General features: G+C 40.3%; 7 protein-coding genes across 8 annotated transcripts; 3 read left to right on the top strand and 4 right to left on the bottom strand.

Moving 5' to 3' along the window:
- Positions 1 to 25514: 25514 nt before the first annotated feature.
- On the top strand, positions 25515 to 46116 carry erlin2 (ER lipid raft associated 2). 2 transcript variants are annotated; one of them, XM_074671002.1, is made up of 12 exons: positions 25515 to 25646; positions 27103 to 27210; positions 28533 to 28614; positions 30789 to 30835; positions 31048 to 31109; positions 31263 to 31388; positions 33219 to 33292; positions 36695 to 36753; positions 40624 to 40715; positions 40795 to 40884; positions 43576 to 43655; positions 43746 to 46116. In XM_074671002.1, exons 2-12 carry the CDS (start codon positions 27104 to 27106, stop codon positions 43923 to 43925), a joined length of 999 nt encoding a protein of 332 aa, XP_074527103.1. In that variant the 5' UTR covers positions 25515 to 25646; position 27103; the 3' UTR covers positions 43926 to 46116. The 2 variants fall into 2 exon arrangements, with proteins under 2 accessions (XP_074527103.1, XP_074527104.1); XM_074671003.1 differs by lacking the exon at positions 25515 to 25646 and adding an exon at positions 26867 to 26961.
- Positions 46117 to 50414: 4298 nt separating this feature from the next.
- ch25hl3 (cholesterol 25-hydroxylase like 3) lies at positions 50415 to 58456 on the top strand. Its single transcript, XM_074669480.1, has 2 exons — positions 50415 to 51088; positions 53842 to 58456. Exons 1-2 carry the CDS (start codon positions 50649 to 50651, stop codon positions 54203 to 54205), a joined length of 804 nt encoding a protein of 267 aa, XP_074525581.1. The 5' UTR covers positions 50415 to 50648; the 3' UTR covers positions 54206 to 58456.
- A 4064-nt stretch (positions 58457 to 62520) lies between these two features.
- bmp10 (bone morphogenetic protein 10) lies at positions 62521 to 64376 on the bottom strand. The gene is made up of 2 exons (XM_074670293.1): positions 63968 to 64376; positions 62521 to 63593 (listed from the first exon to the last, which is right to left on the bottom strand). Exons 1-2 carry the CDS (start codon positions 64374 to 64376, stop codon positions 62521 to 62523), a joined length of 1482 nt encoding a protein of 493 aa, XP_074526394.1.
- Positions 64377 to 67614: 3238 nt separating this feature from the next.
- Positions 67615 to 84889, bottom strand: arhgap25 (Rho GTPase activating protein 25). Its single transcript, XM_074670291.1, has 11 exons — positions 84718 to 84889; positions 78142 to 78344; positions 76025 to 76112; positions 75472 to 75585; positions 73771 to 73975; positions 71933 to 72065; positions 71746 to 71819; positions 71511 to 71632; positions 70877 to 71031; positions 68808 to 69361; positions 67615 to 68366 (listed from the first exon to the last, which is right to left on the bottom strand). Exons 1-11 carry the CDS (start codon positions 84779 to 84781, stop codon positions 68165 to 68167), a joined length of 1914 nt encoding a protein of 637 aa, XP_074526392.1. The 5' UTR covers positions 84782 to 84889; the 3' UTR covers positions 67615 to 68164.
- Positions 84890 to 88863: 3974 nt separating this feature from the next.
- cds2 (CDP-diacylglycerol synthase (phosphatidate cytidylyltransferase) 2) lies at positions 88864 to 116278 on the bottom strand. Its single transcript, XM_074670506.1, has 13 exons — positions 116048 to 116278; positions 102811 to 102953; positions 101027 to 101123; positions 99889 to 99986; positions 99257 to 99396; positions 96005 to 96063; positions 95169 to 95251; positions 93858 to 93945; positions 93652 to 93720; positions 91567 to 91719; positions 91349 to 91468; positions 89984 to 90087; positions 88864 to 89274 (listed from the first exon to the last, which is right to left on the bottom strand). The coding sequence occupies exons 1-13, from the start codon at positions 116117 to 116119 to the stop codon at positions 89139 to 89141; spliced, it is 1362 nt and encodes a 453-aa protein (XP_074526607.1). The 5' UTR covers positions 116120 to 116278; the 3' UTR covers positions 88864 to 89138.
- On the top strand, positions 106062 to 109633 carry LOC141790549 (uncharacterized). Its single transcript, XM_074670507.1, has 4 exons — positions 106062 to 106441; positions 106736 to 107163; positions 107700 to 107841; positions 108719 to 109633. The coding sequence occupies exons 1-4, from the start codon at positions 106124 to 106126 to the stop codon at positions 108851 to 108853; spliced, it is 1023 nt and encodes a 340-aa protein (XP_074526608.1). The 5' UTR covers positions 106062 to 106123; the 3' UTR covers positions 108854 to 109633.
- An 8999-nt stretch (positions 116279 to 125277) lies between the features above and the next one.
- Positions 125278 to 131303, bottom strand: neff1 (neuronal intermediate filament family member 1). Its single transcript, XM_074671101.1, has 4 exons — positions 130413 to 131303; positions 128144 to 128461; positions 127869 to 127993; positions 125278 to 127248 (listed from the first exon to the last, which is right to left on the bottom strand). Exons 1-4 carry the CDS (start codon positions 131157 to 131159, stop codon positions 126870 to 126872), a joined length of 1569 nt encoding a protein of 522 aa, XP_074527202.1. The 5' UTR covers positions 131160 to 131303; the 3' UTR covers positions 125278 to 126869.
- Between the last annotated feature and the right edge of the window lie 12876 nt (positions 131304 to 144179).

Genomic DNA, 144179 nt, shown 5'->3' with positions numbered 1-144179 from the left:
GACTACGTATGTAAAAGAAGTCTGGTGTTTGTTTATCAAAGATAATGCTACACCAAATAGCGAGAAGGTTAGCTTAAAATGGAGAAGGAAGTGTAGACAGAAGTATATGTATATTTAAAAAAATTAGAAGAAAAAAAAACAAAAGTATTAAAATGTGCAATTTTGTTGTACTTGTTGCAATGACAAATAAAGTTCTATTCTATTATGTTCTTTAAAAAAAAAAAAAAAAGATACCTGCACATTTTAGCTTCTATAACCTACATATTTTATCTACCTATTGAATCAATACATGTTAGCACATGGAGACACAAGTTAGCCATAACTCACCTAACTTCCTTATTGCACTTTAAGCAAATGTTCCCAACTTTTCTTAAAGCTAAAATCCAATCATAGTTGATGGTTAACATAGACTCTGAATATGGTTAATCATTCTTGCGCCCTATTCTGTGTGTGTGTAAATGTGTCCAGCCTACATGTACCAGGATGCATTGCATTCCTCAAACTGTACACTTTGGGTTTAGAAAATATAAATATGTAAACATCAAAAACACACCTTAATACCCTTCATACTCTTTCTTCTGTGAAAGCATTGGGAGTCTGGACTATCACCAAAGGTCAGGATCTGTGTCAGATGACAGAGCTGGTTTAGCCGTGTCTCAGGAGAAGTAGTAATCAAAGGAGCAGTTGTATATATCTGTGGGATAGTGATGCTGATGGAGGGACTAATATTTTCCCCCGTGTGCGTCAGCGCTGAGACGGTGCAGAGTGTCACTGTGAGGTCCTGAGCAGCCGGCTGACAGGCCCGGTGATTAATGACGACAGGGTGTGGAGCTGCTCTTCAATTAGACGCCAGCTCTACCCCAGCTCGCCATCCCTGCTGACAGCTAGGACACTGGGAGGGAGGGAGGGCGCTCAGGCTCGCGCTCACTCACTCACTCTCTGTGTCTCCTGAACAAAACATTAACCTCAGCTCCATGACTACCACCTCTGTGTTTAACATCAGGACACAATACAGAGCCTTCGGCATCCAACAGTGACCGCAGTGTTAAAGCAACCCAGATGGCGTGAACACATCGCTCATCAGGGCCTGTCACACACTTTCTGCTTTATTTCTCTACATAAACCCTGAGACTGACTACTTTACATGCCTGCTACAGCTCCCCTCTCATTCACATCTGCACTCAGCCATGCTGTAATGCTCACTGTGAAAACTATAACAGCCACATTAAGGACTTCCAGGTTATTAGGCGGATTGTGTGCCTGTTGGAGGGATGTCATGCCACAGCTTTAGTGTGCATGCTAATGCTCTCTCAATCAAACAAATTAAAAGATAATGAGAACTTAACTCCCTTTTCTGTAGTCTGAGAACTTCTTCCATTGCTGTGTTTTTTAATTTGCCCATCCCACCACAAAATGCTGGTCGGTGTTTTCTGCCAGGGATGAAATCAAAGCTGCAGCGTGCAGTTTTCACAGCCTAACCAACTCTCACAACTCATTTTAAGACTCTGCAGGAAAATCAAGCCAGCAGTTAAACATTTAACTGAATCAGCCGAGCACAGCAGCAGATGTTGGACAAATTGAGTTAAGTTTTGGTAAATTCACAGATACTACCATGTTTTACTGTTTACTGTCAGATTCTCTTGAGACTTCGTCTCCCCGTTTTGATCACTCTGCAGAGTTGTCTTTATTCGAAACATAACTTTTCATCAAGGCTTTTAGAAAGATCTTAACAATGGGTCAAAAACTGCAGAGTTGTCTCAATTTGTTTGATGCTCCAAAACAGAAAAGGATTGTAAACGTAACTGTCAAGTCAGACCCGAGCAGCAACCTCTGAAAATATGAGACAATGCTGAAGTGCTAAAATCTGCTGTTTCTCGAGTGTCCACTTGAGGCTGGCTCCAGAGGCACTGGAAACCACATACACACCAAGCCAAAAACTCATTTTCACAGTAAAATTAAATAGTAAAAAAAATGTCTCCCATCTGGATAGCTGATATTTCTAACTGCAGGGGTGTTTTTTTCTAACCCGACAGTTGGATAATGAAAGTCTTTGCACATTGAGTCCATTTTTTTTCCAGATGCGTTATTTGGATCCGTTATCTAAAAAAAGGTCATGCACAGATACCTTGCACACCAAATCCTATGCGTTGATTATGTATTAAATGCAAAACTTTGTAGCACAAGAAAAATAGAATCATCAAGCAATTGATCCTGAGCAGCGGCTGTGCACTCCAACACACCATCACACACATTCACAAGTCTTCATTCATTCAAACTTTGCCCGAACTGTGAAAAATATGTGAAAAAAATATGATCTAGCAAGTAGCCTACAGTGTCTCTAAATAGTCAAACTCCCCAGGAAACAGGCTTCGAAAAGATTCGAAGCAAGTGTGCAAACACGATTGACACAACGGGCTCTAATTTTGTTAAACAGGCGCAAGCGCAGGCGCACCTGCCCTGCGCCGGCCTTCGCCGCGCGGACAGGGCGTGACCGGCACACTTTGCAAGTTTCCTCTAGTGCCAAGAGAGGCGCACTGAAGGCGCAGACAGGCGCAGGGGTGCACGTCCATGCCTCCCTCCACGCAAATGGCAGAGAGGGAGGAGGTTAGCCGTGAGTGGGTTTAACACAGCCGAGCGCTGTCTTCAGCAATCAAATAAGCGCCTCTCCTCGCCTTTAAATGCCCTGCAGCCGAGGCGCAGCATCTGATTGGTCTGAGTGATCCCCAGCACCGCGGAAACAGTGCTGGTAGCAGAGACGGTCTGACCCGCTGTCCCTGCAGCAGGAGAATGGACAGCGGGGCGCATCGGAGGACACGAAGCGCGTCACCTTGTGGGCCAGCTCCCGGGACAGATTCAATCTGTTCCTTTGTGATTAATAGGAGTAAAAAATTAAGAGGCAGTTACACAGCTGGCTTATCCATTCAGAATACTTTTGATCCACCTGCACTCCTGGTTTGTCATCCCCAAATAGCAGAGGTGATATACTGTATAGTCTCCTGGTGTCTCCACCTCATCCTCCTTACAACAATGTAGTCCATCTTTTTAGATCACGTTAAAAATAAAGACTAAAACAGAGAAATATGGGAAATCACGGGTAAATCCTGAGTGACATACATTTATTTTGTCTCTTTTTTCTTTGTCTTTTCTCTCCCTCTTTTCTTTGAATTAAATGAAATGAGAGAACCAGATATATACTCAGTATCAGATGTTAAGGCTGTTTATTGTTTAATCGTAAGATGTGCATCAAACTTCCAGCTGCCGTCAGGTTAACTTTCCATTATGACAAACAGCTTTAATCTGACATCAGATGTGACGGGACAGTTAATATAGATATAAATGTATATGCTGGTTCAGACAGTTACATTAAATAGGGATTACTGTGATTGTTTACTGCACTAAAATGTGCCTGACACTCTGGAAACCTACCTCTGAGGCTTTGTTGACATGTGCGCACATGTGCGCCTGTCACCAAATTACAGCTGCGGAGGGTGCGCTCCGCTTTGCGCCGAGAATAGACCTGGTTGGAGCTGGTGAGCTTTCAACTCACTTTCTACGCTGTTTTTGGCACGAAATTGTCACTGCACCAGCATAATTCTGCTGACACCTCCTCCTAGCGCGCAGTCACACCCATCTCTGCGCAGACGGTCTACCAAATTGTCAAATTGGCAGCGCACGGGGGTGCGCCGCACAAAATTAGCACTGCGCAGGGTGCGCCAGGCATGTGCCCCCGGCGCTGCACCACGAAATTAGAGCCCAACATGTGATCAATTTTGGGTTTTTTTATGTGCATAAGTTTCGGACAAAAAAAACAGACTCTGGCCATGTTTACACAACAACATTTCATCTGAAAATGCTAAAATGCAGTGGAAAAAATCAGAAATGCTTGGGGATGCTGTAGTAAGGGTCAGACCTGTAGTTGGCGCTATAACTGTTTTGTCCAGAAGCCACTTTTGGTAGATCTCCGCCGAAGTAGAGTTGAGCTGATCATCTGGTGTATTGATGAATACTAAGAACAGAAGTGGTGCAACAGATGCACATTTTGTATAAAGTCAGTCAGCAGATTCAGCAGATTGAACAGCACAAGCACAACATGATCGTAACAACTGTACTGTTGTTCTGTTGTATGCACTTGCGCGTAGCGGAGCATGATGTCAGTGCTTCCACTGAAAACACTGGCTTACTGTTTACATGGTAACGTTGTCGGCAGCGTTTCAGAAAAATCCCACTCTGGAGGCCGTTTTCAAAAGTTTTCGTTCTAGGTTGGCTGAAACGCCATTTCGATGTAAACGCAAGGCTGAAACACAACAAAACTTTTGCGTTTCACCCTAAAACCGTTGTCGCGTAAATGGCCCCTCAGGGTGCAAAAGCCTTTAGAATGCAAGTTCACCCAATCAGAGGCACAGCTCAGCTCACATGACTTACTGACACCCTAAAGCTTTTCCAATTTCCAATATGACTCCACAGACAAAACCAGCCACCAACCAATTCACTTTAAAACTTTAGAAACAGACAGGTGACGTCACAGAGACTACATCCATTTATTATACAGTCTATAGTCAGACAAACATGCTTCAGATACTTGTTTTTGCATTATTAACAGGACCATCATGATGCAACAAAGTCCTGATATACAGTTGATTAACTGATTGATAACAAATAGGAGGAGGAGTCAACTCATGTGGGTTTCAAAAAGAGGAATAGTTTTTGATTTAATTTTCATCCAGCCCTGACCTTGGCAAACCTCAGTTTTCCCCGCCGTGGACACATGCCCGGCGCTGCTGTGGCCTTTCCAAAGTTCCAGTGGTGTGAGCGAGCCCCGTTAATAGACATACCTTCCTCAGCCACTGGTGGTGAAATGAACGTTTAAATTACAGTACGGTGCACTGCTAATAGAACTTGGACCACGTCCACAGCTGGATTCCATTCGCCACCGCACTGGGAGCTCGCCGGGGAAGATGTCACGAGTGATGGCCAATGAACGTGCCTTGGCGAAGGACGAGGGGCAGCTGTGATGGTTGTGATTCACGCTCTGACTGACAACTTGGTTTCTTCTTCCACTTTGGGATGACATGTGGTCGTAATGTACACACACGGAGAATCTCTGAACGTATGTCTGTCCAACGTCTCCCCTGGATGGGCATCCAGGCTCAGAGGTTGCAATTATAATGATTACACTCATCTTATCCAGCGCGCTGCTGGCCAGGATACACCGTTAATGCCCACTTAAACATGAGCTGCTTAACTTCTTTGACAGGATTATTGCTGCCTCGTTAAAGCAGATTTTACCTTTCTGACAACAAGAAAGATAGATGGATTGTGAAGCAACAGCTGCTCCATCTTACAAAACAGAGCAAACATCCTGATAAATGGCTCCTGACTGTAAAATTCAGAGTGACTGTGTTTTAATCGATTTTCATTTGTCACATGTAATAACAAAATAAACAGTCACAGAAAAATGAAATGAGGCATGTTTGATAAATGTGGGGTCTTTATTTCCTGCCAGTGATTCAGAGAAATCACAGATGTCACACGATCTCTTTAGTCACCGAACACTCGAGATGTTTTCAAGCTAATTTGCAGGATAGTATGACTACAGCTGCAAGGGCAACATAATGCTGGTGTGTGTCTGAGTGTGTGTGTGTGTGTGTGTCATTCAGACTAAGTTGAGTCACAACTGTTCAAACAGATACATTATTCCATGTGTCAACACGTCGCAGGAGCCCAGCCCAGAGACATACTTGCTGTATAGACAAGGACTCATCTGTACACATTACACATCCAGTAAATAAACACGTGAGCTGTGTTTCCCAGCGTGTCTACCCATGCATTAAAGCTGGGAATAACCGGGTAAACTGGATGTTTACAACAACAACACCAGTTATTCAAACTCTGTCTGAGGGATGACTCAAGCTTTAAATAAACAACTGTTTGCCAGAATGTCAATTTAACTTTGAGTGGATTTAATTTGTTGCTCTTGTTGATTTAAAGATCACCTTCTTTATGTTTTGTGCTCGTCTTAAAAACACACAGACAGTAACAGGGTGTAGAACTTACTGATGTGAACACTGAAAGAAATATAATGTCCGCAGTGATGAAATCTGGGTGAAAGGAGCGTTAACAACAAGACATCTTGAACATACACACCTGGTTAAAGAAAGTTAACAAGTATCAACTCCACTTAAAAAAAACCTGAACTACCCCTTTAAGCGGACAGACTACACAGTGGGGGAACTGACAGGTTAATGATCTGATGAACTTCTTTCAAACATTATCAGAGATGAATAAAGTAAAATAGGAAAAAGTTGGTGGTGAAGATCTATGTGTTTTTAAAAAGTAAGACCCACTGGGTTCATATCAGATCCCCCCTCTCTGAGCATGCTGTAGAAAAACAAAGCCAGTGTTTTCAGTAAAGGCACATGTTGCTGGGCCGTTACTGGTGCCGACTGCAGCCCAATAACCATCAGACAGAATCTCAAAGGATCTCAGGATCTCAAAGGGCTTTGAGATCCAAAAACTCTTTCAATGCCACAAAATTGCCTTTTGGCCTTTCTCAGGGAGCACCAAATATGGGACACAGAAAAGTGAAGAAAGTTTGATTCTCTGAGGAGAAAAAACTGAACCTTGATGATCCTGATGGCTTCAATGTTACTGACATGACCAGGAGATCCCACCGGAGATTGGCACAGTGAAAGTGGCGCCATCATGATCTGGGGCATTTTCTTGCTTCAGGTTGGTCAGGGGCGTCAACCGGCGGCTGGCTCTGTGGAGATGTTGCAGGAGGCCTCCTTCATGACTGAGGGCCCTGGTCTGTGTGGTAATGACTGGGTTTTTTCACAGGGATTTCTTCCAGGTGGATAGCCTCACTCTTTTGGACCATATTCCAAGAACAGTGAAGTTCTTTATCACTGAGTCCCTTCTAAAACTTTTATTTCTATTTTAAGGGGTTTTCATTTTTATTTAATTTTTTAAATGTATTTATTTATTTATTTATTTATTTATTTGAGCTGTGGTCTGAAACTTTTGATGATGACCAGCCTTTTTTTATTTATTTTTTTATTATTATTATTGTTATTATTTATTTTTATTTTTTGTCACTCCCATCTCTTCTTTTTGTATTTTGAAACCTTAGAACATTTTTTAAGAACCAACAGTGCAAAAGGTTGTCTCAGTTTCATGTTAAGTTTACAGTAGAATTTTGTTAGCCATTTCAGCAAGACAGTAGCCACGTACACATGGACCTAAATATTCCGCTTGCATTCGATTTATTTGCTCAAATGGAGCAAATAATTAACTTTCGTATACACTCAAACGGATATGACGATATGACGTAAGACGCAACTAGAGACGTTCCTCAATTTTAAAAATGGCGGTGAGAAGTCAGCACTGGACTACTGGTGATGTTTACGTTTTTCTGCGCATGCCCCATTGACTATTCTGTTTAATCATATTAGTGCATGTAGACCAGAGATTGGAATATTCCTTTCTATGTATACTCTTCTTTACAGCAAAGTCATTCAGAAAGATTCTATTCGGAAAGACAAAAAACTCCTCATGTAACCGTGGCTAGTGTCTACAGTCCAGGACCAGTTCTCCTCAATTGTTTCCATTTTCCTTTATTTCACCAGAACTCTTCCCACAGAGATTCAAAATCTGTGTCTTCGAGTCCTGGCCAAGAAAGCAGCATAAAAAGTTTCACACAGGGCGTGAAAGAGAACAACAGACAAAAACTAATTAGCCTTACGTCAGTCAATAAATTTGCTGTGTTAAGCAGTAAAACATGCACAAGATCATCAGATGATCCTTAATTCGGGTTTTAGAAGAATTCAAACCAACATAATAGTCTTGTTTTAACCAACTTTATAGCTCAGACCAAGATAAGGAAGATACAGAATTTATCCACGTGGGATCAAAGGTTACAGCCACTGACATTTTAAGGAGTTGATCAAGAGCATAGTTAAGGTTTCAAGGAGTCAAGGTTTTTATTTGGCATGTGTACATCGACAAACAGTCTAGACACACAGGAATACTTGTGCAGGGCTCTCAGAGTCCATGGTTTAAAAAATTTAAAATAAAGAATATAGAAAAATTTAAATGAAGACTGTAAAAACTCTAAAACACTCTACAGGGAATGTAATTTGTACACAAGAAGTGTGACGTGTATAAGAGGTGGTGATTTATTAGGATCATTTAGCAAAGCCTTTAAAAGACAGATAAACCAATGCGCCGTTCTTCTGTGATGTAAGGAAGACAAAACTACTTTTTCATGTTAGACATAGTGATGTGTGTGAAAACCTAGAGCAGAAACTAAACGCTGACATTGAGACCAGTATTTCCAGAGGCTGAGGCAGAATGCATAAGAATATCATCATAGTCATATAAAGATAAAACAGTTGAGTGTTAGACTTCAGTAACAAACCTTGAATAGCAACAAAACATTCAAATCAGTTCAAATTACCAATAAGGACCAGTTATAAAAAGGCATCACTGAGCAGAAATGAAGGCCTGCTGTTCTCTCTGTAAACAGTCAGTGGTCACTTTTGTGTCTTATGTTTTGGTTTACTGACCCACACCCTGTTAACCACTCTCACAGCTTTGATTTCCTCACTTCGTGCTGCCTACCCAGCAGCAGCTGGCAGATAAACATATTTTTACAGCAATTAGTTGAGGAAACACAGATCAAATAAGATGTTACACATTGTTTTAGGGTTTGTCAGGCGACTACACACAGCTTCAAATAAAATCATGTGCTCTTCCTTAAGATGCTGGAATAAAAACTGTCATAAGCTTAAAAGATGGAAATATGGTTTGAAATGAAAGTCAAACATGAAGTTATTAGCTAATCTTTTCCATTTTGACGTGACAGAGTGTTAAACTCTGCAGACCTCTTTCTGTTTCATTTATCCTCCCGTGTCACCTTGAGGTGCCAGTCCAGCAGCTTGATCCTGTTACTGTAGACAAAACACGGTGATCTGAGCTTTTCTCCAACATACGAACAAACCAACGGGAAGTTCTTTCGATGGACTTTTATAAGCTTGACCACTTTTTTCTTCTATCTTTTAAAAAACTAAACCACCACGGGCTCCTGATTAAATCAACTATTAGTATTCTCCCAACATTCACACATTCCTGACAACCTTTCCACATTAAGCCATTCATGTTTCATGTCAGTGGCTCTGCACCATCCATGAGCTCTCTGTGTTTCATTTAGCCAGGGCCGTGTCACTGTCAGACTGTGCACTCACATACAAGAGTTTATATTAGCAGAGGCCTTGCGGTTTGTTGAGTGAGGTTGAAAAAAACATTTTTCCACAGGCAGCGCGTGATTATTTTTACTTTTCGGAGAACCCTTTTAGACAGCCAGAGACCCCTCCCTCGCCTCCGCAGTCCCTCCTCCACCTTCTCCTCCTCTAATAGTGAGCTACTCACATGCCTATCATGGTGCTCGGGGCAGAAAAGGAGGAAAAATGGGGAGGGGATATGAGGGAGAGCCAGGAGAGGGCGGGAAGGGAAACAGAGCTGATTATCCAAATACAGTCATTAAAGGGGAAATGTGTTTTTCAAGCTGTCAAGATGATTAATGGGCGAGAGCAAATCCTCACAAATGCTCTTGTTTAGTCTAACTGGCAGACACGATCCTGCCCATTGATTTATGGCAGGCCTGCTGTGTGAGACCATGGTGAGGTTACAGGGTGTGTGTGTGAGTGTGTGCAATCGTGCTTGATTGTATGCATGTGTATGGCACCTGCTTGAGTGCGTGCATGTTTAACTTTGTTTGCACATGCAGGTCTGTGTGTGTGTGCATGTGTGTGTGAAAGGAGCATGTTGGTCTACATGACCAGGGGAGCAGACGAGAGGCAACACAGGAGAGCAGTGAGAAAGTTCACATCAGCTTTCAACCTCTGCTCGGACAAATCGCCTACACAAACCCCAAGAAGGTTAGCCACTGCTGCTGCTGAGCTCTTTTTTTTATTTTACGGCTTCATGATTGAACATCAACAACAGGATCGATGATTCATCCAGAATAAATCAAACAGCTGTCCAGAAGTACTTAGGCTTTCATTCGTCACTCCACAGTATCCCTTCTCGCTGATGAGATTGGAACAGAACGAGCAATATTTCCCTCATTGCTCAACTGTAGCTGATGTTTATCTGGCCTGTGTTGTAGATGAAATAATCTAACAGCACCTTTTCATGGGGCAAGGCCGTCATCAGTCAGAGTTTAATAAAGAGAATGGTGTCATGACATGTTTTTAAATAGACATGATGTCTTGTGAATAGTTTGGCGTTTTAGAAAACACATTTATCTGTTAGGGTTAGGGTTGTTTCCTGTGAGGGAGAAAAGAGCATCATAGCACTCTGTACTGTAACTACTTACATTGATGAAGCTATAATCACTGGGAGCTACTGTTTAGTTTAGCTAACAGTATAGTGAAAAAAAGAAAACAAAGGCTTTGACAAATGAAGGAGCTTGTGTTGGGATAACAAAGGATGTGTTGGATGTTTTCTCAGGAAAGATCTTGGACAAGGTTCACAACTTTTCTTAATCCAAAACAAATGCTTCAGAGGAAGTTCATGAATCTACAGTTTTATAGAACTTTTTCCTGGTACTTCAAAGGTACAGTGTGTAAAAACAGACGTGTAAGAATATATAGGGGGTCAGCATGTGTTTACGTCTAATCTTTCGCATAAAATTGTCTAATTATACTTCATGAGGCTGTGAGGACTAACTGGAAAACCCACTGTTTTTCTAGAATAGAGACTCTGTTTCCCATGAGCACTTGCAACCACTGTCATGAAGACCTGACTCTTTCCAAGGCGTGCGTTTGTTTTGAAGCAAATGAAAGGAGAGCAGATCTTCTGTTTAACACTACTTTTCTTTGTTCAAGACAACTTTTAACTGGGTATAACGCAACAAGGTCATGTGTTTATCAACAGTTACGTAACGTCGTTGTTTGAAACTTAACAGCATTTTTCACATGGTGTACTTCATTTGGAGGTTTGTTTGGGCAGATATTTTTATGATCAGGATGACAGAATGTAAAACTAACTGATAACTCAGACTTGTTTTACTTTATTTGAGTTGTTCTGATTTATTTTCCTGGAATTTATTTATCCCTTTAGCATTGTAATTAATGCTTTTTTTGGTTGTAAATTGTATTTCTGGTTATGTTTTTGTCACATTTACAGTTTCAGCCAGGTAACTTCAGTTTTTTTTTATCCTTTCTGACGTCATGATAAGAGAGTGGCTCCAGGTGTGAGGCCACCACCTCCTTTTTAACGTGTTGTCCTTTGATCAAACTGTGTCTTGATGAAGGTCTGGTACATTGCAATAAATATTTATTCTATTTGCAAGTTGGATGGTGAGTGGGTGTTTCCATAGGAGTTGTTTGTGGGACCCTGACCCTCCAACACACCTGTCCTGAAAAATATGTGTACGGAGAAGCTTTCAAGCAAACTTTGTAAGTTTGTACCATAATTTTCTAGACAGCTACATTTAGAGTTCCTCGCAGCCTGGTGCTCCTTTAGCGTTAGCAAATCTGAAGTATGTCCTCCGTATTGATAGACTCTCAAGTTTGAACAGACCACAGCTAAATAACTGCTGCTACAAATTAGCCCCTGTTTTAGCCTTTAGCTTGTGCTCTGTTCGTGTTTTAGCTTTTAGCTCGTGCTCCATAACTCTTCCATTTAGCTTTCTTCTGTTCTTCTGTCCTTTTTCTGTCTGACAGTTCAGCCCCACTATCCAACGTCGATCATTCCAAGAAACATTTTTGGTAAGAGAAAGACACAGATCTCTCTTCTCCCTGCTAAACTTTGGTGTGGTGTTGTCAGAAAGACTACAACATGCCGTACATCAATCAAATTCTGTCAGACCCAATCAGGAAGCTAAGAAATAGCATTCAGAAATAACCTATACTGACACTGATAATCTCATTTTGAGTCATGGGTTACGTCCGGGCTAGGGCTGCCACTCGGCCCGTAAAATATGGAATTTTGCCATATTTTGCGCTTAAATGCTGCATCCCGTTTTAAATCAAAACGGGATCCAATTTGTCCCATATTTCCAGTTTGCCTTGAACTTAGCACTACTCTGCCTTAATTCAACATATGTTTGCGTCGGCCACTAGAAAAGGCAGTTGGTTGGCTGATTTTAATCGTGGGTTAAGTGCTCATTTTTAATTGGGTGAGAGAAAGAGAAAGTCACGGGAAATCACCACTACCCCCACTCCCCCCAGGCCCCTGCTGCCGAGGGTGTTCCTTATTTTTCTGCCTCAAAAGTGGCAACCCTAGTCTGGGCATATATCTAGAAGTGAGACTTTTTCAAGATTACTCAGAAACTCCTCTCAGCCCATTTAAATTAGAGCTAAGTGAGTGAATATTAAAAGTATAATTCTCTCACTTTGACAAATATGTTCCCTTTATTGCTCAGAGTCACATGACAGTGTTAGTCATCTCATACCGTCATGGTGAGTGTACCAGGAGACTTACGGCTTACAGCCTAGTATGCAAAGCAAACTCAATCAGCTCCTGTTAGGATAAAAGAAGATGATGTTTGACTTCATCTCCCTGAATCTGCAGAACTGTAGGAAGTTACTGCTTCATTAGGTAGAAATTAATGCAAATGAAAACAGCTGATCATTTTGATACTTGTGGTTCTGTGTACATTAAAATCATAGGCCAAGTACAGAAGTGCTTTGAAAAGAAGCCTATGGATTTAAAACACTTTTCGTTTGTGTTTTAAATCTGGCTAAGCTAGCTAGCTACAGGCTAGTTTCATAGTTGACACAGAAAAATACTGTGGTATCATAGCCTGTAGCATGTCAATGCTAACTAGTGTAAGGCTTGATGATTTCCCTCGAGGTGAGGAGGAGGTGAGGACGACGTGCTGGTTTTCGGGTGTGAGCTGAGAGGTGACTACGTGGACCTGTCCTTCCATCCATCGTTGTTGGGAGCGTATGATCTATCTCCGGTGGGATGGACGAGCTAGCCGTGCTAGCCCAGCAGCAGAGGGGCTGCCGGAGAGCAGAGTGGCATCGTGCTGTTCACAGGCGTGGCTGGAGGAGCTGACATCAGACGCCGGCGCCACATTGGAGGAGCTTCGCCTGCTGTGGGCAGACAGGATACAGGAGACAGAGACTGAACAGACTGCTGGGGAGGCTCAGTCCTGGACTCTGTGGAGGTGGAGACTGGCTGGGCTGGAGAGTGGTGGACGGGATGTCGTCGTCTATTTTCTTGTGGACCTTTTTGCACTTTCTATACACTTTCTTACTTTTGTTTTCTTGATTGCTGCTGTGACTCCTGAATTTCCCCTCAGGGATAAATAAAGTAATTTCAATTCAATTCAATTCAATTCAATTCAATCATTTAGTGAGTTGAGGTTTCTTATTCTTTGAAAGGTCATACAATTAAACCCAGAACAATCCTTATGATCACAAAAGATGTTTCCTTATGATAAAACCATCTCTTTTCAAAGGAAACAGGTTGAAGTGATGTGTCAAAGTGTTTCTGTAAACTCAGTTTGCTGTTTGAGGTAGACTGTATTAAATTTCATTCTCTTTAGGTTCAAAGAAAACACTGCTTTTTACATAGTAAGAGAAGCAATATTGCAGCCTGTTGTTATAAACGGAAACATGTTCAGTGTGTGTTATCTGTTTTATCCATTCTCACTGTGGTTATCGGATTGATAGTTACTTTTTCTATGATCTGAGTGGCAAGCAGTGCTCTACTATTTCAGTAGACAGCAAAAATCCTGTGAATCGAGAAACTTACTGCTCACATGTATAGATCATTTGTGGTCTTTTCTTTTGGTCTCCTCGTGCTCTTTTCTGCTGCAACAATCCAGATTCTTCAGACATGTAACTTCAGTTGCTTCTGAACTGAGCCTTCAAGAAACATTTAAACAGAAAACATTCATTTATTCTAGACACTCATGGACCCCGCTGGGCTGAATCATCCAGTGTACTTTTCTTCAGTGGGTGAATACGTCAGCATGGAGCGCTCCTCTTTCCAGGCTGGTCTAGATAGATGGATAACAGCTGTTGGCCCTACAACCTCTTCCCTCAGCACAACCATTAGTCCTATCTGTCTGCAATTTCCTCATTCTTCCTCAGTTTCCTCTGAAGTCCACTGTGATTGCTTTCCCACACCCCCACAGCTCAGCTCAGCTCAGCTCAGCGGCACACTGTACGGACACGACAGCAGCGTTTGGCCTGAGCAGACCCGGGCCTGAACACTGCACCAATTACTCTGTCCATCCTAACATGTATACACACAGGCACACTCACACTCACAGACACACACACACACGTACACTTGTAACTGCAAGCTTGAATACAGTCCATAAACAGTAAGAAATACACTTTCATAGAGCCAGACTTGAAATGAGATATCAGTTTCCATGGCTCGCCATGACCAAAGCAGCCAGTGTTTTCTGATGTCTATGATCTTAAATGACAAGAGCAGAATTGTGCTTTTATGCTCCCCAAAACTGCCCTGATCCACTCACAGGTTGTCAGGTTTGTAGGTATTTAATGTTCACATCATCTCAAAGAAAAACACAGACAGCTGCAGCTTTTGAGTGTCTTCTTGGTTGGTTATGTCCAGCTGCAGGACTTGAGTTTTGTCCGCTTATGATTTATTTCCAAATGCAGGTGTTGACATTGGGATGTCTCGCTTTGCAATTTCATGGTATTAGCTCACATTTCACAGCCATTTTTTGGTATAAGATTAATTCCAGATACAACAATTTTAGACATCCCAGCTGATATTGCAGGGTTATCACAATAACTTTTCATGTAGCAAGTTTGCGGCAGAACTGTAAGACAGTTTAACCATCGTCATACCTTTGTATTTTATTGTTGTTGGTATAGATATTATATTTATTAGATATTAATATTACATGTTAATTACATTCATTAATGATGCCACGAATTAATGGGTTATAAAAATTAACGCAAGATTAACTAATTCGCTGCCAGCCATTTTCAAAGCACCTTGAACAATCTTTTAGAAACCCAAATAATCTTGTTTTCTATGACTATGTAAACACCAAAACTGCCCAAGAGGAGTGGACCCTCTTTCTTTATGTCTCTCTTCCTGTTTTTGATACAAAAAAAAAAATGGACAAAACTTAATTTTGTTTTATCAATTTCATCCTGGGCACTCCATTCTTTGATCCTCTCTGTGATCTCCGTCGTCTTCTCTCACCACTGTGCCGCTCTTCCTCTCTGAACTACCGCGACACATCTTCAGTTGGAGCGTGAGCTGCCTGAACTTTTCTGACTTGCAGCGTCTCGTTATGTCTCTGTCATTTCAAATCTTCTCCTTATATCCACGCTGATCTCTCATCCAAAGAGCACACCACTCTCACCCACTGTAGTTTAGGAGCATGTTTTTGATTGACAATCAATTAATCAATCAATCAAAATGTATTTATAGAGCACTTTACAACACTCCAGGTGACCAAAGTGATTTCCAGATAAGATAAATAGTAAGATAAGACATAAAAGCAGATTAAAAGAAAGCAACAACGGAACACGTTAGTAAAATAAATTCAGATAAAAACAGATAGATCAAGACAAAATAAAATAACAAGTCACCACATTACTGTGTATTAAAAGCCAGTCTGAACAAACATGTTTTAAGCCGGACTTTGAAAGGGCCAAAGTGGTAATGGTGCGTATGTCTGGGGGGGGTTTGTTCCAGAGTCTGGGTCTAGCAACAGAAAAAGCTCGATCGCCCCAGTGCTTATACCTGGTTCTGGGAACTTCTAGGAGCAGCTGATGTGAAGACCTTGACTCCCTGTTGGGGTTTCGAACAGAAAGAAGCACAGTCAAATAAATAGGTGCAAGGCCATTAGGGGCTTTAAAAACAAAAAGTAAAATTTTAAATCTATCCTAGCAGAAACTGGAAGCCAGTGGAGGGAAAAGAGGACTGGGGTGATGTGCTGTCGCCTTGGGGTATTTGTCAGGAAACGGGCTGTTGCGTTTTGCACCAACTGAAGGGGGCTAAGGGGAGACAGGGAAACACCGACATAAAGAGCATTACAGTAATCTACGTGCGAGCTTATAAAAGCATGAATGGTCTTTTCAAGGTCAACTGGATTTGAAAATGTCTTTACTTTGGATAAAAGACAAAGTTGATAAAAACTTGTTCTGATCACAAAGTCTATCTCCGTCAGACCCCATCTCCCCCTACTGAAAACATTTACTTCTATAGACGCAGTGAATGATTGTACTTATACTGGTTAATATTAAAATGCCCATGCTAGCTGCCATTGACTTCTATAGACGTCACACATTTTAATATTAGCCAGTTGAAAAAAATGTGGATCTACAAATCTTCTCTTCTTCGTGAATTAATTTGATTAGTCATGCTCTACAATTATGCAATGACCTAAACTTCAGAGACTTCAGGACTGTGTTTAGGAAGAGAAAATAAATCTTTCTTTTCTTCCATTAATACTTTTCAAATTTGACATTAAAGTTTGTTAACATAGTGTAAACTTCAACAAGGAGTAATACTGTCGCCAAAGAAAAGTGATGGTCACTCAGAAACAAACATTTCCCCAAAATCTGCTCTCTGTAATGATCCATGGAAAGCACATAGAGAACAGAGACCAATCTGAAGGACTCAGTCTTAACAATTAATTTGGGAGGTATTGAAAATAAATGTATTTAACAGGCCCCTTTTTATCTTTCATCTGCTTGTGTTTATGAGGCAGACTCACATTTTACTTGTAAAGTCTGGGATTATTTATAGGAACATTTGAATTGTATGGTCAAGAGTGGTCCAGGCTTGGCTTAGACCAGCTGTTTGGTGCTCTGCAGGCGATGACTTTTGAAAGATTTATCTGAAAAGAGTTTGCATGCAACACTTGAGTTTAAAGATGGGCAATGTGCTTCCCTATATTTTGTCAGAGATATAGAAACACAATGTTGGATGATCTTAAAAAAAAAAAAAAAAAAAAAAACTTTTAACAAATTTTAAAATCTGTCTTATTCATATGTTGTAGAAATCCCTAAACCTAACTATATGTGTGGACTTGTGGGGCAGGGAGTCTTAAAGAGACAGCAGCTAAAACAAAGGCCCAAGTGGGATTTTCTAAAACACCATTGTAAGAAAAATAGTTTTGTTTGTTGTTGTTTTTTTATTAGCTTTATGTAAAGATACCAGGGGGATAGAAAAGGGAAAGTACAAGGTCTAAAAAGCACAGTATCCCCTCTCCTGTTCTGACTACAGAGAAAGAAGTTGGCATTCAGTTTTAAAAAGGTGACAAGAAGCCTGTGCACTGCAAAAAACTTAGAATTCTATCAGGTGTTCTTGTCTTATTTTCAGTAGAAAATGTCTTTTTTGGCTTAATATGAGCCACATTCATCTGACCAGCCCAGAAAAATGTCTCGAAGTCTGAATTGCTTGGAACAAGTAATAAATAAATAAAAATCTACAAATGGAAATAAAGAAAAGTTACCTGTGTTAAGACAATATTCTAGTTTTAAGCAAATTTTCAACATTTTTTTTCTTTTCCTTTGGCATATGTTTTTCACTTGTTACTTGCAATTCAGACCTTTTTTTTTTTTTTACATAACTTGAAACAAGACATATTTTTGGACTGATCTATTGACTTTTGCTGAAATTGAGTATGATAAGACCGTCTTTTACTTAAAATGAGACAAAAACACTTGATCAGATTTCAGTTTTTTGCAGTGTGGCACACTTAGCTTTTACGTCCAGTCATGACTTCCCTTTAGACCCAGACTCAAGAAAGCATTTAGTGAGCTGACATTTTCACTGACGTTAAATTGCTATTGACTGTCACCAAATTCTTCCACCTAAGCCGTGTTCAGGATAGAGCAGTCATGTCGAAAAACCCAGCCTGACTTGACCCCAGCTCTGTCAAATCCAGATGAGTCCTGGTAGATTCTGATACAAATATGCAGCTCCGGAGAGGGAGTCCAACAAAATCTGAGGCATGTAGGCCAGCTGTGAGCTCATTCTCTCTGTGTGTATATGTACACACATACCACACGTTTACACTCACTCAGTGTGTATACATGTTCGGTGGGATTTATTCCAGCTGCAAGCTCAGCAACACGTGTCACAGCTACTTTTGTGTGAGGAGAAAACACGCATGAGTGTGTGTCTGTGTGTTTTCATGTGTCAACAACCAGTGATTAATGACCCACAGCCTGGCTTTCTTCTACTTCCTTCCTCTCTGCTTGTGTCACACACATCATCACACCTCACCATAATGGATGTCGGCAGACGGCCGTAGCAGCTCCAGTCGGGCCCCATGGATACAAACAGACCGTAACATCCTGCACATGCAAATACACTGACACATTTACATTTAGAGCTGCACTGGGATGTTTTTGCATGTCAGTAGCAACACAAAGTGACATCAGTAGAGTTTTCTTCTCTGACCTGAAGCAGAGGTCAGCTTTGTGATGGTCTACTTCTTTTTAAGAGACTTTTCAGCGGATATGTCAGAGATTTCAAGCTGACGTGTTCAGGAAGAATTAACACCATCAAAGAGGGTGAACAGAAAGGTGTTGTCATATTAAGACAGTGAAGATATCTTTACAAATTCATCTTCAGGGGCTAGTTCAACATTTTTAAAACAGAATGTCTCGGGCTTTGTAAAACTACAAGATCTCCTGCTTCATTACCTAAAATAAGGGTGAAACAAAAAACAGGTACACAAAAGATCATGGTCTGGCTCTGTAAGCGAAACAGAATTTGTAGAGCAGCTGAGTTTTCTTTTTCAGAACATTTTAAAGATGTTATGAGGAGGATCTGTTTTAATTGTACTCCCTTTCCACTTTGTGCCCCAGAGTCTCTGCACACTGTCGTTAATTACTTTTAGCGAGGCGTGTGTTTGTTTTGGAATGAAATGGAGATCAGATCTAGACAAATTTTCCTCTACGAGACAACTTTTTACTGGATACAACATGCTGGGGTAAGGTATTTATAAGTTCAGTTACGTAGTGATACAGTTTGAAACGTGATATCAAGCAAATGTAGCAGCCGGCTATATGTTAGCGACATCAGCAGCCTAGTGCGCCGACGTATCTGTAGGCTAACTTAACAACAAGTAAACACTGTCAGTTTGTAGGTAGTTTAGTAGCTGTCTATATTTAGCGCAGCTGGCAGCCTCCAAGACATGTCTGTAATGTGTAACGTAAGTAAATCCTGGTTAGCTATGTCCTACCAGTCATCTACCAAGCAGAGCTAACATAACCTCACTCTTCATTTATTGATAGACTCTCAAGTTTGAACAGACCACTGCAGAATAACTGCTGACTGTGGGTTGGAATCAACATTAGCACAAAAAGCTTAGCTCCTGCGTCATAAAGTGATAGAGCCCAAGCTAAAGGCTAATTAGCTTATTAGCCTTTAGCTCGGGCTGTATCACCCTCCTGTTTATCTTTCCTCTTCTCTTCTTTTCTTTTTCTGTCTGACAGTTTGGCTCCTGTGTCCACCATCAATACAAAATTAGTCACAGAAATCGTTTTTTATCAGAGAAAATCACAGATCCCAGTGTTTTATCTCTTCTCACTACTGAACTTTGTCAGCCAGCGTAGTGTTGTCATTGAAACCTAGATGTGTGTAGATCAATCTGGTCCTGGATGACCCAAACTGAAAGCTAAAAAATAGCAATTTAAAATAACCTGTAACCAGCTATATTGGTGCTGATAATCTGATTTTTAAGTGTGGATTATAATCTGGCATACACCTTGAAGGGAAACTTTTAAAGATCACTTTCAAACTCCTCACAGCCCCTTTAATGAAAGATATCAAATGAATTACAGAAATTAAATCTTCACAGAACTCAACTTTTTCTTTCAAATGGTGAAGGCACTGACACCTTTAGGGTCATAAAGCACATACTTTTTATTGAACACACTGAAAGCACAAAAAAAGCCTAAAAACACATCAAGAGCTTTGGACGTCCATCAGCCATCAGTGCTTCAGCAGATGTCCTAGGGCAGGTCAAGACCAGCAGAAGGTTTCATCTTGTTAATAAAGAGCTGGAATGACTTCATATCTGAAAGTGGCTTAATCACCATGAGCACATGTTCTGATCCTCATTTCTGATAAAACAGTTATGGTCGCAAATTTCATTCCTGTGGTTTAGTATGTCACATAATATGCATTTACACCACAAAAGTCAAAATAAACTAGGTATTTTTTGTCTTATTCCCAATAAAAGTGTCTTTTACAAACCTAATTTAATGCAGTTTCCCCTGAAAAGTCCAGAAAAGTATCTTATTTCAGGTATAGCATTAAACGTTAGAAATAAAGCCTGAATTTATTCTAATGAGAATTAAAAAAAAAAAAAAGAAAAGAAAAAGAAAGGACAAAAATCACTTCTTCAGTTAGAGAAATGCCTCTATGTCAGTAAACTACAGGTTTTTTTGTCTTTAGAAGAAACCTAACTTTTTAATTTTGTCTTTTGTAATTTAAAGATACAATATTAAATGTGTTGGATGAATGTGAAATAAAGCCTGCTAACACTTTTTACTGGAATTCAAACAAAAACACTTGCCTAGATTTTGAAGTGAACCACATACTTCAGTTTTTTATTCAGGTTCCTGTTTGTTTCCAGAAACATTGATGACTAAAACTGAAAACATAATCATTATAATTTTGTCCTATCCACTCATCTTTGTCCATTGTTGTATTTCAATCTGAAGGGTTCCCAAACATCAGCCCTGCAGGATAACAGAGCCATCTTTGAGGGTTTTTTTTGCTCCTCATTTGTTTGCAGCTGCTTTGTCATGCTGAGTATGATATATTAGTGCAGAGAGCTCTCATCTGCCAATCCACGTTGGAACTCGGGTTAAAAGATTTTTTGGTTCTTTTTTCTTAAGTTATTTTTTGAAGCCTTTATAACAGAGGACAGCTGAGGGGAGACAGGAAATGTGGGGAGCAGAGATCGGGAGAAGATATTAAGCAAAGGGTCTTTGCCAAACTGGCGACCACTGCAACAAAGATACAGCCTCTGTACACCAGACGTGTTTTAACCCCGAGACACCTGATTTTCTGTACTTTCATTCTGAATGTACTCAGGTCAGCATTCCTCTATACTATACCATAAGTCCTGTCTGAGAATGATCCTGCATGGACATATATTCATTTACCCACTAACAAATAATAAAACCGAGCTTCAGATCACTGTTTGAACACTACATGAGAAGAAAAGCTTCCTTGGTCCCTGCCGTGGTGCACCTCCAACTCCAGAGCTCCAGATAATGGTCTTACATAATTAGGCCCCATTTACACGACAACGTTTCATCTAAAAACACTAAAACACAGTGAAAAAATCTGCGTTTACACGGAAACGCTGATGGGCTGAAAACGCTGTAGTAAGCATGCCAGGCCTGTAGGTGGTGCTACAACTGCCTTGTCCAGACCTTTGCTCTTGTCTTTATAGCAGCATGAACACATCAGGCAAAATCAGGGTAATGAGGACAAATACAGAAGAATCTAAATAATAATAATAATAATAATAATAATAATAATAATAATAATAATAATTATTATTATTATTATTATTATTATTATTAGTAGTAGTAGTAGTAGTAGTAGTAGTATTATTATTATTATTATTATTATTATTATTATTATTATTATTATTATTATTATTATTATAACAGCTCCCTGCTCCTGCAGGGGGCGAGGGTTTTTTTAAGCAAACTGGGCTGCCACGATAGTGAGCATAAAAAAAAATCTGTAAATCTGTAAAAGTGAGTTTCAGAAGATCTCACTGACTCCTCTGGCCTTCTCGCCTTGGGAAGTTGCTCAAAGGTTGGGGGGCCCTGATGGAAAAGGCACCATCACCCTTTTAACACAGCATCAGCTTTGAAATCACCAGAAGAGCTCCACCTGAGGATCTAAGGAATCACCATAACTCATACAACATTAACATCTTTACAATGTGCCATGGGGCAAGACTTGGAGGTAAGGATGCGCTGATAAGAAAATTTTGGCCGATACCAATACCCAATATTAATATTGTTGTTATGGCCAATAACCAATATTTACTGATATCGATACTGGTAAAAAAAAACAACAAAAAAAAACAATCTGATGTGTCAAGGTAGTTCAGAGTGAAAGAGCGGCGTAATTGTGAGAAAAGACGACCATGAAGAGGATCAAAGGATGGAGCGCTAGAGATTAACGTCATCAAAAAAGTACATTTTGACTGTTTTTTGGATCAAAAACAGGAAGAGAGACATGAAAGAAGAGAGCCCACTCATCTTAGGTAGTTTTGGTGTTTACATATTCAGGGAAAATAATATTATTTGGGTCTTGAAAGATTTTTCAAGATGCTCTGAAAATGCCGACAGCTAATGAGTGATATGATACCAATAACATATCGACCAATACCAATGTGTCAAAAAAAATGGCAAACATCGGCTAATACCGATATTGATACCAATACATTGTGCATCCCTACTTAGAGGCCATTTAAAAATGATCAGTAAGATCTTAAAATCACATTTAAAACGCACGGGGAGCCAGATGAAGGAAGCAATGACAGGAGTTGAAGAATATTGCTCTTCAATACGATGTAGGGGTCAGTTAGTATCTATCAGTGAATTAAGCTGATGATAACTGGTGGTTGAAATATCTACCAGCTTCTACATTTGAAGGATAAGCTTGTGGGTTATGAAGTGTTGTTATTCACTAAAAAGTTACACAAAGTTAATTTGTCTTTAAAAGACACTTCAGTAGATCTCAGACTGTAACAAGGAACTATTAGATAGCAAGAGTCAGACCTATTAGACCAGTACAATGTTGCACTTGTAACGACATACTCCCACCAAGGCCATAGTATGCTTGAGCCAGTAGAGACGGCTCATTCATGAAGGAGACTTCACAGACTTTTCCAAACCTGCCTGTCAGGCACACTTATAGTATCAGACGCCTTAAAAAATAGCGCTAAAAACCGGTGTGTTTTCATCTGAGCACATGTGTCCTGGACTGTCTGCTGACATGCTGCAATGTGCTGCAAGTGTCTGTGACACTGAAAAGAGAGAGGGAGGAAGAAAAGGGAGTGTTGCTGACAAAGAAGGAGACAAATGAGAGTGTGAAGGGGCGATAAAGAAAGAAAAAGAATGAGCAGTGGAAAAAGTGGGAGAGAAAAGAAAGAAAAGGGAACAGCAGAGAGACAGAAAGCAAGCGAGTCGTGCATGTGTGTTGGTTCCCAGCCCTGTCAGGGCCCTGTCAGCCTGTGATTTATGGCACCGAGACTGGGAGCAGTCTTCGCTGCCAGCTCAGTATTGTTACAACTGACAGCTAATGAGGCCGGACGGGCTTTCAAGCACAGCACTTAACAGAGGCCTCCATCTTCACGAGTCACGAGCTCTCCCCTTTCTTTTCTCCCCTGGCTTTCTCTCTCCCATTTATTTCTTCTTCCAGGGTGGCAGCAGTGTGGCGAGCTCGCTCCACATTTCTGGGGGTGAGGAGAGAAAATAAGGCAGGCCGACAGAGATATATGGGCGACACTCTGTTACTGCTGCACTTCCCCTCTCTTCCTCCTGCATGCTATTAAGCCAGAGGCTCAGCTCATATAAATGAGGGGGAGAGGGTGAAGTACACAAAGGGAGAGATCCAGCCTCCTCTGTGCTTTACTTTCCTTCAAACCTAAACACTCCCCTCTCTCTGCAGTTAGCCTGTCGTGTTTTCAAAGCCTGGAGCTGCTCCACACTTCAGTCTCTGTGTGATTATGTGAGTGAGATCTGTGTGAAGGTACCTGAACTTTATAGCCTTGGCTGTGGTGTATTTTACCTTCAACACCCCTGGCCTGGACCGCTTGGACCACATTCTATAATCACTACCAGAGTCTCTGGCAGAGCTGCCCTCCACCTCCTCCCAACCCTCCACCACCTCCTCCCTCGGCCCCTGGTTTCTTGTCAGTCGTGATTAATGGCACTAGGGCCCCGGCGCGGCTTACTCTGCCAGTTCCAGCGATGTTCCCTTGATACTTAATGAACTCTGACAAACTTCTTTTCCCTTGCTCTGTTGTTCCCTTTCTCCCCCACCACCCCGCCCCTCCCTGTTTAAAATGCACGGCACAGAGCTGCCACTGCAGCACCTTGGGGTTAGCTCTAGTCCTTTGTAAATTTCTCGAGAGGCCAACATCTAAAAATAAAAGCACCACAGTCATTTTTGTGTCAAGACCTTTGGCTGTGTGTCACCCTCACTGGCTTGTTGCTGATGGAGGAAAATAAATAGATGGTCAAGTTTTTTTAATGCTCTTTTGACTTTCTTTTTTACTCCACATGTTTTGGATTAATCTCCAGCTTTAGTTTGTTGCTTTTGCTGACAGCTAATCATGATGTCTTTAATAAATGAATCATTCATTTGAATAAACATGCTGCTGGACAGCACTGAAACGCTCTGAATGTTAAATTGTTAAATCATGCAGTCTTCTCTAATGAAAAATGAAGATGTGAATCTGAGCTGGTCTCTGTCGCCCCCTGCTGCTCACCTCAGGATAAAAGATGAAATGTGTATCTAATGCTTGTGCCATGTAAAGGTTGCTGTTTCCATGAAACCAAACTCAAAATTCAAAGGGAATTGACCAAATATAGAGAGTTAAAAGAAAAAAAAGGGATGAAAGAAAAAAATGTCAAAGCTTAAACAAAAACTTTTTAGGCAAGTAGTTAATTATTTTTGATGATAACAGATAGGTGAAAAAAGGATGATTAAAAATGTTGTCAAACATTTTGGTAATTTTAAAGGCTATGCCTTTGATTTTCACATTAGCTCCTTGTATAAACACAAAGTGTGCATCTATATGTGTGTCTAATGTATATGAGTACACCACCACACTAAATGTCAGATTTTCATATTCTTATAAACTGTTTTGTACAAAGTGTTTGAAATATTAACACTACCCCACACATGTGTCAAAGTTTGTGAACTCACTAAAGTTTATTCAAGTTTCAGCAATTACACCTTCAAAATAATTAAAGTTTGGGTCTGCATATATCTTATGAATATGTTAAGATTACTAATACAGTCCTTAAAAAAAGAGATCAGTTTAGTATTTAAAAGTAATTTTGATCAGCCTTGATCTGGTTACTGCTTGCCGTTAAAAAGAGTGGTTTTTTTTTTTGTTTTTTTTTCAATTTGTTGAAGATTGCCAGAGTGGATATTTCACTAAGGATAGGTTTTTTTAATTGAAATTCAATTTAACTTATGCAATGCAGCTGTTCTAAGTTTTTTTTTTTTTTTTTTTTTTAAAGTTCAGTAAAAAAAAAAAAAAAAGCTGAAGAGTGTTCATCCCTGGCTTCTTCCTGCTCTGAGGCATCTTCAGCTGAACTGTGACATTAAAAATGCCCCTCCCTTCTGTAAGCACTGTCGACAGTTTTGTATTGGTTCAGGTTCATTTCAGATTAATAAATTTAACCTGTTTTCTGAGGCAGATCACCAACGTGGAGAGTATGATGGGGCAATTGTACGACAGATAAGGGTTATTAGCTTACCGTCCGCTAGGATGCGCTGACGCCGTTTTCTCAACGCCGAACAACCTCACACCATCCAAGAAGAAGAGGCAGAGAGGCGCTATGGTAGCAGGTGTCTGAAGTGCCTGCTCTTTTTATCTGTTGTTTGTGTCCTGTCGGGCGGAATTACAGGTAAGACCTGCCGAGTTTAGGGCCATATATCTGTAAACAAAGTGTACGGTTTTATTCAGGCCTGTTAGACCTAAAAGCGGCATTCGTGAAGCGGATAGGACGTGCTGAGATTGTTCTGCTAACTTGTATCGTTAGCAGCCGTTAGGTGCATCTGGCCCTGTGTTGTGCTTTGACGCTGTCGTTAAAGTGTGCTAAGATTATAACAGGTTAGTCTAACTGAGGTTTCAATAAACCTGTCTGCTGTTAGTAATGAACAAAATATCATATATTCATCCTGCAGTGCTATCATGCTGCTGGCCATGTAAACTATCGAAACCATAACCTCTCAAGTGTTTATACAATTTGCGCAAACTTCTAAATACTTTACATTTGCCCATTGTTTCGATTACTGTGCATCAGTGTTATAATAATAACAATCACACCCGCTTTTCGGCATATGTATGTTGCCTAACATCGTATTTGTTTTAATAAACTTCAAAGTTTGAGAGACTTTCAGGATAATTTCCATGAACTGTGAAAGCTAATGCCCAGTCAGAAACAGCAGCTGGAATCACCTTAATGCACATGATCTTTATACCTAATAGCACTTTATTCACACCATTGATTCTGTGTTAGCCTTAGACTTCTTAATGTTGTTAGATAACTGTTTGTCTACTGTTTGCTTTATCACTGCGGGATGTCAGTCATCTGTTACAGAGTTCCACGTAACCATTAAGTTACCGTCACATCTTACGGCAACTTTACCTGACCACGTGACATATTCTGTGGTCATATTCTGCTTTCGGTTATTTACATTAAAGTTTAGGGCCACTTCCGGAAACACATGACTAATACCAAATCAAAGATCTGCAGATTAGTGTTTTATTCAGGAATAGGAACAACACGATCAAAACCAGGATTAAATATGAAAAAGGTGTGTCATTGTCAGGTTTAACACACGAGGCTGCTGCACTGCCACCTATCGCGCTCACCCTTGCTGCTAAAGACCCCATTTACCAATTCAGTGGTGACTCTGCCAGAGCCCTACATTTTTAATCCTTACAAACCAGCTGCAGCACCTTGTCCAGCTCTGTCACCTGAAACTTATTTTAACACATCGCACACTTAAGAGAGCACACATTCTGTTGCAGATGTACTCTAAAAAGTTTATTGCATTTGATAAAACGTCAACCGTTTTCTGCTCTAGCCCAAATCCTCTTTAAGTGTGACAAGGTCACTGAGTCTCAGCTGATGCCTGGCTAAGCCTGAGCTGAGAGGAGATAAAGCAGCGAGCAAGAAGCTGCCTTCAACGTGTTACTACAACCTGTAGCTAAGTGTTGGTCATGCTGATTAAATGTACAGGCGGTTAAAATGTTAATGTTAAAATGTTTACACTCTGGAGCTTTAGATTTAAGTTAAATATTAAAAATTAAATCCTCTGATTTATTCATGCTGACATCCCTGTTTCTCTACAAAGGATGGCACAGTGGGGTGCCTTATTCTCAATAATCACCGCTCTCGGAGGAGCAGCGCTCTTAGGATCCGTCCACAAGATTGATGAGGGTCATACTGGAGTCTACTACAGGTGAGACAGCTGCACACATTGTTGCTTTTTATTTTGTTTATGAGACACTGTTGTGTAACTGTCAGAAGCTGTAAAGTAGAGAGCATCTGCTTCCAAGGTGTTTTCCTTAAGCAACTTAACTTTTAAACACTATAAATACCTGGGCAGTAAGATTGCAGAAATAGTTTGTTGTTTCCTCTTGGTACTTTAGGCACTTTAATCACTTGCAGAGACATGCAGTAAATAGCATAGTTTTTATAACAGGAGATCAAAATGTTACTCAACACCTGCGTCAGGCTCAGACTAAGACTGAGGCCTCTCATGGGTCATAGTTAAACATTCGCAAATAAAGGTTAATCCTTTATTTTGTGAAACATTAATGCGGGTGCTTTCATCAGCAACTCTTATCTACAAACCCTTGTAGATTAGGTGACAGGATGTGGGTGTGGGAAACTGGAAGACGGGGAGATCTGTTCATATCATCAGAGATATGAAAAATAGGCGCAACCCCAGTTCCACAAAAGATGGGATAAAGTGTCTATAACTGTATTTGAAAAAATAAATAAATATTTAAAAAAATAATGAGTAAAATTATGGTGGCAAAGTAATTTTTTGCATATAATTTTCAGCAAATATGGGAATGGAAACAAAATAAAATGTGTAATCCAGAACAAAATAGAACAGCAACAACAAAAAAACTATGAGGAAATAAACACATCTGAAAACAGTTGGGACAGGATATGATTGCCATTGTGTTACATCACTTCTTCTTTTAACACCCCAGTGTGAAAAGAAAAAACACAGAGAACGGTTTTCGAAGTTTCAAAGGTAAAATGATGATGTTTGTCTGATGTGGTATTACAGCTCCTCAATGAGGAGTCATAATTGTTTGAGTCAGTCTCTTACTGAGTGATGTGAGTCTTCACACCAGCACTTCTAAGAAACCATCTTTCTCAAAAAGCCGTTTTTAATCTGAGTCATGTGACTTACCTGTTGCAAAATAACCTGGTTAGTTGGGAGATGTTCCTTTTGGGTGTTTTCCAACTTTAGAATCAGCATATACATTTTCTAGCTTAATTGTGCTCTAGTTTGCTTTTATATAGAGTTTAAATAATTTTCAAGCTATCAAAATCTGTTTAATGTCAACATTTCACACTGTGTGCAAACCTTTTTGAGATTTTAGGTTTTGTATATGACGAAAAGATTCCTGAGTTTGAGTCCTGGCAATAAAGACTTCCCCACCTACAAATTAAAATTCCTTTAAAATTATGTTTTTGTTCGCTGAAACCTAGCCCAGGAAATAACCAAACTGTGTTTTTTTTTTTTTTTTTTTTTTTTTACAGGGGAGGGGCTCTCCTGACCACCACCAGCAGCCCTGGTTTCCATCTTATGCTTCCTTTCATCACCACCTACAAGTCTGTTCAGGTGAGTCAAGTGGATTCTTAGTAAATCTCTATTCATGTCAGTAAATAAAATCTCTGCAACAATCCAAACCTGCTGAGGGTGCTCTCTGTGTGTGGAGAAGACAGATACCGTACATTAAAAGTGGTAAAACAATACATATCCTGATACATGGCTGACAGTGTGAGCTATTGTGGACATGCTGTTTTCACAGTGGGTGTAAATGAGGCTTAATGAGGTAAAGTTTCACAACAATCTAAAGTAAGATGGTGCAGAATGACATCATCAGTAACCAACTGCTCACTGCTTGTAGACAACAGTATGAGAAGGTACATGTGTAACATGAGTCATCACTTATTGATCAGTGCATTAACAGTAAGAATGTACTACTCTATGTCTCTTTCTTTCTCATGTGTCTGCAGATGTTAAAACAGAGCACAGAAAAAAACTCATTGATAACAGATGCTTTGTGCTGACAAAAAAATAAAAAAAAGAAGACACATTGAACTTTGCAGCAGTTGTACTCGTATAGTTGAAAATCTAACTAGCTGACCCGCCTGGTGTCATCTGTGTGTGGGAAATCCTGAGTTGGACCTGTGTTTATATTTCACAGCTACTTCTCTACTTAACTCTGGGTCCAACACCCTTTCCTTAACTTCTGTGTACAGCTGGAGGCTAACAGGTTTTTTCGTTTAGGGAGAGAAGTGGAAAGAGGGAGAGAGGCAAAAATGCCTGATGCCAACTCGCAATTTGAGACTTGGAAAGAACACAAATCCTCAATCAGCACGTAAACTATTGATTTCATACTGACGCAACCTTTCAAAGTATACAGTATCACTTAGTGGGATATTGCAATTTTTGTGTAGTATTATTACTAATATTGGCTGTTGAGTGTCTGTTTGAAGCTGTCTCTGGAGGTACCAGAAAACATGTACACATTAAGGGCGTGTTCAGACCTGGACTGTTTGGTCCACTGTAAACGGACCAGGGTTCGTTTCCCACGCTGGTGCGGACTTTTCATGCAGGTGTGAATAGACACAAACGAACCCTGGTGCGGACCAAACAACCAGACCCAGACCTACTTTTTGAGGTGGTCTCGGTCCGCTTTCAAACAAACTCTGGTGCGGTTCGTGGTTCTCCGGTGCAGGTCTGAATACAAACCAAGGTCCATCCGAACTAACTACAGGATACATGCGCCTTTTGGGCCTATAAAGCCACAATAACCTAACCGTCTCTGGTTCATACATGATCCTACGTCTTCTTTTTAGCCATGCTGTTCCTAGCATGTTGTGGGTCAGGACATGCAGAGCATAGTCTCCTTGCTGCATGCATTCGTCTTTGCTGTTCCAAAATTTTAAACGGTGTTGTCAAGCCTGCTTTGAAGGAGCTGCTCTTGGAACTAAAAATGATTTTGCAGCTCTAATAAGAGCACAAACACACGTTTATCTTCATTTCCGGGTCTGTATTCTGTGTCCTTTGTCAGTGCTGTCTAATAAGAGCACTGATCACCACACACGTGGATGTGTTTACAGAATATAGTCCACTTGCAAAAAGTACAATCTGGATACGAACCGCACCAAGCGGAAAAAATAAAGTCCGCTTTTGGTCCGGACCAAACAAGTGGACCAGAGGACTTTTCTGGTCTGAATACAGCCTAATTCTAATAAAGTGGAGTTTTTAAAGCTAAATAAAGATGTTCACAGCCTGGGACAAAAATGACCTCAGTCTGAATTGCTGGATTCTGTAAAAGCACACAATGAACAGGGGTTGAACTTTTTTTCAATAGCTCAAGAGCTCAGATTTCAAACTCCTTAATAAGATTATGGAAATTTATGTAATCTTGCAATTTATTTGAGATCATCAAAAATGTTTCCTAGGTTTCCCAAAGTTTTCCTAAGTCATGCAAATTCAAAGCTCAGTATCAGAAAACAGATCAGTGACATCACAGTTACTACAGTCTTTGCAGGTCATATGTTGATTCAGCTTTAAGTGATGTTGATTTACATTTGGTGACGATAACCAGCACTCCTTCTACCTGCACAAACAACTGCAATCAGGGTTAGGTTCCTCAGCTCTAAAATATCCTGCAATCCGGTTTGTGAGCCTGGTATTTTTTTTAAATGGTGATATAATGTCAGAGGGATGCTCTTTGTGCTCATTCAGAAAAAGTATCAAGCATGAGTGTTTTTGTCTTGCAGACCACGCTGCAGACAGATGAGGTGAAGAATGTACCGTGTGGAACAAGGTAGGTGAGCTTTAAGGATCGACTTAAGTAGTTTCAGATGTGCTCTCCAGATCTCTTACACAATGTATTCCACGCACATTCCCAAAAACAACACACTCACACAGCACTACTGAACCACTGGCACCACCAAGACCAAGAAGTCTGGAAGTTTATACTCTTTGTGATTAAAAAAACAGTCAGATGTTTGATGTTTGTGTGGTTTTCTCTTTCAGCGGAGGAGTGATGATCTACTTTGACCGTATCGAAGTGGTGAACTACCTCGTTCCATCAGCAGGTAAATCACCACTGTTCATCAGGCCAAAAACACCAAACAGTGTTTGTTCAAACTCTCCTCTGCATTCTCCATCACATCTGAAGATAAAGCTGCACCAGCTGGCACACAGGACAGGATTCTGTTGCCTCATGTGTTTTTCTGTTCTCTCCGCAGTGTATGACATAGTGAGGAACTTCACAGCAGACTATGACAAAGCTTTGATATTTAACAAGGTTCACCATGAGCTCAACCAGTTCTGCAGCGTTCACTCGCTGCAGGAGGTCTACATCGGCTTGTTTGGTGAGTCTGTAGACAGGATGTAAACTTAATGCATATCTTAAACACTTTCTTTCAGATTCTTTATGAGGACATCTGCACGAACAGCACAGTCAGTCGTTTATAGCTTGTTTCATTGGGTGCCAGGACCTTTTTATCGTACAACTGCTACACATGTGGACAGAGCGCTAGCTGTCTTTTTGTTCACTTTTCCAGAGTGAGCTTTCTTTGTTGAAACCCTGCTAAAAAACACAGACAGCCTGACATAAACAGCTATGGCATGATGTGCATAGAAACATGAATTATCCTTAGAAGAGTAGTTTTTGTAACAGTTTGTGAATCCCTCCATATGATACTAAACAAGCAAGTGTCAGAATGTGCTTATTTTTTACTTCTATGATTGAATCAAATCAAATCAACCCATTTAGAAATGACATGTATATCCATGTTACTGTTTAAATATCCTGGATTCCTGCAATTTTAGCTCCCCTGTGGTCAAAATAGCAAATCATATCACTGCTGTCACTGTCCTACTTAACAGTGTAGTGTTTTCTCATGAAAAACTTAACTTCTGTTGTCTTGTTTTAACTCAGATGTATCAGTGACTGTCACTGCAAAAATCTGCTCTAAAAAAAAGCACAAAAAGCCTTTTTATTTATGCTGCCATGATGACCAGCGAGCACAGGTGTTAAAAATGATTCAGAAAGATTCCCTCTTGTCAACAAAGGATCCAATAGCAGCATCAGCATTGATTTCAATCTGTTTATGTATCACCAGAAAACTACTCACAGTAGCTTTGAAGTAAATGATTGTTTCCAGTTAATTGGATTAGACACTGGTGTTAACTTTGCCTGAAGTTCCACATAAAGCATGTCCACGCTATGCATCGCTAAAAATCTCAATTACCAGATAACAAGAGAGAGAAAAATTATCATAATTTCTAGGGCTGGGCTTTACTTTACTTTAACTTTTGATTGTAATTAATCGCATGGTTTCCCTGATTAATCATAATTAATTGCATTGTAAATTCAAAATCTAATAATGAATTCAAAAGCAGTGTATAGTGCACTTTTATTGGAATGTTCTGCCATATGAACGAAAGTGCCATAACATCTATCATGCAAACACTAAATCAGTTCTTGGTATACAGTTATAGTTAAATCACATATTTAGTGCAAATCAAATTCACAAAATTAAAGCTTATTGCCACTGTCATGGCCTTAAAGTGATACTCCAGGATAAAACAAGTTGGATCCTATCACAAGGTTTAGGGCAGAAATTACCCCTACAGCAGTGTTTTTGTGCAGCAGAAGCCCAGGGCGCTCGCACCAAACACCCCCTCCCTGCTCGTCTGCCGGTTTTCTCTGCACTCAGATGGGGCCATATTTTACTTGACCAAAAACACAAATAAACAGACTCCCACCGAAAAAATCTGATATCAGTCTGCATTCACGCTTTATTTAGAGAATTTTCAGCGCATTACTTTCACACAAAAACGCCTCTAAATAAGGCTCTAGTTCTCATCGTGTCTCTTCGTCCTGGCAGACTACCTGCGTTTGTTTATATCTGGCACGCCGGGCGCGGACTGATACACTAAGCGGCGAGCGCCTTTAAGTTCTGTGGCGTTGCCCCTCTTCTCGATGCTTGTTTTGGTTACTCATCGTGTTTTTCCGCCAATTTCACTTCCGGTTCCGCCGCAGTCGGCAACAAACATTTACAAAATAAAAGCATGTGAGCAACATGCACTAATGTGCGATAAAATATTCAAAGGTGTTAATAGATTGATGGGTTAGCGCGAAAATAACACGTTAACTTGCCCAGCACTAATAATTTCCTGCGCTCTTTCCTCAACAGATCAAATTGATGAAAACCTGAAGTTGACTCTTCAAGAAGATCTGACGGCCATGGCTCCTGGACTCATCATTCAGGTACAGAGAGAGGACCTGTTGAATGGCTGCAAAGTCAGTAAAGATCAAGCTGCTGAGTGTCTGTCCTTGTCGGTGAAGACTAAAGGTGGAAGCTCTGTGCTGTTACTGCTGGAGTTTAAGAGTAATTACACTAAAAAGTAACAGATTTATCTCATGGGCCAGCAATGAAGCGAGCTCAACATTCCCTGTTGTCTTTACTAACCCTAACAAAGGACTTCACTCTAACTGTCTCATGATTATTAACCTGAGGGTGAGGCAGAGTTAGCAACTTATAATCATCTGCAAACATGAACAAATCTGCACTCAGCTCTTCAAATAACAAAGCTCAGACTAAAGTCAACACAGGCTTTGAAAAAATACAGGAAGAACTGTCGGAGAAAGAAAACAAAAGCAGAGAAACAAGTTTATTATCCCCTACTTATCATTGGTGCACAACAGTTCTTACTGTGATTTGTTCACCGTTTATTTTCTCTAAATCAACTGTGAGATGTGATCGATGATCTTACATATAATACTTCAGCTTCAGCCCTGGCTGTGTCAAACAGAGGGTCATGTGGGTTATTAAAATGAAGATGAAAGCATGATTCAAAGCAACAGATGTGTTATTGTTTAAAATGGGGCTCATTTGAAGCCCTGTTTCCACCGAGCCGTGCAGTTTGATTCGTGTCGGCACGGCTTGCATTTTATGGCGTTTTCACTGACTAATCCTGGGACAGACCCTGAAATAACGGAGACGAGCCGTCACACTTTTTGGAGCCCCTCCGTAGGGTTGCCAAACTAAACCAAGCCGATCTCATAAGGTGGAGCTACAACTCTGCAGACCGTTGATTGGTCGAAAGAATCATCAATTACTATGCGATGGTGGCTGCTGTATTCTATTCTATTCTATCTCCTGGCGGCACACAGACTTCTCTGAAACAAAACTTGATTGCACTTTTTATCAAAGAGCCAAATGCCAATCACAACACTTCAAATTGCTGGATGTCTTCCATTGGATTGCACCGATTCGATTTTCTGGCTTATCACCGATCACTGATCTTTAAAAAGCCTGACTTGCCGATACTGATTTGAGCCGATACCGATTTTTACTTTTTATTTTTGGAACTGACAGCATATTCTATTGAAAATCATTGAACAATCCCTTTAAAACAATAAAATCTTTATGTTTTAAGTAGGGCTGTGACGTTAATGCGTTAATTAGATTAATTAATTACACCGCACATTAACGCGTTATAAAAATCAACGCAAGATTAACTCATCAGCTACTGTCCATTTTCAGAGCATCTTGAATGATCTTTTAAGACCCAAATAATCTTGTTTTCTATGACTTTGTAAACACCAAAGTTACCTAAGAAGAGTGGACTCTCTTCTTTTATGTCTCTCTTCCTGTTTTTGGTCCAAAAAACAGACAGATCAAACTTTTTTGATCGTGTTCAACTCGGGCGCTCCATCCTTTGCTCCTCTCCATGATCTCCGTCGTCTTTTCTCACGATGGCGCCGCTCTTTCTCTCTGAACTACTGCGACACATCCTCAGTTGGAGCGTGAGCTGCCTGAACTTTTCTGACTTGCAGCGTCTCTCTGTGTCTCTGTCATCTCACATTTCTCCTCCATGCTGAGCTCTGGTCTAAAGAGCGCACCGCTGTCACCCACAGTAGTTTACGAGCAGGATTTTGGATGGTAATGGACTTGAGCTTATATAGCGCTTTTCTAGTCATGGACTACTCAAAGCTGCTGTACACCACAGGTCACACTTACCCATCCACACCCATTCGCTCTCATCTATAATTTACTTCTATAGAAGCAGTAAACAGTAATTGAATGTCAATGGCAGGAAACACAGACATTTTAATTAATATTGACCAGTTGAAAAAAAAGGATTTACAAATCGTCTCTTTTTCGTGTATTCATTCAAATACATTCATTCACTCATTAGTCATGCACTATGATTTTGCTGGTTGTCAGACCTTTCTGGAGGTATGATCAGTATGATCAGGTAGATCAGTTTTAGTTTAAAAAAATAAAAAGTAGATCAGTTTCATATTTAAGGATGGGCCAATCACAGATCCCTGATCACTGATCACCGATCCCGCAAAATTAAGCAATCGCTACCAATCCATCGGCCAGCCGATTGATTGGTGCATGTCTAGTCTTCCATTGTTGCTCTTTGTTTACTGTGTTGCGTTTTCTTGTTCGTTGGATTTATTAGCGGGGTACACTGTGTCACACTGCTATGGCTTTTGCTATTATGTTATGGAATCAGCTGTCAGCTGTCATCTGGCTTACATGCCACCTACCATGAGGAGGCACGGTTTGCTGTGGAAACACAAACAGGACCAAAGCTTAACCGAGCCAACCCGTACCAAACCGTGCTGATCTAAACCAAACTGCATGGCGGGACAGCACTACCAATCATTTTCATCCATTTTTGTAAATTCCCTTGTGTCAACAAATTGTCCTGTTGGTCTCTGACAAGTTAAAAAAGAAGGTGTTTTTCATTGGATGATCTGATATCTTGAACATAACCTGCTCAGAGTTTGTTTACCTCAATAACTGCACTCCTTGCTTCGCTGCACAGACCCCAGCTCTGTTAACATAACTTTTAATTATGTTGATGGTGTGTAGTTTAACTCTGTTTTTACTTCAGGAAGTATTTCTGTGGAAGTTCTGGGAAATCATAATAAAACCTGAGGGTAAACAGTTAGGAGATCATTAGAGAGCTATAAAATCACCCCTTGAGAGTGTTGAGCAAGAAGTAGAAGTTATTATTGAACTAGAGTATTATTATCTTTTTCTTGTCTGAACCCAAGACTGTGATGTTAAATACCGTTGTCTCTGTGTTGTCTCTCTTTGCACTGCAGGACAGAACCACAGGGTTGCAGCTCTAAACAGTAAAATCAGCATAATGAAATGCTGGACTCAGACTCCATGATCATTAACGGCTCTCTTTACACTCCTGCTCTGACTTTAACATCCTCTAAAAACTGCTCTACTGGAGCCTTCGTCATTAGCACACAGGACACAGTTTTCAGGGGTTTGGCCATCTTTAAAAGGAGAAGAAGTGCCTCTTCCCCCTTTTGGACCTCCAGCAGCCTGCCCCACCACACACACCCACACACACATACAGAGACACACTCCTCATTCCTGATTGTTAAGTGCTCCGCTGAGCTTTAGTACTCTGGCCTTGTGTTTCCTGTAAATCTCCAGAGATGACTGAAATAACAATATTGCTTCTTCTTGGGAAACAAAAACTTCTTACTTGGCCTCAGCAGGCCTCTCTTTGTTTGTCTCCAGCCTTACTCCTTCTCTTTTGAGATCTCTCTCCTGATGCTGTAAACATTGATCTGCTCATTTCACAGAGCTGACTCTTTCTCTGTCTCTGTTTCTGTCTCCTTGACCTGCAGGCAGTCCGTGTCACAAAACCAAACATCCCCGAGAGTATTCGCAGAAACTACGAGCTCATGTGAGTTTTCTTCTTTTCTTGTGCCCGACAAAGAATGTTCCCTGACCCTTTGGCCTGTGTTGTGTCTTTTTTTTTCTTTTGCTCCCAAAAGGAAAGATTTGATATTCTTCCAGCTCCCCCCTGCCAAGCCCTGTAAGGAATGAGAGACTCTGCTGTTTCATGTCAGTCTGTGTATCAACACAATGTGGTTAGTCACAGAGCCCACAAGAGGACAGCAAGGACAGGAAATTTAGAGCTCAAAGTTAAGACCATCAGGAACAAATGCTCAGATGGACTCCAGCTGTAGAGAAATGTAGTTTTTATTCTACTTTAAATATTAGTCATGTTTGTGGTCCCTGTTCTACATCCTTTCTCTGTGAATCTCCTTTTAGAGCAGATTCACACTCTGTGTATTAGAGGGAAATGTTTTTGACTCAGTTGCAGTGGATGTTGATCAGTGCTCTCTTTCAATTCTTATTTTCTTTCTTAATGCCATAATTCCAGTGGTTTAGAATAATAGTTACTCACCAAACTACACGGCTGTGGTAAGGAGGCAGTTATGTCACTTACAGTAAACGGAGAGCAGCAGACAGTTACGTAGCAGACTGGAAATCCCTGAAGTTTCAACCCAAATGTAACTCCTGTCAAACAATCAAAGATACTTTAAAGCCGGATTTGTCTCAGTGCAGTGGGTTTAGCTGTTCAAAGCACAGTTCTAATTAGTGAGGGTATTTCCACTTTGCTTCAGCCTACTTATCCTCTTTTAACTAAGTGGTCAGTGTTTCAAGTTTTTTTTTTTTTTTCTACAGCCTGTGCAGTGACCCAAACTTTGATTCTACAATACTTCAACACACTCCTGTAGTATAAACAGGATTCATCTGTTAAATGTGATCTCTGGAAGATCATTCATAGCACGATGATGAGTCGAGGATTTACAAAAGAAACTTCTTTCAAGTGAAAAAATGTAAACTGATTGTCCAACATGAACAACATTTGCACTTTGGTTGATCTGCTTCTTTCATAGAAAAGGACTTCCTTTAAGCAAGCTTGCATGAAATTGCAAATCCAAAATTAAGTGCACATGCAGGGCACTTCAGTCCATGATTGCACTGGGATCAAAGGCTCAATTTGGATTTTGCATCAGAAGGTTTGAATACTTTATATTCAAGCAAAGAAATGCACAGACTCAGGAGTAACCTGCAACAAGAAGTTCAACCTCATGACTTAAACGCAGCTGCACTGCAAAAGCTTAAATCCAAGCAATGAAAATATTCTTATATCAAGATATCAAGGACAGAAAGGTGTAAAGATTAAGAAAACTGCCAAATAGCCAAAAAGCTGTACTTTTTGACTGCCTTGTTGTAAGGCATTATCTCATTTCAAGAAAATGAACAAGCATCTCTTTCTAGCCATATTGGCAGGTGTTTTACTCTCTACAAGCAGTTCATGTGTCTTTTTGTCTTCTAATATCTTGAAATAGGACTTTTTGGACATGTCAGGTGAATGTGGCTCATATTAAATGTAATAAGACAATTTTACTAAAAATAAAACAAACCCCATACTTAAATCTCAGTTTTTGCAGTGCAGCTCCATCACGGCTGTGAGTTCCTTCAGTGTCCCTTATTAAGCCCAAAGAATGCCATAGACCGGTGTTTCTCAAACTGTGGTCTGCCGACCACTAGTAGACTAGCAGTGTTTGTTAGTGGTCCAGCATGACTGTGAGTGAATTCTTTATTTAATGGAAAAAAGGGTTGTATCATGTATGATGCAGGTTTATAAGACATCAGTTTTCCATCTGGGCTGTTGTTCCAGGACCATTTAGCTTGATGGTCTGTGATGTTTTTTTCTTTAATCTCTGTTTTCTTTTAAAATTTAAACCCTTAATTTCAATCTTTGTTTATAAGACGAAAAGGAAAAAAGTTACCACTTTTCTCAAGCAGAGGGCGAAATGTTATACTCTGACTCAAGTGACGTGAATTTTTGGGAAAATGTGGCTCCTGATAGTGTTGTGTCAGCTTACACAAAAAGTGAGCTAGCTCGAAGTTCAGCTCACACCACTTTAAGTGAACTAGTTCACGTTTATGGTTCTTTTTTTTCACTTAGTTCATGGTCCAAAAAGTGAACCACTTCACATTTGTTTTTTCGCTACAAGTTCTTTTTTTCAGTCGAGCCATCCATGCTTTAATCCATATCCCTCAGGCTAATTCCCCAAATAAATTAATCCCTGTATGCTGTTATAGCATCACAAACAGAACAACCGTTACCGTATTGTTAGGGACGTGTACCGAATCAGGTACTTTTATAGTAATTCTGTCAAAAGTACCGGGTACCGACTGATTTAAAACCAAAAGTACTATGTCTAGGTACCCAAATGCATCCTTGTGACTGTGAGGTAGTGGAAGAGTAGGTGATTTTCCATGCTGGACATTGACACAGCATTGCATGGTTATATACTAAAGAATGAATATGCTAAGTTGAAATTTTTTTATATTTAATCATTTAAAAAGAAATTAGTTTTACCAGATAAACACAAAAAAGTACCAAAAATCGGTACCAATTGCCAGGTACCGGGCATTAGTATCGTATCGTTTCAAATATGAAAGGTACCTATCCCTACGTATTGTGTGAACTGTTTGTAGGATGAGCCACGCTGAATGTACAGAGAGTGCTGTTGTAGATCTGACTTCTGTTGCCATAAACCACAGTGCTCGGTATCTCTTGGCACCTCACTTTAACTCTCGGCAACTTTTGGTGTTTCTTGGATTGTGAGCAGCCGCTCACTGCCTCAGGAGTGAGTTTCACTCATGTTCCTGTTCATGAGTTGTAAACTGAGTGATTCAGTTCACCATTCATGAAAAAATGAGCACATTCAATGAACGTGCTCATTTTTACTTGTTCACACACAACACTGGCACCTGATGTAGTCCGTAGACATAATCATCATGATTCAACTTTTTCTCATGGTCTGATGTAAAGAAGCAAACTAAAATTTGCAAAACTTGGAAGCATTGCAGAATCCCAATTCTAATAGAATTGGTCCCTCAAAAAAAAAAAAAAAAAAAAAAAATTGAATCATGAGAAAAGTTGTTAACTCAGCATGATGCAGTGGTACATAGAGCTTCGGCTCAGGAATATTTTGTTGACAAGCACCCAAAGACAGTTCTCTATTTGAGAGTTGAGACCTTTTTTTCTGATTCTGTGTTTTCACCTTTTTTCACCGGCTGCTGCTAAGTCTAACCAGCTGCTGGCTGCCTCAGTGTAAGATCAGGCTGTGTGTGAGGGCTGTCTCCTGAGCTTTTTGAGCCCTCCCCGCACGTTTTGGCCTGTTTTCAGCCCCAAGGATTTTTTTTTTTTATTCAGGAAATTGATTGAGTTTGATTTCCTTTTCATCGTTGAAAAAATATTTGAAGGAAAGCCAAAGCCTTCAGAAAAGTCCGAAAGCAGAAGTGCTTCCAGTGACAGATTTACATGCTCACGAAAGTTAACACCGTAGCTGTTAGACAAGGGCATAAAGTCCTGAGCACCACCCGTGAAGAGTCAATAAGCCTGACATGCTGAGCAGGTCAGTGAGCATTTGCAGACAGTGAGTCTCTGCTCACATGAACCAGGGCAGTTCATCTTATATGTCATTAAACTCATTCAGGTTTTCTGGTAAACTCCACTGCATCAAATCATGTGTTCAGTATTTCAACGAGCCTGACAGGGCACTCAGTTTTATTTTCATGATCATTTAACCCAAATTTAATTACTTTAGATCAACCAATCAGATCACAGTAATCTAATCGAATGTTACAAACTCTTCCCTTGTACATCTCCTGAGTTTGTTTGTGTCATGCTCACACTTGATGGGGATGGAGATCTTCAGGGTTATGTGTGTTTTTCTGTCTGCAGGGAGAGTGAGAAGACAAAGCTGCTCATCTCTCAGCAGACACAGAAGGTCGTGGAGAAGGAGGCTGAGACTGAGAGGATCAAAGCAGTGATAGGTGAGACATAAACCAGCAGTCAGGATTACTGTGATGTTTGAAGAGAAGTGAAAATTTATCTGCTGCTTTTGTTCCACAGAGGCGGAGAAAGTGGCACAAGTGGCGGAAATTAAGTTTGGACAGAAAGTGATGGAGAAGGAAACGGAAAAAAAGATCTCTGAAATCGAAGGTTTGTGTCTGATATTAACATTTATTTAGTTATTTAGTTACAGAGGATCATGGCATTATTTGCAGACTGGCTGCTTGGTGTAAACATAAATCATCCTCTCTGGAGCTAATCTATGTGCTGTCCTCTCATGGGCTAACAACGACCTCTTGACCAACTTCACAAGGAGGACGAGAAAAACTCCAGATGAAGTCAGAGTGTAAAGGGGTGCTGGTCAGAGGAATTTCTGGCATGTCAGAAATTTGGGGTGACGGACTGCATCCTCTCACACAGTCAGAGCAGTGCAATGAGCCGATTCCCAATAATTTAAAGTGCCTGTGTCAAATGGCGGGCAGCGCTCTAGGAGCGTGCCGTGTGGGACTAAAATACACATGTAAGGGGTCGCGTCCTCTTGTCTCACCCTGTCTGGATTCTGTTTCTCATTACTGACCACAAACCATACATCATCCTGCTCATTACTCAGTCCTAAACCTAAAATACAATCACAGTGGTGAAAAAATACTAATTTTGAATTTTTATGAAAACAGCTTTTTCAAAATTAGTTCCACTGATTCGACAGTTGTCAGAGTTATGCGATGATGGATTCTCTGCCTATCGAGGTGGATTTAACGTTAAACTGTCCTCATCCAGTTCTCCTTCTTCTACATCTTTATAATCAGGTGAAATTCCACAACTTGGAACACTGCCACTATCATCACCACCACTCAAGGTTTAGTTGCGACCAGCAACCCGAAGTTTCTCTCACCTGCTTCTCTCCTGTTGTTTCGATTGCTGGTCAGGATCTAGTATGAAAATATCCATAGTTTAGTCTGTTGGATTGGCATGCTAACCAAAGCTAACACTTTAGCAACATTGATTCTATCTACAAAGCTAACGGAAACTAACTGTTAGACCTTGCCTGCGGTCTGTGGTGTCAACAAGAAGAAGCTAAACTCTGAACTCTTTTCCACAGACTTATTTGACGTGACGTGTGATGCCTAGTGTTGCTAATGTTCATAAAAGTTAAAAGCCATTATTAAGTGGGTTGACTAGGGGTATTGACCAATCAGAATCAAGCATGAAGTTTACTACAAAAGCTGTAAAATGAGTAAGATTTGGTATTTGCTATTCTCACAATTCGATTCTATTATGATTTTTGGGGTGACAATTCAATTTCAATTGGGATTCTTCGATATGTGCAATTTCTGCAATTTTTAGTTTCCTTCTTTAACACCAGACCAAGTGAAAAAGTTAAATGATGATAATAATGTCTACAGACTATATCATGAGTCATACTTTACCATAAAATGCACATCACGTGAGTCAGAGAGAAACATTTCACCCTCTGCTTGAGAAAAGCAGAGGGTGAAATCCAGTTTATAAACAGAGACTCAAATGAAGAATTTGAACGGAAAAAAAAAATTGACAAAGAATCCTGATTTTGATATTGTCTAACAAAAACACCTGATATATCAATTTTTGATTTTTTCTCCCACCCCTAATAATAAGCATTTATAAGCACTGTGACGCGTACATCAGAGACTGAGCAGCTGATCGTGCTGCAGGTGTAGAAAAACTTGTAGCAGAGAATAGTGCAAAAACAAATGAGCTTTCTGATGGCAAAATAGGTCGTATGCCTACACCAAGATTAACGCTGGGGTCAGTGTCAATTTAGATTAATTACACAGCAGAAAACTGAGGGCAGGCCTCTGTGCTGTTTCTCCCTGCAGTTACTCAGTGAAGAAGCCGAGCTGACTGGCCTAATGTTATTGGCAGCACAATTCCCAGTGACATGACACTTGTATAGCCCCACTTCATAAATACTAAAATATGACTTTATAACAAGTAGTTTGCTCTTTTCGCTGTTGATTGAATCATAGATAACGTTGGGGCTTCAAGTATCAGCTCCTCTCAGCTTCATTTACAAAAAGTAAATGAAGCTGAGAGGACTTTTTCTGCTCATTTTTGGGGTTTAAAATAGTCATATCGTTCACTCGGTGAGGTGTATATTTTCCTCCAACTCTCCGGCTATATAATGAAACACAAACACATTTGCGTAGTCAGTTCAGTAAACATGCAGATCACATGCACACCAGTGGTTGTACCAGGCAGGTAGATGGGAGGTTGAGACCGACTCTGAATTTTCAGAGAAGCTTATCTGATAGTCCAAAACTGTGTCAAGATAATTAGTTTCCCCTGTCTCAACAAGTTGGTCATAAAGTGAAACTGGCTCTGTTTTTTTGCCATTAACAACCAATATGTGTGTTGACTTCATAGCCCTTCCTTTGTAAGCTGACTCACTGACAAGGACACACGCTTCATTAACTTTCATCAGTGTTTTCAGATGAACTTTTAATGTTTCAGCTGTAAAAAAAAATGTGTTTTCTTTGTGTGACTAACAGACCTGCACCTTCAGGAGCAAATTGTAACAATGAGTCAAGAACTTAAAGAGAATTGATCGTGGTTACAAAGAAACCTGGTGCTGTGACTCTGTAAATCGCTGAGTGATTCGTAGCAGCCGTGCTGTGTCCAACCACACATGCTCATTTTCAAACATCTGAGCCCTGTTTGGCGCTTTGTGTCTGGGAACCAGCTTTGGTTTAGACCCATGTTTGTTTATTTAGCTCACTGCTTTCCCAGCAGTGAAGTCAGTCCACTTTAGGTTTTTTTAACTGACCCTCTTCTGTTCATTCTGAAACTGTCTTTAACTCTCAGACAAAGCTTTTCTGGCGCGGCAGAAAGCTAAGGCAGACGCAGAGTTTTACACATCGCAGAGAGCAGCTGAGGCCAACAAGGTAAAGAGCACATCTCACCTTCACCTGCACAGAGACAGAGACGAAACTCAGGCTCCTCTTTCTGATTTAATCCTGTTTCATCCTTTGCAGCTAAAGTTGACACCGGAGTACCTGCAGCTGATGAAGTACAAGGCCATCGCAACAAACAGTAAAATATACTTTGGGAACGACATACCCCACATGTTTGTGGACTCTGGCTCTGCAGGGAGCTCCATCAAGGCCTCCGCAACCATGGACGTTATTGGTGAGCAGATGTTGGACCTTGATTAGCCAAGAAAGTAGCAGACTCTTGAAACCACCCAGGAGTGGAGGACTTTCTGTTAGAGGGGGAGACCAGGGGCCCACGGGATGGATGGATGGATGGATGGATGGATGGATGGATGGACTGTTCTCCCTCTGCTGCTCTGGGCACAGATTTCTAAAAGTCTCTGACTGAAACTGAAACTCATCTGATTGAAAAGCAAAGGACTTGAAATGGTTTAGGCGTCCTGTGCTTCTGCTCTGTACTGTTCTTAGATAATTAGATGGAGGAACCAAACATAACACACCTTAATTATCATCATCATCATCTCTTTTTAAACTGGTTATCAACCAAAACAAAAATTTAAGGGACCTGCTGCTGAGCTTGTGAGGTTTGTCACTCACTCAGAATATTAAGCCCCATAACAACTGATGTTTTATTGTTTCATACACGTCTGCCCGTGCTGTCAGAGAAATCCATAGTATGCTCTCATGATGTTAGGTGGCAGAAATGACTGATTATCAACCTGAACAAAGCTGCATTTCACTTTTTTAGATGCTTTTTTTCTTTAAATCACACCACGCTGATGTCGCTTTGGCTAACATGCAGTGACTCTTCGCCTTCATCCCTCAGAGTCACTGTTGCTCAACCTCTAAGTTTTTATTCTTGCACAACTCAGACGTGGTTAAAAAAAAACAAAAGACAGATAAATCATCCATTTGGCTCATAAATTCTCTGAACTGATTTCAGAGGTACGCCAAAGCAGGGTTCTCATTACTACCAACCCACTGTGGAAATGACAGTCCGTGGCTCATAAACTGATGGAAATCACTTTGTAATGTTTTAACTCGGATTGAAAATAGTACTTTAATGGATTCATTAACAATTTATACACTAAAAATGTGGGGAAAATGATAAAGGGTCATGTTATGAGCCAGAAAGATGAGAAATTAAATGTAAATGGTGGGGGGACATGAGTTCAGGTGAAAGGATTTACTTCTTTGTTTCTCGAGCAGTATGTTTTTATGTTTGTGGTATATTTTACATTCCAGTCCAGGGCAGCTCTTTAAATCTGAAAACAACTTGACGAATCCAGGAGAGTTAGTAAGATGCTGTTATTCTGCTGTAAAGAAGGACCAAATAGACGTCACTCTCAGGCTGTGATCTCTTACTCTGAACTGCTTGAAAACCTGAACCCTGACAGGACACGTCAGTGCTGACTAAACAGAAGGTGGTGAATGTACTGAGTGGTAGCTGCTGGCTGCCAGATGAAATATCATCACTCCATTTGTTAATTTATGTTGTCTTTTTTCCAGCATGGACCTGTTTGGTATAAATTGAAATCTTTGTTAAAGATTTATCAGATATAGCTGTATATGTGTGTAGCACTTTGTGTCTTAATATGTACATTTAGATTAGAGACTACAGTATATTGTTATGGGGGTCTGAGTTGTATCTGCAGTTTGTTCAGAATAACCCATTAAACAGATCATATTATTATGACGAGAAAAAACACTCTGAACTCAGCCAAACAAAAGACAAGTCACATCTGGGTTTTACTAAAGAGCATTTCCTGCCATGTTTAATAATTCGCTATAACTGTCCTGTACTTCCTGTAAGAATCATTACAGGGTAAAACTGCCTTAGAGCTCTTGATAACATGTTTAATTTTCTGCAGGGGGTGATTGTTTGTTCTGTTTGTTCAACCCTGTAGGGGACCAAAAACCAAACCTCATCTAATGTGTGACCACCTGTTCCATTATTGTCTGAAGACTGATGACTGAAGCATTCAAACCAGGATTTAGTTTCGACATGACGCTGAATAGAGAAGTGGCGTTGAACTGCATTGAATGGCTGACTTGTTTTTCCCAAAGAATTAATTCCTTTTCTCTTTGATTTTAAAGACATGCAGGCATGTTCATACATGGATGCTTCACCGTGGGTTTGCCTTGGTTTGAGCAAACGCGGTGCCTCAGTGAGAACATATTGGTACAGTCTGAAGTCAGATCCCCTATCATATAGTGGAACCTTTGTTGGTCACGTCGAGCACAAACAGTGATGTAATGCTGCTTTATTGGCATTAATCACTGATTTGTGCTAAGGTTGGAACTTATTCCTCAGATTGACCTCCAGCTTGCAGATTTTAACTGAATGATTTAAACTTGAATTTGAAAGTCAAATGTTTTTGCACTGATTTTAATTGTGAATGTGCAATCAAGATGTTGTTATTTGACAATAAAGTTCTGATGATTATTCTTTGAGAAATGAGACGTTCTTTCTGACACCATAATATGCAGCAGTATTTAAAGGTAGGCTCTGCAGGAATGTGTTTCTAAGACTCGAGAGCCGTGCACCTGATATGGCATGTTAGCACAAGCTAATCACCAGTATTTGACGCATACCTGCTCATTAGAAAGCCAACTTACATCGCTCTTATCCCATGCAGCTCTCCAACTGCCCGAAAGTGAATGAAAGTTGAGCAAAGGTTCACCATCGCTTGTGTTTTACTTTCTCCTTGCTGTGTCCACTATCCTAGCTGCTCAGGATAGCTTCTTCCACTCGCTAATCAACATGCAAAGTCACTTGTGCACTCTTTAATTGGCTGATGTAACCACACTTACTCTCCACCTAGAAACATCCTGATACAACAAAAACATCCTGATACAGGCAGAAGAGAGGGTTTGAGGCAGACACTGACATTGACAAATGTATAGAGGCCTGTAGGAGATGATTGAGTAGGATTATTCTTGTAAAAAGTGAAATTTCATTTTTTTTAAGATGATCCTGCAGACTCTACCTTTAAGAAGATTGTTACAAATACAACTTTATGATGTACTTTAAATAAGTTGCAAGAGAATAATTCGGCATTTACATTCACACAGACTAGGTATTTTTCCTCATTGTTTAGCCTGCATATTGTCCCTCTTAAAGCGCCCTCTTCCATAGTTTGATTCTAAAGAAATTGAGTTTCTTTTTATATAGTCACAAATTTGCCTTTTTGGAGATTTAGCAACTTCCGATGTCACAACTTGAGCAAATGGCGAAAATTCTCGACTGATTTCTTGAACAAGCCTTTCATCAGGGCAGCCTGCAGTATCTTCTCGGATCACACATGTACCTTACAACTGGAAACTTTGCCCATGTTAAGAACTGATATACAGCATTTTAACTGCAGAGGCACATCATCCTTAAATGTTGAGACTTTTCCTCTCTCCTCATCTGTCCGAAAGCATCTGGATCAAATTCTTCCAGTACAGATCGATGTGGCTTCTTTGAAAAGCAAGACTATAACTACATCATGCTCCCCTAGTTCTTTGTCACTTTTCAGCTGCTATACAGTAGTGATGTGTCCGTTGTGACTGAAGCGGCTTTTAGAGTTGGCTCTTTGATTTTTTTTCTTTGTTTGTTTGCATGTTTGTTTGCATGTTTTCTTGGTATGTGATTGGTCAATATGTGTGGTGTCGTATCTTTGTCTACGCTGTGCCGACAAAAAACTGACAACTGGACATCTCAACCCACCACATCCTTCTTGTCAGTTAAGAGTCACTTTATTGAAAGCTGCAAATGGCATCCTGTCTTCTAGATTATCCTGCGTTTAGTGGCAGACACACTTCTGACAACTTAGGAGAGGAGCTGCTCAAAGTGGCAAGTGAACAAAGTCATATTTAGATAATTAACACAAATATAACAAAACCTTTTTTTAAATTTTATGTTTATTTTATTTATTTATTTATTATTATTATTATTATTATTATTATTATTATTATTATTATTTTATTATTTATTTTTTTAGCTTTATTTTTTTTATTTTATTTTTTTTGGGGGGGGGGGATACATCAATCATTCATTTTGTGCATATTTTTTATTTATTTAGCCTCTATGTGACCTTTATTTTACCAGGTAAAAATGTTTTGAGAACCAGTTGTCATTTACAAACAGGACCTGGCCAAGAGGAGCCAACAAGAACACATACGTATGTTAAGTACAGAAACAAATAGACATACAAACATATTGTTACCACAACAAAATAGAACAAAAAACTAACAAGTAAAAAGCAGCATAAAAAACTAATAAAGCAACCTGGCAAACTACATTTGGCTGATCTGTGGAAAATAAGACTATTTCTGTGCACATATTGCTGTTTCCTTATTTAACCTGCTGTTACTGATACCAACAATGTCCTAGCTAAGTCACCTCGAGGGTCTTATTGCAAGGAAGAGATGTGAAAAACAGATGAAACGTTTTCTGTTTGGATGCTTTCATATAAAATTCAAACCTTAATTTTGTTTTTGTTTGTGCAATAATGATTAAAATATTTAACTGCAATTAGTTTTTGTTTTTATAAGGAAATTATCAGCCTTGCTATGAGAATTCTGGCAAGCTTCACAAGCTAACATTCCCTAAAAATCAAATCTACTGGAGGAACTAGAGCAGGGGTAGCCGACCTGTGGCTCGCGAGCTGCACGTGGCTCTTTGCCTTACGATGTGCGGCTCTTCAATCCATTCATAAAAAAATATAGATATTTATGAGTAGTGGTGTGCTGATCAATCTTAAATATTGATATATTGATGCCTACGTTGGGATCAGTATTGATCAATACTGGGGTGATGAGATTGATACTTAAGTTTCGGTTTCTCTTCTCTACATACTATCAATCGCTCATGTGCTCATAGCTATCTAGATAGAAAGATGGAAATGTATTACTTTTCGTTTTATGTGATTTAGTTTATGTGTGAGAAGAAGTGTGTAAGACCACTTGTGTGATGTGGCTCTTGGTCTCTGACTGGTTGGCCACCCCTGAACTAGAGTGTGTACACCTTCCTTTAAAACTGTTCAACAACAACAAAGCGCTCATACACATGAAATATGAGATTTTCCAAAGGCTTCCTTGGCACAAGTGACAATAAGAAAAAAATTAGACCAAGTGAAAAATGATATGACACAGAAACACACCCAGTGTCATGCTGCTGCTCTGTGTTACAGCAAGGATTGACTTTGATTTGTTGATATTCAGTTCATCAGAGAAACACTGAACGCAACACTTTATTTATACAACAGTGATAAAAAAATGGTGAAGGAAGCAGCAAACTTCACCAACATTTTCTTCTACCTGACATGAACTGTGACACTACAGTTCCCTTTCACTTTGACACTTTCTCATTTGTGTCTTTAATCCTGATAAAGAAAGTATTCACACAGCAGCTTGGTGTCATGTTTTAATGTGGCTGCAGTGCCATTAGAGGCCTGACAGGTCTCTGCTCTCTGTTTCAGCACTAATGGACTTCCTCTTCTAAAATCAAATTACTTTGTTGCATCATATGTTGCTTCACCCTTTTGGCCAAAGCTCAGGTTGCTCATTTAGACTCTGTGAGAACCAGCAATTAGATGCAGATGTTCATTTTGTAAAACAAGATTTTTAGGAACAGCATTTTAACATGATTGTTATCGTTCTTGAAATTAGTATTTCACCAGTAGTTGGTACAATGAAACACACAGTCTTAACATGATGAGATGAATACATCAGAAATCAGTATTTCTAATATGAAGGAGCAGATACATCTGTGCAGCTAGGTTACTAACAGGAAATGCTGCTGGATTCCTGAAACAAACAAGAAGATGCAACATAATGAATCACTGTGTAATTATATGATCATAGATATTTGGGGATTTAAATTCTGACCACTTGTCTGATATGTGTGTCAGGACTGAGCTATGGTGCAACGTTGTTTTTGTTTGCGTAAAACCTCAGCGGTGGAGAAATATTTTAAGGTCATTTCTTCGTGTTAAAGCTGCAGACCACAGAGCTGAACAATGCACTAAAACTGTTATAAAGCTGCCCTGGCACACTTCATAATCCTGTAATTTGATCGCAGATTAAGTGTTTAATAACTTAAACCTCTCCAAGCTGGAAGGGGGTTATGATGAAGCTGGATCCTCCCTCCGTGGAATTGCATAAACTCCAGCCCACACGTGGGCAGTTCATCAAAATCTGTGAAGCCAATGAACTCAGAGTCTGAGGCCTGGTGGTGCTCACTTTGCCTGTTTCTGTTCCAGCTGCTTTAAGATAATACCCTTAAATCTGTACCTGTTGATCAAGTTATTTGGTGACTGCTCTACAATGCCTCATTGTCTGATAAAGGAAAGAAATACACAAGCATTTTGAAGGAGTCAGGTATTTTTCCTGTAAATGAATCACCTTCCCTCTGTGTCTCTCTTTGAAGCAAATCAGCACTGAGAGAAACATGATATTAATATGTGTGAGCATCTGCACTGAGCTGTGTAATCTAATCAGTGAGGACAAATTCAGCTGAAAAAGCCTCCTGACGTTGACAGCCCTCTCCAGGAATCCCCTTCATTCCCAGCAGCCAACTGTTGTAGCTGTATTAGATAACCTTTAAGAGAGAGACTGCTTCACAGAGCTCTTCAGCATTAAAGAAACATGAGAGTGAAAGAAGTAACTTTTGTTTGACGGCCCCTCCTCCTCCAGAGAGCGAAAAAATCCTCAGCAGTCAGTCCACTCCTGGAAGAAGAGGGAGAGCAGCCGAAGAAAAACACCTTAACAGCACTTATCCTTTGATTTATGGAAGATTTCATTCACAATAGATCTTCTTGAAGTCGGATTGGAGTGGAGACAGTGTATTTTTATCAGACAAGAAGCTATAAAGGGAACAAATTTCCACATCTGCCAAACGTTATTTCCTTGGAGGAGCTGGTGATGGAAGGGCGCTGCTGAGAAGAAGACCAAGCGGTGATGAATGAACCCTGCACGGCGTATGGAGAGGCACACCAGCCTGTCCTGCAGGGAACCTGGGAGTACGTGAGAGCAGGTCAGGAGGAGATCCTGCGCTCCCCTTACCTGCCCGCGTCCTGCGCCTTCTTGCTCCACGTGCTCCTCAGCTCACCTTTCTTCCTGCTGGACGCGCTGGCCAGCGTCAGTCAGCGGGTCCGCTCCTGGAGGATCGCTGCGGGCTCGGGTCCGCCGCCGTCCGCGCGGCAGTGGGTGGATTGTTTCTGGAGGGTGCTGTACAGGTACCTGACAGTTGTCCTACCGACCACCGCCGTGTTTCAGACCCTGAGGAGCCCGGCTGTCCCGGAGCTGGCTCCGTCCTGCTGGCAGCTCTTTGTGGAGGTCTTTGGATGCTTTCTGCTGTTTGACACACTCTTCTTCATATGGCACCTCTCCATGCACAGGTGAGTAGCACACACCTATGACCAGGGGCGTATTTAGTCGTTTGGGGGCCCAAGGCAAACCCAGTCAATGGGGCCCTCCATGTCCTTGTAACTCATCTTCCTCAGAGCTAGACTGGCCTTCCCTGGGTCCACTGTCTCTTTCCCAGAATCAAGGCATGTGACAGTGCTAATCTTGTACATGGTAGCTTAACGCAACTAAATGCATTTCCTCAAGTTCTGTACTTTAGTTTGACTTTGAAAAAAGTAAATACATAATTTAGTCCACTTTGTCCTGGATTTGAAATCTTTTATAGTCAATTGACAGCTCATTATACTGAGCTTATTTGTCCCACAGTGGGGAATTTACAGAGCAACAGTAACAAACAAGAAATTGTGAAGTGAAAAACATAACTAAAGGTAAATATTGAAAAATATAATTTAGTAAAGAAAAAAATATGTAAATATTAAGCACAACATAAAATGGGGAAAAAATCTACTGAAAGAGGTGATATTTACAGTTTCCATACTTTTTGTACTATTATTTTAAAGTTAATGTATTTTTATTTGACCCCCTGTCCAGTGAGTTATGTATCCAAAAAGGACATTTTGTTTAATAATGTTTATCACCAACTCAAAAAGTTTGATTTTTAGGAAATTATCTTATTTCCTGGGCTAGATAAAGTCCTTAAATTCATAAAAGTCCTATGTGTTTATCTCAGATCACAGAGCAACATTGTTTTTATTTCCCACTTGGTTGAAAATAAGAAAAAATTGGAAAAAAGTGTTTTTTACCACTTTCTTCCTGAATCAAATTTTCAGATGTGTTGTAACATGGAATAGCCCATTGAATAAGAAGGGAGGGGGAGTACCCAAAACCATCATTAAAGATTAAGCCTTTTGATGTATTTTGAAGCATGTGAAGTAAGATTTAGAAAAAAGAAATGCTTTAAATTAAAGAGAACTTCATAAGTCAGTTTATAAGAGATGCTTTGGGGGCCCCTGGGAATCTTGGGGCCCCAGGCAACTGCCTGTGTTTGCCTAATTGTAGCTCCGCCCCTGCCTATGACATGCTTTACGTTGCTGGGCTTCACTTTTGTTAACCTGTGGTGCTGCCTGGAGCTCTTTTTCATTATTCATCTTTACTTTTTGGTGATCTTTGTTTAGGTTTCCAGTGAAATTAAAGAGGCTTTCTCATTCTGCCAAGTATAGAAACACCTCAGAGACAGCTTCAGGCAGCTTCAGGCAAAATATTTTCACTGTCCTTATCAGTCCATGTCATAAGAAGTGTGATACATTAGTTCTCTGCCAGTATACTTGAGACTATCACAGCTGGAATTACTAACAAAGGCATCCGGACACTGTGCATTAGATCCATTTGTTGGACTGAAAAAAATAATGAAAAGTTTAACTCTTTACTCAGCTCATTCTGCGTGCAAAGTGTGTAAAATATAGGTCACAGAATCACTGGATAAACAATGCAACATGTCCTTCACCCGTGTGCTGCAACACATCATTATACCAGAGGGATTTGCTGAAGACGATAAACACGTGCCGCTCATGCAGAACAGACGAGTCCGGGCTGTGAGGTCTGATGTGTCCCATCTGGATCTGCCGAGTGTTGATTAAATGCATTTAATGTCGTTTGATTGGCCAAAAAGTTATACAAGTTTCCATTTATGGTCCTTTTATGTGAAAAAACAAATCCTTTGATCACTTTGGAGGGCACACAGGTGGGTACAAACTTGGGGTGGGAGGGGAAAAAATGGAAAAATCAATGCATTGGGATTTTTTGTTTGAATATCAAAATCGAGATTCTTTGTAAAAAAAAACCCACAAAAAAATGATATTTTTAAATGTATATTCTTCATTTCAGTCTTTGCTTATAAACTGGATTGGAAAAAAGTTACCACTTTTCGCCAGCAGAGGGTGAAATGTTTCTCTCTGACTCGCATGATGTCAATTTTACGGGAAAATATGGCTCCTGATATAGTCTGTGGACATTATCATCATCATTTAACTTTTTCATATGGTCTGGAGTTAAAAGGCAAACTAAAAATTGCAAAAATCGCAACTATCGAAAAATTGCAATTGAACTCAAATCAGCACCTCAAAAATTGTGATAGAATCGAATCATGAGAATAGGATATTGTCCCAGCCCTAGTACATACTGAATGTTTTACTTGGATGCATAGGTTAGGGTTAGAGATATAAAAGAAATGAACGTTTTTGACATTTTTCATTAGAATTCTCCTAAAAAAAATGCTGAGCCCTTCAGCCTCGTCACTCAGAAAGAAGTGATGAGTTGCTGTCGAAACCCTCCAGTTTCAGTATTTTTACAGTAAGAAAGAAAGAAAGAAAGAAAGAAAGAAAGAAAGAAAGAAAGAAAGAAAGAAAGAAAGAAAGACAAAAAATAAGAAAGGCAAAAAATAAGAAAGGCAGGAAGGAAAAGACAAGAAAAGAAATAAATCAGAAATTAAAAAAATAAGATGAAAGTAAGATGATGAAGTGCACTTCTTGACTTGTAGTCTCTGGTGATTCTTCCTACAAAAGCAGTAAACTCCACTCATTTCATATTGTAGCTAACATCCAGTTTGCAGGTTCGATGTTAAACCTGATGAATCATCATCAAGTGACATATGTTCCCTGTCTGCAGCTCTTTATCAGTAGAATAAACTCTGTGGACTCCACACTGATGTCATTTCGGGGAAAGTATAGTGATTTTCCATGGCAGTCAAAGTGTAAACAGAGTCAGCTTGTTGTCTATTTCTCATCAGGGTCCCCTGGCTCTACCGAAACGTCCACCAGCTGCACCACCAGCACCACATCCCTTTCGCCCTGGCAGCTCAGGACAGCAGTTCAGCCGAGCTGCTGTCTCTGCTGCTGTTCGCCCTGAGCAGCGCCTGGGTGCTGGGCTGCCACCCCCTGAGCGAAGCCTTCTTCCACCTCATCAACAGCTGGCTGGCCGTGGAGGACCACTGTGGCTACGACCTGCCGTGGTCCCTGCACAGACTGCTGCCCTGTCTGGGAGGAGCCCCCTTCCACCAGGCCCACCATAGTTTCCACAGTGGCAACTACGCACCCTACTTCACCCACTGGGACCACCTCTTTGGTACTTACCGCTCATCAGGGCTGACTTAGTATCCAGACTGATGGAAGTATTTGGCAGCTTTTAAAGGGGTTAAGCAGAGTCATTAAGATGCAAAAACAGGTGTATAATATGAGGTTTGTTGATTCACTATAATTCTGTAATCATGACTATAAACTATCTTTTTTCAGTTTCAAAGATTTACTGGGCAGGGTTAAAATGTATCTCTAGATGATAACATTATCAAATTGTAAACCCAAGTCTTTAAATGTATTCACTTTCCCGAATGCAACAAGATCTGGTAAAAGTTGGAGGCTGGTACTTCAAAGCCAACATGGCAGAACGCAGAATGCTCCAGTGAAGGCACAGATAAACTTTAAAGACAGGAAAGAGATGGATGGATACAAAGCCAGGATTTGCAACCTGGAGGACAAACATCATTCAACAAGACATCACATAGATACAATCCCCCAAAACACATTTAAACATGTTTAAATTAGCATCCAGCTTCAGAGTGCCCAGAAAAAAAGAAAGGTAACTTTAACATGCTAAGTGAACAGTATGTTGGTAGTGTTAGCTTCATGAGCGAAAGTGTTTTAGATGAAAACATCACACCCAGTGCAAAGCAGCTTGATTGGATAAGTCTTCTCATTGTTATGCAGTGCTGACAGAGAAACTATTGTAGTCAAACTCACAGCTGTTCTTCAGCTGTAGTGATGAGATGCTAACAAACAACAGAACAATTAAAACCTCCTGACATCTGGGTGTCTCCAGTTTGCTTTGTTTGATGCTGTGAAGTCTTTAAGATACTTTTATCAAAAGATGCATGAAATGTTCAGAGAAAGGTGAAGTTACATAACCTGTACCTTCGTGTTTCTATCTAATTCAACATTTAAGAAGTGTCTTTTTTTGTTCTTGCTGAGTGCTATAATGAAAAATTAATGCACCTCTTTAGCTCGATCCAACAACGGTCCATCCACTGAGCACTTTGCATAAAAAGTGGCACTGGTGCAGCCACAACTACATTAGCTTAGTCATTGGACACAGAGATGAGGTTACACCCTCATCAGCACAGGAGCATTCTGGGAGAAAGAATATAGCATGCAGTTAACACAGAATACCTGATAGTCATTCAGGTGCGAGCTTTCTGTCTCAACATGAAAACAAAAACAGTTTAGTGGAGTGTTAACCTGTGTGCAGGAAGGAAGACTGTCCACTGCCAAGACTAATAATTCTCTTATGAAGCAACAAAAATAAATTCAATGCCAGAGAGCCTGGTGCTGTAAACACAGGTGGTGACCTATGTGCAGACCAAAGAGGAGCCACTCCATCCAGGATTGATATGAAATCACCTGCAGCTCTAAAATCCCTAAGCCAGGGGGAAATCAAAGTACTGATTTTAAGGTTTGTTGTTTAAAACATGTTTCCGCTTACAGGTGACTTATCAGTAAATAGTATACATTCAAACATTTTTTTGTTTTTAGAGAAAAGCATTATTTGTACCTTGTTTACAATTAGATAGTGTTATATCCTGAAGCTCATACTCTAATAAGATTTCATTCTTAATTTTTCCTTAAGTAAATAGTTTAATGTAGCCTACCTCAGTCAAGTCATCGAATACTACAATTCTGCTAAATAACTAACATTTAAATAAAACCAAACACTTCTTATAGTTAGAAACTAATACAAATGACCAATCAGGCACTTTATTATATTTTACTCGACAGAAAGGCGTCTTTAAGGGCACACTGTTCCACTGAAGGGCATCCAGAGGGCACTTTATCATGTTTGAGCCACTTAAAGGACTATTTCCACATATTTTTCTCTGAGAAAAACACGTTAGAGTCTGATATGTCACAAGGTAACAATTGTTTAATAATGCAACAAGATGCTAGGCCTGTTTATCCAAAATGTAATGCATTTAAGTTCTGCTGCTATGTGCATTATTTTCATTAGAGGTAGACTGGTATGGATTTTTCGGGGCCAATACCAATTATTTGTATTCAAGGAAGTCGATATTAATTTGCAGTCAAAGTGCAAATATTGGTGTCAAAATATTGAACAAACTCCAACACTTAACTTCATTCAAATACCTTTAAGCCTGAGTTTATTAAACAGCTCCCAGGCTTAGCAGCATGTTTTATAAAGTTAAATTAGAAATAAATAAATAAATAAAGTTTTCTACAGTAAATAAAGTTTTCCAAAACTTCAATGTAACTGCAAAAACTGTAATAACTGCACTGCTGAGTGGCTGTTTCTCAAGCCATGGCTCTACTTATAATCAATCAGATGATGAGGGTGGGACAGTGCTGGGGGCTGAGTAGTGACTGCAGACAGCAGAATGGCTGCATCAGAGCCCCAACAACGCAGTTTTAAATTTGTTTCTTATCAGCCGTCTGATTAAAAAAAAGGCTGATGCCGATTTGCCTCAAAATGCCAAATATCGGTCCGATAATCAGCCTATCCCTAAATAGAGAACAGAAAACTATAAATTGCTTGGGCAACAGCAATCATATATTAATACCATAGACTGTGTATTGATTTGTAAACTCATGGTCCACCGTGTCAGAACAGCACCATTCTTTCAGTGGTAATGGAACTGGAGCAGTCTAAATACAGTGAATCCAGATGGGAAATGGGGCATTTGTGTATAATACTACACTCAACATTAAATCAATAAGCCCTTTAATCCATAAATGATTGACTTGCCATGTGATTCAATGAAATTTTTGCACTATTAGGAGAAAAATATTTGCCAACCCCATAATGTAATTGACCAAAAATGTAACAAGTTCTTATATTTTGGACAAAAAGTTATGTTTTGGGCATATAACTTTTAGAGTTTTATTCTTATTGCACTTTTTTCTCATTATATTTTGGGTCATTGTTGCATATTGGGCTCTAACGAGGCATTTTTCCGAGATGGGTTTCCAGGAATGCACTTCAGTGTCTTTTCCAATTCTACATTTTGGCAAACTGTTGAAAGTGAGTTTATTAACAAATTTTGGACTGATGTTCCTGAAAACAAACACTGTTTCATTCTGGGATTGGATCCAACTTCTGAACCGAGGTACAGCTTCATTCTGAGAATCGCTCTTTATGCTGCACAGCTCACTATTCATCACAAACTGGGCGAGGAGGAGTCTCTGGACATTTGAACCTTTGGAGGAATTATCACACATCCTGAGAGGCACATTAGAGACTTTAGCTGGACTGGTCTCCAGTGGCAGTTTGTGTGAAAGAAGAGTGGTCCAGACTTTTTAGTATGAAGATTTCAAATATATCACATTAAAATGCTGCTTGTATAATGCTTTCTGGTTGTGATTGTACCAATAACCTCAGAGAAGTTTGTTTTTTGATAAACTAGTGGGTTAATTTTGTGTCTGTTTTATGTGACATATATTGTGGTCTTTGACTATGTTTTCTGTCGGGGCATTATGTTTTTCCTTTACTGTGGGATCTTTGTGTTGTATAACTTTTACTGAAGAATAAAAATACTTAAACTGAAAAAGAAAAAACTTTTTCCCAAAATGACAAACCATTTATTTTATATGACAAAATATTGTGATAATACTGGTTTGTGCGTTATTACATTGTAAAGTAAGTCGCTGTAAAATGTAAACATTTCAATGGACCTGTCTAAAACATAATAACAATGAAAATGTGAAGTGAGCGCTCCGCTTTGGGCCAAAGCTGTTGTGTAACTAGAAACATACCCACTCAGACTGTTATATGCAGCGCCGTATCTAGACACTTAAACTCAAAGTTTATTTATGAATCACAGTCTTCACAAGAGGTCTGACACATCCTCTGTTGTGCTGCTGAGGGTAGTGATCTGTTTGCCCCCGGGCGTCTCACCGCCACGGTTTTCCACACACAGGGTCCTCTGGGATCTGACCCAACAATCAGAACCACATGTTTTTAGAGGAGAGGGTTTCAGTCAGGATTTTAGCTCTTTCACATCAATATGTTTCACCCCTTTCTAAAGGAGTCATACTCTTCATACTTGGTTGTATTGCTAAGAGCTTAAGATTGCTCAAGCTTCCTATACTTCATCACAAAGATAAGTTGCCAACACCTAATGACTCACTGTGGGAAGCCAAACACAGTTCTTCACAGATAACAGGTTTATACAGCTCAACATGACTGAAGCAGTGATTGTTTGAGCGCTTGTGACAGAGAAATGTGTATAGATGTCTTAATTTGATGAATAAAGGTTTAGCAGCTCTTTTGTCTGGACTTTCACTGAGCTAATTCTGCTGAGAAATCAGTCTGAGGGTTACATTACTTGGCTTGCATTAGCATGTCAGCGATTCCAAACATCTGCTTTTCATTACAGCACTTTCAATAGGCTTTCTGAAATGTCGCAATATCACAGTCAATAAAAGGTTCGTTAAGGGTGTTTGACTGTTTGAAGGCGCTCTTATATGTGTGGTCATTTAGCCAAAGAGAGCTTTTCATGGGAAATTTGAAAACACAGCAAGAGATGAGTACTGGGTGGTTGTTGTTCGAGAGATGGACTGATAAGCACGTGACCCAAAACGGAAACAATCAAGCCTTATTACAGACCCACGTCAGCTTCAGGGCAAGACATGCTTCTCAGGATGACACACCAACACACACACATCCACAGCGTGACACACATCCAGGTCCTGCAGCTGACGTCAAGATGTCAGGCACGGGATTCTGGTATCTCCGTACAATTTTGAGCTGGTTGGGTTGTTTACTTACAGTTAGGTGTGCGCCACAGATGATCACGTAGGCGGGCGGACTCCTGAATAACAACAAGGATTCTCTCAACAGTAAGAGCCATGTCAAAACAACAGAGAAAAAGTACATAGCTCTGCCCACTGGGAATAACCAGAGCAAAAACCCAACACTTCCCATTTCATCATGTTCCCTGAAAGTTTGCCACGCAGTGACAAAGGCCAGATTCACACTTCCTCCAGCATCCTGTAAATACTCAATTAGTGAGCCCAGCTGCTGTCAATGTAACAGGCTGAGATTCTTGACCTCTGCTCTGTAGCTATTTATAGATGACCTCTGCTCTCATCAGAGGTCAGCCAGACATGTCTTGTTTGCTCTCTGAAACATCTCAGCACACTTGTCATTTGTGGGCTGAGGATTTTAGACACCATCACTGTCATTAGCCCCTGGACGGTCACAAAGTGCTGTTTGAATGTGGATGAGAAGTCACTGTATGTTCAGAACATCTGGTCACATGTTAAACCATTGAGAAATATGACTCATTGAAATAAAAAAAAGCTGCTGTTAAACAGAAACCAAAAGTTTAGCAGAAGTCTCTGAGATAATAACTTTGTTACCATGTAGCTACAATGTTATGTTTGCAGAAGTTGTACTTTTCCCCACCCACCTATTTTTTTTACCTTAACCACATCTGTGACTAATGCATCTGTAACCCTGCAATATAACTGCCCAGGGTGTGTATGATTACTTCATTTTAATGATACTGCAGCAATACCTTATTTAGAGGTTCAGCTTCGATAAAAGCACAGAAAGGGGAAAGCAGTTTGTTCTGCCCATAGGTTTGAACTGGGACTCCCAGCGTTAACATGTTACATGTGATAGGGTTAAGGTCTGAATACAAACCATTAATTTGATTTCTAGCCACTGCAACATCTTCCTGCTTCTTGCTGCTGCAATGACTGAAAGTAACACTGCTGAACTTTTGAGCTACATATTACCTTAACCCCTTGATGACAGTTGCCACAAATCTGTGAGACACTGCGTCAGATCTTGTTTTAGGTGAGATGACCTTTGTTTCACACTAATGCTTATTGATTTAAATTCTAAACATACTAAGGTTTGTCTCAAATGCACCATGTCTTGATATATTGGTCAAAGAGTCACTTTTTATAACAACAACAACAACAACAACAAAAACAACAACAATAATAATAATAATAATAATAATAATAATAATAATAATAATAATAATAATAATAAAAATAAAAATAACAATAATAATAATAAGAAGAATAACAATAATAATAATAATAAAAATAATAATAATAATAATAATAATAATAATAATAATAATAATAATAATAATTTTCAAATATATTATTATTATTATTATTATTATTATTATTATTATCATTATTATTATTATTATTATTATTATTATTATAACTCATTTTTGACTGTTGTATGTGCCATGTCCAGATTTTCAATTTTCGCTCAAGTTAGCCTCTGTAAGAATGCAAAAACTATTTTTCCATATGATAATGAATTAATTTGGGCAGTAAAGGGGTAAAAGACTCCCAAACAAGTCAAAACTTATCTATACTTTATGTCAAACAAAATTTAGATACCACCAAGGTAATGTTATTTTGAGTTTCCTCCTACGAGCTAAGCATGCAGGCGCAGCCAATCACATTATTAATTAAAATGAATTATCTGGCAGTATATGTCTGACAGTCTTTATACAATATAAAGCTAAATCTGCACCATTTTTGTCACACCTACACAAAACTGCACCATCCCTAATTATAAGCCTTCAATTCAAAATGTGAACATGAGAGATTTATCAATATTATCTTTCAATTATCTACAGGAAATTAAACCAGCCACTGGTGTGTTTCTTAACAGACACTTTACACCGATCCTTACAGTAGGAATTATGTTTGTAAGAATAGCATAACGCAAGATAACATTTAATAAATGAGTGGTACATACAAAACAGTCCAGAGCATGGTTCAGATCTGTAACCTTTATTTATATTCTTAGTGTACGTTGGTACAGGAAGAAAACACAACACAACTCTCTGAACATCAAACAGTCACAGAAAATTAAATGAGATCTGAGACACTGAGAGTCCAAATCTTTGTTTGGGTTTAGTTCACATTCTCTCCTCATGGACAGGTTTTCCATCACAGCTCTCTGTATCTGCTAGCTGTCAGTTTGAGCAGCACACTATCCATTTTGTTCATTAGTAGGCCTTCCACTCAGTTTCCCATGGGTCTTTGTTTGTGTCATATATGAACTATGACCCTACAGCTGATAATGACGGGCTAAATTATCTGAACGTCAACAATGTGTGGTATCATTGGTCTGCCAGTTTCCTCCTCAAACGATCAAACGGGAAGTTGATCCTTTGAATGATAATTCATGAGAAAAAAATAACACATGATGGGATCTTTTACTCAGGGTTCATGAATTGACTTTTATTTGTTTATGAAATTGATTATTTCTCTCCCCAACAAAATGAACTTGACACAAAGTAACCTACAAATGTACACACACACAGTTACCACAGTCTGTTGTAAAAAAACAATAAATTAGAACAATAAATAATAGTAGTGTATTTGACATGAAGCAGCAGAGGTATCAAAAGACTTTTGACAAAAGGAAAAAAAAAAACAAAAGTGACTTTTTCTTGCTTATCCACACAGAAAAAAAAAATGTGTCCCACTCACCGCTCTGAAATTTGGCCTTCAGATAAAAACTGTCAAAAAGACAAATGTTACCATAAAAAATGCAGGGACTCGACTCAGGAGTCAGAGATATTATGTTACCAAGAATGTGGGCAACTTCCGCACCCCTTGTTCTGTCCATGACTCCAAAAGCTGCCCAGGAGGGCATCCAGTTCTCCATTCTCTGAGTGGTGGCATACATGTTTCTCAACCCCCTACACCTCCCTATCGCTGTTGTTCAGGGGAGTGGAAAAGAGGCATGTGGAGTGGGAAACAGAGTTGGGACAGATAACCCTGCCACTAGGACCCCTAGTGCTCCTACGTATCAGGAGGCAGGAGGTGGGCCTGCAGAGTTCATGTCTTGTCAGGTTGCCTCAGGGAGGTCATGTCACTGCGCCAGGACACATGAAGTGCTGATTAATGTTTGCATCAAGTGGGGAGGCCAGAGATAAGTGGAGGGGAAGACAGATGTCAGGAGGAAAGGGAGGGAGGGGGACAACTGGCCCACTGGTTCCCACCAGGCCGCACACACTGCAGGGAGTGTTTGCTTAGGTCCTTCAGGAACTTTCGCTCCTCATTATTCTTAAAGGTATGAGGACATACCTTGGCGTCACTTGCCATGTGCTTGCTAATCTACAACACACTGTCTCTCCACAGTCTGAATGAGTGCCAGGGACATCCCTGCCTATGGCCACTGCAATGCAAGTTCTCGTGTCTTTTCTGCTGTTAAAACATTGATTTGTCAACACAGTAATTATTTGGTGGCACATAGTTTCAGCAATAACTGATGTGTACCTCCACTCAGACTGAGTCACCCTTACAGGGGTCCCAAAAGTATCCCTTTGTTGAAAACAGTTTTGGCTCACACCCATGTCCAGGTTATTGTAAGTTCAGTCTCTTTCTTCTTGAAGTTCAACTTCCTCAAACATGGACTATCTGCAGCCACACTCAGCCACCACCATGCCTTCAAACTTGTACTTATAGGTGACCACACCCGTGTCATCCAGGTACAGCATGGAAATAGGGTCCAACTTGGTGGGAACACAACACGCTCGTGCAGCCTTCTGAGGACTGTTGATGTTAACCAGCGTCTGGACGATGGCGTGCTTGGTGGGTGTGACATGCTTGGTCAGTGGAAAGGTACAAACACCACTGCACTCGAAGGCCTCGTAACCAGTGGGTGCCAAGATCCAACTGTCCCATCCTATGTCCTTGAACTCCACGTACAAAGATTGTTTCTTGCAGTGGTTACCTTTTGCATTTCTGCGAATGCGAGATGCTGAGTCGTAGATGAGGTTGGAGCGCATTTGGATGAGGTCCTCTTCATCGGGCTCAGCTTCTCCATTGTCTGTGCCCCTGCCCAGCTCTCCCCACAGCTCATTCAGGCCCATCCCCAGGTCATTCTCTAGAACCATGTTTGAGGTTTCATGGTCTATCATCTCGTTCAGCTCGCGCTTGTCTTCGCGATGATCGCTACTTTGGTCGTCAGAGAAAACAATCAGCAGAGGCTTGTGCTTTTCATCAGGGCTGGTGTCGATCTCCATGTCTCCTTCAGGTGGATTCCTTTCTTTGTTGTGCTCTGTCATCCCTTCACTTTCATCCGTAGCCATGCTAACAATGCGTACTTCCAGCCGGTGCGTGGTTCCGTGGTCAGATTTCCGCCAGCGCTGAACAGCAGCGGTGAGGTCAAAAGCCTCCCAGCCGTTATCTCTCCCGTAGACCTGCCGTGAAGCCAGCTCCACCAGCTCGATGCGCTCTCCTCTACCACCGAATGTGTCCCCCCTCACCGGGCTCTCAGTGGTGGTGTTGTCATCACCATCATGGGATTCAACTTCATAAATGGTGACCTTGCGGTCGACCCCAGCGTAGAGGTGGCGGTCAATTTGGACAAGGGTGTAGAGGCGAAGCTCTGCAGATGTGATGCGTTCATGATGGGGGACTGATACGTTGAAGAGAAGTGGGTGACATCTCACTCCTCCAGCACCCACAACACTTGGTGATGAATCTAAGGGAGAGAAAGACAAGGTCAGAGTTTGATCTCTGTGTCTCAGTATCTTGATTTTGTGGTTTTGATTCTTACTGCAAAGAATATTAACACAACACTTGGGGATGGTTTCCACTCTTTTTTACAGCCTTTGAAAACAAATTGAACTTGATTTCGAACAAAAATTAAAAGAATATTTTACACAAAAAAGGGCTGTTGTCATAAGATGAACAGGAAACAGGGTCCTGACCAAAAGCTTGAATTCCTTCCACTAAGTTCTTGCTTGTATGTGTCAAAATATGAAGTCACACTCCAGTCACACAATTTTATAAAAACTGTTAAAACCTTGTTGAATGTGAAGCATGCATGACTAGTCAGTGGAAGAGGGTTCTTACCTTCATTTTTGAAGCTGCGAATGATGTTGGCAGTGGGCATTGCGCTGCGGTCGTTTGCAAATCGGTTATAGAGCTCCATCATGTACTCAGGTGGCTCTTCTCTGGTGCTTCCCGCAGGCAAAGGAGGAGGACCAACGCCAGACAGGTTGAAAGTCCGCATAAACTGTTCCTTTAGGCTCTGCAGCAGACTCTGCATGTTCATGCTGCTGTCCTGTTCCAGCAGTGATGGGTCTATAACTCCTCCATGCCCGTCTCCCAGCCCTGGTGCGGGGCGATGCCTCTGATGGGTGCTGGAAATCGGGCTACTTTGTCCGCTGAGGGGCCCCTGGAGCAGAAGTGCTGAAAACAACAGGAGCAAAGTCTTGGAGCTGCAGATGGTTCCCGGTACAGAGACCCAAATGCTCGCCATGGGAAAAAAAAAAAAATCTGCAACTTTCTATTTTATGCCCCTGAGGGTTGTTTCTGGGTAAGTTGGTTCAGTTCAGCGGCAGAACAAAATAAATCCACAGGTTATTTCAAACAGTCATTCATTTCTTTGCAGTGGAAGAAAGTTCTGGATCCTTGTAGGCAGAAAAAAGTGTTGCTGAGCCCTGCACAGTAAATCCTCTTCATGCAGGAGCATGTGGTCCTGGTCCAGCATTTATTCTCCTGCACACCTTTTGATGTCCTAAGCGATAGAGCTGCAGTTCCAATGACAGGGCGGCAGAGGTTTGGCTTTGTCCATCTGAGTCATCTCTGTAGTGTCCTTTGGGTTGTCAGTCACTCTCTGGGCTGTGCTCTCTTGCTTCCAGCTCTTTCTGTCAGTCCCTTATCTATGATATGGTGGTCTCTGCATAGCTCACTGCTTATGGTCTCTTTGCTGGTGTGTGTGTTTGTGTGCGTGCCTTCCACTTTGTGTGATGCACATGAGCGTGTGTTATCTCACAACTCCCTTAATGAGGCTCGTGTAAACACTGTCCTGTAGCCTCTTCCTTGTGGAAGTGCTATTTTGTCTGGGTGGGTACTCCAGAGTTGATTTTCTTCATTTGTTTATTTGTCCTGTAAATGGTGAAGTTCTGCAAACTGCTGTGTAGCTCCATTGAGCGCCTCTTCTTGACATGATAGGCAAAGTGTCTGTTGATGTTGCTGAATGCAACAGGACGTATCTATTAGACAGTAGATGTCAAAGTGAAATTGAAATGCAATGAGGTGTGAGGTCTTAATGATCAAGGATGAAAGATATTGAGCTGCCTACGAGAAAACCAGACTATTACAGAATAACTCATTGTGTCTATTTCACAAAATAACAACCACCATCCTGGGCTGATTGCTGAAATGTTCTTTGTATATTTCAACTTCTGCAAAAAAGACACCGAAATGGATAATCTGTTTAAAAAAATGCATCACTGAGTGTTCAAAACAAGAGTGTCAGAGACACACCGAGCAGGCCTCAGAGCCTCAGAGAGACAATCCTCCTGATAAGAGAGAGTGTAACATGTCAAACCTGATGGGAAACAATGCGGTTGGTATGAATAAACTGTACACACAGATCATGACTCACTCTGGATCCTCTACAGGTTTCAGGAACTGTTCCATACGTCACCTTTACTTTCCGTCCACTACACAACCGTCCTTCATTCCTGAGCTTCTTCGTGTGACCTGCAGATACACTCCTGATTGTGGCGCTTCACTGAGATTGGAAGGAATGAGCTTTTCCTGCCTCTGCCACTCATCTGCCAACCTGACAGTTGACAGATGTTCTGTTATCTGTCGCTCCATTAAACTGCTGCTGTGACAGACTATCACGTCTTCCTGGTGGATGTAAGAAGAGGCTTGATAAAGGAAATGTCCTTCAAAACACATAAGGTGCCTTTCCACCAGAAGTACCAGGAACTTTTTGTTTCACAGTCCTCTCTTTTATAAACTAAATGCTTCATTGTTGTGTTTCCAGTGAGACATGACGTTCTGTGAGGAAAATCAGGTCAGGGGTGTATGGAGGAGCAATAAAAGAGACTGCACCACTCCCCCAGTCCAGTAGAGGGCAGAAAGCAAAAGACTGCAACCAGTCAATAAAAAAGACACCACAGAAGGCAAGACAGAGGACAATTACACTTTAAAGGAGACAAAAACTAGAAGCAAAGTAGACTCAAGACATTGTTACGATCGACTTTCAGCTGAACAATTCCTAATCTAATAATTTTATGACAAGGATATTTTAAGATTTTCAGAAAAAAAAATAGGGTGCATTACCAAGGAATCCATCCATGTCCCAACAGCTGGTATGAACTTGATACCCACTGTCACAGTCACCTCAAGGTTTGTAATTTAAAGGGTTACTCTTCAAACTTAAACACAGGAGGTGACCAATGCATTCACAATCAAAGGCTCAAAGAAGACAGATATTAAGGACTGTGTGTGTAGTGTGCTGTGGACAGGGAAAAGTCCAGCCTTGCAGATCCTGTTCCTCAAAGTTGCAGGACCTTTGGAACTGCGAGCCAGAACCAGAGTGGGACTCATTTTCAGCCTCTGAGTTTCATACCTTAGATCAGCAGGCATGGACGTGTTCTCAAAGCCCCAAATCTAACCAGCCCACTTGGAATTGTTCAAATCCTCCAGATTAGCCACTCCAGACCGGCTGCAAGCTGGAACCTTTAAAGGGGTAGATCCTCAGTGGTCTTTCTCACAGAAAAGTGAAGTACTCTGTGCTTCAGATTTGTTAGAGAGAAAACTTTTTTTTGTGAGAATTATTGATCAGATATGGTTTCTATGCTCACTTTGTGACTTTTGGGTTTGATCAGTGTTTGTCATATCAGCTGTTGTGCATCTGTAACTCAACAGTGAGAAAGACAAATAAACCTTAAACTAGCTTATCTTAGGGATGGGTACCGAGATAGGTACTTTTACAGGTACTGACTGAAATCTTGCGAAAGTACCAAGCACCGATTTACATCAAATCAAAAGGTACTATGTTTAGGTACCTGAATGCATTCTAGTTACTGAGAAAGAGTGAAAGAGTAGACGATTTTCCATGCTGAACATGAACACAGCATTGCAAGGTCATATACTGAAGAATAAATATGTCAGATTGAAAAAAAAAAAAATGTTGTTTTTTAAAAAAATTCATATTTTTTACCACATAAACACAAGGTGTTTTTCCAGTGTGAAATTTCTGCATTCTTCCACAATGTTTTAACAAGTCCAGAGTTAATGCAGCTGGAGGTTTTAAAGCACTTCACATCTACACCTGCTGAACAGCTTCATGGTGATGCTGATTTTCTTTCCCAGCAAAAATGGCACCTGCCCACAATGTTTTAACTACTTCCAAAATATTTGTTGACTGGTTGATTGGACAGCTGATCTGTCTAATCTGATCCTTATGGAGAGTCTGTAACCCTGACCTTCTTTAATTGATCTTTAAACGTTACAAAGACAAGTCGATACACTGAATTTAACGAAATATGCAGAAATTTAAGTAAGAAAAACTATGATTTTTTTCTGTTTGCAATAAATAAAGTGTAACCTTTATGCAAAAAAAATTAAAATAACTTTTACATATACTCTTAGCATTATTACATAATTCTATAATAAAATGATTCAGTAATAACATTAAAAGTTCCCCCGCCAAAAAAAAAAAAAAAAAAACAGTATTACATTTTCTCATTTCCGCTGCTTTATTAAATTACTATCACATTTAATATCGCACACAATTTCCTTCACGTATCACACAACATATTTTCTGTCCACTCTCTGTAATCCTGGTCCACTGATGAGAGGGTTCAGTCCAAGCAGACGTCACTTTTCACAGCTCTAAAAACCATTCATCCCATGTGTTTTGAGGTTTCAGAATGCCCTTTAGGAAATCACTTATTTTCCAAACGTTGTGTCATTATCTGCATGTCTTGTTTAACTGCTTCTTGTGTATGCCAGGAAGTTTCATGTACTGTGACATGAATCCTGCAGGGAGGGTCAAACGTCAAAAAGCTTTTAATAATCATCCTGAGAATTCAGACCATTCAGATCTCTTCTTCACACTTTCAGACACAAACAAATGAGCTAGCTAGTTGTTTATTCTTGAAGATCAAACTTAACTCAAATGGAAAACAACCCTGTGCCCTAATGAGGGACAATATTATTTTCCACGATGTATTATGGTAAATGAGCTCCTATAGGTAAAGTAAAATCAAATATCTTTATTCTAGTGGATCTGAGCCTGACATTTTAAGTGGGAGCTTTTGGCTCTTTGGTGATGAACTGCTGAATGTCTCTTTGCAACTCCTCGTTGCGTTTCTGGGCTTCATCTCGGCTTCGCTCAGCATTTCTCAAGCAGATCTCCAGAGCGGCCACATGGCGGCGTTCTGCCTCCAGAGCCGACTGAAGCTCTGCTACTGTGGCTTTTAGCTCCTTGTTCTCGTGCTGTAGACTGAAAGGAAGAGAAAGAGAGAGTCACAAAGGGTTTGGATGAACAGTAAAGACTCCTGAAGTCTGTTTTCTATACACTGTACTTTGTTTCACAAAAAGAAAACCTCAATCCACATGTCCACCTCTGTAAGTAACATCAAGCTCAAAACTAAATATCCTGCCAGTGCAGAGAGATGCTTCATCTGTTTTTAATATCAATCAGCTTCCCTTGAGTTGTTCTTGGTTCTTGGCCAGTGGTCTGTTTCAGTCAGTCTGCCAAGAGTTGTGAAATGGTTCATGAAATGATCATGTTTATGTTATCATCAACCTGACTGATCAGTTCCAATGTTTTGTTTTTGTTTGCTATTTATCATGAAATGTTTTAGGGAGATGTCAGGGGGTAAAGTGGGATAGCTCTGTATGTAGCTCTGTGTATTGAGGTAGTTGTGTTTAAAGATGTTACCTCTCTATAAGCTGCTGGCTGTCTTTCTTCTGCTCTGACCCACTGTTGACCTGCTGAACCGGGCTGCTCTCTGTCGGGTTCTCGATGTTCTCGATACTCCTCTGTCGAGACAGGACAGGAGCAGGCCTGGTCTCCACCTCAGGTTTCTTGGAGCCAGCAGTAGAAGAGCCTGTGTTGTCACTTCCTCGTCTGGCTGTGAGTCTATCCTCTCCCTCTTTGTTGTTGATCGGAGACTTCCCAAACAATGAACCTGTGCTGCGCAGGTCCAGAATCTTAAAAATGTCCTCTGAAAATGTCCCGCTGCTCTCATCCACGCTCTCCTGGATGCGACTCCATCTGTTGAGGGCTTCAGCTTTGGCTGCCATCCCAGTGAGGGGACAGTTGAAGGTGGGGAGGGTCTGAGTGCGTTGGCGGGGTCTTCCAGACCAGTCGTCTGCCAAGGGGGAGAGAAGATCCTGAGAGGTGTTTCGGGGACTTAAGCTTCCTCTGACTGGTCCTGGACTGTCACTGTCTTCCTCCTCCTCTGGAGACTCAGAGAGGGAGGCATCGCCCATCTGAGACAACAAATGGAGATCAATCACAAATATGACGATTGTATTACATCATACATGTTGTGAAACTGCAATACAATTTGGGCTGTCTCATAAGTTTAAGGTAAAGTCATAAAAATTGGGAAGAAAAGAGAAAACAATCAAAATGTTTCAGCATGATGCTGTCTCCTTCAAACTGGTCAGCTTTTTTTTAAAGAGGGTGTATTGTGTATTTTAGGCTTCATAACATATTGTTTACACTTTCCCAGTAGTGTCTTGACATAATTTACAGCTCAAGCACTCCTCTATTTGTCTCTCACTGATGTTTTAGAAAACTCTTATTTCAGCCTGTGTCTGAAGCATTTTGTTTTGCTGCTGTTCCTTTAAGGCTCCTTGCTTCACAAACCCCCTTCCCTCGGATTGGCCAGCCATCCGGAGGCCTGTCACGGGCAGAAATATGGGCAGACCTTAGTGTTTGAGGCCCGCTCCTCCAACATGTTATGGACCAGGTAGGAGATCCTTACGCAGTGCCATGCAATGCAATCATTTCAGCAGATCTCGTGAAGATATCTTTAAAATCTTGTGCTAATTTTAGAACAGACCACTCTGATCAGTTTACAGACAGATTTCTACAACATCTAAATCTGTAGTGGTGCAACAATTTGTGTAAGTATGGAAATCCAGCGTTTTTAATTACCCATGTGTCCATGTAATATTTAAAGTATAGGAAAGTATACTTATCAACACTGTTGTGTTATGCACTATGCTACTCTTAAACTAAAGAAGAATCTGAGAAAAAAACAGCTTCATAAGCAAAGGTAGACTGAGATTTTTGCAGAGACGAATTCTCTTTCGTTCTAGTCATTATGTTGAGCTACATTCGTTGTAGATATCTGTACTATTACGTAAGTTTACTAAAAAATCATTTTAGATATGCACCGATCGATCAGTGCTGATTTCCTTTAATTTTTGGGGATTAGTGATCTGTGATCAGAGATCAGGGATCGGTGATTGGCCCATCCTACACATGAAACTGATCTTATATACCTCCAGGAAGGAGACAGCCAGCCATTGTTGCTTTTGGCTCTGAAACTTAAAACTCAGGACACTTTATTGGTTGTTTAAATTAAAACATAAAGATTTTATTGTTTCACATGAGTTTTTCAATGATTTCCAATAAAATAAGATTGTAACATTGAAGGTATATGCTGTCAATTATAAAAAAATAAAAATCAGTATCAGCCAAAATTGGGATTGGCAGATCAGGCTTTTTTAAGATCGGTGATCGGCTGGAAAATTGTGATCGGTGCATCCCTAATTCATTTATTGGAATTTTAGCATTCATCACCAAGTGTTGATCATTTTTGCCACCTTTTGACATCTCTGCAGCTGCATCACCTGATGTAAGAACCCTGCTTTCTGAAACATTCAGACCACAGCTGATAGATTTAAAAAAAAAAAAAAAAAAGATAAGTCCAGTGAAACATCAGAGGATGTTAAACCGTAACAGGCGCTCAATGTGTGGTCCACTGCCCTCACCTCTGCAGACTCCCAGCCCACAAAGCTTCGGGGTGTGTTCTTTTGGCTCTCAGCCTTGTTTGAGGGAGAGGCGGGGAGCACGTCTTTAGAGAGAGGAAACAAAGTCTCATGCTGTCTGATCATCACAGTCATCAGCTTCTGGATCTGGGGAGTCGCTGTGAGGAACAACAAACAAAGATGTGAAAGATGTGAATTAAGATGTCCAGTCTTCAGGTTTTTTATGCAAATTGTAGATTCACTTTCTGAAGTCCTTTGAAAAACTGGATTACTGATGTTTTGTTTGATGTAAACTCAGGGGCGGTGGTGGTGAATTTTTAAATTTGAGGCAGTAGGGCAAAGTTTTTGCTCTTTCATCAGTGCATTATGTCATAAGAGGTTCTAAATTAAAGATTTCTTCCTTACTTTTTTGTCAAAACTGTTTTATTTTTCAAAGTTTACCTTAAAGAGGGAAGGGTGTAGTCATGTTGCAGTATTGCCACATATCATTGCTTAATAAAACAGGAGACACACATCATTTCAAGTGCTGCTGTTTCTCAGGGGCTGGTAGACATATTTTGCATCAGGAGAAGAAAGATAATTTATGTTAAGACCTTTCTCAGGGTCAAAGAGGAAACAACAAGTGTTGTATTCTTACCTTTCATCACAGTGATGGGGTCTTCTATCTGAGGTTTCAGCAGGTTGATCCCCATCACTGTGGCCAAGTTCTCCACATTCATCTTATTCACTTTGGAGTGAAGCTGCACCTCAAACAGAAACCTGCAAGAAATGACCCAAAGATCAGAGGGTTAAGGGTCAGAGGTCAGTATCTGCTCATAATGGCTCTGAAACCAATAGATCAAAACGCGTCCCACAATACAAAGCTCCCTCACCTGCAGACATAGCTGAGAAGGTTGTAGTTCATTCTGGGGAGGAGAGCAATTTGTTTCTCAAACTTTTCCCAACCCTGAGAAGACACAGGAACAAGAGTTCACCGAAAATGTACCCTCAAACCTGACATTAATGACAGACGTTAGCGCTAATAAAGTCACATTCTGGTTCATTTTTAATCAAGAGCACCTCTTTGTTGTTGGTATCCAGCAGCATGGTGCAGTCCAGGAAGTCTTGGTACTGAGTCCAGGGCACCACTGGCTCAGGCAGCTCACGCAGGTAGAGTTTGAGTAGTGATGCCACCGTGTGGACATCTGTGTCACTGCAGGTAATGAAACACAATGAACATCTTAACCACATGTGGTACGTACTAGTCAGGTGCAAGTCCAGAAGGGCTGTGGGAAACAAATGAGCACCATTAAAACTCATTTGCAGGTGCTAACCCAAATTGGAATTATATTTAGCTATTTCTTCTTCTAAGAAGCAAAGCTAATGTTAAAATCAGCAAAGTGGGTGGATGATAAATGGGTGTAAATTCTGTGACATCACCCATTTCGCTCTGATACAGAGTTTTGAAGCCTATCATCTGCAGTTGTAATACTGGAAATGCTGAACTGAACCTAGCTTTGTTCAAGTTTGGTTGAGGCAAAGATACGGTCCTTTAGCCTCTTCACAGACAGCTACATGGTGTCATTCAAGTCAGCCATGGCCTTACATGGACAAAACTCAGAAGTTTAATAACTTTACGATTATTAAGTTGTGAAAAATTCAGTGTAAACGGATTAAAAAATCAGGTACTCCGACCATAAACATTTTCTTAACCTGGATGGGTTTTTTTCACAAACTTGTCTTTTCTTACTACTATTGGCTCTTGTTTGAATGTTCTTCTGTTGGCACTTAAAATCTAAAAGAAAAAAAAATACTTTGCTACCTATAAAAAAATGGTATTAACAAACTACCACGCCTTGATTTTTTTTAAACACGTCAATAGGCAATCTTTCTAACAGTGTTTGAAATCAATGTTGCAACTAATATGTCAAACAATAAGTTAAGAAAACAACCCTGAATCATAACTTTGGACAAACATGATCCTGTCTTTGAAAGCAAAGATACACACAGAAGTTCATAAACTTTTTCTTTTTCCTATATCATTAAAAAAAATGAACGAAAGAATGCAGAAACCATAAGTTGATAGTATTCATTTGAGTGTACGTGTGTCTGCACACATACTTTAAGCCACCCAAGTCAAAAGAAAAAGTCTAGACATGCCCCTACACACACGAAGCAGTGTTAACCATCTGAAAACATATTAACTTCTGGTTGAAGTAGTTTGTTTCGAGTGGAAAGTTCCCATCAGATAAGAGACAAGTGCTTTCCCATGTTGGACCTGACATACAAGCAACTTACAAACACCTCCACAACAACATGCAAAGGTAAGCTTTTGTTTCACTTCTTTGTCTAAACTTTGCTACATGCACATTTTGAGGGGGTTGCTGTAGATTTTGAACTTAAATGACATTTAAGGAACCTCCTGCAGACTGAGCTGCAGACAAACGCGTCAGGTGAAGTTGAAGTTTGAATCAACAGTGCTCTGTCAGAGAAGTGTGTGATGTTGAGTAATGCAGGCTTCCTCCTGTGTGCCTTCCTGAACAGGATGTGGTATCGCCTTCAGCTCTGAAACACAGATCTATCAGCCACTTTGCATCTTTCTCATTCCTCCCTGCTTTCTCAGTAAAAGCTGATAGTGCTCATTGAGTCATTTCTCTTCTCAAATAGTAGTGATCTTCTGTAGCTTAGTCAATGTACATCAAAGTCCATCCTTAAAGATACTTTGAACTTCTCTTCTGCAGATTTGATGAATAAACCACACAGTAACCTGGGTGCTAACTGTGCATCGCTCAGATGTTGGCGTGTGTGTGTGTGTGTGTGTGTGTGTGTGTGTGTGTGTGTGTGTGTGTGTGTGTGTGTGTGTGTGTGTGTGTGTGTGTGTGTGTGTGTGTGTGTGTGTGTGTGTGTGTGTGTGTTACCTGGGGAAGGAGGGTCTCTCTCCAGCATCGAAGGCGTCTCTGAACTGTTTCACAGCGTTGTCCTGGCCCGGGAGACGAAAGATGCCCTCCTCATCCAGACCGTGCTCTTTGATGAACTCCACACACTTCTGCACCAGGATGGGCACCAGGTGAGGCCCGAAGCGTTGCTCATAGGACACGGTGTCCTTCAGTCCTTTTCCAAACACTGTACAGAGGCAGAGTGGTGAAACAGGACACTTTGAACCAGTAATGTTCACACAGGAAGAGCAAACGTGTTATCAGATTTTTACTGATTATTTTTTTTCCTCAGCCTATATGTTAGCTTTTTTTTTTTTTAAGTTTCTTTAAATTACATGGCTATGTATCTTTTAAAAAAAAGATTTGTTGAAATAAAATGAACTCTATTAGTTCCTTAAACCGTTTTTACCAAAGCTTTTTGCTTATGCTAACAGCAGCTTGCTAGCCTAGTTGGAGGAAAAGAGCTAACAGTTAGCCATGTAACAGGGTGGAACAAAATGGGACAGAACCAAACCTGCGCCCTGAGAGTAAGTGTTAGTTATTTATTTAGTCTTAAACTAAGTGAAGGAAAGAAACATTTTTTTCTCAAACATCTAAAACTTCTGTCTTTCAAGGTCAAGCTTTGTGGGAAGCTAGGTGAGCAGGTTTCCAGTCTTTGTGCTGGAAGCTGATCAGCTGCTGCTTCTCAGGAAGATAATAACATATGTGTTTCTGTAATTTCCAACTTTCCCCTGATTTCTAAGAATCAACTATAAAAAAAAGGATTGTTAAAGCATTGTTCACAACCGCAGACTGTAAAATTTACCTGAGTGCTAAATTCATTTTCTGTTTTTTTTTTTTTTTTTTTTTTTTTTTACTGCACTACATTCAAAGGATGCTCTCCTTACTTCTCCTCTTGGATCATGTGTTTAATATATATGAGATGGGGAATTTTATTTTATTTTCTGTAATCTGACACAGACAACTGTTAACTGTTCATGTAGTTCTGTGTGATTTGTCTGAATGGTATCTCCATGGTTGGACGCTGAGCAAACGCCACTCAGATCAGGTGTAGTGGAGGGAATTGCTGCTCTATACAACTACTGCTACATCTTTTCATTCATTTTCTGAACCGCTTATCCTGTTCAGGGTCGCGGGTGGCTGGAGCCTATCCCAGCTGTCTTTGGGGGAGAGGCGGGGTACACCCTGGACTGGTCGCCAGCCAATCACAGGGCTGACACAGACAGACAACCTTTCATGCACACATTCACACCTAGGGACAATTAAGAGTGTTCAATTAACCTGATGAGCATTTTTTTGGACTGTGGGAGAAGCCAGAGAGAACCCACCTATGCACGGAGAGAAATATGCAAACTCCACATTGAAAGGCCCATGGCCAAGTACTACATCTTTTACCCCTGTTAAATGATTGCTCTGTTACAGCACACAAGTTAAAGTCCAAACCTACAAAAATCTGTATCTGTCACATGAAGTTAACAGCTAGTTTTAATCCCGATGAACGTTTAAACCAAGTCTGTGCTCGTAGTAACTTTTTTTCTGTTGTTTCTGTTCTTAATTGTTGTTATTTTAGAGTTACAAATTTGGTAACCTGTAGCATGTGTTTGAAAAATGTTAATAATGCTTTTTTCTTGTTTTCAAGTAAAGCAGAGAGCAGTTTTATAACAGCATGAGTTTTGACTGAACCTCCGCTTGTTGGTACTCCTATGACCCTGCGCAGGGTGCGGACCCACTCATCCATGTCGCTCTGGGAGTTGGCCATGAACACATAGGGACATCGCTCTCTGTCTCCAGTTGAACCTGTGAGAAAAGAGGTATTTACTGGGAAAAGTGCATCTGTCTTTAAAAAACAATAAACAACAAAATGGGGTCTTTCCAAAAATGACTGAAAATATTTCAGTTTTTTTTTTTTTTTTTTTTTTTTTTTTAGAGTAGCTGATTAAGACACTGATCTTGTTTTGGTCTCACTCTGAGAAACGCAGAGTCATCAGGGCAGATATCAGACAGGAACATGTTATTGCAGAAGTAGACTTGACATTTAGAAACACAGTGTACAGGAAATGTTAAAATAACCTTTTTTCTGTACGTCTTAGCTTTCAGTGAAGAAAAAGCCATCAATAACCTCAAACTATGAGTACAGGCCCTAAACACAGCACTACCTTATCTGCTGTATACAAAATGATCCTGACACAGAAACAAATCCTATTGGCTCTTTTCAGAAGGTCTGTCACATGCTTACGTGGTACGATCTCAAACAGGTACTTCCCAGGTTCTTCTGAGTTCAGAGGGAGTTCATTGACTTTACTGAAGCGCAGCTGAATGACCCCCTGTAGACCAGAAAACAGACAACATGACATCAGAACTAAACCACCAATGTGGGTACAATCACTCATTGACCGATGATGCTACCTATGCTAGGTTTAACAACAACCGTTCACTCTCTGTGTCACCGCAGGGTTCAGGTGGTCTTGTTCACACATGGCTTCATCAGACATTTCTGCTGCAGGTTTAATTAGTTGAGGTAAATTAAACAAAAGAAAATATCTGCCTGTGGTGCTCTGTAATCATTGGGTTTCAGATGTGTGTCCAGGTGTGGTTGACAAGTTTCCCGCTTGAGGCACTGACTGATGCAAGGTATTTGCATCTTAAGACTTTAAAGCCAAATACAGGGGCTATAGTTGTAGTTTTTGATTTACTTTAAGAAGTAACTCATGAGTAACAAAACAGTTCAGAGAACTTAACACAGAAGTTACGCTGCATGTCATTGATAAGAAAGCTGCAGCACAAATAGTTGATCTTCACATAAGTCCCACCTCTGAAAGGGTTCATAACCAATCACAGCTCAAAATGTTGGATTGACATCAGGAATGACCAATCAAATTTCAACTAGCCAAAGCTTGTCCTGCCCCTGTTTATTTTGAGTTCACTGTTTAAGGATATGTGAGGTCCAATATATGTCACAGTTCACTGTATGTGCAGTGCACTTCCTCTTATTCCTTATTTCTGTTTTTAAACCAAGGTCAAAAGTGTAACTGATCCTAAGGCTTTTGGGGTATGAATGGGTTGGTATGACATCATACATTCATTGATTTCTTACACCTAAATCGGCAACAGACCTTTCTTAAAGGTAAAGTGCACAAAAATAGCAGAATTTTATATTGAGTGATAAGATTAAGAAGTAACATGCTATCACTCACCCCTCCCATTCGTGAAGTGAGGAGATAAGTGATGCTGTGTGAACAGCAGTACACACTTTTCTGTACAAGTTTCTTCTTCAGACCACTGCAGTTTGTGCATTAACTTACTGAGTACAAAAACAGTTGCCTACAGTTCTTTTACTAGTTTGTTCTGTGCCTCTGTAGAAACATGGCGATGTAAGATGGGTGCCACATTAGACTTTCTACGTGTCTATAAAAGGCTCATTCCAAGTTTACAAAACAAAAGAACTTATATTGAGCTGATGACACACTAATCGAAACATACTTATGGTTGTGATATTCCATTCCTATAAAGTCCTGATCTGCTAAATGGCTCCAAAAACTACACACTGCTCCTTTAAGAGAAAGTAAACTGTTCCTTGTTTTGGGAAAACGTTTGAAAAGGAGAAAAGAAAGCTGACTTGGTGGCAGAAAGTGATCTTATCATGATCTTCAAACTCTAACAGCTCCTCGCGTTGAAGCTTTTAGCATCACAATTTGGGGATTTTTCCTTCTCGCACTAATGGCCACTCTGTAGATTTCACTATTTATGGCGCTGTGGAGGTGAGATAATGATATTTTGGAGTTTTAGCAAACGTAACACATTATCTTAGCGGAGGATGAACATCTGACATTTGTCCCACGCTGATATTTTGTCATCAAGCCCACACTGTGATCAGACCACAGTGTTTGTGACTGGATGATTTTTAACTGGTCAAGCATTAAAAAAAAGCAGACATGAAAGTTTAAAAGAGGCCTGTAACGGCAAGAGATCTCTTTTATAAGGCTTCAAGTATGATTTGTTTTGTTTACAGGAAGTGTGCAAAGTTAGCCACACAGCTAGAGTGTTTGTGGTGTTGATTGGAAATGTCTGAGGACACATTTCTATTACACCTTTTTAATGGGTTAACACTTACCAACAACTCTTTCATCTAAAACTTCAAAACTAAGTTTAAATAAGGCTGGTTTGATGTCTAACTGAACTTTTTCTCATATTATGGTTTGAGAAAATGTATTTTTAAAAACGAAGTTTTTAATTGAAATGCTGTGAAAAATGTTTTCTTTGTCTAAAAACGATGCAAAGGGCTCACAAAAAAAGCACTCAAGTGTTGAAATTGTCAACAGTAAGGGTTAAAGCAAAGTGAACAGAGTATCTGACCTGGACGGTGGTCTCTTTGTCATCTTTGTGGTAGGTCAGCGTGCTCCCCCTCAGCACAAAGTAACGCTGCTGCCAGTTCTTCACCAGAGACCTCTGCTGTTTCTTGAGCCAGCCGGCCTTCAGAGGCCTCTCCATGGACCTGGAGGAGCCCGGTGAGCCCAGGCCAGGGCTTCCCTCCCCAGGTGTCACACTCATGGATCGAGCTGCAGAAAAACCACCAGACAGCGGTCAGTAAAAGTGTCATCAACACCTGCAAACCTGCTATGTCACAGCCAGAGCAGTGAAGGCTACCAAAACACCAGCGCAATGATCAGCTACAGCGCAGCACTTCCTCATTTTGGTATGAAACACATCAGCCTATCAAGGTACAGAGGGGGCCGCTCGCTGTAGCCTATTTTTGTTCCCACTTTTAGACTGAAAGGAAACCGCTGGTCTAAGCTGACCAGTTTCCTGTGGAGGGTGCCTGAACGCAGCTGTGATTGTTCTCCTTAAATAGCAAAGTGGTCTACAGGAGACTGAAAAGTATATAAAAAAAGCCCCAAAGGTCAAATATTAAAGTCTGTTTTGTGGGTTTTCTTAATAATGTCACCTTTTTCCTATTTGTGTCAGTCTTAACACCTCTGCCTGTGTGTTTATCAAGTGTTATTGTCTTATTTTCAGTAGAAAATCTCATTTGAAGACTTAAAATTAGCCATATTCACTTAGCCAGACCTGAAAAATGTCTTGTTGAAAGTTATTTAAAGACAAAAATTAGGTCTGAATTTCTTGAAACAAGTAGAAAAAAAATCTACCAAAAGAGCAAGAGAAAAGATACTTGTATTAAAACAATATTGAAGTTTCAAGCAAATTTATCTTACTCCACTGGTAGATGTTTTTTTACTTGTTACAAACAATTCAGACCTCATTTTTGTCTTTGGATAACTTGAAACAAGACATTTTTCTGGACTGATGCGTTGAATGTGGCTTATATTGAGTATTATAAGACCAATTTTACTAAGAACAAGACAAAACCATATGTAAGATTTCAGTTTTTTTCAGTGTGAGGTCAATGTGTGATGATCTAACAGAGAGCTAAAGGAAACAAGTCTACGTGGCCCTGAGAAGGTGGAGATGGTCTCGAAATCATGCAGGGAGGTAGAAGTGCACAGATAAACTGATGAGATTAGGCCGTCTCGCTCAGTTCTTCTTAAATTCCCCGTGTCCTGTTCAGAAAGATGATAGAGTGGAAGAGAAGAGGAAGGACAGCACCGGGTAAACAGGAAGCTGTAACATCATGGCTGGAGGGCTGGCAACACTTTGAAGGTCTCCACCTAGAGGTTTGAGACTTCTTTGGTCTTACTTTAATCGCGTCACCCTCCCCCAGTTTAGTGGAAAGTTAAAGTGCTGTTGAGGAACCCTGAGCCCACACACAGAGGCAGATTTCACACCACGCCCTCAGCTGACAAACAGCTGTTTGAGACTAGTCACAGTTTGTGATGAGCCCACGGTCCCACGGTGCCTTGAGGGAGTGTTCAGTGTCAACCTTCAAAGAGATGTGACGTCCAGAGCCAAACTTTCAAACCACTGAAAGATACAGATAGCTTCACACTGTGGTTCAAAGGCTTTTTCAAAGAAGAACTACACAAAATATCCTCATTAGATATCAAATAAAGAATTCAAATCTGGTTGAGTTCATGCAGATACCACTGATCTGTCACAAATGAATCTGCTTTTGTGGTTCAGCACTCACAACTGCATTAACCTCTTAAGACCCAAGATTTTGTCTGGTGTGCAATGTTTAATTCACCCTGCTATTTGGGATAAGGAAGGCCTAATAAGTATAATGACTAAACTTGGTCTTTGTACGGGCAGTTTTATTATTTGTGTTATGAGTTCTCTATTAGTTTTTTGTTAGTAGTGTTATTTTACTTATTTTTGTTGTTTTTCTTCACTAAAAGGACTTTAATGTTGCGATTTCAACAGAAGATAATGTGGGCAGTGTTCCTAAAGGTGGCTGATAGGTCAAAGTTTAAAAAATGAAGTTTCATGGGTCCGAGAAGCAGAAATTTAATGTCCACATATGTGGACGCTGGGTCTTCAGAGGTTAAATAACTTCTCTTAACTTCTCATATTAATTGTGTTGTTTGTGAAGGGTCATGGAGGAGTTTGACATTTTGGGTGCAATATGGTTTGTGCTTGTAGGTCCATGTGATAGCCATAATCAGGGGTCTGCAACCCATGGCTCTGAGCTCTGGCTCCCTGGAGCTTTGAATAAAAATAACTGATATGAAGAATTTTTATTTTTGTTAAAAAGGACATCAATTTAAGCATTGACACTAAACAAAATTGTGATAACCATAACTGTAACACTAAAACACACCATCACTAACCCTAAAACACTTCAGCTTAAATGCATCACATCTTGCATTAAAGCCTGCCACCTCTCTACTTTACCTCCTACAACATCAACAGCCAACCAACTTTGCCTTTGCCTCTACCTGAGGCTAACCTCAAGTTTTACACCCCTGGTAAGACAACTAAATTAACAAAAAGGCAAACTTGGAAAAAAAATACAGGTTTTGATTATACGTGAATGGATTCATTTGATTTGATTTGATTTATTTAGGATCCACCATTAGTTACAACAAATATACAGTAGCTATTCTTCCCGGGGTCCACATATTTCACTTACAACAAAAATATCATCTTTTTAAGCATGCCTATATACACTACACTCACAACACAGTCCACTCATACAGTAGCTCTATAATCCACCACTTGATTGCAGAAATTAACCAATACATGTTTACAAGTTTATAAAAGAAAAACAAAAAACAAACAAAAAGAACAAAATAAGAAGAGACAACCACAGAACTCTTCTAAACTTTTGAGACTACAGCAAAAATCCATATATTAGTGAAAAATAGTACTTATTATTATCTTTCAGGTAAGCCATATGTAAACAAATACATCTTCAATTTCTTGTTGAAACAACTTCTATTACTGTCTGAAATTAAAAAGTTGGGTAGTAAATTCCATTTAACCGCCAACATGCCAGCTGAAAAATAAAGAGTAGAGCGACATTATCAATACAGGCTATCTTCATTACATTCATTTCATTTCATTTCATTTCCTACAATATCATGAATTCAAAAAACTTCTTGTTTGGACAATGATTCAATATATTTCAGCTTTGTCTAACTTTGTATACACTAATGGCTTTTGGAGAAGATGGAGTAGATTTTAAGGCTCTGGAATGACAAGAATCTGGGTGAGATGAAGCAAAATGGCTCCTTTGATAGTAAAGGTTGCACCTCCTGGCCATAATGAACCAGCAACTTGTTAGCCTAGCTTATAACAAAAAATCAAAGTCAAATGAAAATGGGTGGCTTGGCTCTGTGAAACAAACTTGTTCTCCTGACTACGCACCAAGCTAAGCAACGCTAGCCAACCAGCTGCTACTGATGTACGTAAACATATAGTTAATGATATTTATAGTGTATGACTGAGCAACAGTGTGTGAAGAACAGTTTGCTTTGTTTGTGTCTTTGAGTATAGTTCATACCATCATGTGGTTGTGATGTGGAAAAATGTGAGATGATAACTGATAGCTGTTTGTTAGCTACCTTAAAAAACACTGGGGTGATCAAGCCTTTTCTGTCGCTGCTCCCTGTTGAAATACGTCTAATTTCTGACCTGGCCTTTTTCAAATCCAGACTGAAGACATTTTTATTTAGGATGGCTTTTAATACCCTGTAGTATGGTGACACTTTTACTTTTAGTCTGTTTTTACTTTTTTTTATTGTATTTTATTGCTCTTAATGTGTTTATTATTTTCATTGCTTTTATTGCTTTTGTTGCTGTTATTGCTTCTATTTGTTTTTAACTATTTTATCTATTGTTTTCTTCCAACTTTTCTAAAGCACTTTGGTTTACAGAAAGGGTTGTTGTAAAGGGCTATATAAATAAAGAACATTTACATTTCCATTTTAAAAAAACAAGGGACGAAGAAAACACGTTATTTGCTGGTAAAGGCCATTGACTGTGTAAAACTTGTGTCTGTGATGTCACCCATTTGTTTCTCACACAGAGTTTTTAAGCCTCTCATCAGCAGTGACCAAAGGCTTTGTTTGAGTAAGGATGAGGTAAAAAGGTGGGCCTTTGGTCTCTGTGGAGACAGCTGCAGGTGGACCACTTGCTCATCAAAACAGCCAAGCATTGACATCAGCATGATGTCATGATTCCTTTTTGAGCATCAAAAAGGAAATGAGTTACTCTGACCAAAAACTGGTTTTTGGACCAAGCTGTAAACATGTTTAGTGTGAGGTTTCTGGTGCTTCTGCAGGTCATCACAAGTAGTAACACTAAGTGAACTACAGTTTTAGCACTTCCACATAGACTTAATATTTTAATAGCTGAGGTTACTGCTTTGTATAACCTAGCAGTAACTCCAAGTGTAAAGGTGCAATTACTGCAGCTCTTGACGTTTTCACATAGGGTTGCTCAAAAGCAATCTGATTGGTACATAAAATACCAATTATGCACAAGAACCAAACATGGTCACAACCTGATACAAAAACCAGTGCAGCTTATTTATTGTTTCACACACACCATGCAGGCAGGCTGTGTTTTACAACTTATCTGTTTTTAAGATACTGAGTATAAAAGTCGTACACCACATCAAACAAGAGTGCAGGATGTAGCTGCTTGACAGAAGACTGAAGACTGAGGTTGCCCACCTCAGCTCAGCTTCTAGGTCGACTGAAAGCTAGATTGAGTCAGCTTTTCCGATATGGCCACCTTCAATATTGTGATTCTTAAGAAGAAACCAATGAGAGATGTGATGGAGACAAAGTCCAGTTCTTAAAGAGTCTTTTGGTAAAACAGATGGACAGCTGTGAGGTTTGAGACTGGAGGGGAATACAGAGACCTCTCTGGTGGTTGAAGAGTTCAGTAAAGTTAAACTAGCTTAGGAAAAGCTATATCTATTTATTTTCTACAACAACTAGAAAAGCACTCAGAGAGCGCAGACCTCTGCCAAGCATATTGTGATTGTCACCAACACTCTAGTCCTACTTTAATGTTATACTCCCTTTCAGCAGACTGTCTGCTACAATTTGGTGTTAGTTGCAGGTTTAAACAATAATTTGTTTCCTGACAGTGTTGGAAATTATGACGACTCAGTACATATTTCATATTCCAGATCTTAACATCCAGATTATTGCCAGGATCTAGATCACACTTTTACATCTGTCAGAAATTATGGTGGCCTTGTCTTGTTTTGTTTTGCAAAGCAATCCGACCATTTATCGTGCTGTTATATACACATATGGTGAAATGATAAAGAATCCCTAAAAAAAAGTCCTGAATCCAGACAGTGATGCAGATCAACTCAAAATGTAAAATGTAATTACTTCTTCCTTATATCATTTTGAACATTTCCTGAAAATTTCATCAAGATCCATTCATTACTTTCACAAAATATCAAACTACCCCTTTAACATTTCTCTGTTAAATGCATTGTACTGTCTTAGTGTCCATCAGGTTGTCCCTAAATCGGCATCCAGTGACTGCAGTCTGGTGTTTGGATTCTGTATTAGCACAGAGAAGTAGACACACATAAGCAGCCACAAAGTCAGACCTCTGCAGAAACTGAGCTCTTGCATCAGTTTCCTGCTGACAGCCTGCGTCACTCCAGATCCAGGGTTTAAAACCCCTCACAGTCCACAAAACACTTCATGCTAAAACAATGATGGGTCAATATCTATCAGGCAGCCATGCTTCTTAACTGCAGCAAGGGCGTGATGGTGATGATGATAGTGACTGATACTCAAACTAGCAGAGTCAAAGTGGCTGCAGCAGCTACTTCCTTCCACAAAGTGAACAAGCAGCACCGCTGATGGTAAGAGTGATAAGAGCTAGAGCTCACAGGCTGCACGCTCTGTGCCATGAGGAACAAAATCAGTCTCTGCTCGTGTTCAGACACATCTTATCTGAATGTTGTAACTGTGATGCCATCTGAGCCAGAGAGGAAACTGCATACAGAGTGTCTCTAAGCTCTGCAGGGCAACATGACTGCAGACACTTGCACGTACTCAGACTCATTAGCTGGTTAATGTATTGTTTAAACCCAGAATGGATGTGACTATTGAATATATGAAAAAAGAAAGTTAAGGTTTAAAAGCAGAAAAGTGGGGGGAAAAAGGATCTGTTCCGTTAGCTGACAGTGATTTACCATTTATTTTTGTCTAAAACATCTTTGGTTTGTGTGACCACAAAGCCGCCAGTGTAGAAAGTGAGGCACAGATCAGTCCACATGTGAACAGACTGACATTAACTTTACCAGTCGAGTCACAGCGAAAACACAAAACAGTCACATTAGAGTAAAATTCTTAAAAACAAAGGATATAACTTTCAAAAAAAGCTTTATCTGCTAGTGTCTAAACCTCCTCATCTGGATGAAAAACGTGAAATTGTAGCTATTTCCTCATTCAGTTTGCATGTCTTTAAAGAAAGGTTTAAGTCCATGTTTAAACCTTCAATGAGATGGATGTACTCCCTGAGCAGTCAGTGAACGCAGCACGGCCACAGGCTTACCTATGCGAGCTGTCTCAGCCTTGAGGGTGCTGAAGTCCCAGTTGCGAGGTAGTTTCAGAGACATTGTCCTTAACTGGTCAGTGTTTCATATCACACATACAACTCCACAGCACACACACACATTACACACATTGGTACACACTCAAACACCCACAAAGTGCAGATAACGCAGATCAAACTTCCTACTTCCTGTGTGTTGATTTGTCTTCTTCTTCTTCTTCTTTTTTTTCAGCCTCTCTAAACACGTCCCCTCATGCTGCCCTCACTTCCATGTTAAAACTTGTTCTCATCAAGTTCTCTCCAATTAACGGCGTCCAGGCTGATTCACCCAAGAGATGTAGAGCTCCAGGGCTCTGTGTAGAGAAGTTTACGAATGACAAGTGATAAGTGTTGTCAGAAGGAGAGAAAAAAAAACCCACAAGTGTTTTATAAAGGAAATGGTTTTCACCTTTCAGGGCTGAGTCCTTCAGTGAGCGTGTCACTTCACAGCTCAGAGTACCACGAGAAGCAGCACTGAGATGATGTTAGGTGTAAGATATCATCCAATGACTCCTCTGTGTTTTTAAAGGAATAAAAGCTGAGCAAAATGTGTCTGTGGGGTCAGGATATAACAAGATATCTATTCTGAAATGGGGAAGAAGAAAAAAAAAGAGGGAAGAAAGCAGGTCACACAGGGTACACCACATGATCGTTTTTTCCGTAACTTTAATTTTTCTTTGAAGCACATTTCAGCATGAAAAAGTACAATTTTATCTCCAAACAAGTAAACACAAACCGTTGCACAGCTTTAGAAGAATATACTGAAATCATACAGCTTTAGAATAAGCACAAAATAAAACATCCACAAAGAGGGAGAGCCTACAAGAAGTGGGGACGGTTATATCTCCCATACATTCCTTACAGAGGGTCCTGGCCTGGCAGGATTTACAACGGCTGAGTGGCACTGTTTGTGTTAAAAAATAGCATGGAGGTGTCTCCTTTGTGCCATGAAATCAAAAGACAATCAGCTTTCTTTGAATTCACCTCTCATCATCATCATCTGCCTCTCTGTGATCAAACCTCATCATCAGGGGGAACTGGAATGTATCAAACAGCAGCGAGGAAGAGTCAGACCTTCCTGCTCAGGGCAGCATTTTAGTGTTACACTTCACCAGCCGGCCACAGGAGCTGCAGCTCCCTCTAGTGGCCGTCCGTAACACCAGGCAGAGTAATGGCAGTTAAAAGCTGCAGGGCTGAAGCCTAAGAAACCACATCTGGTGCTTTAAAAATGTGACAACTTGCTGGAAACTCTGGAAACTTCCATTATAATCAAAGGGGACGATGATGCAACACAGCGCTACGAGTATCTGTGCTGCATCACTTTGCTCTGAAGTGGACACACTACAGCTAGCAGGGAGGGAGTCTAGGAAACACCCGACTACACTAAAGCCACAGCAAGAAACGACGGGGAGAAAATACTCCTCTGCTATCTCAATACTCTCTCTTATCTGGCATTAATAACTTTAAATATTCCTCTAACCAAAAATACTAAAAACACTCAACATGTCTCTTAACATCTCTAAATGTACAATATAATCGTTTTTTAAATTTGCTCTAGTAAATAAAATAAATAAGACATGAAACTTAAGACTTGATGTCACAACTTGAATTCAACATGAATCAAGAGAAGTGATGACACAGAAATGAGACGTTTAAGATCTTTGAATGAATATGTGACGACTTGATTAAGTTGAACAGATGTTGATTTTATCTGATGGCATCAAAATGTGCATTTGATTAAAACTCCACAGGGACAGAGTCTGAAGACAGGAAGTGAAGATGGTAACACTCGTGACTGGAAACACATTCACAAGCTGAAGGGAGACAGAGACACTGAGCCTTCACATCCCTGCTACGCCCACACTGTGCTCATGCTCATATTGCTGTTTTGTCTCTAATAACAAAGGAGTCACTGTGTCTGGGTCACACTAACATCAGCACTCCCTCCACAGCTACTGGGTTTTGATTGGAGGAGAAATCAGTTCTGTTCTCTGATTGGATAGGAAATAAATGGTAACATAGCCTTGTCCTTCATACTGTTCAGGGTAACATACTGTCAACATTTAAAGCTAAACCAGAGATCCTCTACCACAACAGTTCACCAAAACACTCCAGAAAGAACAGATCAGTAAGAAAAGCACTGATTTTCTGACTGTTTCTCCAATTTTGAAGAAATTCACTTTCTGTTTCCACTTACTGTTCACCTGTAGCAAACTACAAGGCAATAACAACTCAGATATCTTCAGCTGGACCTAACATCAAATCATATATTTCCAATTAACTCATTCGCTGCCATTGACGTCTATAGAGGCAGGGTCTGGTGGAGCTTGTCAATCAAAATCATGCTTGTCAACTAGTGTGGGTGAGAGCGGTGCACTCTTTGGATGAGAGCTCAGCATGGATATGAGGAGAAGATGTGAGATGACAGAGACATAGCGAGACACTGCAAGTCAGAAAAGCTCACGCTTGAAATAAGGATGTGTCATGGTAGTTCAGAGAGAAAGAGTGGCGTGATCGTTAGAAAAGACGATGCAGATCATGGAGAGGATCAAAGGATGGAGCGTCCAAGATGAGTGCAATCTAAAAAAGTAAGTTTTGTCTGTTTTTTGGATCAAAAAAGGGAAGAGAAACATGGGTCCACTCTTCTTTGCTAGTTTTGGTGTTTACATAGTCATAGAAAACAATATTATTTGATTTAAATGAAAAGGAAAAACAGATTGAGTTTTAAACAAGTACTCCATAACTTTAGTTTTGAGCTTTCACAAAGTTGAACAGATTCAGACATGATTTATGCATTAAAGCCTGATCTTTACTGACCTTTGACACTCTGACATCTGATACTTTATCCTACACTCCTCAAATACAAGAAGGTGACACTGTGCATCAAACCAGTGTTTTTGTATCACTGTTTTGTTAAAATGTGATGTCTCCACACTGGACAGTACATCAAAATGAAACCAACATGTTCATAATTCTTTTCTCTCATACAAGACCTCTTTTTTTCTCGAAATTCCTGCTCATGCTGCCATGTGTCCTCTTTTCTGCCCCATCGAACAAAAGCCCAACTTCCCACAAAATTAAAAACACACTAAAGAATCTTCAGCTTTTGTATTTTACTGTTAAATGAAACAGACATTTCTCAAACACTGATCGTCAGTAAGTACCTCCACCTTTAGTTCAAACGTATGACATAACAAAAAGCACACCTGCTGTAACAGTTCAAGCCGACCGTGAGAGTCATGTGGAGGGTTTCTGTGACGCAGAAATTGGCAGTGTTGAAATCAGTGTTCATGTCTTATACAGTCACAATCCCTGAATTGGCATTAACAGAAACAATCCCATCCTCCGCACTATGTTAAAACTACAACAGCTCCTTGTTTAAATGAAATGTATTAAGACAGAACACATCAGATCAACCAAAAAAGAAAAACAAGTTTTTGATCCACATTACTGATTGTTCAATAAATCGGTAAACAGATTGGGAGAGATTGTGACTCTGATTTGAAATGCTGCGTGCTGACCCCTGGAGGTATTTTTCATAATAAAACACATTTTTCTTCGTTACAACTCCTGACATCATTAGAACAACAAAAAACCATCAAGCTCTCAGACTAGATTCTTGATTTGTGAGACTCAGTGACACCTTAAACTCATCAGAGTAACTCAGCTGATCATCTCAGGACGCTGCTGCTTAATGAATGATATGACGTCAGTGACTTGGCAAAACAAAAAAGGCTGTAATGATGAGTGACAGAGGAAAAAAAAAAACACAACAAAAAGACACTTAGATGTATGTGGCTGATGGCAAATGTGAGTTCAGTCTGATAAACAGACACAATATTAATATATAATAGAACATACCAAATATAAAAACCATCTATGTATAAATAGAAACAATCACAACAGAGAAAATTAAAACTCAAACCTGGCGAGGGGGAGCACCTGGGGTAACAATACAGTGAGAAACAGGGCTGAGAGCAGTGCATCAAAACAAAGAACAATAAAATATCCACACACGTTTATCAGTATATAGAGGTTATCCTGTTTACAAGTCGAAATGTACAGCTGACCAACAGTTCAACATGTGAATAGATAGAAGTCGGTTATGATGTGTGACAGTACAGTAATCCACTAACTCAACCTGAAAACACACGGTGTCAGAAACGATTCACAGACTGTAGGAACAGAAACGCTCCACTCTCAGACCCAAATCAAATGGAATGACCCAAAACGGTAGTTTTTTGTTGCTCTTTTTGTTTTTTTCTTGGATGTGTTCTAGCTCACTCGTGAGTCTCCAAAAAGCTCCGAAGCGGCACAGGGCCCCTGGGTGCCACCCTCCTCTCTCTGGTTTCCCTCTCAGTGTGAGCCGGGTGTGGGCAGCTCTAGGCGGCAGCCTCCTCCAGAGCCGGCAGGAGGCCCTTCTCTGTCAGGTGAGTCTTCAGGGAGTTAAAGATGTGGAGCTGCTGGTCAACTCGGAGGGCCAGGAGCTGCTGGATGACCTTGCTGGGGTTTGGGCCCCTGAGAAGGAGGAAGGACAAGATAATCATGTGAGAACGGATGTTTTGTCCAGTTTCTTCACCAAACAGTGACGATTTAATTATAACTGGGGACACAAGTGTTAAAAATGAAGCACGTTGATCTGTTATCATACACTGTGACTGTTATGATGCCATGTTTCCCACTCGCTTCAGGCTAACGATGAGCGTAGCATTAGCTGTCAAAACACAGTATTTAGACTTCATTGAGTTTACAAACAGCTTATTCAGCTTAATTAAACTGTCAGAATTCATGGTCATGTCGACCTTTCTGTACCAGGAATTTTTTTTTTTTTTCCAAAAATGCCCATTTATCTGAGGCTAAAATTCTCCTGTGCTAAGGTAAGTTGTCCTTGTCTAACGCTAGTGTCTGTATGTATAAATGTGTAAATATATAATAATAATTTTAATAATAATTCATATTATTATTATGTTTTTTATTTGTTTATTGTACCAATGTCAGAGATAGTAGTGTTGTTTGATCAAGTGGTGTTTTGTAATTTGCCAAGCAGCTGCTTGGGGAGGTAAAGAAGAAGGGGAAAAAAGTGTTGTTTCCTTTAAAGCAATAACTTGATTTAAGATGATTTGTAACACGTATTTATTGTAATGAATAACTGACTGTATTGTAAACTGCAGCACAGTTGACAACAAATACATTCAGGTGTTGGTTTTTTACATAGACGTGCATTTACCTGATGAAGCTAGCAATGTAGACATTCACAAAGGTGGCCATGAGGTACTGGCAGTCAAATCTGTCCATAATGCCACCGTGACCTGGGATAGTGTTGGCAAAATCCTGCGAGGACAAAGCAGAGAACGTGTCTGGACCGTTAACAGAGCACAATCAAAAGACATGAACGAACAAAGTGTTGCAACATAAAGAATATTTTGTTTGAAATAAAGCAAAATATGCTATCCAGTGTAAATATTAAGCACTAACTGTGTGGATGGAATGGTTTATGAATTTTATTTTATTATTTCCAAATTGTTTGGTTTAGCTGACTTGCTTTGGGGCATGCATGTCGTTCGATTCATGTTTTTTCTTTTTCTCTTCGTTTCACGACTCAGTTTGGAGCTGTGTGTAGTTCTGATCGTACATATACACAGCACACGGCAAAGGAGCACAGCAGGACAGCTGTGGACAGAGGTGTGTGTCCTGTACTTGGGGAGTGGAGAAGTCAGAGTTAGAGGATGTGTCTGTGGCACTGTATGGTAGGGCTGGGCGATTATGGTAAAAATAAGAATCCCAATTATTTTAAGTGATATTGAAATCACAATTAATTTACACAATTATTGATTTATTCAAAAACTTCAGTACTGATTTAAACACAACTTTAAAGAACCAGCAAGTGGCACATACAGTATTATTGATACACATAAGTCACACACACTCTCTGTGGCTGCACGTGGAACACAGAAGAGCTATGAAGCACAGGAACTTGCAAACATCTACACCGTGTGGCATATTAATTGTTTTTCTTCGATTATATTATTTTTATGATTGTCAGATGGCAAAATTGAAATCACGATTAAAATCTGATTAATTGTCCAGCCCTACTGTATGGTTCTTCTTATAGAACTACAAGAAATTTGTAGTTCTAAACATATCTATGGTGTTTTTCAGCTGCTTTCTATCTCTCCTAAGGTATTCCTTTTTCCTTGAGTGTCCATGTCAATTACAGGTAAATAGCTCATTTTGCGAATTAGGCATCATTTAACGACTTCTGGGACAGCCAATAGGGTCTTTCCTTAAAAAGGAGTTGGCATTGAAACCAGCAATGTCTCACCCAGCTTTAATGATGTTTCAAATGGCAAATTGAATCATTCCTTCAGGTTTTATGGAATTATACGTGTATAATTTGATTAAAAGTAAACTGTCAATATTGGATTATTAGGGTATATGGTATTTTTAGATCTTAAAAACAACAACACTGTTCACTGAACTGAACCGAACACCGTGACCACAAAACTGTGATAAGATCCAAACCATCTTTACTGTGATCACAGAAAAAAAACAGCAGACTTTGAGTTCATGCATATGAGGTTTTCACCCCTACCTTGATCTTAAAGGCTCTCTTGAAGCCGCTGGCGAAGAAACCTCCAAAAGGTCCCACGATGGAGGCGAAGGAGGAGAGAGCAATGCTGTGGATCTGGAATGGGTAGAGACGCACCGTGGTCTGTGGCGACAAGAAGGAAGTGTTAGATAGAAAGATGAGATCCTGAGACAGGGCAGGGACGGCAAACCAGTGAAGAAGTAAGAGAAGGTGAGTTTTACCCATCCAGTGACAGACTCTAGGATGCTGGGCAGAGCATAGTCCTGGAGCTGGAAAAGCTCTGACGGCTCACAGTCCACCTGGAAACTGTTGGAGTCGTTGTTGAATTCCACCGGACAAACAAAGTAGCGCCAGCCGGACATCACGTAGGAGAGCTGTGAGGAGAGCAGGCTTCAGTTACTCTGCTGACACTGCATTAGAGTCCAGCAAAACATCAACAGAGGGAAAATCTAATCTGCAACAATGCAGCACAATGGAGAATATTTACACCCTTTAATTCTGTTCATTTGAACACTTGACTGCTTTGACTGCATGTTGCACAACTCAGATGCAGCCATGATTAAAACCAATATGAGAGTTTGAGATCTTTCAAATGTGTGTTCAGCTTAAATCATACTGATTTCATATTAGTGCAGATATTTTCTGATACAAACCAATAAAAACCTTATCTGGAGAAAATTTTATCACAAAAAAAATGCACAAGTTGCACAGAAATGCAGTCAGTCTTATCATTTAGGATCTCTGCATTTTCTGCAGCACATACAGCAGAGCAGCCTAAAAGGATGACTCTGTCCCTGAAGGAGAGCTGTTTGAGTTGCATGACACTACTAAGTGTATTAGCCACAATGAGTGCCGTAAGCTCAGCTCCCTTAATGAGAAACAGCACGCAAGCTAGACTACTCTGCAGACAGAGGGGTTCAGCAACTTCTGAACACGCTGCTTTGTCATCAAAAAGCCTCTGTGTCTTTGTATTATGTGCACATGAACAGTGACATGCTCTTCCACCTCAAGCACACTGATCAGCTGTTTGGTTCTTCAAGCTTTAAAGAGAAAAAATACAACCAAACTCTGTAACGAGTGATTCCAAACATGGAAACACTTGGGCAGTGTTATGAACCTAGCAGTGCAGGTATGTAAACTGTGAGTTAATGTCTATAAACTTGCTTTTAAAAGTGTGTCTTGGTAACAACTGTGCATTTGGATCTTAAGGATTCAGAAAATGTTTTGTTTACAACTAGTTTCCACAGCTCATTAACTGTGAATCCTTCACCATCCTGAAAACTTCTGTTTGCTAACAACTTTCTTCAATATTTCAGTCTTGGAATGGATGTGTGCCTTCAAAATATGTCTGTATGTTTTCTTCTATTATATAGTGACACAAGGCATGAGCCGCATGATATGTTTGCCTTATCAAAACACACTACGTTAGCTGTTGAAGGGCAGCTGACTTTAAAAATCCTACACCTATAAATGAGTCTGCCAGGCAAAAACTGTAACCAATGCAGCAGAGACTGGAAAATTGACAAGCAGTTAGTAAATACTGTTATTATGAGACTGTCCTATTAAAAAAATTGAGCAATTGTACCTGTTACCAGATGCTCCCATCAATCCAATAGACCGCAGATTGTTTAGGTTCACATTTTTTCAAATGCTATACATGTTTCGAATAAACTTAGCAAAAAATATAAGGTTATATGTTGGTTAGTCAATTTTATTCATTGTAACAATGCCTCTGAACAATAAATTGTGGTGTTGGAAAGCCTGTTTGTTCCCCCCCAATGTGCTGCTACTCAGGCATTGTTCCTGCTACAGTGGTCAGTAGGTCTGCTCCAAGAATCGAAGCGAGCGTTAGTACATTTGCAAAGTGAAAGCTCAGTTTCATATAACTCAGATATTGGGGGTTATTAGACAGGCTGTGAAGTGAGAGTACCAAGACAAACGTTTAAAGGTGAAATAAACAAGCTTTCACTATTCTAAAATGTACTGCCAGGAAGCATTGTTACAACAAAGAAAAAAATCTACCAAACACTGATTACCTTACTTTTTGTGCTGTTTTTTAATCTGATATTTAAATCAAAAGTGAACATAAATGTTAGATGCTGAAAACATGGCCGAATTAATAAAAACAAAACCTTACCAGTTTTATTTATTGTGTTCGTTTTTTTCCTAATTTACAATAAAAATGATTTTCTTGAGTGAAGTAAACCCAGCATATTTCTTTCTTTCATATTTTTGCTGCTTCTCTGGATATTCAGATAAGTTTCTCTTAACACTGCTTTTGGTTTAAAACATAAAAAAAAACTTACCATGATTCCAAACACAATGGTGGCGAACAATCCGCCAATGAACCCCTCCCATGTCTTCTTGGGGGACAACTGCAAAGACCAACAGGTGGAGTGTGGACACCAGATGAATATATCACTTTGTAGAGTCAAAGCTGAGAGTATTCTTAGCCTCAGTATAAAAATGTACAGATGTGCTAGCAGAGCAATCATGAAGGGATAAAACAAACCTTAATCAGAGGAGTGCGGCCGAAGAAGAATCCGAACATGTACGCCATGATGTCATTACAGATCACACAGGAAATTGGCACGATGAACCTTTACACACACAGAAGAGTAAAAACATGAGAGACTGAAGTGAAGTGTCAGGAGACAAGCACAGGTGCAACTGCAAATATTATTCATAAAGTACTGTATCGATTTATATATAAGACAAGGTTTTGCTCTCGTAAAAAATCATGTGAAGGGGGAGGGGGTTATAATCTAAGTCTGAGCATTGACACATGCTGATAGTTGCCTAAGGTCACTACATGGCCGCAGCAGCAGAGAGAGTGCCAGTTTTTTCTAAAGCCAGCTGCACTAATCTGTCAATCACAGCAGATACAACTGAGGCATGGCCCTAAGGCTAATTTTAAGATAATGATGGTTGGTGCAGCAGAGACGTTAAACAACTGTCAGGCAATGTTTGAAGATCACGCATCCAAAAGACCGTCTATAATACGTGAACTGTAAAAGAAGTTTATCCTGGTCCTCAAAGTGTCTGTTTCCAAGAGACTAAAAAGAGTTTTTTGAGAAACATAACAAAGGCATGCCCGTTACCAGAGCTGCCATCAGAATTACAATTGAAACACATATCTTAGTGATCGTATTTAAAGCAAAAATTAGGGGTGGGTACCAAATTAGGTAATCTTAGAGATACTGACCACATTCTGTCAAAAGTACTAATTTACGTAAAATCAAAAGGTACCATGTTTATGTACCCAAACACATCCTTGTGACTGTGAGGGAGTGGAAGAGTAGGTGGTTTTCCATGCTGGACATGAACACAGCATGACAAGGTTAAATATTGAGGAACAAATATGGTAAATTGTAAAATATATATATATACTTTATTATTAAACAAATTGATATGTCTTACCAAATAAACACAAAAAAGTACCAAAAAATTGGTACTGTTGAGTACCGGTACCAATTGCCAGGCACTGAGCAATGGTATTATTTTGTTTTTAATGTGAAAAGTACCCATCCCTACCAAAAATGGGAGCAGTCTCTATTATTTCAATGGTTTTTCCTAAATTTTAATTAATAGTAGTTTCTTTAATCAAAGTAAACTTTGTTTATCAGTGTCTTTTTCTGAAGATTGGTTGAAAAGGAGGGCATCGTCTTATAATCCGGGTTATTCTATATTAGAGTCAATACGGTAATGATTTTCACCATCTTTTTGTTTTTTGTACAGGCTCACAGCCTCCTTTAGATGAACACGTTCCCACCATGATCAGCAGTGCTTCAACAAATAGTGAATGAGATAAAGTTTCACTAACCAGATCATCCCTTCAAAGAGGTTGTGGATGATAAGGTGAGACTGAGTCACGACAATCAGCAGAGTCACGTGAGTCCAGCCAAACTGTGGGGAGAACACAATGAGATTTGATGTAAAAACTGAATTAAAGTTACTGAAACAGTCTGAGTCTACAGAACAACAGTCAGACAAAAAGCCTTTAAGTGGTACATCCCAAAAGATCAATGAAAACAGGGCGGACAGAGAGAGGGGGTTTTCCAGGACACAAACTGAGAGCAGCAGCAGCAGCAGTAAGAGTTGACTAAATAACAGGTTGATTAAATCATCGATGAGACTGTTTGTGTGTAGGGATTAAGTTTCTCCTCCTGATATTAGCAGCGAGAATGTCTACATACATGCAAATGAAAAAAGGTAAACAATTCAGAGCGCAGTAGACTGACGAGCAGGAATGTTTGGATTGATGCTTCCCCTGAAAACCCTCACAGGAAACTTTTACAGTGTCCTGAACAGTGTTTGTACTGAAGGCTGATTTTAATCCCACTGTGGGTTTAACAACTTTAATTTTCATCATTTTCACTCAGGAGGTGAACTTTTTTTTGTTTATGCTCCGTGTGCTCAATAAGAAGAATCTAGGGTTGTGAGCAGGTCAAACTGAGTGAATCTATAAACAGATAAATTGGATGCTCTTTGAATAAACAAACACGTCATTGTGCAGTCAGACTGCCTGTGGTTCAGACATTTCTATTAGAGCAATCTCTTGCCCTACTTCTCCCGACATTTGACTCTCCTTCAGCTGGCTTCATCAATTACCCAGCAGCCTCGGTGCTGGGAGCCAGCAGGAGGCCGAGAGCCACTCACCATGTAGAACTGAAGGCGGTAGTGCTTCTTCACCAAACTCAGCACAAACATGCAGAAACCTGCAACAACAGGACAAATCATGTGTGAAACACTGGAAAGAAGAGGGGGATGAGGTCATCTGTCCATCTTTGGTCAAACTCTGACCAAATATAGCTCGACCCACTTCAGACAGAGCTCAGAGTTAATGAGCAGAGAGCAGTGGGGTGGCTGGAGCCATTTGATTCAGACCGTACATGAGAGTGAGGTGATGAGAGGATGTTGTGGGCAGACATGAAGTGCTTCAGCAGAACAGGAGTGGTTTCTCTGTTTTTTTCAGCAGTATGCACGCTGTGTAATTAACAGAAGGAGGGAAGCCACAAGACTTCCTTTAGCACTCTTGCCTAAAGTAAGTGTTCTAACAATGTGTTTAATTTCATAAAAACACGGGAAAGTGGGGAAATGCTAACCCCAGCCATGCCCTGACCCTTTGGTGCTGAGTTCAGTTCTTGTTTTTCCTATTTGTTTATGGTTTAATAAAAACTTCCAGATTAAAAAAGGGTATTAAAAGTTTATATTTGTCTCTTGAAGAAACATCTGAGAGTACATCTTTATCTTAGTTTCACTTAAACCCTAAAGGCAGACACAGTCAGGGCGCTTCCTTCCTCTGCACATCCTGTTTGGCACCAGTCAGCAGCTGAAGAAGCACTTAATAACTAACTGACAACCTGTAACACAGGAAGTGGGACTCCTCCAGTTAGCAGGGCCTAGAATAATCCACTCTGAACCGTCTATGATCCACACAGAGGCCTACTGACACACACTGAGTTAGATATTTCAAAAGTTAATAATCAAAACTTTCAGTCTTTTTCTGCCTTAGCAGAATTTGCTTAATTTGATTATGATTCAATATGTCTTTCCTGTAGGGATGGGCATTGATAAGATTTTATCGATATCAATGCCCTTATCGATTCTGCTTATCGATTCAATTCTTTATCGACTCCCTTATCAATTCCTTCTTTTTCAAGTGAATAAATCTGTAATTGGTTACTGGGTCTGGATATCTCCCAGCGTTATTATAAAGAAATAAGTAAAATTGCACGTCATGTGATATTAATGTACAGTTTTGTAATATTGCAATGTTATTGACTGAAGTAGGCCATCTAGTGTCTCGAAGTGGTTATAGCATTATTCTAAGTTGTTTGGAACCTTGCCGTAGTTATGAAGCCAACCATTAGCCTAACTTTTCTTTCATTTGCTTGAAAGTATTTTGACATTTGGAGTTCTCAGTACTGTTTAAAAAGAGTAACTGTGATATGCCTGAAAGTTGAAATTCTACTCTGAAGCCAAAGTTATACCGATGTATACTGAAAGAATGTATAGCCCATGTAGACATGTTTTTATTAACAATACTATACAGATGTGCTTTTACTAACTTGGTTGTACACATGTGCTCATTGTTGTTGGTATGAATTGCAGGACACTTGAGGGGGGCTGGGGATTCCTGGGATTTTATGGAGCACCCAGAGAAGAGAGTGACCACAAGTGAAGTTAATGTTTATACCCAATAATAAAAAGAAGTAACTGTGTAACATCAATAACGCAAGTCAGCAATTACTTTTTTAGAGTTGAGGTGTTTCAGTCGAAGTGAGGAAGGTAAACAATTAAAGGAAGGAAGGAAGCGAGATTTGTGTGTCTAACAGTTTCTCAACAGATAAGTGAGGGGGGCTGATCACCCACTTGATGAATGCCAGTCACAGACAGAGCCAGAAGACGGCCAGCAGCCAATCAGAGGGGGACAACACCTGGAGAGCCAATAAGAAGATGACTCAACCTACATTCTTTAGAGAAACTCTGTTAGTGACTATATATTGGTGCTGAGAGAGAGAGTCGGGGTCAGTCTCATGAACTGTCTCTGCAACATGTAGGGAACAGGGAAATGAGGCTGCACCAGAGATCTCTGTAAATGCATATTCTTGACATATTGTTAATAAATTTGTGTTCAACTGAGAACCAGGACGTCTCCTGATCCTTCCCCATCAACGAACTACGCGGAAAGAGGTGAGAAGAGATTGGAGTCAGATTAATAATTTTAGTGTATTTTGGTCAGATTGATAGCATCACATTTCCAATAAGAAGTAGTTTAAGTTTTTGCAGAATTTAGAACAAAGACATCATTTGAGAGTGACAAACTATCTGTGAGGTACCCTGTCAGGATCGCAGTATGGGAAACTAACTGAGGTGAACAGTAAAAAGTACCCTGTAAGGCAGTGTGAAAATGTACCCTGTCAGGATAACAGTGTGGGAACATGACTTAGTGCACGGTTAAAGGTACCCTGTAAGGCAGCGTAGAAAAAGTAGCTCTGTCAGGATAGCAGCGTGGGAAGATACTGAGCACCCAGTTAGAGGTACCCTGCAAGGCAGTATGGGAAAGCAGAGTAGGAGTGACACTTAGATGTATGTCATACAACTCACCTCTTTTCCAACAATACTAACCGCTAGTGTATCAATGCAATTTCCCTTATACATTAGCATTGAGCTAGCACTATTTTGTTTATATTGTTTTTGGTAAATAAGGACATTTATACCATGTAATAGAGAGTAATGTAGATTTCTTTGTGTTCAGTTCCGCAGTAAAACTTCAAGCTGGAAATCCTTGAACAGAGTTTTCTTGGGAAATGTTATCTAACTGTTAAGCTAAGATAGCTGCAGCAGACTAGTCACATAAGGTCCTGCAGCTCTGGCATAGTGTAAAGAATCAATAAGAGAATCATTAAGCACAAAGGCTAACGATATCGAAGGATTGAACCATTTCTTATCGATTCTCAACAGGAACCGGTTTTCGAATCCCAACCCTACTTTCCTGAGGCAAGCACATGGTTTGTTTGTTTGGGTTTTTTGTCAAACTATGTCGCAGAGGCTTCCCTTGATAAATGCATTTTCCTGTGGTAAAATGCAGAATTTTTTACTTTAACTGAATGCAACTTTGTTTTGTTAAAACAGAGATGCATTTATTTCTTTATGGGACATTCAGTGACTACTGTAGTAGATTAACCTTTAGATTATGGCCAAGCTTTAGAGGACAGTATTCATTGGAAATCTTTGACAGGCCACAGCCTGTGACTTTTAAGAGCGGAAATACTTAGTGGTATCCACTGTCCTCGTCTTTTGCAGACAAAGTACTTTACAGAAATAAAGTCTAATGTGGTCTTTGAATAGTGAACTAAGTAAACTGATCCCTTCCACACACAGACTTCTGAGCTCCTGTGTTTGTACCTGTGAGGTAGAGGGCAAAGGAGATGAAGCGGTGGTATTTGCTGAGGATGCGTAGTGGCTCCTCCCTTTGCACCAGCGTGAAGAAGTAATCTGTTACCGTCTCACCATAGAAGAAGTAGTTCACACACAGCAGGAAATACCTGTGGCAAGGAGAGATTAAACAGACGCACCATTTAAGAGTTTAAGACTGGAACAGATGAGATCCTGGACATTCAGTATGCCTGCAGTAAAATCTGTGAAGCTCAGATGCTGATTTGTACTCTGACTCATTTCCTGAATAAAAAATTCAAAGAGCAAAATGATGTGCTATAAAGGGACTACACTTTGAATTTTTAGGCTCACGGCATACTGAATGTCAGGATTTTTCCTTACTATCAGACTAAACTCTTCACCACTACCACTGAAATCAAACAATTGATGATCCACTAAATGTTTCTCCAAATTTGCTGATTAGCAGAGTGAGCTACACTCTCTACAGCTAAACAGGTAAGTAGACAAACCTCAGGAAGTCTGAAACACAATAAAAAAATGAGACAACACCATGAAAAAACATGCAAACAGAGAAATGCGCCGTGTTCTTTACACCTGTGTTGAATGTGACACACTGTGTTTGTGTCTGCGTTCAGCCTCACCAGCTCAGCGTCCTGAACCAGGGCAGGTGGTAGGAGTGGTACACACTGTAGCCGATGGTGATGATTTCATGGAAGCACTTAATCTGAACACAGAGGACCTGCACAGAGAAACACTGTGTTACCAGGGACTGAAACTCCAGAGCTCATCCAGTGAGGGAGGAGGGGAGTCTGTCCTACATCCTGACACAAAATGGCTGCCAGGCCTATTTTCAGGGGATTCCCGAATGACATGAACAGCCATCCTGATTGTTATTAGAGAGCACACTAATCCTTGAGTTTCAGTTTTTCATATCTGGGTCAAAGTTCACCTGAATGTGAGGAGCAGTTACCTTCAACACACTTCACAGTTCAGTTCAGTTCAGTTCAGTTTATTTTGGACAAAGAAAACAGTTAAAAATAAAAACAGTCAATTTAAGGGTAAATCATACCACAATTGCTCATTAATACTAAATAAAGCATTTAATATGTCTTAAAAGGAGTAAGAAGAAGCAAAAGCTTTTTATGTCCTACCCCCACTTACTCTCCCTCTATATCAGGGGTGGCCAACCTGTGGCTCGGGAGCCGCATGTGGCTCCTTGCCTTTCAGCGTGCAGCTCTTCGATCCATTCATAAAAATATACATATAAATAGTTAAGAGTAGTGGTGTGCTGATAAATCAAAAATATTGATATATTGATGCCAACGTTAGGTTCAGTGTTGATCAATATTTGGGAGTACAGATTGATACTTAAGTTTCAGTTTCTCTTCTCTAGTATGAACTGAAACACACAAACACAGTAAACCTCGCTTTGAAAATTGGACATGTATTGATTTTCATTTTATGTCATTTTGTTTATGAGAGGAAGTGTGTTTGTAAGACCACATGTGTGATGTGGCTCTTTGTATTACCACGGTCATTTTTGTGGCTCTTGGTCTCTGACTGGTTGGCCACCCCTGCTCTATATTAACCAAAATATGTTCCATACTCCTGCATAACGATGAAGTGAAACAAGAATCAAAGTTTTACATTTAATCTTTAAACATTAAAGAATCTTTCGGGTGCTTCACTGACCTGTAGCTACAAAACAAGTCCTCATCATAACAACAAACCACATGGTCCAATGCTCTGCACACAACTGTGAGTGTTATTAATACTCACAATCATCATAAGCACCATGGGACCCAGGTAGATGATCAAGAAGAAGAAGGAGATCATGGCAAGTGTCAGGATGCCTCGTACCCACCAGTTCTTCCATCTGAAGAAAAACACACACACACACAAACAAAGCTCACAGCCTGATAAAACCACAGACTGTGTGAAGCATGGATGGAGGTTCAGTGATGGAGTTGTGAAGCCTATCAGTGACAGTTGCCATGTTTGAAATCATAGGTGGGGGGAAAATAAATTCACATAAATGCAGTGATTTTTTTTTATTATTTGTTTGTTTATAACATGGGTTAGAAAAAAGTTACCATTTTTCTCCAGCACACGGTCAAATGTTTTTTCTTCTACTATCAGCGTGATGTCAGATACCCTGAATAAATCCCAAAAAACGATTTACATATGATTTGCATTTTGGGGGAAAATATGGCTCCTGATAAAGTTTGTATACATAAACATCATCTTTCAACTTTTTCACATGATCTGGAGTTAAAAAGCGAACTGAAAATCATAACAATTTCAAAATATTTGATATTTTGCTATCTAAATTGATTTAGCATTCCCAAAAGTGTAAGAGTTAAAATAAGAGAAAAGCATATCGTCGTAGCTCTAATGGAAATGCTGACTCATCGTAACTTTGAGTCAAAACTACAAGAAGTAAAGATGTGGAGTTACAACAGTGTTCTGAACCAGGCTTCGAAAAGGCCTGTTTTTGCTATTAAGATGGGTTTTTTATTATAGGCGTGTATGGTTTTTGGGGGTTGTTCTGGTCGAATGTGGACAACCAATGAGCTGCCATTGTAGCATCAGCCTTGTTTATTTAAATGGAGGTATTTTGCTTTATTTTGGATCCATACTGTCCCTGTAATACCCTCATAGTTCCCCAATGTTTTTCACACAGGTGTCTTAAAAAAACTCTCTGGAACTCATTGTTTTATCTGATGTCTCTTCAAGGCTCCCTGCTCCACAAACCCCCTTTCCTCTGATTGGCCAGCTCTCTGGAGGCCTGTTGTTTGAGACCTGTCCCATCAACATGCCATGAACCAGTAATAAGATTCTTGTGTGCTGACTCCATCATTTCATCAAGCTTTGTGAAGATTTCGTGCTACTTTTAGAACAGACTGTTTAGATCAATTTGAACAGATTCAGGAACTCGTACAACATATGAACATGTATTAGTTAGAAAATCTGCACGTTTAGTAATATCACTCCTTTGATACCAGAGTTTGTGTACCACAAACCTGTACGTTGTGTTACATGTGTACCAGCTTAAAAACAACGTCAAGCCTGAGTTTCATGTTTCTTTGACCAAGCTTTAAGTGTAAATTCTTCAACACGGCATGTTGGATATTTTCACCTATATGTAGGGAAACGGTTTCCAAAAAATACAGTTCTGAGATGATACATGTTTTAATCATATACAGGATTTTGCAACAGCATTCTTCTAAGCTAATTTAATCTTATCTAAGCGTCCAATTGTTTCAGACCTATAACACCATAATGCTGCCCCAAGCGTTTCACATAATAAATCAGAAAACAAAAATGGATAAAAATAAATAGCGCCTCTTGAGTTCAGAGTAAAATATGTGTAGAGATTTCTGAGCATGAATCATGACACCTCCACATGTGTAACAGTGCTGTGAAGGCATTTCCTTTACAACCTCGGCTGTTTTTAGAACAACGTGGTGACTCACAGCGACTCAGACTATGGAGCAGTTCCTGACAGAGGAGGTGTTAAAATCCCTCCAGCAGGAGGAAGAAAACTCATCACAGTGCTGTACCTTGAGGAGAGTCCAGACAGCGCCTTATTGAGAACCTCTGGGGTGTCATCAGGTGGGACTGGTACCTCTGGGACCCCTGAGTCCACTTTGGATTCAGTGTCGGACATTCCATCTTTTTCCACCTTCTGCTCGCTGTCAGAGCCCTGAGACAAAAACAAAAACAGACAAAGGAGTCAGTGTCATTTATTAGTTATGATGTGACTGTGTCAACTGAGTCAATTCATGGATGGTTAATGGAGTCATCTCGTAGGAACAGCTGGGATCCTGCTGTTAGTTAGCTGGTGACACTTGGCAGACATGTTTACAGACAGTGCTCTGTCCAATCCTTCACACACATTTTGTGACTTCATAGTGTTAGTTGAATATCAGCAGCCTAGAATGACTTTTTTCTCTTCCTATCGCTAACTCAGCTTCAAAAGGAGGATGCTCCACAGACCTGCTGTGCCTCATCAGTTTGTTAAACTTTCAGGGAATAAGGATTGTTCAAAGATGCTACACACAGTCTGTAATTCACACAATCACACAATCACAATCACACACTGTACTGGGTAAACATCAAATAACAGAGGCAAACACACAGCACATCTTCAAACAAAAATACTGTCCTCTCATTTCACAAATCAAACATTTTCCATGCTCAGAGGATGAACCCTGATCTGAGCAGCAATCTGACGGTGTCATGGTGAGCCTGTAAAATTAAACAGTAACACGAGTGTGTGTGTGTGTGTGTGTGTGTGTGTGCAGGGTTGTGTGTGTGTGTGTGGGTGGCTAAACCCTGCTGTGCCAAATCTTCTCCATATTGTTTGTATCTCAGAACCATCTGTTGAGTAATGAAGGCTTGCTCCGAACACATCGATCTGCCTCTCCATGGCGACAGCAATAAGAAAGGGACACACAGTTAGAGGTCGGCTGAGGAAAACAGCTTTCTTCAGGTCAGTTTGTCCTTTCCTTCCTCATCAGGAGGAAGACGTCATCGCAGATCCACAAAACAGACTGTGATCGTCTGTGATCGAATGTCTGATCAGTCTGACGCTGGGGCTTCTACAGTATGAGACATTTTCTCCTTAATTTAAAACCCAACAGTCATATCAATCACCTGGCTGTGGTTGATACTTGGTTCTGATAACATTCTAAATAGTAAAAGAAACACTAAGAATAAGCAGATCAGTGAACACATAGAGAGTGTGCAGCCGCAGTCTGTGCTGAAGAGAAATTGCATCACGGCGGGTGAAAAAACTATGCAGGGATGGCAGCTGTCGGTCACCTTGAAATGAGATATAAAACCCTGTTTTTAACATCTAATAACTAGAAATAACTAAAAACAAAACTTTTGGGAAAAAGCCACATAAACACATTGCAGCCAAACACTATCTTCACATTATCACAGCATACAGGAAAAAGAAACATTTCTACAAGGTGTATTGGACTCTGGAGAACCTGGTGCTGATTCCCTTCCTGCTTCAAGCCACATGAGATGACAACATTCATCTTTTCTTTTAACAGTATGCTAACCAGTCACCAGGAGAGAAAAAGACAAGAACAGGAGGATCTCACAAAAAACTGGCGAGGGTTTGACAATAAAAAGGCACTGATTTAAAGTACAGAAAAAAAAGACACAAAGTAAAGACAAACAGCAAAATGATTTGAGCCCTGGCTGCATGACAGTACTGGTTTAGCGAGCAGTGAATTAAAAGAGAACCGTTACAGAGGCTGCAAATAGTCCTTGGATCATAAAATAAAATTTAAAAAAGAAAATGAGTAGTTCACGTGACTATTATGTCATAAAAAAAGTCTTTCTTCAGTTTTTTTACAATCCCCTGAATGTAATGGACAAAACCTTTTGACCATGGTTGGGCAGCTAAAAGCTTTGCACTTTTTGCCATTAAATAACAACAATAAGTTGCATAAGAAGAAGAGGAAGAATGTTTGCCTGTAAAATAGGCATTAGATCAGACTTGGAGAAAAACAGAGACTTTTGCAGAACAAAAAAGTTCTGGGAGAAACTTTTACAAATGAGAAAACAAAAAACAGGGTTATGTGCAAATGAAGCTTGGTAAAACTAGAAAATATATACAGATCACATCCACTGGTGACAAACTTAACTCATCTATGACAACTTTACACAGTCACAGTCAGTAAATCGATCTCTATCATCCTGAGGTGGCCCTATACTGACAAACATCTATACATTTAATTTATTGTGTATGCCAAAGGTAACATGTTTTTGTAGTTTACTGGTTTTCAAAGCTTGTTTTCATCATGACAACAGAATCACAGGAAAACATTTTTTTTCTATCCTGAAATGGAGATTCGATCTGTATCTTTTTTTGTCTACAGGAAGTCAAGGAAACATTTGAACACTCACTGAGTAATTGGTAGAGGTGAGTATTGACAAGAACTTCACGATACGATCAACATCACGATATTACAATATTGGGATATATTGCAATATTCTACACAGTTAACTTTTTGATTGAAAACAACTTTTAATATTCTATTGTGGTCAAAAGAATGAAAGTTAGATGCAGTGTTCCATACTAACACTTAACTTGAAAACATAAAGTGTGTCAAGTTTGTCTCTTAAACTACTGTGACATTAAATTAATGCTGCAAAATATTTATTGGGTTGAGAGACATGGTCAGTTGGTGAAACTGATAGATGTCACTTGGTGTAACCAATGATACTCATAAAAAATCTAATGTTGCACAAAACATGACAATGATAATTATTCTACCCGTTTACTACACTGTAAAAATTGAAATTAAAATGGTTTAAAGCTAACTGACCCAAGAACAAAGAGAAAACAGTGATGCCTACGGCATTAAAACCCACATCATCAAGTTTGGGAATAAAATATTTTGAGTACACTCTAAGATCATATTTATCATTCAGTTTATGGGCAACATACAGGGGAGTAGCTCTTTGGCACTACTTCCTATTCACCCAAAATACAAAGGTTTAATATTTAAAAATTATCAATATTGAGAGCTGAAATATCAATATTTTATCACAGGTCAAAATATCATGATATAATGCCGTATTGATATTTTTTCACATCTCTAGTTATTAGCAGTCACTCTTGAAAAGATGTGCTGTGGTGCTTCCTATAATTTGCCGTGGCTTTGTCCACACATAGCTGAGTATTTTCAGAATTAAAAATCCCCCCTTATTTTGTCCACACCCAACCAGTCAAATCCACCGATAAGTCTGGCTTGATGCATGCCAAACCTATTCATGGGTTTCAGTGACGTCACGTTCTTTTTGCGGCCGCCATCTTTAGGACCTAGCGCCATCAATCGGTCCCGTAGAAAAATGGCAAGTCAGACGGTCATCGCTCACCTCTCGGCTGAAGAAAAGCGACGATATTTGAAGAAAATCTGTGTTTTAGAATTCGACCCTTACTTAGTTTCCCCCGAAGTACTAGCGCCCCTTAAATCTGCATCAAAATTGCCAAATTTATCATTCGCCGATGTCTATATTTATCTCGTTCATAATCCATCCCCGTATACCGGCGAGTCCCTGAAGGCTTATAAAAGTACCGAAGCCTATCGATACTTCACCTCAGGATGGGTAACTGAGGCCAAAGTTTATCATCTGGAGGTTAAACGCCTGTTTTTGATCATAGGAAAGGTAAGTTATATCATTATTCCCTCCTTTACTAGTTTTCTGCGCGATTAAAACTACCGCGAAAGTTACGTTCGCTAGCTTGTTTTTGGTTAGCTAAGTGTTTGTTTACCAATGCACCCGCTTGGTGTGCGGATAAAATGATCGTAAAAGTAACGATTGTGTTGTCGTTTTTTGCCGTTTTAATTGACGTTAATGTCAAAATATAAAGTGCTTAAAATATATGATCAGTAATCTCGATGGTATTCTCGCTCGTACAATAAAAACTACATTATGTTTTTTTTGTGTTATAAACTTTAGGTGAAGCATTCACAGAGCCTCACTGTTACCCCCACGCACCCCTGGATCACAGTGCAGGAGGATGGGACGGTGGTGATGGCTCACTGCACCTGTAAAGCAGGCTTAGGAGAGGTGTGCTCTCATGCAGCAGCCCTCATGTATTCAGTCGTGGCTGCTGTTGACATGAGGAATGGGCAGGCTTGCACACAGAAGCCCTGTTCTTGGACTCAGCCAAGTGAGGTCTCTGTCAGAGGGGTTCCTTATGAAGAGCTGCGTAACATCAGCTTTTCTCATAAAGAGACCCGCCTCGTCCCAGCCCCTGGTCCTGACATCAGACCTTCAGAAGACGAGTGCCAGAGATTCTTTGAGATGCTTCATGACAGCGAGAAGCATGAGTCCAAGCCTAAGAGAAGTGCCATCCTCTCTGTCACTGAGGGCCACTCCCACAGGTAAGAAAGGTTAGACCCCTGATGAGGACAGCATGCCAAACCTTTACTCTTTCCTTCATAAAATCCTTTTTCTGTTCAGCGGGGAACTGCTGTTCCATTTCAGTTGCATCAAGAGACTACAAAAGTGGATGTATACCAGAGGGTTTGGGGAAGCATATGAAAAATATTAGTTAATAATACATCCTATTCTGTTCTATAAGTGTCTCTTGCTCTGGCCATTGTCTTCATATCTCTTCTCAGTTATGTCTGCAGGTAAACAGAGTGCAATGAGTAATTCTAGGTGGATTTTGTTGATAAATACTGCTGTGCAGCTGCATTATGTTGGTCTCTTCAGTGTTTGTGGAGGTTGAATTCTATGTGAGCAGTTGAAAATTTTATTTCAAGTGTGTTGCTAATTTTTATCCTGAATAGTACAAAAGTTTGATTTTAAATGCCTACAAGTTTGCTCTTTTCTTTGTCACAGTTAACACATATATTAAGAGGGATAGGAAGGAGGTGCTCTAAAAAGTGACATATTTTCTGTCGCTCCCTCTCAGGTACATCCCAAAGGTGATGCAGCTGGACCTGCCCCTTCCTCTTTCAAACCTGTACTCAAGCTCCCGGCTAGAGATGGACTTGTCCTCACTGCTGGTTGAGAGTGCTAAGGTCTTTGATAGCCTTCAGCTTACTCAGCAACAGGTAAGCAATCAAAGTCAGACTAGGCCAGTTTTATCTGTATTGGAGGATAATAGCTGCAATGATCAGGTAGTTTAAAGGTAACACTTTTAACTTCTCAGTTTAGGTCAAATAGATGGCAAGGTTTTTTATTTTGAAAGTTGTACAGTGAATAATTTTCCATAATCGGATTAATTGTTGTCCATCTGTACAATTTAGAAATGGGTTGACTGCTAACTATTCATGTGTCACTAACTGTTTTTTCAGTGTGTGATAGTTGAGGAGGAGACCAGGGAGCAGAGCAAGTCTAGGGTTTGGTTTGATCAGAGGGCAGGAAGGGTCACAGCATCAGTTTTCAGTGAGGCAGCCAGAGCAGACAGACCTGCATCTCTGATTAAAAGGATTTGCTATCCTCGTGCTTCCCAGTTCTCCACTGAGGCAACAAGGTACATAGATAAGTTTTACAGGAGACCTCTGCACAGGCGTACAGAGACAGAAACATAAATACTGGTTGTTTCATTTGCTCTTTTACTCAGTATACCAGTAGGAATATCAAATGAAGATATTAAAATAGACAAGAGCATAACAATTAATAAAAAGTAAGTAAGGAGGTTGCAACATTCAGAATCTCTTCAGTATTTGGTCTTATCTTGAGTTTTATACTTGAGGGAGACATTTTACTTTAGTCATCCACATGTTATAGGCAAACATTATACTTTTGACCCCACTATATTTTTATGGACCTTCTTGTAACTGCCTGCTTTTCCTCTGGAGTCAGCTGATGACTTTTCTCCAAAGTCTAATTAATGAGACACACATCCTAGTAATTATTAATAGGCAGTCAACATCACTGAGAAAAAGTCATATTTTAATTCACATTTTGTTTTCCAATCTCTGTCAGATGGGGTCAGGTGAGCGAGGAGAGGGCAAGGGCAAGCTATGTTGCCATGATGCAGGATCACCACAAAGACCTCCAAGTAAGGGTTTCAGGGTTCATTATCAACCCAGAACTTCCTTGGATTGGAGCATCACCTGATGGTGTGGTTTCCTGCGCTTGCCATGGCGATGGTGTTTTAGAAATTAAATGCCCCTTCAAAGCCAAGCATTGCCCCCTCAAAGAATGCTGCAGGGATCCATCGTTTTGTCTTGGCATGGGAGAAGATGGGGTTATGTCACTGAAGCACGACCACAAGTACATGCATCAGGTGCAGGTACAAATGCATGTTGCAGAGGTGAGCTATTGTGACTTCATGGTTTGGACCCCACAGGAAGCTTTCACCCAGCGAATCCCCTATGATCCCACCTTCTTCCATGAGGCCTACAGCAAAGTGGTGGACTTTATCAAGAGAGGAGTGCTACCTGAGCTGCTGGGAAAATGGTATACAGTACCGCGCTTCAGTCCCACAAACACCAACACCACCAAACAGCCACCTGAAGTGGGATGCTTTTGTGGTCAACCTGCAGGCACAGATGCCATCACCTGCACATCAGGAAGCTGCAGACGGAAGTACTTTCACAAGTCCTGTCTTAAACTGATCCGGGTGCCGAAGACATGGAAGTGTGTGGAGTGCAGAAAAAAAGTTTAGCTGTTTTACAGTCCAGTAGTCTTTATGTACATAGTTTATTTTTTATTTGTTCCCAGCATGATGATTTTTTATAAAATGTATATAATTTTGTTATTCTTGCTTAAATTATCAGCAATGGTCGGTCACAGTAATTTAAGTAAATGTAATGAGTTTTTTTCAATTGTAAATCACCAATACTTTCTGGCTCATGTTTTTACTGCTGGATGAAAGCCAAAAATACTTGCCAGTCTCTTACACCATTTAGTGTACAGATAAAATCAAAATTTCCACGTTGTGTTGGTCCTCTTATTGTGTCTGTTGTGGAAAGAGACATAAATCAAGATAAACATCTGATTGTACAGTACATAATAAGCATATGTTTTTCCCCAAGATAGACTTTCTCTGATGAAAACAACCTTTTTTTTATCAACATAAGACAAAATATATCTGATGCGAAACACAGGTCGTTTACTACACTGTACTTCTAGGCGTCTGTATCAGCCCGTTTCACAATTGGTTAATCCCTGGGAAATGATGACAGAGTTTGAATTTACGCTATGATCATAGGTTGAAAAAGTACAAGAATACTCAACTCAAGTTTACACTTTATTTTAATTAGAATTTCAAATTATATTTGGATTATATTCTCAACAAACATCTTTTCATTAACAACATCATTCAAACTAAAAGTAGTAGTAAACAAGTAATAGTAACAAAACAGCATTAGAAAACATTACAAACTATTTACAGAGTGCTTTCTTTATGACACAATGATACACCCATGCTACTCTGAGGGGACAACAGATGGGCAGATGTTACAAAGTGCACAGCACACTCTGACCATCTTGTCCAGAGATGTAAGGTTCCCTGCCGTTGAAGTCTGGCACAGGGAAATGGGTATTGTGCTCTGTAAAATGGTGTATTTGTTCCTTACAAGCCCAATGACCCGCTCAACATGGATCCGAACAGCTGCTAGTCCCCTTGAATCTTCCAGCTCACTTGGATGCAGTTGCTGTTTTCCTTTGGTGAAGGCAGGTATTTTGAGATGAGCACTGTACAAGCCCACAGCATCTCCTACAGTGAACCCTCGATCTGCTAGGACCACGTCACCAGGTGCCAGATTTTCCAGGAAGCCAGAGTTTTCAGTGATGTGCTTGTCACTTGTTCTCCCCCCCCAACCATTAGACACAAATGATATGACTCCCTGTGGAGTAATTGATATTAGATATTTAGCCGAATTGTGATGTTTGTATTGTGAATAGGTCTGTGCTCTGGCTCTCATGTTTTTAGGTCTTTCAATGAAAATTTCAAAACAGTCAATTATTGAGGTACAATTTCTGAAGCTGCTATTTCTAAAACACATGGGTAAACTAATTTGAATCTGCTCTTTAGGGGGCCATACTATTAATGTGGACAATCTACCATACAAGACATCTAATGTGCTATTAAAAATTCTGCTCACAGTAGGCGTTGACACATGAAATATATAAGAAAAGAAAAGCAGTGGCAGGTTAAGTCTCATTCTCATTAGTGTCATAATTAAACTTTGAAAGGGTGAGGGTCCAACTTTTAGGAATCCTGACACAAAAGTGAAAACAACCATGAGTTTGGCATAGGATGGAAGGCCAGTTAAGTCCTGCACCATGTCATCATTGTTCATGAAGGCTTCCTGGCTGAAGGACAACTGGCTGACCTTCTCCCTCAGCTGATGAACTTCTGCCCTCAGTTTACCGCACTCTTCTGTCAGTCTCTTAATGGTCGTCTGGCAGGCTTCATTGGTGCATGGCTCTGTGTCTGAGGTGTAACTACTTTCCTTACAGTAGCTGTGGTCTGCAGTCTCACCTCGATTCTCCTCAACCGGTGGGCTCTCATGGTCAGTGTGAGGGTCACTGTTGATGTCACATGCAGCCACCATCCCAACATCATGCACTGCACTTCTTTTTCGTTTGACTGCTTGTGTTTGCTCAAACTTTCTGAAACTGCTGACCTTCTTCTGCCGTTGCTCCGGGGTTAAATAAGCAAACAGACTCGGCACATAATCTGGGTGAAGAGGATTCTCACTCTTTTTACCTGCAGCAGTAGATCAAAATACAAGGTTAAAAAAACGCATTACCTATTCAAAGTATTACTTAATTAAACTTAAACACAACTAAGTGATGTCAATAATCTGAACCTGTACAACAGCGTTGATTGATAGCGCGTTTTAAGTCTGTGAGTAATATTGTGATTGTTAGCATGCTAACGCTAGGCTATGTAGTAAGTCCCGGAATTAACTCACCCGAAATAAAGTGCTCAGCGCAGAGTCTGGAGTGTTCTGTGGGGGTCCAGTGGTCTCTTTTAATGGCAGCAATCCACCTCTGTCTTCTTCCATCGTTTTTGGGGATGTTGTAAAATGTCAGTCCAATTTTTTTACCTTTGGAGTTGTCACAATCGACCGCACAGCAAATAGACGGCATATTGACAGCGTACCTCCGGTCGCAGGACGGTCCTAAAGATGGCGCCGTTGAGACAGTGTGACGTCACATGAAATCCATGAATACGTGCCTGTGTTTTTAAGACATGAAACCCGTGTCAGCCAATCAGAATGAACTCCCGTCATTCAGCTGTGATGACTGAGGAACAAAAACAAAAAGCGTATACATGAAACCATGAAACTGAGTTTTCCAAAACCTTCACTTTGACCAGTTTTCAGAAAACATTGTTTTTAGTGATGTAAACCTGAGATTTTGTGTGGATGAGAGGCCTTAACGTGTGAAAAAAAAAAATGGTTTCCCTTATACCCAGCTACGTGTGGACATGGCCTTAAAATGCCCATCCTGAGTGAACAGTGATGGAGTAATGATAATGATGTGACATCATAATGAAAGAAAACATGAAGTTTAATGAGATTCATAACAGAAAAGAGGGCTAACTTTAAGACTTCAACAATAAATTGAAATACTAATTATTTTAATAATTTTCTACCTGTTCTTAAAATGAACATCTCATTACACGACCCAAAGAAAAATGAGCACTATTCATAGAAGGATGAAAAGGGCTCCTCATCTAAACCAAATGTCTTTTTTCATCAGTCAAACTGAAATGATTCACAGGCTTTTTGAAAAGATTCAATATTTAGGTCATGGATGTGGCTTTAACAGCTCGAACAGACTAAAGTGATTCTCCACAGTGATTATAACACAGCCTCCACAGGAGCACCTTTCTCCTGGATCTGCTCGGCTACATGACACCAACGCTTTTATCATCTTATTAAAACGACGCTGATTCTCTTCAAATGATGTAAAACACACACACATCTGTCAATAGTTGTTGAAACCCATCGAACCAAAGCTGACACATGCACTAGAAAACACACATACACACATTCCCCGCCTACTGGTTTCTATGGAAACAATATCCGTCATTCAGGATGCTGGAGTTAAAAATAGGCGCTCCTTTTCACAATTCACTCCTCCCCTTCCATACTCGGTGGTAGACCAGCGGCAACCCTGAGTGTCCCTGTTTATCTCTGATAGATGGAGAAAGAGTGCAAAGCTATAAGCGGAGTACACTTCAGGTTTGATGGGGTTTAAAACAACACTTCACACTGCAGAGGAGTGTAAGGCTGGAGGAAATAAAGCAGAGATGGAAGCAGGAGGTTTGGGATTCAGGTCTTCAGCTGTTTGCTGCTGTGAGTTCATCAGCCGCAAATATTTCACAGCACCTGTTCCACACATTTGTGATAGCTAAAGAGGTAACACGAGGTAATGTTGTCTAAAAAGAGACTTCCTAACATCCACGGGAACAACACACAGACCTGCACTCACACTGATGACAGCCAGGAACAAGGTTACGATGCAGTGAGTCATCCCTGAATTTGAAAATTCAATTTCACTTTGCACTTTGTCTAACCTTTAGTCCTCATCCTCATTTCATCAGCTGATCTCATTTTTCTAAGAGCTGTTTCCCCACAGAAAAAAAGCACAGTAGGATCAGAGCTGATTTCACAGTCCAAAATTTTAACACCTCTCTGCCTTTCACTTAAAATGACCATGAAGAGCACATTACTGAGACGCCAACACCAAACAGTCTCAGTATCAGCCAGCTGCGTTGGATACTTGATTCTGCTTGGTCAAAATCTCTTTCTGTGTCTCAACACCAGAGGTAAAAACCTAAACCAAAAGTCTGCAGAAAGCAGTTATGACATATTTGATGCACTATTTTTGATTTCACCTCTTCCTGTTTACAATGCAATAAAAAAAAGCACGACGACTTTCTACTGCGAACACAACTTTTGATTCCTGGTTGATGGTTAGCCAATCACCAGCGAGGAAAAGAAGACAAAACCAAACTACCACTACACTAAAGAATGTAAACATACATAAAAACTAGGGCTGCAGCTATCGAATATTTTAGTATTCGAGTATTCTACTGAAAATCCCATTGATTAATCGAGTAATCGGGTAATCGGATAAAATACATTTTTGTTCAGTTAAAGAGCAGTTATTTTTCAAATGAAAATTTTTCTCTTTAAGAAACAGAATTTTCTGATACAGCATGTCAATAAGAGAACTTGCTTCGGTAGCTCCAAAATTTGTAAACACACTTTGACACATTTTTTGTGCCTTGTACATCTCATCAAATGTTGCGGATCCAAATGGCACCGTTTCGTAGAATGATCCATTAGTCTCCAAACTCCAGAAAAGAAGCTAGATTTGTTGCTAGTTGCTATTTTGTATGAGAGGTAGCTTGAGGGGTCTGAAAACTCTCTTAATATGGCCTCAGCTCTATTTGAAATACCACTCTTTGATCTTTTTTAAAATTAAACGATTCCTCAAGGCAACAAAAATTACTAGAGTATTTTTTGTAATCGAGTTCCTCGAATCATTCGAGGAATCGTTTCAGCTCTAATAAAAACCCTGATTCTCTACAGTTAACTACTATATGTAAGTTGGCTAAAAACATTTCTCCTTTACCAGAGGTACAACCATCTGTCAAAACTGAGGGATTAGCCCCATAACTAAATCATCTTTAATTTATTACCAAGTGTCAGCATCATGTCATGCAGACACATGTGTTGACTCACATCCCCTTTAAAGGCCATTAGGTGACTTTTTATTCAACAATCACTCCTGAACATGCTCTGTTCATCTTAAAGCAGACAATGCCTCGACTACCCTCCAATCAGCTTTCAGACGTTCTCTATTTCCCTATAATCACATCTGCTCCTCTCATCCCAGACAGATCCACACATCCATCACTCCATCACCACACCTCTTTCCAGGCCTTCACAACACAACCTCTGTGTTAACAAAAGAGAGGACGCCTTGGTTTCCTGTCAGGACGGTGTAATATGCTTCTGTGGCTGCTGTAATGACTGCTGACAGATGATCCTGTTTTAAATTTTAACAAGTCCTTTAGTAAACAAGGTAAAGCAAACAGGTCGTTTAAGCTAACCTTAATGATGTTACACAACAACCCAATACAGAGTAGATAAAGTATTTACATATTTATCCATGAAATAACAGTCTAATAGTCTAGACTAGCCTTATAGTCAAGTCAAATAACAGGGGTTTGATCCTTACAGGTCAATGTAGAGTGATGAATTTTTATTTTTTTTTAATTGAAGCAATGAAGGTTTTATCAGCAGAGAAACATTTTAGGGCGCCCGAAGGATAAATTTGTAATGATAACACATTTCTAGAAGCTAGAATCACAAGTTGTGGAAGTGGGAGTGACACAAAGTGTGCCACCAAGAAAGAAAACCTGGCTTTGTTGATACTCAAACAGGATCATAGTGGTTGTTCAGGTTTCTCATATGAAATCACTTTGGTTGGGTGTAAAAATAAAGGCAGAAAACTGGTTCCAAAAGAAAAACTATGACTAAAGAATGTTTCGCAGTCAGTGTGCAAACATAAAAGACACACCTTGAGATCTCTTTCCAAAGTTGTGGGATTTTAAAATGAGAAAATATGACTCACTGTAGGAAGGCCTTAAAAATTCAAGGGGGCTGATGGCACCAGCCAAACCTCTGGACACACCTCTGAACAGGAGTCTATCCTGTTCTCTACGGGGGCAGTAAACAAGCTGAGGTTAACAGTTCATTTAGGGTTTTTTTTTCCAATACTGTAAAAAAAAATAACAATCACATTTTCTAGGACTTTTAGTAGATACTGATGCTTTACGGACACTTCTGTCACCGTGATGTTGTCATGATCGCGTTAGTAACAGTCATCGATCACATGAAGACGATCAAAACAACGTCCAAACGTAAGTTTTAGCTATTTACTTTAACAACACTCTTTTCGTTTTCATTTTTACAGCAAAAAATGCCCAGACTATCCCAAATAATTGTATCATTTACACATCTGGTTTTCATGTTTCGTTTTTAACAGACCAGCACACCCAGGAAGACCGTAAGAAAGATCAGCCAATCAAGTCAACATTGAGAGAGCTGTGGCGGATGATTTGTTTGCTATGGCGCATTTCAGCAGCTTTTAAAACACAGCTATAAATCCGAGCAGTATGCGGATGTAAATGTTGTAGTCATTGGTTTAAGAATGACTTTTGTCATGGCGTTTTCTCCAGCTAAGCATACATGGACTTCTACATCAACACTACCAATAAGCTACTCGGCTAGCTAGCGTTAGCCCTGTTTCTGGTGGTGTAGAGGGGGTTCTGGCTACCTTGTCCTCTGACGTCTGCTGCTCTAACGTCGGGTCGGTGTCTTTTCCTCCTCGGTGTCTCAGCTCCGTCATCTCTGCTGGTCGTGACCGTACGACGACAGCGAAGGTCCTGTGGTTCCGAGATGTTTACTCGGTTTGCTGGACTGACAGAGCTCCTGCAGAGCTTCAAGCTAGATTTTTCACAGCAACACTTTTCCCTCGAAGAACCCCGTCGATGTAAAGTCATTTGGAGTGGGAGGTAAAGCACAACTTCCGTTTTTCAAAATAAAGCCAATATTGGCGACATTTCAGCCAGGATTCCAAAACTTTTCGGCCCAAGTATAAGTAAGACTGTGCATAAATTAATCTGCCACTCTGCAGATGAAACATTTTCTGTTTGCTTTGTGTCATATCAACGTTTAAATATTTCAATCATATTTTAACAACACTGGAACAAAATATGGTGAATAGTTTTTAATGTTGGAACCCCCCATGAGTCTCATGAGGGTCCCATCACCTACTTTGGGAACAGTGTTGTAGAGTAACCTATTTTCTATGCTGAAAGCCAACATTAACCATTAACTCTTCATGTCTACAATTTAAAACTTTAAAAGACTTGCCATATTTTCAATTCGTTGGGAATATTGTAAACAACATGTAAACAGAACTATAGCCGTTAAATTACAAGCTTATAAACAAAACAAAAAAGTAATATATTTACATATGTATCGTGAATATAATTTTTTATGAAGTTAGCAACCAAAGAAGATTTACTTTAAATGGAAACTGTGCAACACAGAAAAAAAAAGTTGCCAAAATAAAGCAGCAAGAGGATTTAACGTATTGTAAAGCATTTTTTTTCTCATAGACAGACACACTGCTATGTTAATATTTTCCCTCATCATTTTCTTTCAGCTGATTATTACTGTATTTTTCATTGTTTGCTCTTCTAGTGAATGATGTGGAGCCCAAAGGTGAAACATTCCTTTTATTTTGAAGGTAGAGTTGCCTCGTCTTTAAGTGTATTCAGGTTAACTTCACCTCACCATCACAGTCGTCTGACGTCATTGGAGGTGTGAGCTATTTTCAAGGCAAATAGGCAACACATCGATCAACTGTAAGCGACACATCGATTATGAAAATATACGTTTGATCAAACGTCTTGTTGTGAAGTTTATTACCTTGTAAACAGAAAATCAGAGGCTCAACCTAGATTCCACAATAGATAATGAATGTTTAATACCCTTTTAATTTTTTTTTTTTATTTTTTTTTACTGATTAATGCCTTTTCAAACTTAGTTATAACTACTTATTGACTTTTGTGAACTAATTTGTGGGATATGAAGTTGAAAACTAGATTGGATCCGTTCAGAGCTTTTTTTTTTCTTTTCAAAAGGGATTCAATACTGATGGCTCAATGAGGCATTGCTTGCTTTAACCTCATTTTATGGATCATTTCATAGTTTACAGATACTGTAAATATGATGGAAACTTGTACTTACCTTGAACTTTGCAAAATAAAATTTAGTTCAGCTTTTTTTAAAAAGGTGAAACTATAAAATAGTCCTACATTTTTAGACTTTGACAAAGCTATTGTTCTTTCCGTCACACAAAATAAAAATCTTACAAACTGAAAAGAGCTTTATTAGACCCTTGTTTGTTTCCGTTTGGTGTCTCCTGATATCTGCCAGTGAAGCTTCCTTTAAAAGGAAACCATAGCTTGAGAGGTAAACAAAGTGCTTCAGCTTGTAACCCAATATGTAATTTGCACCTTTAACACCAAGTGGCAGCAAAAGCTCACTGTAATTGTGAGTGTGTGTGTGTGTGTGTGTGTGTGTGTGTGTGTGTGTGTGTGTGTGTGTGTGTGTGTGTGTGTGTGTGTGTGTGTGTGTGTGTGTGTGTGTGTGTGAGAGAGAGAGAGAGAGCTCGGTGGCCTGACAGCAGCCAGCAGTTATAAATACTTAATGGCTTACCACTGTTACTGCAGAAGTGAAAGGGAGCGAATGTTGCAGCTCAAATCAAACAGCTCAATAAGAGCTGACATCTTAGTGCAGTGTTCTCCACTAACAGTGAGGAGCGGGGCTAACAGGGCAGGAGGTCTGAAACAGGCTTTAATGAAGAAGAGTGTTTGATCTGGGTTTATCTAAGAGACGTGAATGAAGTTTTCCTTTTTGAATTGTGTATTAGAAATCACACATCATGAAGTTTACACTTTGTGTAATCTGAATCATGACTCACCAGGTCTCAGTATCATAAAGAGCATGTGCAGACAATTTTCAGTATCTAAACAGAGAAATTACTGACAAATTAAACAGTTTCTAAAGCTGCTACAGTTCACCAATTGATTGAATGCTATTCAACATTTTTCACCCTCACCCTTTCAACCCTTGGTTACTTGGTGGTTGGTTAAAACTTAATTTTCTTAATTATTATTTTTTAATTGTTTTCTTTCATCATATTGGATGTGTTTCCTTTAACTTGTGTCTTTCATGTGATACTATTTTTTTTTTAAGTTTGGACCTCTTGATATTTGCTTTGAAAATCAAAAACAAAAAAAGTTTTGATTTTCCAAGGTGGTTTTATTATTATTATTATTATTATTAGTAGTAGTAGTAGTAGTAGTAGTAGTAGTAGTAGTAAAAAATAACAGCAGATAGGGTTTACTGACTTGTGTTACAAGAAACATCTAAAAAAATCATGACATTTTTTGATGTTGTTGTTGCTGTTGTTTTGTATGTTTGGGTGGAAAAGTAAACATTAGTTTATTCCATATTTAATGTATGCCAAGTGAAATATTTTACCCTTCTTCATTGAAATGTTGTTGATTACAGCCTGAAGCCCATTTAAAATCAGAAATTCAGTCTCTCAAGTTGCAATAACACTTCCTAAAATCAATCAAGAGGAGAAAAAAAGTCATAAAAGGTCCATATTCTAAAAATCCAATTATTGTTGCCCTGAAAACCTTGTCTGAACTCTTTTACCTTGAAACACTGCATCACTCCTGCATGGCTTGGAGCTCTGCTGAGGTGTTATTGAAGTCCAGGTTGCTTTGACAGTCGCCTGCAGCTCAACCATATTTTTGAGTCAGCTATTTATCATCCTCCTCTTATATTATCCCACTGATCTCTTAGGATTCAGGTCCAGACAATTTGCTGGCACAGTATTAACAGGGTCAGCAAACTATTTGACAAAGTTTTGGCGTTGTGGACAGGTGCAGAGTCCTGCTGGAGAAGGAAATCAACATTACCTTAAAGCTTCTCATCTTCTGGATGACTGTCATTCAGACTTTAATATTCCAGTATTTTGAGATTTTGAGGTTTTTATGATTGTTTTCTTTTGCAACCAGCCAGAATGATCAAATGTCAAACAGGAAATTACCAGGAACATTTTAGCTTATTTTGTGAGTCTTGAATAAAATGTACTTTCTTCATTATTATCAATGAATCCTGATATTGGTGTTCTCCTGCTTGTCTTATTTTGCAGGATTTCAAAATATTTTTATAGTATCTTTAGCTCCAATAAATGATGGTTGGCACATACTGATCACACCTCTTTTATGTGGTTTAGTGCATTATTGTATAAAGAAATATTTTTTTCTTTATCAGCATCCATCTTCAAGGTTGTGAAATATCCAAGGTTTAAAAAAAAAAAAAAAAAAAAACCAGCCGTGACTCAGCAACTCGCTGAAAACTTCAGAGTAAGAAAATCACACTGAGGGATCAAAACCTGTTCAGAGAAATGAGCACAACAACAAGAAAACCTTCACACATCCACCCACCATAAGACTGACTGCAGTGACTCTTTTCTGTGGGGGGCACTTCATCCTTGCTGCAGTGTGGTGCTCGGATGTTGCTGAGCCATGCTGCGGATCATACTGCACATGCACGCTGACCGCCACTGTGTGGAGTCACTGTCGTGCTAGAAGTGTCCCATCCTGTGGCGCGCAGTCAGTGTGCCGTTTCTGCTCCCTAAAGCTGTGTGAGTGTGTGTTTGTGAGTGTGTGAGGCAGACAAAATTTTGGCTGGGACTCTTCATAGCTCCTCCAGAACTGCATGGCTCTGGGACATCTGCAATGCAGAAGTCTATATATAGACATGGAGTTTCAGAGAGACGGAGGGAGAGGAAGAGAGCAGGGGAGGGAGACAGAGAGACAGAGAGACAGACACAGGGACAGAAGATGAGGAGAAGCAGGGAGGGGAAGGACATGACAGAGGAAACAATGAATAAAAAGAGGGTTCTTGAACTGAAAATGAGACACAGATTAATCCAAGGCTGACTCAGAGCAGCTTTAATAACTAACTTCTGAGTCAAACAGTGAACTTTAAGCTCATGAAAAGTACATTTCTGCTTTGTACCAACTACAAGACATCAAACATTTATTTATCTCCACAAACTAACAAGAATACAGTAAACAAAACAAGTGTCCACTCAGGCAAGGTCATGTTCAGCTCCCTGAGAAGAGGAAACGCAGTCACATGCCAGTAGACTCCCAGCAACAGGAGCACAGAACGGAGATTGTTAAACGCTGAGGTTGAGTATTTATTGCTTTATCTCAAAGGGTCTCAGGAGGGCACTGGAGGAGGAGGAGGAGGAGGAGGAGGGGTGCGGTTCAATTATGTATGCACCTCCACAACAACAGAATGTGCTGACGGCAGAGCTCAGCACGCACACAGCAGCAGCAGCACGACCAAATCAAGGACGCTTGCTGGCTGTCCGACCAGCAGCGGGCCACGGCCTGCAGAGCAGTGGGATTGATCCGACTCCTGAATTTTCAATAAATCTGCCCTCTGACACGCTCCCTGTCGGGCTCGCTATCACAGGGGTGCATGCCAAGTCATAACTCTGGTGGTGTCACGGCCGGAGGAGAGAGCATCAATCACAGAAAGAGGACGGCTTGAGCAGCAGCTGCAGGGACTTAGAGTCAAAGATACATTTTTATAAAAACATTAGCTGTATTGATTTAAAATGATGAACAAATTATGGATTCCAATGAGGTGTGTCTGAGGCCTTTATGAGTAAGTTAACATCATGTTAAGGCTGTTAATGGACTGTATGTGTAGAGTTCATGTGAAGCAAAGACACACATCAGTATCACTTCTAACTGGCCGTCCTCAGCACATTCAGAGAAGCATTTTCAGCTTTTTCCTTCACTTTGATGTATCAGGTTACATGTTCACTTCCTGAACTCTCCTCACCTCCTTTTCACCTGATACTTTAGTCAAAAACATTTCCCCTTCACCTTCTTTTCTGCTTTTCAACACTTTCATTGATTGTCTTTTAGTGCTGATAATGTTATCTGGCTACTGTGCTGATTATCTCATCAATACACACACACACACTCACACACACATGCACAGGAGTACAGTGTGTGGGCAGGGAAACAAACAGCCTGAAGCGGTGATGAAGTTCTTGCTAGTGACAGCTGTGCTGGTGGGCCGCTGTTGGCAAGCGCCATCCATCTTAGCCAGCCCCATCCTTCACCTCTGGGTGCAGGCAGGCAGGTCTCAGCAGAGGCTGAGACGAGGCTAACACCCAAAGGACATGATGCAGCTCCGCCCAGTAATGATTACAACGACTGCAGCCTGGAGGGGAAGGAGCAGGCTGGTGTCTGAGAGTAAACAGTGTGTGTTACTTCTGTAGGGGTTACAGTAAATAGAGACAGACCTCTTTATAAAACAAGAGCTGAGCCTTAGAGGGGCTGTGAGAAGTTTCTAAGTGATTTTGAAAAAGTCTCCCTTCCGGATGTATTTCTGATCATATCTACACTTAAAAATGAGATTATCAGCGCCAAAACAGGTTATCATGAAATGCTATTTCTTAGCTACCCAATCGAGTCAAGCAGGACCAAAACATGGACGTAGTCTCCCCAATTTTACCCGCCTGTTTCTGAAACAGAAAATGAAGCAAATCAGAAATCACGGCCATATTGGAAGTGGCATGGGCTTCGCATACAGCTATAGGGCGCCTGTCAGTCACGTGACCTGAGCTGTGCCTTTGACTGGGCAAGCTCAGGATCCTATCCTCTGTTTTTTGAACCAGGCTGTAAATTGGGTAATTTCTGCTGTGAAAACAGCTTTTTTTGGCTTGGTGTGTATGTGACTTCCAGTAATTCCAGAGCCAGCCTCAAGAGGATGCTTGGGAAACAGCAGATTTTAGCACTTCAGCATTGTCTCATATTCTTAAACCGGAGGTTGCCGCTTGGTCTAAGTCTCTGTGACAACACCACACTGGTTGAAGAAGTTTAGAAATGAGAAGATACGTCTGTTTTTCTCTGCTGAAAACAATTTTTTCAGTCAATTTTGTAGTGATGGTGGACACATGACCCTAACTGTCAGACAGAAAAATGACAGAAGAGCAGAAGAAAGCTAAGCGCAGAGTGATACAGCCCAAGCCAAAGGCTAAAACACAGGCTAGGTTGTTAGTGATAATGTTCATTCCAACCCACAGTCAGCAGTTATTCTGCAGTGGTCTGTTCAAACTTAAGAGTCTATCAATAAAATGAAGAGTGAGGTTACATTAGCTCTGCTTGGTAGATGACTGGCAGGACATAGCTAACCAGTATTTACTAACATTATGCATTACAGACATGTCTTAGAGCACCGGGCTGTACAAACTGACAGTTTGTTTGTTGTCACATTAGCCTACGATACGTCATAGCACCAGGATGCTATTAGCACTACATATAGCTGGCTACTGACGTACAGTACAAACTTACATCCTTTGCTTGTTGTACGTTTCAAACAACAGCGCTACCTAACTTTAATGATAAATACTTTACCTCTTCAGCTAGTGTCACATTAAAAAAATTCTTGAACAAAGAAAATTAGTTCCAAAACAGACACATGCCTGGCTAAAAGTCACATCTTTATGACCGTATAGCACCTTTAAAGCAAGTCATGTACCCTTTTACGAGTTATCTACATGTCCATAATGTCTGAGGAATCAAAGGTGTTATTACCTCCCCCAAGGAGGTCATGTGTTTGGGAGAGTTTGTTTGTGAACGTCATAACTCATAAATTACTGAACAGATCTTGACGAAATTTTCAGGAAATGTTCAAAATGTGGTAAGAAAAAAAGTGATTACATTTTGGAAGTGATCCAGATCACTGTCTGGATCCTGGAATTTTTCAAAGGATTCTTTATCATTGTGAGATAGGGCCAGTTTCACCATATGGGTATATACAGTGGGAGAAATAAGTATTGAATGCGTCCACTTTTTTCTCATCACATTTATTTCCAAAGATGTAATTCAAACAAAATTTCTTCCAGACATTGGTATTATCTCAAATAATCCACACATGAAGAGAAATCACAACGTTCAGGTCCATCAATGATGATTATGTGGAAATAAGACGATAACACAGGAAAAAAGTATTGAACACGCTAACTGAGACTCATCTAATACTTGGTGGAGAAGCCTCGTTTGTAATGACAGCTTCCAGATGCTTCTTGTATGTTTTAACTAATCGCCCACACTGCTCAGGTGTGATTTTGGCCCATTCCTCTGCACAGATTGTCTTTAAATCTTGAATATTCTTTGGTGCCCTCTGGTGAACCCTCCTCTTTAGTTCTTTCCACAAATGTTCAATTGGATTAAAATCAGGTGATTGACTAGGCCATTCTAACAGATTGATTTTCTTTTTTTGAAACCATTTGGGAGTCAACTTTGCCGTGTGCTTTGAATCATTGTCCTGCTGGAAGGTCCAGCCACATCTCAACTTCATCATCTTGGTGGATGGCAGCAGATTCATAACAAGAATTTTCCCATACATGGCTCCATTCATTGCTCCGTCAATTATATGAAGTTTACCAATACCATGAGACGAGAAACAACCCCATGCCATGATGCTTCCACCTCCAAACTTCACTGTTGGTTTAGTGTTTTTTGGGTGATGTGCAGTGTCATTTCTCCTCCAAATGTGGTGTATGACAGCTGAAAAGTTCAGTTTTGGTCTCATCTGACCAGACAACATTCTCCCAGTATTCTACAGGCTTGTCAAGATGCTGTTTAGCAAACTTTAAACCAGCTTCAACATGCCTTTTCTTGAGGAATGGAGTCTTGCGGGCTGAGCGTCCACAGAGGCCATGGCAGTGGAGTGCATTGCCTATTGTTTTCTCTGTAACAATTGTACCTGCTGCCTCCAAGTCTTTCTGGAGCACTTTCAGGGTGGTCCTTGGCTCGTTGAGTACTCTTCTGACTATCTTTCTGACTCCCTGGTCAGAAATCTTGCAAGGAGCTCCTGAGCGTGGCCTGTTGATGGTAAGGTGGTGCTTCTTCCACTTGTGAATAATGGCCCCAACGGTGCTGACTGGAATATTCAGGTACTTTGATATAAGTCTGTAACAGTTCCATTCTGATGCTGAGCAACAATCAAGTTGTGAATGTCTTCAGAGAGCTCTTTGCCTTTACCCATCATGAGATGTGTCGTATTAAACTGCTTGGTGAAAAAAACGACCTTTTTTATAGGACCATCAATTTGCTCTAGCCCAGCTGATGTTGGTTTGCACTAATTGGAAGTTCAAGTAATAATTGCCGACAGATTTCAGGTGGTATGGTGCATTTCCTTGCTAAAGTATACAGCCTTTTCATGGTGTGTTCAATACTTTTTTCTTGTGTTTACAGGTTTACAGCCCAAGCTGAAGGCTGATTAGCCTTTGGCTCAAGCCGTATCATTCTCCTGTTTAGCTTTCTTCTGCTTTTTTGTCCTTTTTCTGTCTGACAGTTAGGCTCCTGTGTCCACCATCACAACAAAATTAGTCACAGAAATCATTTTCCGCAGGGAAAAACACAGATCTCTGTGTTTTATCTGCTCTTACTACTAAAGTTCATCAGCTAGCATGGTGTTGTCATAGAGACCTAGACGTGCTGTAAATCAAATTGGTCCTGGTCAGCCAGACCTGGAAGTTAATAAGTAGCAATTCAACATAACCAGTAACCTGTAATATTGGTGCTGATAATCTCATGTTAAAGTGTGGATTATGATCAGGTGTATATTTAAAAGGGAGACTCTTTCAAGATCACTTTCAAACTCCTCGCAACCCCTTTAAGATAAACTTAATTAATTTGGATTTACAAATTATCTCAACAAGTCAGTTTGATCATAAATAAAGGGAGGCTTTATTTTTGTTTCAGTCACAAGAAGTAAGCTAAGAAGTACTTCACTATCATAAAATTTCAATCTTTTTTATTAAGTAACTGTTACAAATAAGTTTGCTTCATGTGACTGGTGTTTTTTTAAAGACACAAAGATGTGGGGAATGTTTGGTTAATAAATGTCTTTATTTGGCTTGAGAGGAAGTATCACTGCATGAGATAGCAGCACGTACAGTCACAGTTGTAAAGCAGAGGTCTGAAAAAGTGTCAGCACTCCTCAGTCTCCACAGAAACAAGTGAGATGCAGGTGAGACAATGTTTTATTTTAACTTTCAGACATGGTTAAGGCAAGTTTTTTAATTTAACACACAACAAGCAAAAATCTATCCCATCCAGCAGATATTCAAGCTCCAAGAGTCAGGCCATGCATTCATGCCCGATGGTTGATTCATTTGTCTGAAAGCAAAGCACAGGGGTAATGAAAACCTGCAGGGTCATAAAATCATTCAGAGCAAAATGATGGAGGAGGTTATGGAAAAAATAGCCCTTATATGTGACTCTGTACCATATAACCATGACCTCTGCTGCTCCACCTGCCACTTACAGTCTGAGCCGAGGGCCGTCACTGTCATCATCAGCTGCCTGACAGCAGCAGCCCCGCTCGTCTTCATCGTGTTCCCTTCACACAGCTAAACTTAACAAAAGCACCACCACGTTGACATGAGGAGGAAAGAAAGGCTGGTGGAGTAGCTCCCAACACAAAACATGGCTGAAAACTGAGCTCACAAATGAATCAACCAAAGGGGGGATAATTCATTTTTCCCAAAAATAATGATTTATAGCGCAATTTAAACTCTACATTTGTCATTCTCATAGATGCACTCAGCACTCCTCCTGTCAGGCAACAGAAAACATCACCCACCCTCTCCCACACATCTGTACATAGAATATTCCAGAGCTCTGAGTTGCCATTATTGCCGTGCTGTGACAGTGCAGTGGAAAGAAGAGAATGTATGAGGGCTCGAATGGTGAGTGGTACATTTCGTTTGGTCGTGGCGGGATGGGATGCAGAGCTGAGTGGAGAGGAACAGAAAGGAGTAAGACGGGGGCGTGGGAAGCATTCACCTGCTGGGTTCAATTAGATGCAATTCTTCCTGTGCAAGGAGCCCACATTCAGGAATGAGCTGGTGGAGATTCGGTCCTATGATAAAATCTTTAACTTGCAGTACTCCCCAACTTTTATATGTAAAAATCAAATAGCACCGTAAAAGTTGGACTGGCTGTTACTCATGCTCCAAAATCTGTGCGTTTCTCTTTGAGTTTGTGTGCTGATCGTTTTTGTTACTTTCAAGGTTTTGATTGCTTTTAATGTAGGTTTCTGTCACTGATGGCACATTCACTGTTGCTCCGATGAGAAAAAAAATCTATGGAAACTGTGACATGAAACTCATCGCCAGTTACCCTCAGCAGAGGATGATAGAAGTTAAACTCCTCCTCCACACCCAGGAAAAACACCTATTCCCATCCTTTCCTCCTCGTCCAGTTTAAAGTAATCACATCTGAGTTACAGAGCAACAGAGACTGAAGAACACAGAGAGTGAGGCATCTGAAGTGTGCAGAGTGTGTGTGTGTGTTTGTGTGTGACAGAGATGAGGTGATCAGATCCACAAAAGTGACTGACGGGATGAGGAATGTGATACTGATAGTGATGAAGATGATGATGATGATGATGATGTCAATACAAGCTGTTTAGCTCTTGCTGTTCTTCCCAGCAGGGGTCTCCTTCTTCTTCTCCTTCTCCTTCTCTTTCTCCTTCTCCTTCACCTTCTCTTCCTCCTCCTCTTCCTCCTCTTCACCCTCACCCTCCTCCTGGTCATCTCCCTCCTCTCCCTCCTCTCCCTCATCTCCCTCCTCTCCTTCCTCCTCATTCTCCTCTCCCTCCTCTCCCTCATCCTCTCCCTCCTCCCCTTCCTCCTCCTCCTCCTCTTCCTCAGGCTTGGCTCCGGACTTCCTGTACGCTCCGAGGGTGTAGGTGCGGGCCGACATGTAGGAGAAGCCGGGGTAGCCGGACTGGACCATGGCTCCGCCCACAGAGCTGAGGCGACACTCCTCACCCTCCAGCAGCTTCCTGCAGGGACAGAGACACAGACAGAGGGTGGTGTCACCTCTGGTCTGGATCTGTTACTATTATTATCTCAGAGAGTCTGTGCTGACGGATCTGATGTCACTGGAGCATCAGTCACAAAACATCTGCTGTCTGTACATCAGGCCACAGCTGCTGAGTTTGGTATTTAGTTTTCTACATTTGGAAAAAGAAAACTAAACACTTTGCATTGAGATGTGATTTCTGTGCAGATAAAGATGCAAGAAAAGAAAGCAAGACAGTGTGGAGAAAATAAGTAAGGCTAAATAACCTAATAGATCAAAATTTAGAAAGTTCTCAAACAAGTGTTAGGAGTAAAAGTTGAATTGGGAAGTTTTTATCTTTACGATGTGTTAAGAAGACTTTCCATGATAAAATGTTCTGCTTACAAACTGAGAAATTAAACACCTTGCAATAATTTTTAAGGGAAAAATAACAGTTTGTTCTGGACACACATATTTGACAAAACTAGACACAAGGCTGAGATCTGCACAATGCAAAAGCTAACTTTTGCAACATGTCATCACTTCAGATGTCTGGACCTTTTCAGGTGAATGTGATCCCTCAGAATAATTTTCTGCTCTCTTGTTTTTAAAGTGACTCACCTGTAGGCGGCGATCTCAATGTCCAGAGCCATCTTGACATTCAGCAGGTCCTGGTACTCACGCAGGTGACGGGACATCTCTCCCTTGGTGGTGCGCAGAGCAGCCTCCAGCTGCTGAATGGTATCCTAAACACACACACAAACACACACAATCCCTAAAGTGATGCTCTCATGAGATGAGTGATGTTTGAAATGTGCCTGTAACAGGTTGTCACCTAAGCTAAAACCATTAGAAAATGCCAAAACAAACACTAGGCACCCAGAATCGTCACATACCTGCATATCTCCAACTTCATTGTTGTGACGCTCCTCCATCTCAGCAATCTGCCTCTCCAGAGCCTCATTGTGGCCCCTGAGGGCCTCGATCTCCAGGGTGCGTGCCTGCACCTGCCTGCGGTACTCGCTCAGCTCCTCCTTGGAGTGCTTGATGGCATCCTGGTTGCGGGCAGCCGCCTCGTTCACACTGGCGAACTTGGAGCGGTACCAGTCCTCCACCTGAGTCTGGTTCCTGGCTGACAGGTTCTCGTACTGAGCCCGGATGTCTTTCAGAGCCGCAGTCAGGTCCGGTTTGCTCATGTCCATCTCCACAGACACCTGGGTGGAAGGAGAGGGGGTAACAAAAAAGATCTATAATTTACATCCTTTAATTTATTTAAGTTTAGCCTTGATAGATCCATCTCATTCACAAACCACAGCAACAAAGGCGGAGAATTTCAGCAAATTCAGCTTCATTCTCTAAATCAGAAGAAAGAGCTTGTTTTCAAGAACACAGTGAGCCTGAATACCTCAGTGCTCTGCTCTGATGTTTTTATGACTGCTCATAAAACAGCACTGACAGAAATTTAAAGCTTCTGCAACACTGTGGTTTGCTGAATTTATTGAATTTTATGATGGATAATAAAAACCTTGAACTACTTGATAACAAACCGCCCATTCTGATAAAAAAAAGTCTGCATTCATCTGGAAGTTTTTGTAATAGCTTTACTTTATGCCATGCAAACCCAAATATTAACCATGTAAGCATACACTTTAACAGCTCATAAGTATACTGTGTCACTGCCCGCAGATTAATACCATTTTATCCGTGGTTAAAAGTTGCATTATCCTCTCTCTGCATGCTCTAACCCATGGCAGCACTGTGTTTTACATGATGACATGAACATATAAGGTAAGCAACATGAAGATGAGCTGAGTCGCAGTCCAGAGAGGTGGACTGTTGCAGGACTGATGAATCGACTGCTGACTCAGGCCTCCCTGCTGAGGGAGGCTGTGCTGTCAATAGCCTACATGGCAGTAATATCCCCTGCGGAGACATGGAGAAACCCTGGAGAAATCTACCCAGCAACCATCAGCCCTCAGTGAGGCTTAGTCACACGACCGCTTATTCCATATATTGATTCCTGCTCAGAGTTGCTGTAAAAAAGTTGCTGCTGCTTTTGCTTTTCCTCTTTTGAGTTTTTCCCATCAGCAAAAAGACTTTTACAGCTTTACTAAAGAATTAAACACATTCATCAATGGTGACTTTGTTGGAATTTGATCTGCTCTGAACTTAAAAATGTGAAACAGTGACTACCCTCACTGTTTTGAAGCTGTAAAAATGAAGCTAAAATCTACACAAAAACAAAATCTAATGCACAACAAAAGGTTGGAGCTGCTGTTGCTGGTGGTGCCCCTCGGGGCGACCCCACCCCTGGATTATGCGATATTCCTCCGCATTCTTCTCGTCCTCCCTCCCCTCTCCGCCATGTTACCACACCTCCACTTTTGATGAAAACATCACCGTTACGCCCTCCAAATACTGACTGAGTTTGTGTGAATGACTTAAGTTTGTGTGTTAGAAAAAAAAACTTCTGTAACACAAAACAAATTACTCTCAAAATGAAACTTTTCTGAAGAAAGCAGTGCAGCAGAGTGATACTGTGTTAAGTAATGAGTCACTCTTTAGGCCTTTAACGTCTTCAGGGTTCGCATGGAGGCGTGATACAGCGCGCGGGATGCTGCGGGGACGCGCGAGACCGGTTATTAATGTGAGGAGGAGGAGGAGGGGGACAGCGCGTGGTGCTGAAACGGAACTGCAGTGCCATCAATTATCCAGCTGCGCAGTTCTCAGTTTGAAAAGACGGAATATGACGTCCTGGCAGCAAAACGACTCCTTACAGCCAACTTCTAAATGTTTGCCGTGTAGGGACAGCAGGTTATTGAATTTCTGCCCTACTGCGAGAAATATCACTCAAGAACAGAGGCTGGGTGAACAGCAGGCAGGGGTGGACCTGAGAAAACGACTTTTAAGACCAACAAAAGCCAGTAATTGACCAGTCAATAATTTTTTCTACAATATTTTGGTTACACGAATTCTGTGAACGGCCTCTTGTTGAATTTTTCACATTGAAAAGTTAGCTTCCAGGATTCCGAGTTATCAGACTGATATGTTGCCCTACCGTGACAGACATGATGACAGAGGAATATTACAGTGTGTGAGGCAGAGTGACCAGAGCACCACCTGTGAGATGACCCACAGGTATTCAAAGCACAGTGTGGGGTGTACCTGCGTGGCCTGCAGAGACGCCTGCAGCTCCTGCAGCTCCTCTTCATGAACTTTCCTGAGGAAGGCGATTTCATCCAGCAGTGACTCAACTTTCTTCTCCAGCTCCAGGCGCGCCAGGGTAGCGTCGTCCACGTCCTTCCGGTAGTCTTTCAGGGTGTTCTCCGCCTCCTCGCGCAGCTTGCTCTCCTCCTCCAGCTTCTCCTTCACGCGCTCCAGGGTGTCGTTCATCTGCACGCAGTCCAGGTGCATCTGGCTCTTCTCGTGCGTCAGCTCTTCGACACGCGCCCGCAGCTCGCGGATCTCCTGCTCGTAGAGCTCGTGCAGACGGGAGGGCTCGTTGTTGCGCTGGCGCAGCAGCGTGACCTCCGCCTCCAGGACTTTGTTCTGCTGCTCCAAGTTGTGCACTTTCTCAATGAAGGACACGAAGCGGTCATTCAGGCCCTGCAGCTGCTCCTTCTCGTTGGTGCGGATGATCTTGAGCTCGTTGGTGACCGCAGTGGACTGGGTCAGGTCCAACATGGACTCGGGCATGGAGGAGAAGACGCGGCCGGGCGCCGCTGACCTGCGGAAAGTAGCGGAGGACATCATGGAGGGGGAGCCATAGGTGCGGTGGCTACTGCGGTATCCAGCAGAGTGCATGCGGGACGGGCTGCTGCTGCTGCCCATACCCATGCGACCGGACCGGGGGGCATCTCCGAAGATCTTCCTATAGGAGCTGCTGCTGTAGATGTCGCTGGAGTAACTCATGATCCCTTTAACTTCGTGGGTCCGGTCCTACTGCTCTGTACGGGAGAGAGAGAGTGTGCGTGGAGTTCAGGAGAGTGTGAGGGTGAGTGTGTGAGAGAGAGAAAGTGAGATGCGAGTGAAGTCTGGCCAGGACAGGTGCTTTTATAGTGAAGACGCAGCGCATCATTTGACGCAGGGACAACAGAAGATGAGGGGAAACCTGCAAGCTTTTGCAGAAAGCCTCCACCCTCTGGGGAAACACGAATTCACTCATGCAGCTCCTCTTTCCTGCCTTGTATTTCAAGCATCAACACACAGCAGCCCTGAAAGAGCACGTTTTCTATAAGAGCTCTAGTTGACCCGCAGGGGGCTTACACATCTCATCAACTTCACTTTGCATTAACTTATACATCCATCCTGTTTTGATTATATGCAAATAAAACCACGTCACTTTAAAATCACATGTGTAGTCACATTTTACCGCTTCATGTTCTCCCCCAGGACTGTCTCATGTTACCTCAGTCCATACTGTCCACTGTCATTGCAGTTTTTCTTTGCTGTCCCAGCAGAATGCCAAATGGGATCGATGTACAGAGCTGTGCGCCAGAGTGTGTTTTGGTGCTGCAGTCTGCATCCAGCCCCACTCATCCCCCCGACCTCCGCAATATCGGAATACAGGATGAGACTCATTACAGCCGCCTGATTCTTGCACCTACACGACATCACAACATCGTCAGTCTCAGCTGTAGCCCTGGAGTGGAGACAGAGTGGTGAGGAGTAAGTTAGAGAAGAGCGACCTCCTGTTGGTCATGCATATCACACTGCATTACAACATAAAGATAAAAGAGATAAAAAATAAAAAATAAAAAAAAATAAAAAAGTAAGAAAAAGAAAAAGAGAGAGATAAAAGAAAATTTGTGGGTATAACTGAATGTCAGCAGCAGTTGCAAAACTGACTTAAATCTGATTATTTTCATTTCATTCTTCTTTATTTTCTGAGCTATAAGTGAGATTGTGTATTGCATAGATGATCAAAACTTGATAAAGTTTATTTGTGTTTGTTTATATCTCATAGAAATAGATACACTCCCCACATAGCACTCAGTTCCTCTTTAAGTGGAGTAAAGTCCTGTGTTGTGGTGTGTCAGTGCTGCGCAGGGCTGTCGCTGGCCTTGGTGCTGATCCAGGCTGGTGCCACGAGAGGGACAACGCCCCTGCGAAGGAGGGAGAGCAGCCACCCACAGGACTGCAGCCCTCAACACACCACCTCACCGCCTGCCACACGCCTCAGTGCTTCTGTTTACACTGACAGCCTGGAAAACAGCCCAAAACATGTGCAACACAGGCGCTGCCAAGTCATCCTAAATCACCTCACTCCTGTTCTGATGATTCAGCTTTGGGATTAACTGATAGCTGGAATAAAACCATCTCAACACTTCAAGCGTTTTCTGGTTTTACATTTTCTTTCTTTTTTTTTTCTTTAAATCAATTTCTTTTGATTTTATTTAGGTGCATTTTTTTATTGAAGGCCAGTTTGTTTTTGTTACAGAAATCTTGAAGAAATCACCAAAACAGTCTTTCATTTTTCTCTTTGGCCTGTGGTTCCAGAGATGTTCCTCAAGGTAGATCTGTGTACATACAAATGTCAAAGTGTATGAGGATAATTATTTCACAGTGGCATAATTTCCAGATCAATCTCCTTAATTCTACTTGAAAAGGAAAATTTTTAAATGTCCATAAATATGAATAGACTTGATGCTCAGACAGACAGATGGAGAGACAGACAGACACAAGAGGGCGCTAAGACACCTGAGAGACCTGAGGTGATGCTCGGCATGCCAAGAAAAAAACATTCTGATTTAAAAGTCTCATACTCACTCTGTCATTCACTGAGTGATATCTCCATCTCACATCTTTATCACAAACCACTGAGATACACTCAGTTTCAACCCATGCGGCTCAAATTTGATCAAAGTTCGTGATCATTTAATGTTTTCATGTCCTGTTGAGCTGAATACAAAGAAGACAATGTGATGTGTCTCAAGATATAATATAGTCATAAAAACATGCATTCACAGCATACATGCTAACTGAAGGACTATGTCATGTATGTGTCAGGCCCCAAGGTCACTCCTTCAATCATGTGCCAGGATTTTATGCAGCATAGCACCAATAAAACACATGAACACAACACATAATCTAAACTAACCCCTCCCTCCTCACCTCTGCTTTATGTGAATAAACTCCATGGACATCACACAATAGAGCTGCAGAGTTCATAAAGACAGAGAAATGTGTGTTTGAGAGTGAAAACAAAGAAGGAAAAGGAGAGAGTCTAAGATTAATCCTGGCCAATCAACCGTTTTGACCTTCTTTAGTGCGAAATGAGCTTACTAGAGGAAGCCAGTGACTCAGCAGGAAATGACAGGTAGCCAGAAATGGTTCCTATCACTGTGAGTCTGGCTGAGCTCCTGGATCACAGGCAGCGCTGCAACAGGACGGAAATACTTCATTGCTGCCTCTGAAAACTTCACACCCTCCTGTTCACTGAAAAATCAAATCCACATTTAATCTGTCAACTGTCACATCCACAAATATCTGCGTCTTACAGGAGTTCACTGCAGTACACACACTGACTCAGGTCACAGGTGCAACAGGTGAGACATGCAGCATTTCCCACAACAATAAACACACAGAACATCAGAGCTCAGCTGACAAACCAGATAATTAGCAGCCCACAGCTGTCTTTGTTACTTCATGCAAGCAACTGATCTAATTTTAAAGAGCCACCAGAGCATGGGCTGGAATGTAATACAGCCAAGAACAGGAAGAGGGCGCTGTTACCACAGCAGAAAGATAAAGAGAGCTGAAGGGTTTGTGACCATTGCAAATGGAGGAACAAATGCAGTTCAGTGGAAAACATATTCAGCACTTGTGCAGTGTAATGACCCCCCCCCCCCCCCCCCCCCCCCCCACCCCCCCACCCCCAACTCTGATCCCAATCCTTTTTAAAAGAGTCTCAAAATTCATCATCTTTACACACACAAAACTGTTAGATTTCAAGTGTGCACACAGGTTCTCATTAAATGAAAAGTTTGTTTTCTAGTATAACTCCGAGGTCTGAGCTCTTACTTCTACAACCAGGGATCATGGAAATGTGTATTTTGGGGCCCGGGCTCAAAGTGTTATAATATTATAATATATATAATAGTGCTGTTTGTTTGTTTGTTTGTTTGTTTATGGTTTTTGTTAGCTTGTTTTTGTTTTGTTGTTGTTGTTGATTTTGTTAGTTTGCTTTTTTGTTTCTTTGTTTTTTTATTTTTTACTTTTTGTTTCTTTGTTTTTCCACAGCAAAAATAATTTGCATTAAAACAAATAAGAATTTTGTAGGATACATTTATATTAGCTTGGTTTTTCTGCTGTTACCAAAAAATAATCTTTTAATGATATATACATATTAACCATTTTCTAAATTTCATTTGTTGTATTTTGTCTTTATTTTAAATGAAATGAAACACATGTTAGATAGTATGATAGTATACAAATATAAACATAAATATAAATATAAATATACCTAGCCAGAGTCTTACCACAGAATTTTCACGAACTGATTCAAGATTCAGTAATTTATTATTGTCATATTGAGACTGTGGATTGGAATTTGTTTCAGTTGGCATCACTGTTGACAACACTCATTTACACACTCACAATAAAGACCATTCTTAAAAATATTAAAATAAAAAAAAATAAAAAAAAAAACCCTGATTTATAAACAGTCTAATGAAAGTTGGTCAGCCAATAAGATATAAACAAACCAGGGAAATGAATACAGCGCTTGTTGAACGATCTAGTAAAAGTAAGTTATAATAAAATTGTGCCTAGATAGATAATAAATAATTTTTAAAAATATGTACTGTGCATATTGAACAGGACCAAACTCCAAATCAAAGTGCCAAATATGATCTCATCAGTCTACTCTGCATGAAAAACAATATTTTCTCTGAATAATGTGGTAAACAGCTCCTGAATTTCAAGATAGCTACCACTGCAGTTGTCTAGTCATAGGTTTTGAATTATAAAAAGGGGGGGGGAAAAGAATTTAAAAAACAGCATAAAAAGAAAGCTTTTTATTCCGGACTTAACTTTAAACTAAGAAAAATAAGCTGTGAGGATTTGAAACATGGTGGCTTTAAGTGGTCACTGTTTGGTGGTTTAACATTATGTGGCCTCAGTGTGCTTTTTTTTCACCATACCTACAGTAAATGTCAAAACCAGCCCCCAACAGTGCCCAACTTGTTCCCTGCAAAGTTAATAGGTTTCTGTTTCTAGCTCGGTAAATAGCATCTACACAGAGATGAATCACCCTTCTAATCTAAATCTCTGCATGAGCAGCATTCTCTGAAATATAGTTGGAAAAACTATAAATAGCCCCTGTTGGCAGGAAGTCACAGACTGTGTGCTGCAATTCTCATCGCCAAGAGTGGAGAAAGGAATCAGTTCATTTAGCCTGGACTGGTTTTCCAGCACAGTGACCCGGCCTACCTGCTACTCTAACCTCTCTCCTCCTGCTGACCAGACCGCTGAAGCTATCAGCACAGTCTCACTCTACTCACTGTGGTTTCTGTCTAATAGAGCTGTAAACACTGTTAACATTATGGTTAGCACACTTCAGTGATTCAGCTGCAGCTCAGCAGGTCAACCTGAAGTGGGTTTGAAACAGCATCATTAGACCAGTCAGTAAAGTCCACACCAGTTTGATTAATTATGTGAAGTTATGAAAGATTGCAGTCAGTATTATTGGCACAAACCAGTTAAAAACAAGAGTGAAGACAGTAACCATACAATCTGTTGGTTTTAGTAAAGACACATCATTGAATGACTTCATTTCCTTTCCATAAAACTGCACTCAACACCTCAGAAATCCCCTGATCTCCTCAGAGGCCCTGATACAGAACTCTCTCCAGCAGCCCCGCTCCTTTGAAACTGCTCTCCCTTTGGTGCTTTGATATGCCAGGTGTTACTCACAGCACCGAGCTAGGCTTTCTGTGAAGAGCTTTACTACGTGTCACGAACAGGCCACTCAGCCCGCTTGCTTTTGTTCTATCTTGGATGCGCTGATATTGTCTGATGTGCACTCTTCACTCCAGCCCCCTGGGACCCCCTCGCTCCTGCATGAGGACGATCTGCTCCATCTGTTTGTGCACTCACTCACTCACTCACACACATAGAAACATGTGAAAAGCAAACATTACACACTCTAAAATCTTTGTTGATCTGTGCTGTCAGCTGTGATGGAGGATGATCGTGAGGCTGCTGTCGCTCAGACACTGACATTTTGATCAGATATTACTGGCTCTCTCTGAGGTTGGATTTTTCTTTATTTGATTCAGTTCATTGAAGCTCAGATAGTCAGTGCTGGCACCCTGCACGAGTATGTGAATGTCATACATGATAAGTGTTCAGTGGCTCTTCTTAGAGTCAGTTTCTGCAGAGACTTGTTCAACTGAAAATCAACAGACACAACAACTTGACTGACACCTTGTTAACTGTAAAACAGGTTGTTAAATTAAGTGTGTTCATTTGTTTTTACTCTCTTTATATAACTGCATAGTTTTAGTTTTCAACAGTCATAGTCATAAGGTTTACAGCACATGTTTTGACTTGTCACACACAGAGGATGAGCTCTGTGTTGCATCCAATGCGGTTGATTTATTCTGATGCATTGTTAATGGTATGAAGCTCACATTGGATGTAATGCTAGCAGTAGTAAGAAACTTTTAACTTTAAACATTTGGATTGCTCCTTTAAATTTGACACTTTTTAAAGGATAGACCTAGCTTTCCTCTTGCACTTGCTCTGCAAAATTATGTTTTAAATGAATAAATAAATAAATAAATAAATAAATAAATAAATAAATAAATAAATAATAATAATAATAATAATAATAATAATAATAATAATAATAATAATAATAATAATAATAATAATAAATAAATAAATAAATAAATAAATAAATAAATAAATGTTGGTTTTATTTGTGATGGAAAACCATAAACATTGAGGAAAAGCAGTCAAACCTGTAATGTTAAGTTTGTATGGGGTATTTTTGGTTATTTTTGGTGTAGAAAACAGTAGGAATGATATTTAATGGGAGATAGAGGGTCTTACTTCATGGCCTCTAGGGGGCAGAAGAACAACCTTTAAACATCAGTGACATTCAGCAAATACAGAGCATTTTTTTTAGCATTCATCAAGCACTTTAGTTCAGTCCTGAACCATCCAGTCCAGCGCTCACCTTTGGCCAAGTATTTGGTCTCAACCAACTCCAGACTGATTATATCAGATTAATCTAATGAATTTACTCCTTTCTCCAGCAGTGAGTTGTTGACTCTTTCTTTCAGGAAGCATATGAAGTAAGTTTGAAAGGGTTTTTTTTTAGCAGAAAAGATGACTACCAGATGTTGATGAGATGAAAGTCAGGAGAAAAAAAAATCAAAATTGCAACACTTTGAGCCAAAACAATGAGCTAAAAGATGACAAAACGACATACTTATCAACTGTTTATAGGTAGAAAATCTCTTCATAAGGACCTTCCTGTAGTACGTAGATAGCTAGACTCTCCATCCATTGGAAAAGATGGATGAGCTTTAAAAACTGTTGGAGTTGAAATTTTTTTCTGGTTTCAATCAACAGCACACTGTAAAAAAACGAAATCTTACCAAGTGTTTTTTTCTTCTTTTCGGTAAAAAAAATGTCTTTTTAGACTTGATATCAGCCACATTCACCTGACCAGTCCAGAAAAAATGTCTTGTTTCAAGTTATTTAAAGAGGTCTGAATCGCTTGTAACAAGTAAAAAAATCTGCAAATGGAACAAGAGAAAAGTTACAAGTATTATGACATTTTTCTAGATTTAAGATAGTTTTCTAGCAATTTTTTCTTGTTCCATTGTCTGATTAATTCCACTTGTTTTAAGTAATTCAGACCTCATTTTTGTGTTTAAACAACTTAAAGTGAGACATTTTTCTGGAGTGACCAGTTGAATATGTCTCATTTTAAGTATAACAAGACAATTTTTACTTAAAACAAGACAAAAACACTTGAAAATATTTCAGTTTTTTGCAGTGCAAAAACTCACTTAAAACATACCATGAGGTTAAAGAAAAATATCATTGATTTGACAGTTATTCTTATTCCGTGGGCTTTACATATCTCTAAAATGTCTGTGAGGATTTAAAATCAATCAAAAAAGTACATCTGTATTAGAGGAATATGATATTTGTAGTAATTCAGAGAGTTTAGACCTTCAGATGTAACAGCAAGATGGTTACTCCTTCGATTTGTGTCTCAACAAGCCAGTGTTTAGAAAATCAACATGCGTTCCTCTGTGGCTCGTAAGAATGAGGACACAGTTTGTGGAAATTAAGTGTGATCTAGCATGAAAAGAATCCCATTTTCTTTCTTCCTCCTCTTAATTTCCTCAATCAACCTCATTCAACTGATGATAGCACAGAGGGCGGGTCTTCATGATCTCCTGTGGTAGCGTGTGGCCTTTGACTGATTGAATTGCACTGAACTAACTCAATTGTTCCCAAGGGCTTAGCATTGTGTTTCCATGGCACACGCCATTTGTTGTTCAGGTGTGTCATGGGGGTGTGTTACCTGGGGGTGTGTTCCTTACACCGGGCTTCTGCTTGCTTCACTTCGCGTGTGAACGGGTGTGTGTACGTGCATGATTGGCTGTGCAGTCCTGGGAAGAGAAGGTCAAAGTAGACTGGTGTGAGTTCAGCTCCTGGATAAGCTGCTGGATTTGTCTAATCTGACTAACAAGGTGGGGAGAGGTGGGTCAGTAGGCCTGTGACACACACACATACACACACACCTGCAAACAAACACACTTTATTACACAACTCTGTCAATAACATTTCTATACACACACCAGCAGCTAGGTTATGTCAATACACTCAGCTGGAGCATGTTGTGCTTGGCTCAGGCTGAGCTGCATTGCGGTGTCCGTGTCGTATTTCATGTGCAGATTACACGTAGGATGTGCTTGGTAATGGCAGCTTTTTCTCAGGTTATTTCTCCCATCACTGAAAGACGGACAGAAAAAAAGACCGTAGCTTTTCTTTGTAAAATAAATCACAGACGTCTCGAGGACACATAAGTAAAGAACATAGAGTATGTACACTCCATTGTGCTGAGTCTATCTCAGGTCTGACCCCCACCACTCAGCAGCTCCATGTCTATGACCTCTGTACGCTATCTGCAGGACGACGGTTTGAAGGGTCAGTCACTGCCTCATGGTGACAACTGTCTCCATATTCACTACTACAAGAGTCAGAGCTAATAGTGTAAATGTTTACACCAAGTTAGCCCTGGGATAAGCTGCCGCACAGCTAAAAAGAACAACTGATTCATCAAACGACCTTTATGAACCCAGTAATTAACATATTCCACACGCCAGTTCTTACATAAATGAATCGCTGCCAAATATTTACCTTCATTTACAACCAAGAAGAGCTGCAGCAGAGTTCACAGACAACTGATGAATCAAACTTTAGATTTCCAACTTGTGATCCATTTTGAAAAAAGATTAAATATAACAATACAAAATACCTGATCTTATAATGTTAGCTGCGTTAGCAGGACTGGTACACTTAAAAATAATAATCAACACACTCTCAAATATGTGAAAATTGCAGTTTAATGCTGACAAAGCAAAGTGGGACACTGATGTTGAATGGATATCAGGAAGTTTGACTCTCCTGCTTAAAAGGAAGATATGCTAATGCCCTCAGTGCTTCTGTGACTTCCTCTGTGCATTATTTCTTTTAAAAGGTAGTAAATATATCGTTCTGTATATCAACCTGAAGTTGCTGTCGGACAATCTGGAATCAGTGTTTTTCTGGGATAAAGGCTCTATTTCCAATGAGCACCCACTGTGTCCTACCAAATCAAGCATTTGTTTCAGAGCAAGCATTTGTTTCAGAGCGAATGAATGAAGATCTTCTTTATGACACCATGTTTCTTCTGTTCAGTACTACTTTACCCAGTATGCAAAGCGACAAGGTAATGTATTTATTTGTAGTTCTGTATTTTTTGTCATGTGAAAACAATCAAACTACTGTACAGTAGTTTAGTACCAGGCCATCGGTTTCGTGTTATTCACAGCCCAGTGCTCTAAGTCGTAACTCAGCATGTATCGTTAGTGAATCTTTGTTATGACCTACCAGAGCTCATCTACCAACTCCAACCTCACCAAGCAGAGCTAACGTAACCTCACTCTACATTTTATTGATAGAATCTCAAGTTTGAACAGACCACTGCAGAATAACTGCTGCATGGGGGTTGAAATAAACATTATCACAAACAGCTTAACCCATGTGTTTTAGCCTTTAGCTTGTGTGTAAGCTTTTAGCTTGTGCTCAAGCCTTTAGCTCATGTTTAAGTCTTGAGCTCATGTGTTGGTTTTTAGCTTGTGTTTTGGCCTTAAGCTTGTGTGTTAGCCTTTAGCCTATGTTTGAGCCTTTAGCTCTAATGTTAGCCTTTAGATAGTGCTTTAGTCTTTAGCTTGTGTTTTAGTCTTTAGCTTGTGTTTTAGCTCATTCTTTATCACTCTCCTGTTCAGCTTTCTTCTGCTCTGACCTCTTTTCTTTTGCCTGTTCATTTCCTGTGTCCACCATCACTGCAAAATAAATAATTAAATCAGAAAGAAAAACACCTTTTTTGCTTCTGCTGCATGTGAGTTGGAGTGAACATTATCATGAACAGCTTAACCCATGTGTTTCAGCCTTTAGCTCATGTGTTAGCCCTTAGCATGTGTGTTGGCCTCTAGCTTACGTTTAGCCTTTAGTTTGTATATTAGCCTTTAGCTTGTGTTTTAGCTTTTAGAATAGAATAGAATAGAATAGAAAATACTTTATTTATCCCCGAGGGGAAATTCAGGAGTCACCGCAGCATTTCAGAAAACAAAAGTAAGAAAGAGCATAGAAAGTGCAAAAAAAAAGTCCATAAGAAATTAGATGACGACATCCCGTCCACCACTCGTCCACCACTCTCCAGCCCAGCCAGTCTCCACCTCCACAGGGTCCAGGACTGAGCCTCCCCAGCAGTCTGTTCAGTCTCTGTCTCCTGGATCCTGTCTGCTCACAGCAGGCGAAGCTCCTCCAATGTGGTGCCGGCGTCCGATGTCAGCTCCTTCAGCCACGTCCGTGAACAGCACGATGCCGCTGGGTTAGCACAGCTAGCTCGTCCATCCCCCGGAGCGAGATCCCACGTTCCCAACAACGATGGATGGAAGGACAGGTCCACGTCGTCACCTCCCAGCTCACATCCGAGAACCAGCACGTCGTCCTCACCTCCTCCTCCTCAGCTCGAGGGAATTCATCAAGCCCTACACTAGTTAGCATTGACATGCTACAGGCTGCTAACAGCTAATTTTGCATGTAAACAATGCAGCCATGGTAACATGTAGGATCTCCAGACAAACACAGGAGAAAAGTAGTAAAAAATATCGCCAAAGCCACAAAAAGTTTGGTGTCCGTGACCGACAATGAACCATACAAAGTAATGATCCACTCCAAATACAAAGATGACGAAAAAGAGACAAAAAAATTACAAGAAACGGACAAAGACGAGAGAGCTGCTGCAACAGGCAGCTACTTGGGTAGCGCCTAGCAACGGAAAGAAGCTTGTGTTTTTAGTCTTTAGCTTGTGTTTGAAGTCTTGAGCTCATGTCATAGGCTTTAGTTTTTGATTTAGCCTTTAGCTTGTGTTTGAAGTCTTGAGCTCATGTTTTGGTCTTAAGCTTGTGTTTTAGCCTTTAGCTTGCGTGTTAGCCTTTGGATTATGTTTTAGCCTTTAGCTCTAATACTAGCCTTTAGCTTGTGTTTTAGTCTTTAGCTTGTGTTTTAGCTCATTCTTTATCACTCTCCTGTTCAGCTTTCTTCTGCTCTGACCTCTTGTCTTTTCCTGTTCATTTCCTGTGTCCATCATCACTGCAAAATAAATAAATAAATCAGAGAGAAAAACACAGTTTTTTTTTAATTCTGCTGCATGTGAGTTGGAGTGAACATTATCATGAACAGCTTAACCCATGTGTTTTAGCCTTTAGCTCATGTGTTAGCCTTTGGCATGTGTTTTGGCCTCTAGCTTACGTTTAGCCTTTAGTTTGTATATTAGCCTTTAGCTTGTGTTTTAGCCTTTAGCTTGTGTTTTAGTCTTAAGCTTGTGTTTGAGTCCTTCGCTTATGTCATAGGCTTTAGTTTTTGATTTAGCCTTTAGCTTGTGTTGTAGTCTTTAGCTTGTGTTTGAAGTCTTGAGCTCATGTTTTGGTCTTCAGCTTGTGTTTTAGCCTTTAGCTTGCGTGTTAGCCTTTGGATTATGTTTTAGCCTTTAGCTTTAGTACTAGCCTTTAGCTTGTGTTGTAGTCTTTATTTTGTGTTTTAGCTCATTCTTTATCACTTTCTTCTGCTCTGACCTCTTTTATTTTGCCTGTTCATTTCCTGTGTCCACCATCACTGCATAATTAATAAACAAATCAGAGAGAAAAACACATTTTTTGCCTCTCTCATGCAAGGCTTTTGATCAGTACAGGTTGGATCAGTATCTAATAAATCTAGTGGAGGAGGAAAACGTAGCACATTTTTTACTTCGGCAGTAGTTTGACACTATTTCTCGAAGCCATTTTCTAACCTGAAGGAAACTTTTCTCCACAGAGTCGACTGGAGATTTAAACATGACAGGGTTATTTTTTATCATTTCGTACCATTGTCACACAGGAAGTGATGATTCTTTTGACCAATCAACGGACTGAGTGTTTCTGGCTCTATCCTCTGGGGTCAGATTGGTATGTCTGGTTCCCCAACAGAAGGGAACCTAAAAATAGAATGGTAGGGGTCAGTAATCTGGGGACACCACAAAATGTATGCCAAGACAAACCGAACTAACCCATCTGGTGGAAACAGAACTATAGAGACTTTTGGTGTACATGCTATAAATGGATTAATCAGGTTGACCAAATCTAGTGCTGATAATATCATTTTGAGTTGTGGATCATGGACAAGCACATGTAAAAAAAAAAAAAAAAGAGAGAAGAGAATAAAGAAAGAGAAGAAGAAAAATGAGACTACTTTACTTATGGAGTCCTCACAGGGCCTTCAAGTAAAAGTGAAATGACCTTTTTTAAAAACCTTATTAAATCCAGAGTCCTTGTTTTTAAATAAAGGGGTGTGGAGTGAGGGGAGTTGGGTTGATGTCAGTTAGATATGAGCTCCAATAACTTGAGATCATCTCTTCCTGTGCTCCTGATGAATGTTGAAGTCTAACCAACAGGAGAAAATTAATGTGAGAATAACGTATATTTAGGTTGAGACTCCTGTATATTTTAGTTTTCTTTGTTTTTTAATTGCTCTTTGCAGACGCTCCCTGCATCAAAACACAAGAACAATATCCTGACACAAGAAACCAAACAAGTAAAAATGCATTTTTCTTACCCTATCGACCCTTTTTTTTCTTTTTAACCATACACAAAATTCATTTTTGTTTTTAATCTTGACCTAAGACAATTGTCTGGGCACGTCAGCTAAATTTGGTTCATGATAAGTCTTAATATGTTAATTTTTACTAAAGATAAGATAAAATCTGCATTGATTTCATTTATTTGTAGTTTGATTTCCATCACTACATGCTGGTCTTTACATCCTTTCTCAATACCTTGGTCATGTATTTAAACCCTGAATGTCATCACAGTGCATTTGGTGTAGATGGAAAATGGTGGAGAAGAGAGTATTTCTACATCTCACCTGTTGGATTATCTGTAATTAGACTCAAAGCTCTTACACTGTAATGAAATGGTATTAGAGCAAACAAGGCATTTCAGGGCTTCCATGATGGAAAGAGATGGCTTTGCCAATAGCTCCCCTCCCCCTTCAGGAACCAGACAGCCTCAGAAAGGATGTGGGATGCTGTTCAAGAAGCTCATCCCCCCTCTCTTCATTTTCTTCACGCTTTGTTTGTGTTGGTTATTGAGCAGCAGTCAG

Source organism: Halichoeres trimaculatus, unplaced genomic scaffold (genome assembly GCF_033239565.1).
Source record: "Halichoeres trimaculatus isolate MK-OKI-2021-1 unplaced genomic scaffold, fHalTri1.1 fHalTri1_scaffold_5, whole genome shotgun sequence".
NCBI lineage: Eukaryota > Metazoa > Chordata > Actinopteri > Labriformes > Labridae > Halichoeres > Halichoeres trimaculatus.
The sequence above is the reverse complement of the archived record's forward strand: the minus strand, read 5'-3'. Positions and strand labels throughout refer to the sequence as shown.

Bases quoted from the DNA above. Each gene is read 5' to 3' on its own strand.
- LOC141790549 (XM_074670507.1), top strand. From the start codon at position 106,124: ATGGCAAGTCAGACGGTCATCGCTCACCTCTCGGCTGAAGAAAAGCGA. The intron at 106,442-106,735 runs GTAAGTTATATC...TATAAACTTTAG, and splicing joins TGTTTTTGATCATAGGAAAG to GTGAAGCATTCACAGAGCCT. The intron at 107,164-107,699 runs GTAAGAAAGGTT...GCTCCCTCTCAG, and splicing joins ACTGAGGGCCACTCCCACAG to GTACATCCCAAAGGTGATGC.
- erlin2 (XM_074671002.1), top strand. From the start codon at position 27,104: ATGGCACAGTGGGGTGCCTTATTCTCAATAATCACCGCTCTCGGAGGA. The intron at 28,615-30,788 runs GTGAGTCAAGTG...TTTGTCTTGCAG, and splicing joins CCACCTACAAGTCTGTTCAG to ACCACGCTGCAGACAGATGA. The intron at 31,389-33,218 runs GTGAGTCTGTAG...TTTCCTCAACAG, and splicing joins GGTCTACATCGGCTTGTTTG to ATCAAATTGATGAAAACCTG.
- bmp10 (XM_074670293.1), bottom strand. From the start codon at position 64,376: ATGGCGAGCATTTGGGTCTCTGTACCGGGAACCATCTGCAGCTCCAAG. The intron at 63,594-63,967 runs GTAAGAACCCTC...TCTCTCCCTTAG, and splicing joins TCGCAGCTTCAAAAATGAAG to ATTCATCACCAAGTGTTGTG.
- cds2 (XM_074670506.1), bottom strand. From the start codon at position 116,119: ATGACGGAGCTGAGACACCGAGGAGGAAAAGACACCGACCCGACGTTA. The intron at 90,088-91,348 runs GTAGGGGTGAAA...TTGTCCTCGCAG, and splicing joins AGAGAGCCTTTAAGATCAAG to GATTTTGCCAACACTATCCC. The intron at 89,275-89,983 runs GTAAATGCACGT...CCTCCTTCTCAG, and splicing joins TACATTGCTAGCTTCATCAG to GGGCCCAAACCCCAGCAAGG.
- arhgap25 (XM_074670291.1), bottom strand. From the start codon at position 84,781: ATGTCTCTGAAACTACCTCGCAACTGGGACTTCAGCACCCTCAAGGCT. The intron at 78,345-84,717 runs GTAAGCCTGTGG...GTTTTTCTGCAG, and splicing joins GGCTGAGACAGCTCGCATAG to CTCGATCCATGAGTGTGACA. The intron at 71,032-71,510 runs GTAAGAATACAA...TGTTCCTCACAG, and splicing joins CCCCATCACTGTGATGAAAG to CGACTCCCCAGATCCAGAAG.
- ch25hl3 (XM_074669480.1), top strand. From the start codon at position 50,649: ATGAATGAACCCTGCACGGCGTATGGAGAGGCACACCAGCCTGTCCTG. The intron at 51,089-53,841 runs GTGAGTAGCACA...ATTTCTCATCAG, and splicing joins TGGCACCTCTCCATGCACAG to GGTCCCCTGGCTCTACCGAA.
- neff1 (XM_074671101.1), bottom strand. From the start codon at position 131,159: ATGAGTTACTCCAGCGACATCTACAGCAGCAGCTCCTATAGGAAGATC. The intron at 127,994-128,143 runs GTATGTGACGAT...GTGTGTGTTTAG, and splicing joins ATGAAGTTGGAGATATGCAG to GATACCATTCAGCAGCTGGA. The intron at 127,249-127,868 runs GTGAGTCACTTT...CTGTCCCTGCAG, and splicing joins ATTGAGATCGCCGCCTACAG to GAAGCTGCTGGAGGGTGAGG.